Here is a 144,179-nt window from a genome sequence, read left to right on the forward strand (position 1 = left end):
CGAAAGGATATTCTACTTTCAAGTATAACTGAGAATTTGCTCCTATTATCTGACCTCTTCTAAATGGTCCTAGTGAGTTTAAGGAGAAGCTCTGCAAATAAATATTTACACCATCAAATTGTAAAGAATCAAAGAGCTACCCAAGGCCACATGCCCTCTGAATAACAAAGTTGAGAGTAAAAGAGGTGAAGAATCCATATTTCATGTCTAAGGAAAAGTCAATGCATGTTTGCATTGCCTACCCATAACAACCGGCAGCAATGGATTTCCTGGGTATTACCAGCTGCAAGGATTAGAAGGATACGAGCGGATTAGCAGCTGCCAACAAAATTTCTGACAGATTTAAAAAACATTTTTTCAAATGCTGATGCTGTGAATTCATCCACTGCCTACAAATGATGTGACCCAAGGCACTTGGTTAACCTCTCAAAGTCGGATTCAGGCAACTGACAATTAAGCTTCCTGGAGCAAAATATTATACTAATGATTGTGGGGAAGATGTATGTTCCAAAATCATACCGAGTCCCTGAAAAGGATCTACATTTTTTAAAGAATTTTGAAATAATATAATATTTTGTGGAGCCAATATAATATTCATTGCTGAGATAAAACTCAGGTAATTTATGAAATAGTGTAAAATGGATGAGAGTAAATCGAGAACTTGATATATATGTCCTCCTTTCATTTTTCTTTTAAGTTATCTCCACATTTTTGCACAATTAAAATGAACCTGAATGCCAGCAATTTTCTGAGCCAACATAATTGTATTGTTCCTCTGTTCCCTTATATGAGAAATGATCTCTTCCAAGATCTTCTGGAAGTTAAGTAAATCATTTCTAACATTTAAATATTGCAGACGGGAAATTTTAGGATCATCGGAGTCAGAATTTTTAAAATTGGATTTCCAAAGAGAATCATTTCTTGTTTATTGAACTAGGAAATTCACCAGTTAATTTCTCAATACTTGTCGCCATGATAATTAGACATTAATTGAAAGATGACTTGCATTTAAGAACGTAAGATTTCCTGAAGCACTTTAAAGCCAATGAGGCACTCTGTAGTCACTATTATAAAATAGAAAATGGATATGCATTAACTTTTCTAAAGCGTTACCTTGCTTTTAATTGCCTGCATTATAAATTAACACGATTTAAAATGTATATACCATAGAGCGGCTCAGTAATTAATTTGAAATTATGCTTCTGTAAACGTGCACAGCTAACACCACAGCTCATATCACTGTAGTTAATTCTGCTGTGTGAATCCTCCAAATTGAGTATAGATACGGAGGAAATGCATGGTGCGTAACACCATTTCCTAAATTAATAGTGCATAAAAACATAGTGGAGTTGTTATAAAATTGATATGATTCCAATTTGTAATATCAGACTGTAGTAAATAGAAGAGACTGGTCGGCAAGCAACGTAAAAACAAAAGCTTTTCACTGTACCTCGCCACACGTGACAATAAACTAGACTGAACTGAAACAGATTTTTTTGGCCTGGGTTCTTGAGTGTAGATGTCACAAGGTCTTACTTTCAGAAGCCTGGGACGGGAAAATTAGGTGTTTGATCTTGAACACATGTTTCCTTGGTTTTCTGATGGAAGATGTCTGCTGAAATAAGATGTCTGCCGGGGGTGCGGCTGCACCACACCACGGTTTACCAACCGCAAGCTGACGGTCTGGTGGAGAGGTTTCACCGGCAGCTAAAGGGTTGCCACTCACGGTGCCCGGGGAGTTCGTGCCGTCGGCGCCGGGGCAGCAGGGAACGCCCTCCTCCACCCTTCAACGCCTTCGCGAGCGAGTTGGCAGGCTCGCACCCGTCCCGACGTCCCGCCATGGGACATTTCGCCCACACGTGCCAATGGCCCTCACGGATTGCCCATACGTCTTCCTGCGCCGTGATGCCCACCGGACGCCATTACAGAGGCCGTACGAGGGCCCGTTCCGGGTGCTGGAACACGGGCAGTCGACTTTTGTCCTGGACATGGGGGGCCGGCCGGAGGCAGTGTTGATTGACCGGTTGAAGCCGGCGCACCTGGACATTGACCAGCTGGTGCTGGTTGCACAACCTCGGCCCCGAGGGCGCCCCCCTTCACGGCTCCCTCCGCCTGTCACTCCATCTGTCCTCCCGCCGGTCCCTCGACCTGTCCCTCCACCTATGCCTCCGCAAGCCCCACGATCGGCTGACGTCCGCACGCGGGCCGGCCGGGTCGTGCGCCCGCCGGTGCGTTTCGTGCCTCTGGTTCTGGGGGGGGTCCTGTGGCAGCTCCCAAGGGTCGTGCCATCATACTGTCGAAACCCCTCGGCACGGGAGTGGTTCAGTCCGGAGGCGGCCCTTAGCCAGAGGGTTTAAAGGCAGGGCTTTGGGTGCCATCTTCCTCTGATTTGGTCTTCCCTACAACCGGGAGGAACATAATAAAAGGTGCCTCTCAAAACACTGGACTTTGTGCTTCCTTTTGAGACCCACACACTACAGCAGCACTGTATTCTCAGCCACGTTTTAATATCTAAATCCCACCGGCTTTAGATTTTATGATTTTGGGCAAAGTTCTACCTTTGGTACAAGTGCCATCCATCAGGACTGACGTGACACAATCCTGAATCATGTTTGAGCAGGCTGAATGGGGCAAGAAGAAATATCTTTCTATTGTCGTGGAAGTTGAGGATTGAAAAATGAGCCGCATTTTCCTGGGAATTGTTTCTCTTCATGCATTATATTGGTGGATAGTTCCTGCCTTTTGACACCATTGCGCTCCAGCTCCACAATAAAGCCATCAGCTTTATTTCACTGTCATGACTCCCAGAGTGCATTTATGCCAAGTGCCTGACAAAATCAGTGTCGATTTATTAAAAAATAGAAAAATAAAATAATCTGGCGGGGGGGGGGGGGGGGGGGTTCTTGATTTCTACTGTGTTTTTGTATTATAATTGCAGCATCGTATCTCTGACCTAATCTGAGGCCGCCCATGTGCTGATGCGACTGGGAGCTCATTACCATATATTAAAATTAGCGCCAATGGCACTGGAGTCCCCAAATCCCAGGATTTGTTCTCCCATTGCACCAATGGTAATTAATGATGTTAAAAGAAGCATTCCTGTTGCCAATATCAGCTGAGATGACTGCAAATGCTTGCCTTTGGAGCCTAGAGCCTAAAGAAACTTGCAAAAATAAATTACATGCAATTTTTAAAAGATTTTATTTAGCCCCAGATTTTACGAGACCAACAAATAAGCAGCATGTGACTTTTGAGATCAGCAGAAATATTTTATTGCTGCTAATTGTAATAATAATCGAGAGAGATGTTTTTTGAGCCACTTCACTCCCACCTGTTTTACGTGATCACACAAAGAACTGTCCCGATGGATTCTGACTCATGGAAGAATGCATCGAATGTATGGCTGCTTATTCCTCTGTGAAATCTTTAGAATACTGTAGGAGCTATTTGGCCCGGACACCTCAGCATTTGTTTACTGTTATGTACCTGCCACCTCCACTTTCCACATAAGTGCTGCATGCAGCTTTAATGCAACAGAGGATGCGTACAATTAAAATCTGTTCCTCCCAGAAGGTTCAGCAGTTCCCAAATAAGACCTTCTCCACACATAATGATTCCACACAAAAGCTGTTGAAAAATGAGGAACCCATTCAATACAAAAGCACAACAGTTAGATGCCAGAAATCTACCATAAAGTTAAAATGAATTGAATCTAAATGTTATGGATGTTATGCTTTGGTTATATAAGCCATTGTTGAGACTATATCTGAAGTAATGTGTAAAGTACAGGTTTTCTTATTGAAGATAGGACATGAATTTATTTGGAGGAAGAAGCTCAGGTTTGCTAGGCTGAGATTTGAAATGAGCATGTTACCTTATGAAGAAAAGATGGATAGGCTTGGCCTGGATCTGCTAGGATTTAGAAGTGTCAAATGATTTGAATGAAACAAATAATATTCTGATGGTTCTTGATAGGGGAAGACTTTTCTTCTCATGGAAGACTCTAGAGTTGTCAGTCTTCAAATTAATGTTGCCATTTAAGACCGGTGAAGGGAAATAATTAAAGTCACAAGTCTTTAGTTTAGTTTAGAGATACAGTGTGGAAACAGGGCCTTCGGGGGGGAAGCGGGGCAGACAGAGAAAACCCACGCAGGCGACAGGGAGAACATACAAATTCCATTCAGACAGCACGAGTAGTCAGGATCGAACGTGTATAACTGCCGTAGGACCGCCATGCGTGCCACCCTCCTGTAACTCTTTTTCTCAAATGTTGATGGGACAGTCCTTCAATATATTTACATCAGAGATATATGGACAATAAATAATCAAGGCAGGGAAAGATTATTATGGGTAGATGGGAATGCACAAGTGAGATCAGCCATGATTGTACCAAATTGCAGAGCATAGTGGCTTTATAAAGCACGTGCTGGATAAACTCAGGCAAAAAGGGGGTAAGAAAATGGGGAGCTATCAATCTGACAGACTAATGTCAGTTGGAAAGTGGGCCCAGGAATAGCAAATGGAATTTAGCTCCGATAAATGTGAGGTGTGGCACTTTGGTATATCAAACCAGTGTAAGACTTGCACAGCAAATGGTAGAGTCCGAGAAGGTGTTGTAGAAAGGGGATGTTTTGGAATGCAGGTGCATTCTTCCCTGATATACCAAGTCAAATGGATAAGCCTTTGGCACACTAGTCTACATTGGGAAGGGTATTGAGTTCAAATGTAGAAACGTTATGATGCAGCTGTATAAGTTGTTGATGAGACCACACTTGAAGTACCATGTGAAGTTCTGGTTGCCCATCTACAGGAAGGATGTCATGAAGTTGGAAAGGATGCAGAAGATAGTCAACAAGAAATTATCTCAGTTTGAATGCTTGTATTATAGGTAGAGGTTGTATAGACTGGAAGATTTTCCTTAGGAGCATAGGAGGCTGATAAGTGACCTATATGAGGTGGACAAGATCACGAGGGATATGGAGAAAGAGAAACCACTCAGTCTTTTTCCCAGGGTAAAGGATTCTAAAACTAGAATTAAAACAGAATAGTTTTTAATCTTACGATAAATGAGTGATCAACCACTCCTGGATACTATTCTCTATGTTTAACAGGATTTCCTTTCAGTTAATATCTACATCCTAGAATATGATAGCATTGTAAAATGATGTTGTAAGGTTTGATTCAAAATTAGTTTTTATAGTTTTAGAGATACAGTGTGGAACAGGCCTTTTGGTTCATCGAGTCTGCACTGACCAGTGATCCTTGCACATTAACACTACCCTACACACTAGGGACAATGTTATATTTACACCAAGCCAATTAACATACAAACCTGTACATTTTTGGAGTGTGGGAGAAAACCATAGATCTCGGAGAAAACCCACGCAGGTCACAAGGACAACATACAAACTCCATACAGATAAGCACCTGTAGTCAGGATCGAACCTGTGTCTCTGGTGCTGTAAGGCAGCAACTTGATTGCTGCACCACCGTGCTGCCCTGACTTCAATGTTTCTCAGTGCATCACTCGATTTGGCTTTCAAAACTTGCTTGTTCTCCTCTATTGTATTTCAGGATAAGGGTACCATTGGCAAGTCCAATGTTGACTGACTTAATTGTCCTTGAGAAGTTGGCCATGAATACCCAACTTAAACCACTGTCATCCTTTGGCAAAAGATACCTGTGGTGTTGAAGAGGGAGTTTCTTGGATTTAAACCTAATGCCAGTGAAAGAATGGTGATATTGAAGAAAACTTGCAGTTGGCTTGGTAGATGCTGTTGGAGCAGTTTAGAGTAGTAACTACAATGTATTTTGTTGGTGGAGGAATGAGTCAATGAGATGAATTGCCCTCACTGGTGTCAAGCTTTTTGCACTTATTGGAGTTGCACTTATCTAGGTAAGTGGATAGTGTTCTATCCATGCTTATGACTTCAGCCTTGTACATGGTGGCAGGAACCAGGAGTGTTTTAGAATTCCTCCCATCAGTATGGAAGCAGTGAGTCAGATGAGGAACATGTTTTCTGTAATCAAAGGATTCAGCCTGGTTAAATTATCATTGCAAAAGTGGTGTTGTAATAAATCATATAATGCAAAATATCTCACAGTGCTGCTATGATAAGCGTTTAAAGCCACATGTTAGATAATGCTTAGAAAAGGAAACTTAAAAATTAACTGAATGATTTTTTGGAGCATTTCAAATAGATTCTTTCATATACAATGATTTAGAAATTCACTGACCCGAAGCGTCACCCATTCCTTCTCTCCGGAGATGCTGCCTGTCCTGCTGAGTTACTCCATGTGTGTCTACCGGTGATTTAGAAGTTGTTCATTGCAGAATTCCCTTTTGAGGAATTGTTGTGTCTTGCAGTTCTTAGAATCTAGAATGATTTTACGCACAGTTTTTAAATGGAATTAATTGCAACAAATACAACTTTTGATTTTACAAAAAAAAAAGAAATCTTATTAACTTATTAAATATCCAAAATATATTCTGTTTTAGCATGTATTATTAACAACACCGATGCAAAGATATTGCTTCAGCTGTTAAGCTGCTGATGGGAACACTGAAAGTTTTACTGTCTGAAAACATTTAACTTCCACAAAGCAATGCTGCTGTATTTCCCCCATGGTTTTGTTGTAAATTCACCACCTAGTGTGGTATTGAGTTTACACAGATCAGGAAGTTCCTATTTTGATCTCATGGTATGCATTAAGTTAACAGGGCTCAACTGCAGCTGCAGTGTGATTGTTTTAAAGGCCTTCAGCATCCCCGGGGCCTTTGCTGGAAAACGCATGCATGTTGATGTTGGACCAGGACAAAGAGAAGAAAATTTATGATGTGCCCAAACTCAAGCGAATCCTTAAAATTGCACTTTACTGGTTCAGATTAGTTTATTGTCATATACATCAAGGCGAAATGAAACTCCTTGTTCACATAACTCATAGAATAAATGGTAAACAGGCTAAAGAAAATGCAAAAATAAATGCGATGAGTGCAAAACAGCAGAATAGTGCAAAGAATTAAGTGCAATCTGGTATTGTAAAAATATACTAAAGAACAATAAAGGAATCAATTTGTATCTATCTGTCCATACATAAAGGAATAACTGATTGAGGTAAAGATAAGAGTAAGACTTTTGGCCGCAGCAACGGGAGGGGGGCATGAAAGAGAGATTGGTTTAGGAATCTAAAAACAGTTGGGAAGAATCTGTTCTTTTAGTCTGGAGATCTGGGATGTCAATGTTCGTTTTCTTCTCCCTCCGGAAAGAAGGGAGAAAATATCATGGCCTGGATGGCAAGCATGTATTGATGATACTTCAGTCCTCTTGATGCAATGCATTGTGAAGATGGACTGTATGGCAGGAACTACCAAGCCTGTAATGGACTGGGCTACGTTGAGAAGTCTGCAGTTTCAGCTCGTCAAGAGGAGAGCAGTTGCATCCCATCAGAGTACTTTCTGTCGCACATCTGTAGAAGTTTGATAGAATCCTTGTGGAGGTGGCAAACTTTCTCAGCCACCTAAGAAAGTGGACACACTGATGTGCGTTCTTGAACACTGCAGCATTCTGAAGAGTTGGTTAGGTTGGTGTGAATTTGGAAGCCTCGGAACATGGAGATATCTATCATCTCTACAGCTGCTCTGTTGATGAGGATTAGGTTGTGTTAACCCCCTCACATCCTTAGGTCAACTACCAACTACCGTCTTGCTGATGTGAAGGGATAGATTGGAGTTCCGAAACCATGAATTTCCACTTCTTTACTGTATCCATCTCACAAATATTATGGATATATAATCCAACAACAACAGTACCATCTGTGAACTTAATGATCAAGTTGTCATTGTACTTGGCCATACATTTATGGGTGTATAAGGTACAGCAAGGTACTGAGACCTTGTCCTTAGAGGATCAGTGTTGAAGGTCAAAGTGGAGGAAATATTACGCTCAATTCTACCTGACTGAGGTCTGCTGGTCAGGAAGTCCAGAGGGCGTTTACAAATGGAAACCCCTAGGCCCAGGTCCAGGTGTTTAGAGATGAAGTTATTCAGTATTATGGTGTTGAAAGCTGAGCTGCTGTTACTGAATATATCATGACATCAATGTTCTTATTATCGATGGGTTTCGGAGCTGAATGCAATGCAAGGGGGTTAGCATCCTCCGTAAATTGCAAGGGGTCTAGATTATCTAGATTTTATAAAATAAGATAAGAAGAGGTGTGATGTGAGAGATTAGCAATATTTCAAAGCACTTTGTTATGGTCCACGTTTTTCATACTGGATGGAAGTTATTAAAACAGATCAATTCACTTTTATTGTAGTCTGAAATGATGGAGGTTTTCTTGATGCAGATGGGAACAGTAGATTGTTGAAGTGAAAAGTTGCTTCATGCAGCTTACACAAGCTATAAACTGTATGACCAATTGCCTGAGGGTATTGACAGTTTTGAAATTTTATCCGCATCATATTTTCAAGGTGGCAGGGATGGGAAAATCTGGGGCAACAACCCTATATTTGCACTTCAATTAATTTAAAAAATCAAATATAATGCAGCTTTCATTTTTATCCGATGGCAGAATATTGAAACAACAATCTAAGGGGCCTGTCCACTTGGGCGTCATTTGCGCTTCATTTACGCGACAGGCTGGTAGTGAAAGTCGTGCGCCAAGTGCTCTTGAGGGCCCTGCTTCTATTGGGAGCCATTTTGCGATGTCGTTCGTACTTAGTCCGATCTCCGTGGCAAGGATTTTCCCAGTGAAACATTTTCAAAACTACGCGCGCTTTATACCCGGGTGGTCACGTGGTGCAGCGCTCAAATGACGCGCAAATGGCACGCCGACGGCTTACGGGCGGTGCATGGTTACGGATGTTGACGCACAGTGACACATAATAAATTAGCATAGGCAATGTTCGTGCCTCACCGTGCATAACCATGCGTCACCCCGCACTACACATATTCCGTCAGTACGTCAGCGTGCGCAAGGGATATGTCACGCAGGTGGCGTGCGAGGATTTTGAGCATTCCAAATTCCTGGGGCATTGAGTGTTACTGCACGTCACTGCATACGCCACCACGCTTCACCACGAGCCATGCACACGTCACGTGCGCGTCACGACGCGCCATCCAATTTTTAGAATGCCACGTAAATGACGCGCAAATGACGCCCAAGTGGGACAGGCCCTTAAGCCTTTGAGAAATCATGATTTTCAAATAGATTGGTGAACAGCAATACAGAGATTTTGTATTGTACTGACACTGATGATTTTTTCCTTCTCATTTTACAATTCACTAAGTGCACAGCTTCTTAAATCTAATGAGATGACATTACCTTGGAAGACAATGTCTGGGCATCTTTTAGTTAGAAAAATAAGACGTTCACAATGATTCAGTCTACATAAAACCATATTATGTCTTATGATTAATCACAAATGGTGTAAATGTCGCTTTGATAATTCAAGGCAGCACCAGATGCACGATGACTAATGCTATACTCTGTTTTCTTTCCCTCCTGTGGTACTCAGCTGCAGGTCAGTGTTCCCACTGCATATTAACGTCTTTAAAATTAAAGGGTAACACTTTTTCAGTATTGCACATCGCCCAGGGATTTGCACAACTCTGGTCTAAAGTATTACAATAGTACTTGTTTCAGTAATGTGCGTATGATATCCACCAAAGGGACAAAAAATAGGTCTGGTTCCATAAGTGATCAAGTTAGTATGTTGGCAGCAGAGTTTAAAATGACACCTCTTGACACAAATGTCCATATTGGATGATCTCACAACAATTAAATCTGCAAGGAACGGCGGTTCCATCTGGGAACATAAAGAACAGCAAAGGGCACCACCGATGCCAAACCAGACATGCGACATACTGCAGAACAATCAGATTCTTAAGTGGGATCAATGGTAGCACTCATGTCTCTAAGCTAAAAAAAAAGCTAGTTTCAAGAACTGCAACAATCTCTCGAGAGACTAGACTGACACCAAAGTGCAATTGTGGGGGAACACTGGTTTTTCAGAGGAGTCAGTTTGGCAAAGGTTTTAAACTGAGGTAATGTAAAGATTCCATACTATATATAGCACAAAGAATTGTAGGGAATTTTCATAATGTCCTTCTCAATATTTGATCACAACTTTCAATAATCAAATTTCTCAGCCATTCATCTCATTACTATTTGTGGGAGTTTGCAAACAACAGATTGGCTGCCACATTCCCTTACATTATAGCAGCAATTGTACTTCCTTTGGGATTTTATGAGGAGGTTATAATTTATCAGGATAGTTGTGACATAAATTGCACCAATTGACCCCTGATGATCTGCATAAACAGTTAACCATTTTCCATCTATTACCAGTGAAGGCCATTATTTATTTTACTATGCATCAGAAAGCAAGATGGGAGATTTTATTTTTAAATGGATGGTATTTTTATACTCTGTAGATTGAAAGAATCATAGTTTGCCAAATATAATAAAATTTAGTTCATTTGAGGGTTTTTTTGTAAGTTCATGTTCATAAGTTCCTGGAGCAGAATTAGGCCATTTGGCACATCATGACAACTCTGCCCTACAATCATGGCTCTTTCCCTCTCAACCCCGTTCTCCTGCCATTGTCCCATAACCTCTGACACCCCCAACCAATCAAGAATATAGCAATCTCTACCTTAAAAATGTCCATGGACTTGGTCTGCACAGCCTTCTGTGGCAACAAATTCCACAGATTCACCACCCTCTGACAAAATAAATTGCTCCTCATCTCCTTTCTAAAGGTATGTCCTTTTATTCTGAGGCTATGGTGTCTGGTCCTAGACTCTCTCACTAATGGAAACATTATCTCCACTTTCACTCTATCCAGACCTTTCATTAATCGGTAAGTTTTAATGAGGTACCCCCTCATTCTAAACTCCAGTGAGTACAGGCACTGTGTCTTCAACCGCTCATCATTTGTTAATCCAATCATTCCTGGGATCATTGTTGTAAACCTCCCCTGGACCCTCTGCAACGCCAGCGCATCCTTCCTCAGATATGCGGTCCAAACCTGCCCACTATACTCAAAATGACCAGTGCCTTATAAAACAGCATTACATCCCTGTTTTTGTTTGTAATACATGTATGTCTGATGTATCCTGCTACCTTGTTTACTGCAGAGTATTGTGCTGTCTCTGGGAGTGTATGCAGGGTGACTTGGACAGGTTGGGGGAGTGGGCAGATGCATGGCAGATGAAGTTTAATGTGGACAAATGTGGGGTTATCCACTTTGGTAGCAAAAACAGGAAGGCAGATTACTATCTAAATTGCATCGTTGGGAAAAGGGGAAGTACAATGGGATCTGGGGGTCCTTGTACATCAGTCTATAACAAGAGGAATCGAATATAGGAGCAAAGAGGCCCTTCTGCAGTTGTGCAGAACCCTAGTGAGACCACACCTGGTGTATTGTGTGCAGTTTTTCTCCCCTAATTTGAGGAAGGACAATCTTGCTATTGAGGGAGTGCAGCGTAGGTTTACAATGTTAATTCCAGGGATGGCGGGACTGTCATATGCTGAGAGAATGGAGCAGCTGGGCTTGTACACTCTGGAGTTTAGAAAGATGAGAGGGGATCTCAATGAAACATGTAAGATTGTTAAGGGCTAGAGGCAGGAACCACGTTCCTGATGTTGGGGGAGTCCCGAACCAGGGGCCACAGTTTAAGAATAAGGAGTAAGCCATTTAGAACAGAGACGAGGAAACACTTTTTCTCACAGAGAGTGGTGAGTCTGTGGAATTCTCTGCCTCAGAGGGCGTTGGAGGCAGGTTCTGTGGATGCTTTCAAGAGAGAGCTAGATTGGACTCTTAAAGATAGTGGAGTCAGGGGATATGGGGAGAAGGCAGGAACACGGTACTGATTGGGGATGATCAGCCATGATCACATTGAATGGCGGTGCTGGCCAAATGGCCTACTCCTGCACCTATTGTCTATTGTCTATTGTCTATTGTCTATTGTGCTACCTTCAAATGCAATACCTTTGCTAAAGTTGTGAATGTCTTTGCTGCTAACGGTCAAACTCCAGAGGAAACTTAATCCCACTGTCAGCACCAGTAAATAACCTCGAGCGAAGCTTTTGCATGCCGGGACACTGTGGGTGCATTGCTTTCAAGTTTGATACTTAGTACATTTTGTAGTGAGTATTAAGATGGTGTATAATTGCCACTTGAATGAATGATGCTGGACTGGTATTGTTTACTCCACACATGTGACAAGTTGGTGGGCGGAATCTTCTCATGATGATTACAATGCTTCAATGTAGAGCACCTGCATATGTTGAGTCAATTGTCACTTTCTCTTCTGTGGTTGTCTTAAACCATTTCTCAAAGCAATTGTAAGTGTATCCCAATTTGAAAGCCAATCCTCTGTTAGTAACTAAGGTGGGCATTTATCATAACTGTTCCAATCTTGCGCACAGCAGAGGTCTCCACTGCTGGGATTGTTGTTGTGTGCTCAGTGATCTATGACATAAGTTAACTGTGAAATAGCAATGAATACTTCATATTCTCTTTTCCCAAATGCCTCCAAAAACTGAGAGCCTAATACTCCGTTCCAGTGTAGTGTACATGGGGATGATTATAAGGTCCAAATTTGAAAATAAGTGCCTCAAGATAGTTCCACTCCCCCATCCTCTGCTCACTGCCCAGCAAATTGTATCCTTTCAGGTATTTTCCAGATCCTTTTTCAACACTGCAACTGAATTACCCCATTACCCCAAAAGTCCATTACATACCCCAACAATTTGCTGTCAACCAATCTTTCTTCATGTCAATTTTGGCCGCCATCATTCCATGTCCCCTGATAGTCCCAGACATGTGACAATAAAACACAATTGCCTCGCAACCTGACTCGACTCATAACACCTCTGCCAATGGAATCCTGACTCGAAAAGTCACCCATCCTTTTTCTTCAGAGATGTTGCCTGACCTTTTGGGTTACTCCAGCACTTTGCATCTCTCTTTGGTATAAACCAGCATCTGCAGTTTTTAGTTTCTACAATTTCTATTTATTCTGTTTATGATTTTTAAATAACTTCAATTGTTCCTCCGCCTACACTATGAAAAACCTCATCTTCTCCAGTCTATCCATACAACTAAAATCACTCATCGCTTGAATAAATTTAGTACACCTCTCTGCATTCTTTATAAAATAGTTGTCCATTGTACAGTACGGCATGCTGAATTAAAATATTAGAATACGCTTGCTTCATTAATGTGTAATATTTACCAAAGGGACAAAAAATAAGTGATCAGGTCAGGATCTTGGCAACAGAGTTGAAAATTACACCTCTTAACACAAAGTGAAGCAAGCCCATATTGGATGAGCTAGCAACATTTAAATCGGCAACGGAAGGGAGTTCCATCTGGGAACACAGAGTCCTTTATACAGTGCTACATAATGAACTAAAGTGTTATAACAGACTTGCTTCAATAATGTCTAATATCTGCCAATGGGACAAAAATAGTGCTGGTACCATAAGTGATCAGTAAAGGGGCTGTCCCACTGCGGCAACCTAATTGGCAAGTTTAGAAGAGTTTAGGAGAGTTTGAAAAAATGTTATGTTGAAGACCTCTTTCCACTATGTAGAAGACCTCCTTCGACTATGTTGAAGACTATCGATGACTACCTTCGACTACCTTTGACTACCTTCGACTACCCTCAATTACCTACGACTAACATGCTGACCTATTACTACCTACTTCGACTAAACCTACGAGTAAAAAAAGTATTGATTTTTTCCATGGCGACCTTTTTTTACTCGCGGGCATTTTCCAACATGTTGAAAAATACGCCACGACCTAGCTGAGGCTTAGAGTATGCGGGGACTACTCTCAAGCATGAAGGAGAGTTACAAAGACCTTGTAGGACTTCTTGTCGACCATACAGCGAGTATGAGTCGAGGGCAAACTCGCCAGAACTCGCGGATTAGGTCACCGCAGTGGGACAGCCCTAGTACCCTGGCAGCAGAGTACAAAATTACACCTCTTAACACTAAGTCGTGTGAAAGTTCTGCTGATCCAATGCATCAGATGCAAAGTGCAAAGGTTCATCAGTGCAAAGGTTCATCTCAGAACTTTCCTGCTCTTCTATTACATGCCTCAAGTTTTAAAATTCAGGCTTCAGTCTATTTTTTGTAATCCCATTCTCCACATGCTTCGCCCCTTTCTTCAAATGATATATCCTTCAAATGTATATATCCCATGAATATGGGACATCGATGAGACTGCATTCGGAGTATAGTGCACAGTTTTCCTCTCCTTATCTAAGGATATGCTTGCCATTGTGGGAATGCAGAAAAAGTTCACAGAAGAGTTGCAATAATGGTGCATTTGCTGTATGAGAAAACAAGGTCTGAATTTTCTTGAGCCTAGATGAATGAAAATCAAAGTGAAATTTACTGCATCACAGTGGTGCAGCGGTAGAGTTGCTGCTTTACAAAGCCAGAGACCCGGGTTTAATCGTGACTACGGGTGCTGTCTGTCTGGAGTTTGTACCTTCTCCCTATGACCATGTGGATTTTCTCTGGGTGCTCCGGTTTCCTCCCGCATCCAAAGATGTGCAGGTTTGTAGGGTAATTGGCTTTTGTAAATTTACCCTAGTGACTGGGATAGATACATAGAAACATAGAAAATAGGTGCAGGAGTTGGCCATTCGGCCCTTTGAGCCTGCACCGCCATTCAATATGATCACAGCTGATCATCCAACTCAGTATCCTGTACCTGCCTTCTCTCCATACTCCCTGATCCCTTTAGCCACAAGGGCCACACCTAACTCCCTCTTAAATATAGCCAATGAACTGGCCTCAACTACCTTCTGTGGCAGAGAATTCCACAGATTCAACACAATCTGCGTGAAAAATGTTTTTCTCATCTGTGTCCTAAAAGACTTCCCCCTTTATCCTTAAACTGTGACCCCTTGTTCTGGGCTTCCCCAACATCGGGAACAATCTTCCTGCATCTATCCTGTCCAACCCCTTAAGAATTTTGTAGGTTTCTATAAGATCCCCCCTCAATCTTCTAAATTCCAGCGAGTACAAGCCGAGTCTATCCAGTCTTTCCTCATATGAAAGTCCTGACATCCCAGGAATCAGTCTGGTGAACCTTCTCTGTACTCCCTCTATGGCAAGAATGTCTCTAGAACTAGAGTAGAATAGAACTAGAATAGAACTAAAGTACGATGATTGTCGTCAGTGGGGACTTTCGGTGTTCCTATGCTGTATCTCTAGACTACTGATTGTTATGGTGCTTGACAGACCAGGTTCAGGAAAGTTATTTTCCTGGTTATTAAGCCTAGAACCAGAGATCACATCCAGGATAAAAGAAAGGCTAAGATAAGGAAACATTTCTTTGAGCAGATAATGAATAATAAGACTGAGATAAGGAGAAATTTCTTTGAGCAGTTAATGAATCCTTGAAATTCTCCAGCCTGTGGAGGCTCAGTCATCATATTCATGCAAAACAGAGATTTCTGGATATTAAAGGTATCAAAATTCGAGGAGTACATGAAAATAGCACTGAGATGGAAGATCAGCCATGATTTCGATGTGTGATGGACAAGATTTGAAGGGTCAAATAACCTACTCCTGCTCCTTTTTCATATTTTCTTAGCACCTACATTTTAGTTGAAACGTTTTTACTTTGGAAGCATCCCATAGTTTTTTTACAGTTTTGTGCCAACCTTTGATTCCAATTTATCTGAAGATGATCAGTTCTCAAAGAAAAGCTGAAGTTGCTATAAATACTCAACAGGTCAGACTTCATTTGTGGGAATGGAAACAGTGTTAATGTTTCAGGGCGAAGACCCTTTGTCAGAACTGCTCTAACCTCATTAAAATTGGTTAGATCAGTTCTCATCCCATTAAAATCGGCTTTTCTCTGTTCATTAGTTTTACCTTGGAGTTGCCTGTATTTTTTTTTCTATAACTATTGTGTTAGAGTGAAGTCGAGTAATCCTTGCCACCATGGGCTAGCAACATTTTGGACTCTTAGATGCTATTTCAATCAAGCACATTTTTATCACACTTTTCTGTAGACTTTCCAGTGAATTTCGTGAATTTAACAGGACAGGAACATAAATAAGCAGGTACACAAAAATGCTGGAGAAACTCAGCAGGTGCAGCAGCATCTATGGAGCGAAGGAAATAGGCAACGTTTCGGGCCGAAACCCTTGGGTCTCTGAGTTTCTCCAGCATTTTTGTGTACCTTCGATTTTCCAGCATCTGCAGTTCCTTCTTAAACATAAATAAGCACCCTGTTAGGACTCCGTTCACCCTGCTATAGGAAGAATATTATTAAGCTGGAAAGTGTGCAGAGAACATTTTTGAAGGTTGCCAGGACTTGAGGAACTGAGCTATAGGGAAAGGTTGGACAAGGACTTTATTCCTTGGAGCGCTGGAGGCTGAGGGACGATCATACAGGTGTATAAAATAATGATGAGAATAGATAGAGTGAATGCAGACAACATTTTAGCCAGGGTAGAGGGATCATTAACCAGAGGACAAAGGTTTAAGGACAGAGGGGCCAAATTTAAAAAGAAACTGAAGGGCAACATTGTCAATCAGAGGGTGGTGGATACATGGAATGAGCTATCTGGAAAGGTCGACAAAAATGCTGGAGAAACTCAGCTGGTGGGGCAGCATCTATGGAGTGAAGAATAGGTGACGTTTTAGGTCGAGACCCTTCTTCAGACTGATGTGGGGGTGGGGGGGCGGGAAGAAGAAAGGAAGCGGCGGAGACAGTGGATTGAGGGAGAGCTGGGAAGGGGAAGGGAAGGAGGGAGAAAGCAAGGACTACCTGAAATTGAAGAAGTCAATGTTCATACCGCTGAGGTGTAAACTACCCAAGCAAAATATGAGGTGCTGCTACTCCAATTTGTGGTGGGACTCACTCTGGTCATGGAGGAGGCCCAGGACAGAAAGGTTGGATTTGGAATGGGAGGGGGAGTTGAAGTGCTGGGCCACCGGGAGATCAAACAAGAGGACATGACTTCAGAATTAAGGGACAGAAGTTTAGGGGTAATATGAGGGGGAACTTCTTTACGCAGAGAGTGGTAGCGGTGTGGAATGAGCTCCCAGTGGAAGTGGTGGAGGCAGGTTCATTAGTATCATTTAAAAATAAATTGGATAGGCATATGGATGAGAAGGGAATGGAGGGTTATGGTATGAGTGCAGGCAGGTGGGACTAAGGGGAAAAAAAAAATTGTTCGGCACGGACTTGTAGGGCCGAGATGGCCTGTTTCCGTGCTGTAATTGTTATATGGTTATATGGTTATATCAGGTTGTTTAACGTGAGCTGAACGGAGGTGTTGGGCGAAGCGATCCCAAGCCTGCGATTGGTCTCACCAATGCAGAGCAGTTGACACCTAGAGCAGCGGATGCAATAGATGAGGTTGGAGGGGATGCAGGTGAACCTCTGCCTCACCTGGGAACGACTGCTTGGGCCCTTGGATGGAGTCGAGGGGGGAGGTAAAGTGACAAGCGTAGCATTTCCTGCAGTTGCAAGGGAAAGTACCGGGGGGGGGGGGGGGGGGGGGGGGGGGGGGGGGGGGGGGGGGTTGGGGGTGGTGGTTTGGGTGGGAAGGGACGAATCGACCAGGGAATTACGGAGGGAGCGGTCTGTGGGAAGGAAATTGAGTCAGTACAATAACAGCACTTGGGCAGGTACATGGATAGGAAAGATTTAGAGGGATGTGGGCGAAATGCAGGCAAATGGGACTGGCTTAGATGGGGTATCTTGGTCGGCATGGGCGAGTTAGACTCTCTGATCTTGGATCCCAGCTCTGACAGTAAATCGACCAACATTTCTGTCCCCCAGTGTTCTAAACTGGCCCAGAGTTTATCGAGATACTCGATTATAAGAGTTTCACTTTATTTGATTGCAGTTTCCATTTGGCCTGGCTCATTCCCAGAATAAAGGTCTTCTTTGTTGGTCCTCAAAATGTCCTGATTAAGAAAGTTCTCCTGAACACACTTCAGAAATTCTTCAAACCCTTGCCCCTTATTTTGACACCACAATATATGCTTGAAAATTTGAATATTTTTATCTTTCAGATTTTTGCCTATTCCCTTTGTTTCCTTACAAATTTGCACTTCACTATGATTCCTACTAACTGGCCAATTAGGATTAGTCGCAGAAGCGTTATCCCACCGCTATTACTTTTTGATTCTCAGCAGATTGATTCATTATTTTTTTGAGAAACTATTGCCCTTCCTTTATATCCCCCCCCCCCCCCCCCCCCCCCCCCCACCCCCCAACCCCCCATCTATCCTGAACACCAATTAGCTAGATATTCAAACTTATTCCCACCTTAACGTTCTCAATCACATCTAATGTTTCCTAATGCCCCTGTCCCACTACGGAAACCTCTGAAGACTTTGCGCCCCACCCAAGGTTTCCGTGCGGTTCCCGGAGGTTGCAGGTGGTTACCGGAGGTTGCAGGTAGTGGAAGCAGGTAGGGAGACTGACAAAAACCTCCGGGAACCACACAGAAACCTTGGGTGGGACACAAAGTCTCCAGATGTTTCCGTTCAGGTTTCCTAAGTGGGACAGGGGCATTACTGTCCATCTGAATCTTAGTGTTGTGTTGATCTTCTACACAATGTTGTCCCATTATTATATAATCCATCAGCACTGTTGCTACTTAGAGAGCACCTTCTAACACCCTCTCATCCTCTATTGTGACCTGTAGATTTTGATTGATAAATCATGTGTCATGACTTCTTTGTTATCCTTCACAAAAACTGTTGTCTACTATTAGATCGTCTCGCACTGCTACACAACAATGCATCTGTAGGCATTGGAGATAAGTTAGATGGCGAAAGATTTTAGATGGAAATACTGTGAGAAATATCATTTTATGCGCCATCCAGGGAGATCATATCATAAATGAGCACAACAGGTAGAGAAAAAGAGTGCAGAATATTGTGTAACAGCCGCAGAACAAGTGCAGATAAATATAAATGTAAGGGTCACAATGAGATATATTGGAAGATTAGAGCTTAGCTTCAATAGATTGATAACAGCAAGGAAAAAGTTATTCTTGAATCTGGTGGAAGCTTTCCGAACTTCTGCCCGATGGGAAAGAGATGAAGAGAGGATGACTGAGGCTTGAGATGTCTTTAATAATGCTGGCTATTTTCCCAGGGCAGAGTGAAAAATCGATGGAATCAACGGGAGGCAATCTGGGGTGAGTGAAAAACTGGGCTGCGTTCACTATTCTCTGCAGTTTTTTGCACTTAGACAGAACAGTTGCCATATCAAGCTGTGATGTGTCTGGATAGGATACTTTCTACTGTGTGTCTGCAGAAATTGGTAAGAGTCATTGGGGACATAGTGAATTTCCTTAGTGTTCTGAGGAAGTAGACGCACTGGTCTGCTTCCCTGGCCTTATTGTTAGTGCGATTGCACTCGTTCAATATTACCTGAATATTTACCTATTTGCGTGAAGAAAGACGGTGGATGGAAGCTTGGATGGATGTTGAGTACCAGCATGGACATTTGACTGAATGGTTTGTTTTTGTGCTGTCATTACATGTAGTTCTATGTAATTACATTTCTGTATTTGCCTTCAACTGGCCACATCTTATGATGACAAATGCATCGCATTTGTTCTTTTCGCAACTGTACAGAATGTGTGACTATGTGCTGAGTGTATTTTCACTATCACAGTGTCTAGCCCCATAAATGATCGTTTGGACTTATTACAATGCTTTACTCGTCTCCATGGGCTGTACCTCAACAATAGTCACCAATGAGAGAAATGTCCAGAACAAGGGGTCACAGTTTAAGGATAAGGGGGAAGTATTTTAGGACCAATATGAGAAAATCATTTTTCACACAGAGAGTGGTGAATCTGTGGAACTCTCTGCCACAGAAGGTAGTTGAGGCCAGTTCATTGGCTATATTTAAGAGGGAGTTAGATGTGGCTAAAGGGATCAGGTGGTATGGAGAGAAGGCAGATACAGGATACTGAGTTGGATGATCAGCCATGTTCATATAGGTGCAGGCTCGAAGGGCCGAATGTCTACTCCTGCACCTATTTTCTATGTTTCTATGAAATAAAGGCAAGAGGGAAGGGAAATCATATTTAAATTACTGTAAAATCTTGTTAACAATTATTTAATATTCCTCTTTTTAACAGCGCAACAAACTACAATTCACAGCTACAATATAAATTTGCAATGATTTTAATGATTGATTGTGGAAGGGAAATGTTTTCAATGGACGGTGCTGTGGTATTCCTCCACATAATGAAAAACGAATCCTAATGTAGTTTGAATTGTCCTATCAGGGATGTTTACATGTTTTAAGAGCATAAGAGTGTTAATGCAAGTGACAACATTTGTATAAAATTGGAGGGTGGGGTAAATGTAAAATGCAATGCATGCCTGCCAGAGTGGTCTATATATCCCAGTTCCGAATGACAATGTCTGCTCTTTTATCTGCACACAGCAAATATGGGATCCCAAGCAGATGAGAGGTGAAACCAAAAGCCTCACTTGTGCCAGTGATTGTGGGCAGCTGTATCGCCTCACATTTCGAAGCACTTGAACTCTGCAACCTGCTGTATTTTGCACTGCTGGCTGGGCTGAGTAACAAAAGACAATACCAAAAAATGAAAGAAAGGAATGAAGAACGAGTTTTGGATAGGGAAGAGGATGGCCCAGACAGCAGATGTGTAGCAAGTGGCAATCCATTAAAAATGAAGGTGACTGTAATATGACAGAGACACAAATGGGAAGAGACAAAAAGGAAAAATGGGAACACGTATGGAAGATTACTTGTAAACATAAACGGACAGATGGAAATTCTGACCTCGAATGCAATGATTAAAAGCTGTTTATATATTTAAACTTGCTCTCAGACTAGAGATTAACCGTAAAACTATCATATAAACAGTAAATGCATTTTGCCTGCTATGTGTGACTTTATTTTTTAAGTAAAGATGAATATGGCTCCAAAATATTAATTATAATGCCTCCGTTCTGGATCAGTTTTAATACATTTAAGCACTTTTATTTTTTTTGTTGTCAGAACTTTATAGTAACTACCGATTGAAATTAAATGAGTATTAAAAGGCAGACGCAAACCTGCAAAAGTTATTCCACAGCTAGATAAGACGCTCTTTTGACTTGTTGATAGAATTATTTTAAATTAAGTTTCCATTTTGCACACAGTGATATTTCAGAACCTAGATAAAGAGCTAAAGTATATATTTGCATCTTGAAAATTTTGCAAAGTAGACCGGTTTACATTTATGGTAAATCTCGATTTAATCTTGGATAAAAAGGAGCTGTGCACGCAACAGAATGCTTTTCTTTTGATGGTCAGTGCCATTCTCTGCAACAACATGTTAGCAAATGTGCTACTGGTAATTCTATGATCCACCACCATATCAAATCAAGTCAAGTCAAGTTTATTCGTCACCTACACATACGAGATGTGCAGTGAAATGTAAATTGGCAATGCTCGCGGACTTTATGCAAAAAGACAAACAAACAAACAACCAAACAAACTACAAACAGAATGGAACAGAATCACATATTCTTTTACATATTGTGGGCAGAAGGAAAAAGGGAAAAAAAACAGTAATCTTAAAATAAGCAGTAGAGTGGTACAGTAAACATTAGTCCCTGGTGAGATAGGTGTTTACAGTCCGAATGGCCTCTGGGAAGAAACTACTTCTCAACCTCTCCGTTTCTATAGCATGGCAACAGAGGCGTTTGCCTGACCGTAGCAGCTGGAACAGTCCGTTGCAGGGGTGGAAGGGGTCTCCCATGATTTTATTGGCTCTGGAGTTGCACCTCCTGATGTATAGTTCCTGCAGGGGGTCGAGTGAAGTTCCCATAGTGTGTTCGGCCTGAATGCACTACTCTCTGCAGAGCCTTCTTACCCTGGGCATATAACATATGACATATAACAATTACAGCACGGAAACAGGACATCTCGGCCCTTCTAGTCCACCGACTAGTGTTTGAACAGAGGCATAAACCTGTTTAAAGAGAGATAGATGCAATATGCTGGCCTAACTCTACGGGCCAGGCAGCATCTCTGGAGAAAAGGAATAGGTGACCTAAAGAAGGGTTTGACTCGAAACGTCACCGATTCCTTTTCTCCAGAGAGCAAATTGGGTCTATCTTTGGTTCTGCAGTTGCTTGCTACATACTTGTTTAAAATAAATTGGTTAACAGCATTCTTTTCAAATGTCGATGAAAGAATGCTGAGCAAACATGTTTGCTTTCCATTTAAGTCATTAGTACTGAATTTCGAAAGGCGATCAGGACATTTACTAGCATATTTAGCGGAAATAACCAGGTCCAAATTTCTCAGCACTCAAACATTAATTGATTTTTTTTTTAAATTTCTTTACATATTAAAACACATTAGAAGTGTGTTTTTGCCTTTAATAGTTGGTGGGCACTTTATCATCAGTAAAACCAAGCCTAGGCTAAGAGACCCATTTCACCAAACATTTACCCTTGACCTGCAAACACCTGTTGGATTTCTTGTTTTCTAACCATTTTAAGGTCATAAGGAATTGGAGTAGAATTAGGCCATTCAGCCTATCAAGTCTACTCTGCCATTCAATCATGGCTGATCTATCTCTCCCTCCTAACCCCATTCTCCTGCTTTCTCCCCATAACCTCTGACACCTATACTAATCAAGAATCTATTTATCTCTGCCTTAAAAATAGCTACCAACTTTGCCTCCACAGCCTTCTGTGACAAAGAATTCCCCTGATTCACCACCCTCTGACTAAAAAAATTTGTCCTCATCTCCTTCCTTAAAGAACGTATTTTAATTCGGAGGCTGTGACCTCTAATCCTAGACTCTCCCACTAGTGGAAACATCCTCTCCACATCCACTCTATCCAAACCTTTCACTATTCTGTGTGTTTCAATGAAGTCCCCCATCATTCTTCTAAACTCCAGCGAATCAATGCCCAGTGCCAACACATGCTCATCATAGGTTAACCTACTCATTCCTGGGATCACTCTTGTAAACCTTCTTTGGACCCTCTCCAGAGCCAGCACATCCTTCCTCAGCACCAGCACTCCCAAATCCCATTTCACCTCCGATTTCTGGACTCTAACCCCATTTAGAAAACATTTGACGCCTTTAATCCTAGTACCAAAATGCAAGACTCCACACATTAACTCAGCTTCTGTCCTTGGCCTCCTCTATTGACAAAGTGAGGCCACACACAAACTGGAAGACCAGCACTTCATATTCCTGTGGTTAGCTTGCAATCTAACTGTATGAACATTGTATTTTCCAATTACAATACCCCTATAAGCCTGCACTCCCCACCTTTCCCAATGCCCCAGTGCACACACAATTCTCCCTCCATATCCCACCGCCCATATTTAGTTTTAGTTTTAGAGAGAAAGAAAACAGGCCCTTCAGCCCACCGAGTCTGCACCAACTAGCGATCCTCGTACATAACACTATCCTACACACACTAGGGACAATATTACACATACACCAAGCCAATTAACCTACATACCTGAACGTCTTTGGAGTGTAGGAGGAAACCGAAGGCCTCGGAGAAATCCCACGCGGTCATGGGGAGAACGTACAAACTCCGTACAGACAGCATCCATGGCCAGGATCGAACCCGGGTCTCTGGCGCTACAAACGCTGTAAGGCAGTTACTCTACCATGCCTCCCTGAATCACTCTGCTTCTTTCACACTCCTCCATATGTTTGTGGCCATCCACAAATCACATCTTCCCCTTTTATCCCCACTCTTTCCATTCACCGTTGTGCCGTTGAACCATATCCCTCCCTCCAGCTTTACACTTCACTCATTCTCTATCCTCACCCTCTTGTCACTTACACCAGCCATCTGCAAATTACATCCACCGCTCCTGTATCCACCAATCACTTGCCAGGCTTTGACTAATCCCACCTCTCCTTTCTGGCCTTTCTCCCCCTCCTTTATCAGTCCTAACCCGAAATGTCATCTCCCATCACAGATGCTGCCTGACCTGCTGACTTCCTGCAGCATTTATATATATATATTTTTGTTCAAGCATCTGCAACTTCTTGTGTTGCCTTAAATAACTTGGTAGCCCTTTGATTTATTGAGCTTTTTGTTCTTATAGGTAGAAGCACAATATATTTTCATTGTGCATTGAAAAGGATTTCTAATAACCCAAAGTGTACATGAATGCATTTTCAGAGGAAGTGATACTTCTAGAATATTTAACCATTTATTTTTCAGTAGTGTCAACATTGCTTTCATTGTTTGGATGATAATGTCCTACTTTGTTTTGCAGTAAATATTTTTCGTCCATTTCTTTTCCTTCATTGTGATTGATCAGCATGCTACCCCACCAAATAAGCACCACTTTCCACATTTTTACAGTACAAAGCGTTACATTTTGAGTTAACTTACAACAGCGACCATATTAAATAACTTTCAGACATTGTTGCTCCCTTGTCTGATTAGGACAGGATGCAACAAGAACTGATGATGTATGAATTCAACCTTCCTGGCTGCAGAGAACACAGAAAAGCTGAAAGTTTGCACTGACGGAAGCAATAAAAAAAGAAGTCAGCTTCCTACAGTATGATGCATGCTCCAGTAATTCTCATTCAGTGAATTGTTTCCTGACTCTCTGCTTCAACTTCTTGTACAATGAACAGGGTTTCGGGCATTGAATAATCGAGGAGTCACCTCTGGAAGCAGGAGCAGTTCACGCAAGCATCATTTCATAATTAGTGACAATAGTACTTCTTGTTTGCTTTCCTAAAGTCAACATTTCTATGAAATATTTTACATTATGTATTTTTAACCAGTCATAAAACACAGTTTTTCCAGTTGTTCCAAAACAGTCACAAAAGGCTTTCTCAGAAGGATGACAGAGAGAATACAGCCTCTTCTGGAGCGTTCTGCAAGAGGACAGTTTAAATGAGGAAAGCTTTGGCTGAAATCCTGTTAACTACATTCCCATGGTTTCCCAGCTCCCAGTGCATTAAAATGCAGTGGATGAGCAATGCGAAGTGGAACACATCCGGGGTATTGGGCCTCAGGCCATGATGTTTCAGTCACATCCGCACGCATGCTCCATTGCTTCTCCATGGGAAATTGTTGATGCATTTCGATCCTGTTAATGTTTCCAAGACTCCTTCGGATATGCGCTGATAATGGATAAGAAGCATTTGAACAAATAAATGCATGCCCAAGATTTTGTTTTTGCATTTGGCACATTCCCAGCTACGATTTCATGAAATGCTGTAATTTGAAAACACCATTGCACATTACTCAAACCTGCCCTGACTTAGTCCTCTTATGGTGGGAGTAACTTGAGTTAGCTGTCTCATTTTTATTTAACTTTCAATTACTACTACAACATACCAACCATTTGTAAATGGCCAAGTTAATTTTCCTACATCATAATATCTTTACGCTTGTATACATAACCTTACATCGTTATCACAATAGACGATAGAATTCTATTCGGCATATATTAACTACGATTTTAGTTTTACTTTAGTTTTGGTGATACAGTGCGGAAACAAGCCTTTTGGCCCACGGCCCATCGACCAGCAATCCCCGCACATTAACACTACCCTATACACACTACATTTATGCCAAGCAATTTAACCTACAAACATGTATGTCTTTGGAGTGTGGGAGAAAACCAAAGATCTCAGAGAAACTCCATGCAGGTCATGGAGAGAACATACAAACTCCATGCAGACAAGCATCTGTAACCATATAACCATATAACAATTACAGCACGGAAACAGGCCATCTCGACCCTTCTAGTCCGTGCCAAACACGTAATCTCCCCTAGTCCCATACACCTGCGTTCAGACCATAACCCTCCATACCTTTCCCGTCCATATAACAATCCAATTTATTTTTAAATGATAAAAACAAACCTGCCTCCACCACCGTCACTGGAAGCTCATTCCACACAGCCACCACTCTCTGAGGAAAGAAGTTCCCCCTCATGTTACCCCTAAACTTCTGTCCCTTAATTCTCAAGTCATGTCCCCTTGTTTGAATCTTTCCTACTCTCAGTGGGAAAAGCTTATCCACGTCAACTGTGTCTATCCCTCTCATCATTTTAAAGACCTCTATCAAGTCCCCCCTTAACCTTCTGCGCTCCAAAGAATAAAGCCCTAACTTGTTCCACCTTCAATCTGTAGTCAGGATCGAACCCGGGTCTCTTGCTCTATCGCTGAGCCACTGCGCCGCCCATTTAAGATTTAAATATTTTCATAGTTTTCTCTAAACTGGATATTTATTTTTGTTAGAATAGTTGAACATTAGATTAAAAAATTATATCTATGAAATGAAAATCAGTGTGACTTTGAGAAAAGAAACAATTATTTCCTTTGCATTTGATGAAAACAGTTAAACATTTTAAACTTTCCCTGTGTCATCTAGGTAAACCTCTTTTGAAAATGTAGATGAAACCTGGCAGGTTTTCACACAATTGTACCAGTGTAGTTATCACAGAAAGTATTTGGGACACTAATGTCAAGGGCATCGAAGTAGCATCTGAACCCACAAGTTTCGTGAGATCTTTGATCGCTGATCCATGCCCCTTAAAACTTGTTATCAAGCTCAGGGAAATGTGTCTCTGCTCATCCTTATGCAACAACAATGAACAGACTACATACAGTACGAATTGTCAACAACACTTCATCCTTGGTAACCATCACTTCAGGAGCACCTCAGGGCTGTGTGGTCAGTCCCCTGCTCGACTCACTCTATACCAATAACTGCGTAGCCAGGCACAAATCCAACACCATCTTTAAATTCAGCGACGGCACCACCTTTGTTGGACGGACTGCGGGTAATGATGCGTATAGGAGGAAGATTAATCATCTGAGCCAATTGTGCTAGAACAACAACCTTGTTCTCAATGTCAGCCCGGACCTAGTAGCTGATTGTTGACTTTAGAAGAGGGGAAGATGAGGAACCACAAACCCTAACCCAAACGTCCCCCACCATAGATGAGGCTAACACCAGGGTCTCTTCCATAGCCCATAACACTGCTCTCTCTCCCCCCATCCCCCCCCCCACTCGCAACAAGGGCAGAGTCCCCCTAGTCCTCACCTTTCACCCCACCAGCCATCACATACAAGTAATCCTCACCGCTCCCTCCGTAACTCCCTTGTCAATTCTTCCCTTCCCTCCCGTACTACCCCCTCCCCGGGCACTTTCTCTTGCAACCGCAAGATATACTACACTTGTCGCTTTACCTCCCCCATCGACTCCATTCAAGGACCCAAGCTGTCATTCCAGGTGCGACAGAGGTTCACCTGCATCTCCTCCAACCTCATCTATTGCATCTGCTGCTCTAGATGTCAGCTGATCTATATCGGTGAGACCAAGTGGAGGCTTGGCGATCGTTTCGCTGAACACCTCCGCTCGGTCCGCAATAACCAACCTGACCTCCCGGTGGCTCAGCACTTCAACTCCCCCTCCCATTCTGTACCCGACCTCTCTGTCCTGGGCCTCCTCCATGGCCAGAGCGAGCACCACCGGAAAATGGAGGAACAGCACCTCATATTCCGCTTGGGGATTCTGCATCCTGGGGGCATGAACATTGAATTCTCCCAATTTTGTTAGCCCTTGCTGTCTCCTCCCCTTCCCATCTCTCCCTCGGCCCTCGAGCTCCTCCTCCTCCTTTTTCCTTTCTTCTCCCCGCTCCCACCCCCCATTAGTCTGAAGAAGGGTTTCGGCCTGAAACGTTGCCTATTTCCTTCGCTCCTTAGATGCTGCTGCACCCGCTGAGTTTCTCCAGCATTTATGTCTACCTACATTCTTCAACAGGTTGGCAGGTGGCGTTTAAGTTCCTGGTTGTGCATTACACTGAAGATCTGTTCTGGGCACAGTACATTGATGCAATTGTGAAGAATGCCCATCAGTGCATGGACTTCCTTGTAAAATTGAGGTGATATGATTTGTCGATGAATACTCTCTTGAGCTTCTAGTTTTGTTTGGTTTAGTTTATAGTCATGTGTACCGAGTTACAATGAAAAGCTTTTGTTGGGTGCTAATCAGTCAGCAAAAAGACCACACATGATTACATGATAAAGGGAATAATGTTTAATGCAAGATAAAGTCCAGTAAAGTCTGGTTAAAGATAGTCCAAGGGTCTCCAGTGAGGTAGATAGTGGCTCAGGACTGTCTAGTTGTTGATACCGGTGTATGGTAGAAAGTACAGCAGGCAGTGAAGAAAGTGAATGGCATGTTAGCCTTTATAACAAGAGGAGTCGAGTACAGGAGCAAAGTGATACTTCTGCAGTTGTACAGAACCCTAGTGAGACCGCACCTGGAGTATTATGTGCAGTTTTGGTCCCCTAATTTGAGGAAGGACATTCTTGCTATTGAGGGAGTGCAACGTAGGTTTACAAGGTTAATTCCCGGGATGGCGTGACTGTCATATGCTGAGAGAATGAAGCAGTTGGGCTTGTACACTCTGGAGTTTAGAAGGATGAGAGGGGATCTTATTGAAACATATAAGATTGTTAAGGGTTTGGACACGCTGGAGGGAGGAAATAAGTTCCCGATGTTGGGGGAGTCCTGAACCAGGGGCCACAGTTTAAGAATAAGAGGTAAGCCATTTAGAACGGAGATGATGAACCACTTTTTCTCACAGAGAGTTGTGAGTCTGTGGAATTCTCTGCCTCAGAGGGCGGTGGAGGCAGGTCCTCTGGATGCTTTCAAGAGAGAACTGGATAGGGCTCTTAAAGATAATGGAGTCAGTGGATATGGGGAAAAGGCAGGAACAGGGTATGATTGGGGATGATCAGCCATGATCACATTGAATGGCTGTGCAGGCTCGAAGGGCTGAATCTGTAGGATGCGCTGCCTCAAAAAGGCAACCAGCATCCTCAAAGATGCACATCATCCTGGCCACCCTCTCATTTATTTCGTACCATCGGGAAGAAGGTATAAGAATCTGAAAATTGTGACCTCCACGTTCAGGGACAGCTTCTTCCCAACAACCATCAAGCCTCTGAACACTGCAAAACTCTAACTAACTGTGAACAATGGACTACCTTTCGTGGCACTAAGGAATTTGGACTTTTTTTGCACTGACATTAAGGATATTCATTTGGTATTCAGTCTGAAGAAGGGTTTCGGCCCGAAATGTTGCCTATTTCCTTCGCTCCATAGATGCTGCTGCACCCGCTGAGTTTCTCCAGCATTTATGTGTACCTTCGATTTTCCAGCATCTGCAGTTCCTTCTTAAACAAAGGATATTCATTTACTGATTTGTAAATAAGTATTATATTTTATGTATGAGTATTATGTTTACAGACCTATTGTGCTGCTGCAAGTTGGAATTTCTGTTGTTGGTACATATGACAATTAAGCCATTTTGACATGATTCTTGACTTGATAATGCCACACAGGGGAAGAGTTTGTACGTTAGAATGATGGTCCTGGAATTCCCAAACTAAACAACAAAAACTTTGGTCAGCTGCCTTTCTAAACTGTGATCTAACTGGAAACATAGATGTGCCAAAGAACTGGTGGTTCAATATGTGATCAAAAATGCCTCTGACTGGTGGGCTAACCTTATATTTGAATTATTTCCCTTTAGTTGAGTTAATGAATGGTTTTACACCCTGTTAAAAACCGTGTGCCCATCAAGAATCAATGCATTTGGGTAAACACAAGAAAAATTTGGTAACAGAAAAAAACATTTAAAGATAATGAGTGGATTCATATTCAGAGCAGATGGCTGTTATAATACAAAGAATATCTACAAGACAGTTAGCAGTTTTCTTTTTAATCTTAATGACTAATGAGCTTTTTTCACTTAAAGAAAAGATGCAAGTTCACATTTGTATCTAAGTTTCATTAACGCTATGAGTTAGAAAAAAATAAAAGCTTATGGTTTAAATTTAATTTCCCTTCTTGTAATGAGACAATTATAGGCAGTACTTGTCATCATAACAAGACACTTTATATATGCCATAAACCTGTGGAGAAATAACCCCAAAATTGCTTGGAAAGTAGATGTTCAAGTATATCAAATGGGTGCCACAATAATACTTACAGTGAAAATGGAAATCTTAAAAAAAAAGCTGACTTAAACATTTATTTTCTTAAGAGATAACAATTTTGATTTGGAACCCTTTAGGTACACTAAAACCTGACCTATGCATTTCACAGTCACTGGCTTAAACATATTTTATTTTTTAGTTTTTGAGATTTGGAGATACAGCACAGAAACAGGCCCTTCGGCCAACCGGGTCTGCACCGACCAATGATCCCCGCATTATCCTACACATACTAGGGACAATTCTTTTACACATATGCCAAGCCAATTAACCTACAAACCTGTACGTATTTGGAATGTGGGAGGACACTGAAGATCTCAGAGAAAACCCACGTGGTCACGGGGAGAACGTACAAACTCCATACAGACAGCACCTGTCGTCGGGATCAAACTCGGATCTCTGGTGCTGCAAGCACTGTAAGGCAGCAATTCTACTGTTGCACCACCATGCCACCCTGATGTTACGGCTGGTGCCTGCCATGGAAGTGAGGAGTGTGGTGTGGGTGTGAGATGATTGTAGAACATGTGGGAAGATGGGGAAGCTGGGAGGGGTGGTCTGAGATCCCCGTTTGGAGGCATTCATTCCTTTACACTGGGATGGGCCTTTGTTGCGGCCTTAGTAATCTCAGGCAGCATCAGGTCCAAAGATTGAGGGGTCTGTAAACTCCTGTCAGCAGATGAACCCGTCATTTTAACAGAAGGATGCCAGAACCATTTGTTAAGAAAAATTTCAGGGGATACTTTTTTACATGAAAATGTGATGTCCTGAGGAAGGTCACTTTAAAACATGCATAATTTACTATGTTCAGAATGATATATTTCTCATTTTACAATGAATTATTTATAAAGGTCATAAAGTCTCTTTTGATCTAATTTCTGTCATTACGTATTTAAAATGAGTAACGTACACTGATGATATCACCAGGCATTTAAAATATGAAAGGGAAACAGACATTTCTTCAGGGTGAAGACCGAGCCCATTTTCCCAATGGGTGGAATTTTAGCCAGAATTGGGAACAAACAAGTTTAGAACAGGCACAATTCATCTTTAAAGCATGAATCTGTTTATTTTTCACACATGAAAACCAGGTTCGATTTCTAAGTAAATATTAGATTTAACATCTGAACATGACAATACCCACCTTTGTCTTTATACAATGACATTTTGAAAGGTCTGACATTAGTGCTGCTTGTTGGCTTCTGGGAAAGAACGAAACCTATCCGTAACCTCAAAGAATATGTGGGCATGACAGATATATGTGGAGCCATTTCCTATGAGTAATGTTATCAGTCTAATTAAATGACAAAATGCGCTAATCCGATAAATGTAGTGGAAGGAAATGTTTGTATTGCTGTGGTTTTCCAACCAGGTGTGACTTCAAATTACAGTAATTTGTAAAAACAAGTATTTTGATCTGATTTCAAAGCTGTAATTCATTTCATCTGCTATTTGTAGTGTCTGACAACAGTTGTTGCTTGATCTGAAATATCATTCTGCATGCATGAGCTGCCTAATCCTTTTGCCCTACAGTAGTCAGCCACTTTGATACCAAAGATTTTGCAACCACGTTTCAATTGCGGTTATTCCACTTATGCATAATTAGACAGGATTATGAAAAAATGGATTTCAAAATCAGAACCTGTGCCATTTTAATTTTGATATTAAATATTTTTATACGGGTAAAGTAAAACTGTCAAAGTAAAACCAAAACCTGAAGGCATGTTCGGTGCTATTCATATAAATCATATATGGAATCTTGTTATACATTTCTGGAATATTTATCGATTAAGGTATTAGTTGGAATCATGTTGTACGACACCATAACAAAGCTCACGAACATTAATTATAACTAACCTGTTCTTAAGTATTAATGGAAATATTTTGGTTTTATGATCAGCTTTGCTTTAATCCGGGGAAACATTATTCTGTCTAGTTTCACTTTTCATGTCGAAATTGTTGAGAAATGTCTACCCACAAAATGAACTCTTTAGGAGATGGTTAGGCAAAGTATTTTATATTATAAAACAGACTACATGGCAATTTTTGGCTCCAGTTCCAAAAATTCTCACAGACTTGAAAGTTAGTGATGGAAGGTTCCCTGTGAGGCACTTAGCTCATGTAAAACATGTTTCAAAAGTCACATTGCTAACTTCAAACTCTATTGTTAGTTACTTGATTAAAGTGAGGGAACTAAAGTTAAGAGTAGACTGAAGAGACACAAAGAGCGAATTGGTGAGCGGCTCCCACTCAAAAGACCTCTTGTGAAGGAACTTTTTGCAGGCAGTGGGATTGCTGCTTCTTGGAAAGGGCAGCCATTTATCATCGTCCCAAATGAAAGCATTCTTTGGACACAAATGTCTTTCGTTCCCTTTGTCCAATTACTGAGAGGAAAAGTGAGAAGGAAATGTCAAAACAGTGAAACAGTGATGTATGGTGAACAGTCACTTTGGAGCTCAACCAGCCTTTGTGCTGGCCTGGACGATTTGTCAAATGGATGGGGCATGAGTCAAGCCCTAAGGTTGAAAGGTCATGACCTCAGGAGTGCTAAGATCAGACAGTATAAGTGAGAGGATAGTTACAAGTTTCAGCCATGGTGGAATGGAACAAAAGTGGGAGCTGGACACAACAAAAAACTTGTTTCCATAATTCAGGTAAGTACCTTTATTGGAGCTGACAGGGATGTGACAAGATGAATAGACAATAGAACATTATATGTCTCATTACAGAGAAACATTGCTGCCATGCAGACCAAAGATGGGAAATATAAATGAGGACCAAATTTCTAATAACATTTAAAATAAAATTGCAAGCAACTATTTTGTTCAAGCCAAGCCTTTCTATGTCACAATGAAAGTTATTTGAACAAAGACGATTCTCAATTCACAGAGCATCAATGAAATATGTCATTTCACATCAGAGCCCTGTATAATATTTAATTAGAAAAATAATACAGTATTTAATTATGTGTTATACCAATGACAATATCATCAGCATTATGAGTTTGTTCTGTGGAATTCTGTTTTATCGTGTCTCCAGCAATTTAACACTATTAGTTTTTATGCCCGAAATCTGGATATTTCCCATTTGGAATGTGCTGCAAATTCAGAAACATTTTAAACATTTCAATCAATTCCTAGAATTTCTTCTAACAAAGTTTTCTCTCAAAACTGAAGCATCTCTGTTCAAATCTTCACAACACCAAATGTCTTAAGGAAAGACACAAAATGTTGGAGTAACTAAGCAGGCCAGATGGCATCCGTGGAGGATGTGGATAGGTGACGTTTCAGGTCGGGACCCTCCAACATTTTGTGTCTCTCCTTGGGAAATCAGCATCTGAAATTCTTTGTTTCTACTAAATATATTAACACACGTAAGAGAAAATAATGTTAGGAACAGGCAGAGTACCCACAATTGCTTGGATTCTATTTCATTGATATCTCTGCCAGTTAGTTGATTGGAGAGAAGGGTATTTTTAATAATTGGATCTGGTGGCAGTACAAACAGAGGTGGCCATTTGAGGAAGTAAAGACCCAATGATGTCAGCAGAGGAAAAACACTAGTAGGAATGCCATGCCAAATTCGAAGGCTACATTGGTCATGTCCCTCAGCAGTGGGCTACATTCTGTTATATTGATGGGAAACATGACCACCCTACAGAGGTTGGATGGAAGGCCAATTAGTGTCATAGAGTCATAGAGTGATACAGGGTGGAAACAGGCCCTTCGGCCAAACTTGCACACACCGGCCAACATGTCCCAGCTACACTAGTCCCACCTGCCTGCGCTTGGTCCATATCCCTCCAAACTTGTCCTATCCATGTACTTGTCTTACAGTTAGGATGGTCCCTGCCTCCTGTGGAAACTTGTTCCATACACCCATCACACTTTGTGTGAAAAAGTTACCCCTCAGTTTCCTATTAAATTTAGGTCCTCTGGTCCTCGATTCCCCTACTCTGGGCAAGAGATTCTGTGCATCTACCCGGTCTATTTCTCTCGTGATTTTATACACAAATCTCTGCCTAGATCAGATTTTGTAACCATGTGTATGCAGGGCAGAAATCTGTCAGATTTAAATTTCTAAACTTAACCCCCTACTAATCCTCAACCACACCTCCACCTCAGCTCCTCTCATCCACACTCATCCACAGGCAAAGTGCTTTATATTCCTCCATCTTCACTGCTGGATTTACATGTACATCACCTTGTTGTTTTTGCTGTTGACCTCTTGTTTGAGATCTGCCTGATCATTTTACAAATTACTTTTCATACTTTTAGTCATAGAGTGATACAGAGTGGAAACAGGTCCTTTGGCCCAACTTGCCCACACTGGCCAACATGTTCCAGCTACACTTGTCCCACCTGCCAGCATTTGGTCCATATCATTCCAAACCTGTCCTACCCATTTATCTCATCTAGGTGAAGGCAAATTGTCAATAATCTAAATGGGTTTGATCAATGTAATGTTTTTTCTGTGTATTCATTGCCTGCTACTCACCACTGTGGATCTTACAGAATTGATTGATTGAAAAGTTGCAAAATGTTGGAACTAGGCAATTCAAGCAACAAATATTTGTTATTGTTGTATTAAATTAATATTGCTATTTCATTATTATTGTTATTATTAATAATTACTCATTATTTTATTTTTTATTATTATTGTTATTAAATAATAATAATAATTAATAATAATAATAATAATGGTAATAATAATACATTATTGTTTAGTTATTATTAACAAAATGATTGTTCAGTCTTAAATTTCACCTGCTGATACTCAGGGCTAAAGGGGATGGGTCCCGTTTCTATGGTGCAAGACTACTCCTCTTGGTAACCATTTCCTGGAGTTTGTTCTTACTTCCAGAATCCTCCTTGAATCTGTCCTTGTGTGTCTTTTAAAGCATATTGCCAGGGGTGGCGGATACAATAGTGGGCATTTGAGGCTTTCAGATAGGCACATGGCCATGCAGGGAATAGAGACATGTGGAGCTTGTTAGTTTACAGAGGTGGTTAGTTTAACTTGCCATCACGTTCGGCAAGGACATTGTGGGCTAAAGGGCCTTTTCCTGTGCTGTACTCTGCCATGTTTTGTTTGTCTACTACAATTTCTATAAATCCGTTTGACCACCTGGTAGTACAAAGAGATCTTAGAATTAAATGCCTTTGAATAAAGCACACAACACTAAAACATTAGGTCTGTGTTTTGCTGATGAATAATAGAATTTTCTATTTTAAATCACAAACAATTGGTAAATATGGCATTGATTTTAAATAAATATAATCCATGATGGAACGGCCATTTGCGAATCAGTAGATTTATGCTGCTGCTTAGGAATGAGTAGAGGTCTGAATGAGTGATTGCAATATATTATTAATCTTGATGCTGACTACAGGACTTTGACAGCACCTCATGCACAGCTCATTGTCAACTAAATGCTCCCAGTCTCCTCTTCATGATCTACACTGTAACTAGAATGAGAGGAGGTGTTTCAAAGTGCTGCTCCTTTATGTGACGAGTTTAGATCTTGGAATACAATGAATGGCAGCTAAGATGAATGCAATTGTGCCATTTTTCTTGGCCCCGGACTATGTTCCTCACTACCATGACATCACAACAGAAGGAGAAAACATCTCCCTTTTGTGCCAGGCTAATTTAATTTGTACCTTCCACCCAGGGGTAAATATGTTTGACTGTCCATCTAAGCTCTCTTTACCCACTTTCTGTTCTCACGGGAAACCCTGCTGATCAAAGTCAATGGGCAGGATATTGCTTAGTGCATCTCCTAACTTTATTTAAAAGTAATTTAATTTCTAGCAACTCACACCCAGCCTAATTTGAGCTAACTATATGCAAAATCCCTTGGGATGAAACTAATGACCTTTGCATGTCTGTTCTAAATCAGAAGGTTTGTTGCTATGGAGTTACTTTCTTTTTTGCTGTGCATATTTGCCAGGTTTTTAGTTGCATTTTCTCCTCTGGCAACTCATAGATGAAAAATACATGCCCCAGCATACCAGTTTTTACCTCATGTAAAACAATTTGGTTCACTTATGAAACTAGCATTTTTGTGACTATTTCATAACTGACAGGAGTGAACAATGACCTATGACCTTTAACTCCCAGCATTGGAAGCCATTGACCTATGCTCCAACAGATCTGGCATGGCTATTTATGGTTTGACCTTGTTTGTCTGGAAACTTGGTCATGAGATACAAAACAAACAACTAATGCACAAATGCACCTTTAAGTGGGAATTAACGTGAAATATGATGCAAACTCCCATATTCTTCACAGAATCTACAGCTGGTCATGTCCACATTACTCCTGCAAACCTATTAAATTAATTGTAATGCTATTTTCAATCACTTAATTCAAAAAAACAAACCACATAGATTGTGTGTTTAACTTAAACTAGAATAATTTACTAATTTTTTTGATTTGAAGCATTTTATTTCAAAGGCATCCATCTCCTTACCAAAGCTTTCAATAAATCTAAATATTTTCATTATTCTAGTGAAAAATGTAACTTGATATACATTTTAAAAAGAGAGGAATTGTAAATGTGGATGAATGTGGGGTTTGTGCACAGCTGGCCCATGTGAAGTAATTACTTGGACAGATTTGATTAGCCCCCCCCACCCCAAATTTTTTTGTCTTTACAACCACCATAGAATGAAGTGCAGGTCATTTTATTGTAAACAAGGCTGTGGATTAAATTGCGGCTGAGGTGCAAACAGCCTTTGTTCAATGTGAAAACAAAGCGGTTTTCCGTAACAGGCAGTTGACCACAAAGCCAATTTGATGTTCAGGCATCACACTTTTTCCCAGACTTTCGCTTCTGCAATGTCGGTGTTTCATCCCTCAGCAAATGGGTGGCACAGTGATTTGATCTTATTCCACAGCTAATGGCAATGGATGCCAGGAGGCAAAGGAAAGCAGACTCTAAATACGGTTCATGCAGATTTTTCCTCTGCACTGCCACAGTTTTGCCTGGCTGAGGTTGGGAACTCAATGAAAAAGACATACCCTACTGTTTTGAGAGACAAGCTGGCACTGCCTTGCGCTACCACCACCACTCTATCCAATTCATTGTGGGACATTGTTGGAAACAATACTTCAATGGACATATTATTACTTTCTATGCAAATATCTCTAAATTACAAATTTGATGCCCACAATGGTCCGTTTTTACATGTCGGAGCTGAAAATTCTCACCTACAAAAATGAATTTGCAATCTAAATTATTGGCCATAAACTTATAAATGATGCCTTCAGTTTTATGTGCAAATTTACATTGCTTGCCTGCTCTCAAAGGTACTTGCCAGCAATGATGTAACGAGTCGCATCTCGGGCATACTTTATTATGCTTTCAGCATGTATCAGGCTATGAAGAAACAACATCATTAGAATTCTATTAATAGAATTTTTAACTATGTACACTCGTTCTAATTAAAAAAAAAACATTCGGAATGAGTTCTGTCAACATTCTCTTAAGTTCAGACAAAAGGTTTTAGCTTGAAACAATGACTTACCGTTTCACTTTCCAGAAGCATTTCCTCACTTCTAACATGCAATGGAATTCCATTCAAACTTGAAGGCAGCTTCATTTAGTCTGGGGAGTCATATTATTCACATGTTTTAATTGCTGCTGTGCATGATTTTGTATAATTCCGTATTTTCAGTCGTAAGGATCAAGAATCATCCCTCCATGCGGTGATTGTTTTTTTGAACCATTCTTTTACGTGGTTGTTTACTATAATGTGTTGTTGGGAAGTATCCTGACAACAGAATGGATCACAGCAGGGTAGAAAACCCCCAAAGAAAATCTGTCAGTCTAAAGCTGTATTGATCTTACCCTGGCATTTGAAACTCTGAATTCACAAGGAAAATTATCAGAATGGCAAACAGCTCTTTTTTTCAAGATGTTAAGTATTTCTTTGCAAAGGAGCAGAAGAAATGTAAGTGCTGAAAGCATTAACAAATCACTTTTTAATATTATTTTGAAACAAGTTTTGTTAAAACTAGATCTACCTTTGTGTAAAAATAACTAATATTGTGGAGCATTTTAATTAATGTCTGCCAATGTACCAGGTAAATCATGTTGGCACCCTACTTTCCTCAGTAATAAATTGATAATTTAGTCTGACCTTCAAACTCTTTTATTTCATGCAACCATTATGTTTTCTAAAATATCAATCTAATTATGATTTGGTGTAAAGCCCTTTGAAGGAGAAACTTGGCCACCATTTGTCTGTGTTAAGTAATAACTTTTTTGAACCTGCAGTCAAAGCAATAAGCAGACACAAGAGGCCTGTTTGTATCACCACTTAATATGGATCATCACTGCTGAAAGATGCTGATTTAGGAGATGGGAGAAGGAGACCAGAACCCCTGTTCCTATTGCTCAAATTATAAACAGCGAACAAGAACAAGGAGGCAGGTCAAACCTTTTAGATGTATTGATTGACAAGGACACACCAGGGTGACTCCCATCCAGACGGCCAGCTGTAAAGCATTTGAACATTACGGTATTAAATTTATTTAAACTCGGAAACCTCTGTCGGCGGTCATTTAAAAATTATCCGAATTTAAGAAAACCTGTTTGGCTTTTGAAAATAATTTCATTCATATAGCACATAAAGGCATACGTGATAGGAAAACGGGGAAAAAAAGAGACTTAAAATATATGGCATTCCCAGAAAATGTGTATATATTGGAGATGAAAAAAAAAATTGGAAAAGACTAAAGCTAGAAAAGAAAATTCTCATTACATTGCAGCCCATAAAGTGGTCACTAATGCTTACCTGTCAGTAGATTATTATCTGTGGGGTTATAAAAAAGGCATTTCAGCCACATTCATGGATTTGTGTAAATAAAGTCCACCCTTAGTCCATTAGACTCTAAGCTCTTAAGGCCTACATGGACAGAGGCCTAGATTGTTTATATACCAACAACATCTGCTTACACTCAGTCTTGTTGTCAGAGAGACTACAACAACTGAAAGCTTTGGGTTCTTTTTTTCCCTCCACTTCATGTTGTATTATGTTTCATGAGGGATTTTTTTTTCATTCTCAAAGACCAAACCGAACCTTTAATCCACTGGAACTTGTACACTTAGCTGCTCATTTGAGAATAAATGCTTCACTTGTAGATCACTCGAACAGGCTAGAACAAAGACCATTTAACCAATTAATCAAAATTACAGGACACTCAAACTTTTTGACGTGCAACTTTAGGTTGCTTTTTAAACAACGGAAAAGAGTATAAATTTCCCATTGCAGTGCAAATACTAGAATGCTCTTTAAGCACACTTTAGCACTTTAGATCAATGAAACTTACCAATTGAAAATGTGGTAAGTGAATGAATTATTTATTATTAATGTCAGATGAGTGCATGCCCAGTAAATTCACTAAAGTAATGATTTTCAACGATAATTTTATGAATTTATGGGATATGGACATTCATTCATGCATCACAAGGCATCCATTATTACTCTGAGAAGGCAATAGTGAGCCTATAAGGTGAATTTCGAGATATTGGGTAAGAAAGTTATGGATTTTATTCAGGGAAAATTAATATCCTTCGACATGTGAATAATCTGGGGCGTTGAGAGAAACTTGCTGGTGATAGAGTTACCATCTTTATCGGGTTTTAGCCAGTCCAGTGCCATCTTCTTCGCTGCCATGTGCTGGGGCTACAGGGCTAAGGCTGCGGATGCCAACAGGATTAACAAACTCATCAGGAAGGCTGGCTCTGTCCTGGGGGTGGAGTTGGATTCATGGGATGTGGTCTTGGAGGGGGGGGGGGGGGGGGGGGGGGGGGGTTGAGGCTCCTCAAACTGTGGAGCATCCTGGAGAATACGGCTCAACCCCTCCATAACTCGCTGGTGAACCTGCGGAGCACCTTCAGCAACAGACTGGTTCCACCAAGATGCAGGACAGAACGTCACAGCAGATCCTTCTTCCCTGTGACTATCAAAATGTACAACTCCTTCCCCTTCTATCATGGGGTAGACTGAGACTGAGACTGACTCCCAACCCAACCCAACCCCCCCACCCCCCCAATCTGTACACATGCACAATCCTTTCCACTCATCACTTTAATTTTATGTTTCATGCATTTTGCGTTTTTGTGTTTTTATGACTGTTGGCAGATCAATTTCCCTCCTGGGAAAAATAAACTTCTATCGTAGCGTATCATATCATATCGAACTCTAGATTGTAAGATTTAGATTGTAAAACTCTTGCGGTTTTAGGAGGGTGATGCTGAAATAACTGAGGCAATTCTTTTTGGCACTTTGTGGAAGTTAAGTATTTGGTGACAATTAAGGTTTCTTTGTTCTGAATGGTGTTAAAAGACTTGTGTGTGTTTTTGGTGCTTTATTTATCCAAGCATTTCAATCACATTTTTCTTGTGCGCGGTTGATGGGGGACACCAAAAGCTGGAGTAACTCAGCGGGTCGGATAGCATCTCTGGAGAAAAGGAATAGGTGATGTTTTGGGTCAAGACTATTCTTCAGGCTGAGAGTCAGGGAGAGTCAGGGAAAAAGGGAAACAAGAGATGTAGACGGTGATACAGAGTGATATAGAACAAATGAATGAAAGATATGCAAAGAAGTAAGGTAATAATGCTGGAGAAACACAGCGGGTGAGGAAGCATCTATGGAGCGAAGGAATAGGTGATGTTTCGGGTCGAGAACAATGATAAAGGAAACAGGCCACTGTTAGCTGTGCTTGGTGAAAGCTATAACAGACAATGAAACTCAACAAGATGACTTTGAAGCTGGTATGACTTGGGTGGGGGAAGGATGGAGAGAGAGGGGATGCAAGGGTTACTTGAAGTTAGAGAAATAAATATTCATACCGTTGGGTTATAAGATGGAGGAAGGATGTGCTGGCACTGGAGAGGGTCCAGAGGAGGTTTACGAGAATGATCCCAGGAATGAGTGAGTTAACATATGATGAGTGTTTGTCGGCACTGGGTCTGTACCTGTTGGAGTTTAGAAGGATGAGGGAAGACCTTATTGAAACTTACCAAATAGTGAAAGGCCTGGATAGAGTGGATATGGAGTGGATGTTTCCACTAGTGGGAAAGTCTAAGACCAGAGGGCATATCCTCAGAATTAATGGACTTTCCTTTAGGAAGGAGATGAGGAGGAATATCTTATAGATACTTACAAAATTCTTAAGGGGTTGGACAGGCTCGATGCAGGAAGATTGTTCCCGATGTTGGGGAAGTCCAGGACAAGGGGTCACAGTCTGAGGATAGAGGGGAAATCCTTTAGGACCGAGATGAGAAAAACATTTTTCACACAGAGAGTGGTGAATCTCTGGAACTCTCTGCCACAGAAGGTAGTTGAGGCCAGTTCATTGCCTATATTTAAGAGGGAGTTAGATGTGGCCCTTATGGCTAAAGGGATCAGGGGGTATGGAGAGAAGGCAGGTACAGGATACTGAGTTGGATGGTTAGCCATGGTCATACTGAATGGCGGTGCAGGCTCGAAGGGCCGAATGGCCTACTCCTGCACCTATTTTCTATGTTTCTATGTTTCTATCTTTAGTCAGAGGGTGGTGAATCTGTGGAATTCATTGCCACAGAAGGCTCTGAGAGGCAAGTTAATGGCTATAGATCGATAGATTTCTGATAAGTATGGGTGTCAAGGGTTATGGGGAGAAGGCAGGAGAATAGGGTTAAGAGGGAAAGATAGATCAGCCATGATTGAATGACAGAGTTGAGTTGTTGGGCCGAATGGCCTAATTCTGCTCGTATTACTTATGAGGTTATGAGTCCTTCTATCAAATTGGTTCACTGTCTGCTGCACCAAAATATCACGATCTCCAATAGCCAAGTTGCAATTATGGAGGAGGCATTGCCTGAGGGCTTAAGGTCTGGCAGAGAAAGATGAACAACTGTTACAAGGTCCATGCAAGCCTGATTCAATGAGTCTGCATGAAACAGGAAATTAATTAATTTAGAATTTTGGTCTGAAATGTTTATTTTGCAGTGTGCCTTAATGTTTATAATGTGGTGACTAGATGCTTGGTGACTGAAAGAAGACATGGTTTGGACATTTTCCCAAATGGGGAATTTGAATCAGTGGTAACTTGTATCTAAGACTTTTTAAAAAGGAACTGCAGATGCTGGAAAATCGAAGGTACACAAAAATGCTGGAGAAACTCAGCGGGTGCAGCAGCATTTATGGAGCGAAGGAACTAGGCAACGTTTCGGGCCAAAACCCTTCTTCAGACTTGTATCTTCTGGGTTAGTCATGGTGGCACAGCGGTGGAGTTGCTGACTCATAGCCACATACAGCGCCAGAGACCCGGGTTCGATCCCGACTACGAGTGCTGTCTGTATGGAATTTGTACGTTCTCCCCGTGATCTGCGCGGGTTTTCTCCAAGATCGTCGGTTTCCTCCCACACTCCAAAGATGTACAGATTTGTAGGTTAATTGGCTTGATAAAATGTAAAATTGACCAGCGCTGAGTGATGCCCGACCTAGAGCTTCTCACCTACATCCTGATCCAGATCCAGTCTGGGTAGAAAATGGCTTTCCCAATTGTCTAATTCCACAACCCTCCTTCTCCCTCCTGGGCTGATGCCTTTTATCTGCTTGCCATTTAGCTGGTGACAATGTTGTGTGGACCAACAAAAACAGCCTTTTTGAGGAACATTGTAAGACTACTCTCAATAGTTATGGCAACACTAATAGACTGCTCTCAGAATTTTGTTACAGTTTGCCTTTAATTGTGTGAATGTCGCATTTGTATTGGAGTTAGCCCTGTCATCAGATCAGTTGCTACCGTAACATGCGGTAACCAACATTTGTCATGGAGGCTCAAACTGTTCAATGACTCAATGGTGCCTTTATTGTTACATGTGCGAAGTGCAAATGCACAGTGAAATTATTTTCTTACAAACAATGCAGTGGAGTATTGTCATACCTAAACACATCGCCAATTAGCAAATTGTACATAGAAACATAGAAACATAGAAAATAGGTGCAGGAGTTGGCCATTCGGTCCTTCGAGCCTGCACCGCCATTTAATATGATCATGGCTGATCATCCAACTCAGTATCCTGTACCTGCCTTCTCTCCATACCCCCTAATCCCTTTAGCCACAAGGGCCACAACTAACTCCCTCTTAAATATAGCCAATGAACTGGCCTCAACTACCTTCTGTGGCAGAGAATTCCAGAGATTCACCACTCTCTGTGTGAAAAATGTTTTTCTCACCTGTGTCCTAAAAGATTTCCCCTTTATCCTTAAACTGTGACCCCTTGCTCTGGACTTCCCCAACATCGGGAACAATCTTCCTGCATCTAGCCTGTCCAAACCCTTAAGAATTTTGTAAGTTTCTATTAGATCCCCCCTCAATCTTCTAAATTCTAGCGAGTACAAGCCGAGTCTATTCGAGTACAGAAATAATCTGCTGACCTCGCATGCAAAAGGCACTGTGTTTTCGGGCCATTTTCAAAGTCCAGTCTATAGTTCTCACGAGTGGTGCCCAAGCTGCTGCAGGCCTCCAGCTGCGCCTTCCGTGGACGTTCACAAACAAGGAAATGTCAGATGAATTGAACAGGTGCTTTGGATCCATCTTCACTAAAGGGCCTGTCCCACTTTCATGAGGTAATTCACAAATTCTCCTGAGTTTTCCCGATTCAAACGCGCAGAATGTTCGTAATGAGTCCGTAGGAGTTCATAGATATATCGTAGCAGCTCGTTATTCCAGCCATGGGTACTCGTGGCATCAGGTAAGTCGGGACGTTTTTTCCAGCCCAATAAAAAATGTCCACGGGTAAACAAATGGTCGGGATGACAGAAATAAGTCGTGAAAGTGGGACAGGCCCTTAAGGAGGACACAAACAATCTTCCTGATGTACTAGTGGCCAGAGGATCTGGGGTGACAGAGGAACTGAAGGAAATCCACATTAGGCAGGAAATGGTGTTGGGTAGACTGATGGGATCGAAGGCTGATAAATCCTCAGGGCCTGATGGTCTGCATCCCAAGGATACTTAAGGAAGTGGCTCTAGAAATTGTGAATGCATTGGTGATAATTTCCAATGTTCTACAGATTCAGGATCAGTTCCTGTGGATTGGAGGGTAGCTAATGTTATCCCACTTTTTAAGAAAGGCGGACAAGAGAAAACAGGAAATTATAGACCAGTTAGCCTGACATCGGTGGTGGGGAAGATGCTGGAGTCAATTATAAAAGATGAAATAACGGCCTCATTTGGATAGCAGTAACAGGATTAGTCCGAGTCAGCATGGATTTACGAAAGGGAAATCATGCTTGACTAATCTTCTGGAATTTTTTGCAGATGTAACTAGGAAAATTGACAAGGGAGAGCCAATGGATGTAGAGTGTCTAGACTTTCAGAAAGCATTTGATAAGGTCCCACATAGGAGATTAGTGGGCAAAATTAGGGCACATGGTATTGGGGGTAGAATGCTGACATGGATAGACAATTGGTTGGCAGACAGGAAACAAAGAGTAGGGATTAACGGGTCCCTTTCAGGATGGCAGGCAGTGCCTAGTGGGGTACCGCAAGTGCTGGGACCGCAGCTATTTACAATATACATCAATGATTCAGATGAAGGGATTCAAAGTAACATCAGCAAATTTGCAGATAACCCAAAGTTGGGTGGCAGTGTGAAATGTGAGGAGGATGCTATGAGAATGCAGGGTGACTTGGACAGGTTGGGTGAGTGGGCAGATGCATGGCAAAACCAATTTAATGTGGATAAATGTGAGGTTATCCACTTTAGTAGCAAAAACAGGAAGGCAGATTATCATCTAAATGGTGCCAAGTTGGGAAAAGAAGAAGTCCAATGGGATCTGGGTGTCCTTGTTTATCGTTCAATGAAAGTAAGCATGCAGGTACAGCAGGCAGTGAAGAAAGCGAATGGCATGTTGGCCTTCATAACAAGAGGAATTGAGTATAGGGGCAAAGAGGTCCTTCTACAGTTGTATAGGGCCCTAGTGAGACCACACCTGGAGTATTGTGTGCAGTTATGCTCCTCTAATTTGAGGAAGGACATTCTTGCTATTGAGGGAGTGCAGCGTAGCTTCACAAGGTTAATTCGCGGGATGGCGGAACTGTCATATGCTGAGAGAATGGAGCGGCTGGGCTTGTATACTCTGGAATTCAGAAGGATGAGAGGGCATCTTATTGAAAACATGTAAGGGTTTGGACACGTTAGAGGCAGGAAACATGTTCCCGATTTTGGGGGAGTCCAGAACCAGGGGCCACAGTTTAAGAATAAAGGGTAAGCCATTTAGAACGGAGATGAGGAAACACTTTTTAACACAGAGAGTTGTGAGTCTGTGGAATTCTCTGCCTCAGAAGGTGGTGGAGGCCGGTTCTCTGGATACTTTAAAGGGAGAGCTAGATAGGGGTCTTAAAGATAGTGGAGGCAGGGGGATATGGGGAGAAGGCAGGAACGGGGTACTGATTGGGGATGACCAGCCATGATCACATTGAATGGCAGTGCTGGCTCGAAGGACCAAATGGCCTACTGCTGCACCTATTGTTTATTGTCTACTGTCTATTGTTTTGTTTGACCCATGAACCGACATCCTCACCCCTCCCAGCCATCAGCGCGATTCAGCCACGCAAGGCTTGGAACTGGTACCATGCACTACGACTGCATAAAGGCCCTGTAGCTATAGCTGGAAGGCTGGTCACTGTCCTGCATGACTCTCCAACTATGGCTGTGTACTCAGGAAATGGAATGGAATACTTTATTGTCACATGTGATTAGGCACAGTGAAATTCGTTGCTGCGTTCCCAATGTATACAAACAGCAGCCATCTACAGCACTGACAAAGTTACAAAGCACTCCGGCACCTCCTTTTGTTCACTCCCCCCCCCACAGTGGATCCCCCCATGCATGCTCCCCATTGTCCTTTGTTCTCCCACCCTCTCCAATTATCCATTGTTCTTCCTCTTCCCTGTCAGGGCATTCCCGCCACGCCGGGACCTCCATTGTTCTTCCCCCCACATGGTGGTCCTCAATGCTCTCATCGACCGTCGAACTTCGACCGTGGGTCGGCCTGTGAGATAACGCCGCCATCGCGAGGCTTCACCACCGCTCAGTACTCTCCCCTGAAGATGCCCCACTTCACGCCTCAGTCGGCCATGCCGCCGAGCCGGACTCTGACCCGCGAGGCCCCAGCCAGGCCCCGACCCAGGATTCCACGTGAAGAAACGACCACGGCACCTCAATAAGGGTCTCTGGCCGTGTTCCCAGTCTCAGCCCGTCGGGAAGCCTCTCAGTCTGTCGGGAAGCTCCCCGAGGGAATAGGTTTGCCTCCGGTCTATGGCAACATTGCTATGCAGTCCCTAGAATTCCATGTTGTGTGGACCACCTGTAATTCTCACTGAGATGTGAGATTGCTCTCAAGCAAGAGAGAAATAAATCAATGTGCAGGAAGGAACTGCAGGTGTTGGTTTAAACCAATAATAGACACTGTAAAGAAGAGTCATGAACACGTTGTGTCTTTACTACTTTTTATTAATATCACATAACCGTTGATGCCCTAGCTGTACGTGGTCTGGCACCGGAGCTAGAGAGAGATCAATGGGTGGGGAGGTTGCAATTATACTTCTGATATGGGGAGGTGGTTAGTAGTGGTGAGGTCACTATATTAAAGGCACATGCACATGATCTACAGACACAAAAAGCAGGAGTAACCGCGGGACAGGCAGCATCTTTGGAGAGAAGGAATGGGTGGCGTTTTGGATCGAGACACTCCTGTCAAAAGAAATGAATCCAGCTTCAGTTGAATATTGAGCCTTATTGACTTCTCCCACACATCAGTAGAAGAAATGTGCCTGTCATAATTAATACAACTGTGATCTTTTAAACAGCGTTATGATAAATCTGGTAATGTCTGCAGCTCCATTGTGATGCATAAAAAAAAATACTTGTCATGGCCATTCTAATGGCAGCTCTAATGGACAGGTTGAGTGAGTGGGCAGATGCATGGCAGAGGCAGTTTAATGTGAATAAATATGAGGTTATCCACTTTGGTGGCAAAAACAGGAAGGCAGATTATTATCCGAATGGTGTCACGTTGGGAAAAGGGAAAGTAGAACGGGATCTGGGGGTCCTTGTTCATCAGTCACTGAAAGTAAGCATGCAGGTACAGCAGGCAGTGAAGAAAGCGAATAGTAAGATTAAACGTGAACTTACCAGTTTGAAGTTTGATCTGTATTTTATGAGGAGTTACAATGAAGGATTACGTGAAGACCCCGTCCAGCACGCATGCGCGACATACTTCAAAGCAGCGGTATGAAATCACTGAAAACAACACAGTAATTGAAATAAACATAGTGTAGATAAGGAGAACTAAGTTACCAGTTGATCTCTATAATTGAGGGTGGAAGCGGAGGGCACGTAATCCCTCATCGTAACTCCTCATAAAATACTGATCAAACTTCAAACTGGTAAGTTCTCGTTTAATCTTACTATTTTACTTCGGAGTCACATGAGTGACTACGTGAAGATTTTAAAGCTCTGTGATTTCAAACTGTGTAACAGTCTATACTTCACTCGCTGCCGATGTCATCCAAGGATGGAAGTATATTATTGTGATCAAACATGAATCTGTTTGTAAAACAACAATGGTATTATTTGAAAATAATAACAAAGAAATTAATGCTCCCCCGGGCTTAAATTATATATTTTTTGCAGCGTCTAAAATTCTCTCTGCAAGTGAAACAGGTTTTATAATGGCTTGTTGTAGAATGTTTGAAAAGTTCTTTCCATGGACCACCCCGCTGTTACCAGGGTAGGTCCAATGGCAGATCCATATTGTTTAGCCCCCAACGTGGATGCTGCTCTGGTGGAGCGAGATGTGTAAATATCAGTATCCACTCCAGCAGCTCCCAATACCTGCTTGAGCCATCTAGAGATGGTTTGACTCGGTACCCTGACCCAGTGGCTTTTTTGTGGCTGACCCATTGTGCTTTTTGTCTCCCTCGGGACTGGACCCTTATGCTGAGACTAAGCCATCAGCATGGCCGTATACAGGGTAGCTGTTTCAGAGTAAAGGATCTGGCTGGTGGCCATCCCTAGGTATGTCAGGACACGCTGACATCCCAGATCTAGGTATATCTAGGTCTAGGGTTTTTTGAATAGAAGGTACCTCTCATTAATTTGGCCACCAGTGGACAAGACCCTATGGTGTGTTTCCCTTGGTGCCTGTCTTAGATAGGCTGACAGTGCACTTCTAGCGCATTTGATAGTGCTATAGTTCAGACCTTCATCTTGGTGAAGGTTGGCCAGGAACTCTGGTACATAGATATGGTGGTTGATTAGTAGGTTGTTTCTGTTCTTGAGCAGTATGTTCCCATTTTCGTATACTGGAGAGATAGTGTTTCTTGTTGGAAGTCGGTGAGATGTTGTTTTCGTGTCCATGGTCCTATTTGACAGTCCCAGGTTCATCAAAAAGTATTTTTGGAATCTGCAACCCAGTAAGCTTATTCTGTCATGGCATGGGTGACTTTCGCCTGATACAGGGTGGATCAGTAGATCTGGTCTGCTGGGAATGGTCATGGGTTTCAATGACCCTGTCAAGGACCACTGGGAACCATGGCTGTGTATGCGAGTTGGGTACTACCAAAAGTCCGAAGCAAAGTTCATCTGCATTTTGCGTAGTACCTGACTGATGAGGCAGAAAGGGAGGAAAAACATAGAGATTAGTTCCCCCCCCCAGTTCAGCGGAAATGTATCCATCGCCGCTGCCTCAAGGTCTGGTTCCCAAGTGACAAACATCGGTACGTGGTGATTCAGTCGGGATGCAAATAAATCGATATCTGGTGTTCCATATTGCTTTGTAATTTCAGCAAATACTTTGGGGTTTAACATGTCTGCCACAGTATTTAGCTTGCCTGGTAGGTAAGTTGCTGATAGCCAAATATGTTTGTCGACTCACCATTACCAGATTGTGTTGATCAATTTGTCACAAGATATCGATTTTATCCCGCCCGTGTGGTTAGTATAGGCCACCACTGTGAGATCGTCAAATTGTAAACGAACATGCAAAATGGTGCACTTTTGAACAATATGCTTTTAACCCATAGAATGTACCCAACATTTCCAACTAGGTTTTATGTGCAGTGTCTGTAGTAGTGATGACTCTAGATTAATCCATTTACCACCTGTTCTGGATATGGGTTATTGATAAATGATGGGACTGGAACTATGCCAAATGCTCTCTTTCCATCATTATAGGTCTGAAATAGGCAATTTCATGGTTCAGTCAAAGTGACCTGTATGTAGTTTAAAACGCTAGCACGTTTGCTCTACTGCAGAGGTCCAAGTTAAGGAGCTGATAATGTTGCTACTAATTCCCAATTACTCTTGCCACTTTGTCGAATGGTTGGTTGATTGTTAACCATTAATTTGTTACAGGTTTGTGCCAATTCTGCTGACTTTTCTTTTGGCAACGTTATAGACATGTGGACTGAGTTAATTGAATACCAGACAGTCCATAGTTGTGGATGGTGTCAACGTAGATTTATCTGGATGTATGAGAAAGCCCAAGGTTAAATACGTTTTTAGTAGCTAATGCTGCTGAATTAGCTAATTCCATGGTTTTGTCTATTGTCAAATATCATCGAGATATGCCATGACAATATGTTTCCTTAAGTGTCAGGGCTGGTTTAAATATCTTGCAAAACAATTTTGGCTCATGTTAGGCCATTAGTCTATAATTTGTACTGCCATAGTTACCTCATCCAGGTAAATTTTTAGGTATCTTCGATGATCTTTATAAATGGGTACTTCTCCCCCCTCCACATACACCTGGATCTCCTGCCATCAGGCAAGAGATATCGCAGCATCAAAGCCCGGACTACAAGACTGCTAAACAGCTTCCTGCCACAGGCTGTGAGGCTGCTAAACAGTCACTCTGATTCTGCGGCTTGGCATGGACACTTTAATAACTGGCACTGGCCACTCAAATCAGCTGCCCGGACATTTTTATGGTTGGTTTTACTGTATTTTAACGTTATTGTTTTACCTGTTTTTAACTATTTATACTGTTCCATCAGGGTCTGGATTGTTTTTAGTGTTATTATGTGTGAAATGTTTTAAATTTCATGTGCGATGCTCCGGTATTCCCTGAGAAACGTCTTTTCATTTTGCACTGTACAACTGTTGCTTGCAAGATGACAATAAAGGTTGATTGATTGATAGTATGCATCTTTTTACTCGATGCCTACCATAAAGTATCCTTAAGAATCCATTGTTTGGCAGTTTCAAATGTTTTCCATTAAAGTGTGTATACCTGACGAAAGTATTCAATGTGGTTAAGTCAATGATGGTGCGAAATTCACCATCTTTTTTGGTTTTAGTAAATTTAATATGAATTCCAAAAGTTCATATTTAGACTTTTTTATGACCCCTTTGTATGTAACTTTGTCTCCAGTTCAGCTTGTCCCTCATTTTTTCTTTTTCGTGAGGGGGTAAAACCCTTCTGGGGTGCATGCTGAACTGGTGGCAAGTTTTTCTTAAATTCAATTTTTATCCTTGAATACTTTTTGGTATATAACTACCAAGTGTGATAATTCTTTATGCTTCGACAAACAGGTGTAGCCCCCCCGTCCCCCCCCCTGTTAGCACAATCCCCTCACCTTCTATGTGATGGTGGGAACCAGACCCACCTATCTCCACTGTTGTTTGGTGGTGTGTTCATTTCTTTGGTTTCTGGTTCCTTGTCTTTCAGGGTGGTGCTGTTGGGGGGTGGCGCATTTTCCATGGGGCCCGCTCTGGGCCCTGTCCCAAAAGACTTGCGGGAATGGCATGCGGGCCCCGAGCTTTCACCAGTACCATGAAGTAGATGCCTACTGGTGGATGCATAGAGGTACTGCCGTCTGGATTTTGTGTGGTTTGCTCATTCCAGGTCCTGCCCTCCTGAGGCTGAATGTCTTGGATTCTTCGTCCAGATTTTAGGATTTGTTTGGTAATTTTGCCAAATAGCAGGATCTGTGGTTCTGAGGCCGGTGTTCTCACAGTCCTGCGAATTTTTGAGGTTGAGGGCAGGTTTTATGACCTCCTTCCAGAGGTTGCCAATCACATACTGTGTTGCACAGTAGCGTCAGGGTGCTTTGGCATGTCAACCCTGTCTCTGGAATGAGCATGTGAAGTGATAGCCGACGTCAGGGGTATCAACATTGCAATTTTAAGTTTTTGGGTTTAAATACCCTGTTCAATGTACCCCCTGTAATGGCAGGCACATTGAGCAAATGCAATTTTGGGGAGGCGTGATAAATCCAACGCCTCAATGACTACCTGTCTTGGAGAGGTTTGAAGGACAGGTAGTAAGCTGGCCGCCAGTTTAGGCTGAAACGGCCGTCTCGCTCGTGGTGTTGCCACGTAGCGGTTTCTCACACCCAGCAGCTCTTCCTGGTCCTGTACATCAAGCATACTCCCAATGTTGTTCAGCCAGTGACCCCTCTTCTTGACCAGCCCAGCCCTGGTCGCCAACGCTCCCCTCTGTTGAGGGAGATGCGATGGCCAGTGCTGTTAGTGCACTGGAGCGGGAGTGTTTGTGCTCCCTTGGCGAGCTTGCCCCATCCCCTGGAGCAAGTCTCGCTGGAGTTTTTGCTCCATGAGCCTTTTCATAAGGCTTGAAACGGTCACCTTTAGCCGCTCTCGGACGGTATTCTGCCATGCCGGGCTCTTCTGAGTGAACCGGCCAGTCCGACTTCCATGTGCCTTACATCCAGCCCGCTGCGGTTGGTCGCCAACGTTACCTTGAGCTATGCTAGCGGCGCTGGACTCGGCTCGGAATGCTGTCCGTGACTGTGGACCTTAGCGTTGTGCGGTCCAGGTGCGGCCAGTGGCCCCCCACTGCTGGAACCCTCCTGGTCCGTAGCAGCCTGACGGGAACGACCTTCCTTGGTGTTTTCTGTGCTCTGTTCCTATTTAAAATAAAACAGAACAGGGTTTCGAAAACACCATGTCCTCAGAGTACGATTTGCTTACCTGAAGGTCTGTTTTCAAATTGTTGCGGGAGAGCTCGTACTCCCGTCCGTCGCTGTGCACTGCGTGAGACGCTATGTCGTGCATGCATGCTGGATGGGGTCTTGACGCAGTCACTCACATGACTCCGAAGTAAAATAGCATGTTGGCCTTCATAACGAGGAGTTGAGTATAGGAGCAAAGAGGTCCTTCTGCAGTTGAACAGATCCCTAGTGGAGTATTGTGTGTAGTTTTGGTCTCCAAATTTGAGGAAGGACATTCTTGCTATTGAGGGAGTGCAGCGTAGATTCACAAGGTTAAATCCAGGGATGGCGGGACTGTCATATGTTGATAGAATGGAGCAGCCGGGCTTGTGTACTCTGGAATTTAGAAGGATGAGAGGGCCCTTATTGAAACATATAAGATTATGAAGGGTTTGGACACGCTAGAGGTAGGAAACTTGTTCTTGATGTTGTGGGAGTCTAGAACCAGGGGCCACATTTTAAGATTAAGGGGTTCGCCATTTAGAACGGAGATGAGGAAAAACATTTTAACACAGAGAGTTGTGAATTGTGGAATTCTCTGCCTCAGAAGGCAGTGGAGGCCGGTTCTCCGGATACTTTCAAGAGAGAGCTTGATAGGGCTCTTAAAGATGGCAGAGTCAGGGGATATGGGGAGAAGGCAGGAACGGGGTACTGATTAGGGATGATCAGCCATGAGCACATTGAATGGCGGTGCTGGCTCAAAGGGCCGAATGGCCTGCTCCTGCACCTATTGTCTATTGTCTATTGTCACACACACAGTTCACATTTTACCACAGCCAGAAATAAATTAAGCAGTTACTGACTGGTCCCTTAAAAATAGTTCTAACGGTGTTGGAGTTGAAAGAATGGGAGTGTTCTTTCTGTTGCAGACTTGGAGGCTAAATGAGGTTAAAAGCAGAGTTTACCTGGAGCTCCACAGTTTTCCTTCTAGCATGAAAAGAGGATCTCAAGGTGATTACAACTCTGGTTTGCACAACCTACAAGTGCTGGTTTAAACCAAAGGTAGACACAAAATGCTGGACTAACTCAGCGGGATAGGCAGCATCTCTGGAGAGAAGGAATGGGTGACATTTAGGGTCGAGACCCTTCTTCAGATTGCGATCTGAAGAAGGGTCTCAAGTCGAAACGTCACCCATTCCTTCTCTCCAGATATGCTGCCTATCCTGCTGAGTTTCGCGAGAATTTTGTGTCTATTTCTGCAGGATGTTTGCAACATGTTTATTAATTGCTTCACCAAAAAGGTATTCTCCATTGCCCACAAATGTTGTGCATGTTTTAGCCACCAATGTGGATCTCTAATGGAAATCCCTTTGTTGCGATATGATTGTTATCTTGGAAATGTGCCTGTCATAATTTATACAACTAAGATCCTATATACAGTCCATCGAGTCCGTGCCAGCTCTGGTCAAGACCAGTCCATGCACTCTTCATAACACCACAACCTGCCTCCACTTCTACCCTTACCCCGACCACTCCCTACCAAAAGATGTGTCTTCCTTATCACTCCTAACACTCCTAGCACTTCTTTATCACTCCTAAAAACTCTCTGGAACTCACTGCCACAGAGGGTAGTCGAGGCCAGTTCATTGGCTATATTTAAGAGGGAGTTAGATGTGGCCCTTGTGGCTAAGGGGATCAGAGGGTATGGAGAGAAGGCAGGTACGGGATACTGAGTTGGATGATCAGCCATTATCATATTGAATGGCGGTGCAGGCTCGAAGGGCCGAATGGCCTACTCCTGCACCTAATTTCTATGTTTCTATGTTTCTATGTTTCTATTCCTTTGTCCATCACTTTCATCGCACAGTTTTTTCATCAACATAGCAGTTTTATCACTATTTTATCAACTTTTGAAAGACACTTGGACAGGCGAGGGGAGGAGAGGTATGTCAGTTTGTGGAGGCTGTTTTAATACTTTGAGGGCGCGCGCGGGCTGACCAGGCCTTAGACTTTGAATAATGGTGTCAAAAATGGCGGTGCCTGCATGTGTAATATAGGCAAAATAAATTTTACTGTGCTGTTGTGTATGTGACAAAAAATGCACCATTGAACCATATAGCACTGAAATGATAAATCTGGTAATATTACTTGAGGATCTTGACAACATTTTTCATTCAGTTCCTTCAAAAGCTTATCAAAGACAAATTACATTTCTCGAGTTCATTGTTCCTTTTCAGGACGTATAACAATAAAACACCCTTAACTCTCTTTACTTGATTTGCAGCATTTACTTACTAGATCAATGTGAAAAAAAGATGAAACTTTTCTTGGCTCCATGAGACACATCTTGAGACAAACATTGGATACTGCTGGAACATTACTAGCTGGTTAAAAGATGCCATCTAAGTAAGTAAGTAAGTACGTTTATTGGCCAAGTATTCACATACAAGGAATTGCCTTTGTGCTCCGCCACAAGTAACAACATGACATACAGTGACAGTTAGGAATGACTCAGAAAACACTAAACATTAATAATAATAAAACATTAATGATGAAACACCATTGATCACGCATGTGAACCAACTAAATACCAGATCAAAGGGAGGCTACAGATTTTTGGCTGTTGAGTAGAGCAACTACTCGTGGATAAAAACTGTTTTTATGTCTGGCTGTGGCAGCTTTGACAGTCCGGAGTCGCCTTCCAGAGGGAAGTGATTCAAAGAGTTTGTGGCCAGGGTGAAAGGGGTCAGAGATGATCTTGCCCGCTCGCTTCCTGGCCCTTGCAGTGTACAGTTCATCAAAGGAGGGAAGGTTGCAGCCAATAATCTTCTCTGCTGATCGGACGATTCGCTGCAGCCTCCAGGTGTCGTGCTTGGTGGCTGAGCCAAACCAGACCATGATGGAAAAGGTGAGAACAGACTCTACGATGGCCGTGTAGAATTGGACCATCATTGCCTGTGGCAGATTGTGCTTCCTCTGCTGCCATAGGAAGTACATCCGCTGTTGTGCCTTTTTAACTGTGGTGTCGATAGTAGCCCCCCACTTAAGGTCCTTGGAGATGATGGTTCCCATGATCTGGTTAGTTAGTCCATGTAATCCCCTGACCCCAGATAGACACAAAAAGTTGGAGTAACTCAACGGGCCAAGCAGCATCTCTGGAGAGAAGGAATGGGTGATGTTGCAGGTCGAGACCCTTCTTCAGACCCGAAACATCACCTTACCTCCAGAGATGCTGTCTAACACACTGAGTTACTCCAGCTTTTTGTGTCTATCTTTGCTTTAAACCAGCATCTGCAGTTCCTTCTTGCACACTAACCCCCTGACCCCCCTGACTAATTGCATAATGAATGCATGTAAAATAAAATAAAATAGATTACATGATGTCGGAATGCAGGTTCATGTTTATAAATTCAGAATTAAGGGAATGACTTCAGAATTAAGGGACAGAAGTTTAGGGGTAATATGAGGGGGAACTTTACGCAGAGAGTGGTTGCGGTGTGGAATGAGCCCCCAGTGGAAGTGGTGGAGGCAGGTTAATTGGTATCATTTAAAAATAAATTGGATAGGCATATGGATGAGAAGGGAATGGAGGGTTATGGTATGAGTGCAGGCAGGTGGGACTAAGGGGAAAAAAAAATGTTCGGCACGGAATTGTAGGGCCGAGATGGCCTGTTTCCGTGCTGTAATTGTTATATGGTTATATGGTTAATTCATAAGTTAGGCCATTTGGCCTATCAAGTCTATTCGGCTATTCAATCATGGCTGATCTATCTTTTCCTCTCAACCCGAATCTTCTGCCTTCTCCCCATAATTCCTGACACTCTTACTAATCAAGAATCTATCAATCTCTGCCTTAAAAATATCCATTGATTTAGCCTGCACAGTTGTCTGTGGCAATGAATTCACCATCTTCACCAGGTTCAGCATTTAGAAGAATGTGTTGCTGGGCTATATTAATTAATTACAAATTGTATGAGTAAAGTCATACCTTGTGTAAATAAGTAATTTCCACAATCTGAAGAATCAAGATCAAAACAAACAATTCTCATTCCAGCCCCAGCAATCACTTCCCCTCCCCACTCCCCCCACCCCCATTGACAACTTTGTTCCAACATCTTTCAAGTCTCCCACAACCAGACAAAAAATAAATAAATAAATAAATAAACAAACAAATAGACAAACAAACAAATAAAAAATAAATAAATAAATGAATAAATGATTAAATGTATAAATGTATAAATAAATACATAAATAAACAAACAAACAAACAGATAGATAGATAGATAGATAGATAGATAGATAGATAGATAGATAGATAGATAGATAGATAGATAGATAAATGAATGGATAAATAAATAAATAGATAAACAGATAAATAAATAAATAAATAAATGGATAAATAGATAAATAAATAAATAAATAAATGAATAAATAAATAAATAAATAAATAAATAAATAGATAAATACATTGGATAGTTATATGGACAGGAAAGGAATGGAAGGTTATGGTCTGAGTGCAGGTAGATGGGACTAGGGGAGAATACGTGTTCGGCACGGACTAGAAGGGTCGAGATGGCCTGTTTCCATGCTGTAATTGTTATATGGTTATATGGTTATATGGTAGTCATTGACCTTGCCTTTGCCTCCTCCCCCAGCAACTGATTCTAAATCCAAACCCTCCAAATTCCTGCACCATTGGCTTTGCCTGGTACTCAATGGCACAATCCCTTCTTGACACTGCCTATATCTCTAATCCTCCCAGCCTTGACTCTCTCAAATGCAATGAATGTCCCATGACCCATGATACATGGCCACACTCTGTCCCTCGACTAGCTTTGAAATATTGGAAAGTGTTTTGTGTCTTGGGAGTTGGTGAGCATTCAAATAATGCTACAAAAATAAATCTCCATCATCCATACACTAATGATTTAAGGTACACAAAATTGCTGGAGAAACTCAGCGGGTGCAGCAGCATCTATGGAGCGAAGGAAATAGGCGACGTTTCGGGCCGAAACCCTTCTTCAGACTGAAGTCTGAAGTCTGAAGAAGGGTTTCGGCCCTGAAACGTCGCCTATTTCCTTCGCTCCATAGATGCTGCTGCACCCGCTGAGTTTCTCCAGCAATTTTGTGTACCTTCGATTTTCCAGCATCTGCAGTTCCTTCTTGAACACTAATGATTTAACATGCCCTTTGAGATGTGGAGCCATTTCTAGGCCGCAGTTTATATAAAGTTACTTTGTGACATAGTTGCTTTGATGTAGTTGTTAATGGGGGGCTTTATGAGCACACTGTTGACAGGTACTGTAACATAAAAAGCAGGTGATAATAGGCCATTGAAAGCATTTGTATTCCCTTTGGCTTAGTTGTCTCTGGAAACTTCAAACACCTTTCACATTTCCTTTCACTGAAGAGGTCTCTGGTGTAAAGGCTGACATTTTACCTTTAGTTACCTGACCATGCAGAGAGATTCTGATTGAATCCAGATGTTATTCACCACTTCACAATTTTGCAAATTATTTTCCAAAGACTACTTCTTTAACTCAGACACGAGAACATATGCAAGTGCTCTTACCTTCTCATTTCCCTTCTCTCCAATGGGAATTATGCCCATAATCACCCCTCCCCCGACTAGTTTGGATGGAATAAAAAATTCACTATATTCACGATCATGGACTAGATGATACATATTGCACCATTATACTGTACCACTCTTGCTCTAACATGTTGAATGTGTAAATAAAATAATCTGCATGTTTTTATAGCATATTTATTATTGCCTAAATCCATTATCTGTGAAATAGCTAGCACAGTATTAACTTAAAATTACTGTAACCTGCAGTTAAAAGAATAGTTGAATTTCATATTTGTTAGTGATGTAAAACAGATGTTAAAAGATCAGCAACGCCACCACAGTTTACCTTATCTTCCACTTCAGCATAACTTGGCCCCACAGTGTTGTTTAACCAACACAAGTACTTTGATCTCGGTGCAGTTGTAGTGTCCTTGCATGATTTCCAAAATATTGCTTGTGATTAAGTTTTATTTATGTTTGGCAATATAGTTGCTAATTTATCTTACCCACACAATCAAGTTTCTTGTTCAAGAAGGAACTGCAGATGCTGGAGAATCGAAGGTAGACAAAATTGCTGCCGCACCCGCTGAGTTTCTCCAATCAAGTTTTTTCGTGGATACCTTTTTAATGGGATTTCATAGAAACATAGAAACATAGAAACATAGAAATTAGGTGCAGGAGTAGGCCATTCGGCCCTTCGAGCCTTCACCGCCATTCAATATGATCATGGCTGATCATCCAACTCAGTATCCCGTACCTGCCTTCTCTCCATACCCCCTGATCCCCTTAGCCACAAGGGCCACATCTAACTCCCTCTTAAATATAGCCAATGAACTGGCCTCAACTACCCTCTGTGGCAACACTCAACACTCAACTTCACAGAACATCCTTTTACAACAGTCGCACATAAATGTGTATCTAAATTTAATTCTGAACAGGTCTGATTTCAAGAGCTACCGATATTTCGCTTTAGCAACTGTCACTCCGTATAACTCAATCTGAAGAGTATTTAAACAGATATTGATATCCTTTTACAGTTATTGTCACTCAGCTAAAGCCATTGACAATACCTAACTCATTTTAAAGAGTATTTTAACAGGTATTGACATTCTGTTTAGGTATTGACACTTCACCTTATCTACTCCAATATATTTGTAAAGCTCCTGGCACTTTGCAATTGATGATTGTTTGCACTTTATGTTAATTGACACCTATTTTATTCAGTAACTGTTCCGAAGTCTATGATAGAACCAAACAATAAATACAATAATTTGGAATTGATGGGTTAGACTTACATTGCTGCACAATTTTTAATGCCAGCCCATGAATATGTAGGCAAGCAGGCTGAAGGATAATCAAGTGAAACTGCAAAATATATCTTCATTTATTTCTCATACATTGAAAGCTACTCAATGTTTGATTCACGGGAAAGTAAATGGTGCATTTTTTTTGCATGGATAATGTTTTCAGGAAAATAGTTGAATTGCAGACAACAGAGAAAAGATGTGATTGTTGTAACACCAAACCGTAAAATATAGCACCTTTATTATTGTGACAAACTGCCTTTTCCCCTCCATCTCCCTCATACTGCCATTTCTATCGAACTGACATAATTTCTTTGTCAATGGTGTAATCCATTCACATCTACCTGTACTTTGTTGGTTACATAAGGAGAATTCACCCACTTGTCAACTCAACAGTGCATGCATTCCATTTGAGTGTAAAATGGCCTTTAACAATAAAAGATTGTGAACCTATTTTATCTTGGATTTCCACATGTTTTATAACCCATCCGGTTTTATGATAGAAATTGTAATGGCAAAGCAAATCACTTGTTAGTTTGAGAACCAACATGTATAGAGGGGATTATAGTGTGATAGTATTGTGCATTCAACATAAAATAAGAAATAATTTAATATCAGGAGTGCAGGAGTGGGCCATTTGCCCAGAATGAAGAAGGGTCTCGACCCAAAACTTCACCTATTCCAGGGAGACAAAAGTGCTGGGGAAACTTAGCAGGTGCGGCAGCATCTATGGAGTGAAGGAAATAGGCAACGTTTCGGGCCAAAACCCATCTTCAGACTGATCCAGGGTGGGGGGGGGGAGGAAAGGAAGAGGAGGAGCCAGAGAGCTAGGGGTAGCTGGGAAGGGGAGGAAAGGGATTACTCCAGGGATGCTGCCTGACCCGCTGAGTTACTCCAGCTTTTGGTCTGTCTTCGGTTTAAACCAGAATCTGCAGTTCCTTCCTATTGTTAGCTACCATGGGTTGAAAAATTGATCCAACTAAGTTGTTATTACTATTGATGTATTATTGTCACATTAACCAAGTTATAATGAAAAATTGTTTATGATCTAGTCAAATCATACTTTACATGAGTATGGTAGACACAAAATGCTGGAGTAACTCAGCGCGTAAGGCAGCATCTCTAAATGGGCGACGTTTTGGGTCGAGACCCTTCTTCAGACAAGCATCCACAGCTCTTTCTTACACTATACATGAGTAGGATCCAGGCCACAGTACACAGGTGACATAAAGATTAAAACAAATACCCGAGTGTAGAATACAGTGTCACAGCATTATAGCATTATAATTATAGAGGAAGTGGAAAAAAACATCATTAGCATTTGAGATGTCCTGAATCACGCAATCTGATCTCCATCGAGGACTCCCGAGATATTACACCAATGCTAGGGAACTGGCAAGATTATGGTTGCCTTGAAGATTAAATTTGATTACTAAATGAAGAGAAATGTTTTAGAAGGAATGGAGAAAAGAAGGCAGAATGCAGCAATGAGCAACTTTTCCAAAGATCCACAAAAGATATGATGCCTCAAAATTGTATTTCATAACTGAAAAATGTTGTGGCTTCTGTTCCTTGTTATGAGGCTCTAATTTGAAACATGATATATGTATTTCACACTTTGGGATTGCCGAACAACAAATGAGAGAAGTTGCCAAATGTGTTAGTCCAACCTTTAATTTCCAACTCTCACTTCTATTATTTCAGTTTCTGGCATTATCTGGATTTGCCACTCAACTAAATCAGTAAACCATTGATCAGTACTGATTAAAATACTAAATTAGGTTTTACTTTTCTTTTTGTCCTTGAAATCATTTACGTTACTCTTGGCAAAACTAAACCTTACGTCTTTTTTTTCGTGCATTTATCATCCAATACACAAGTGCAGACTGATAGGATCCAGAGTATGGATTAGCCAATTAATACCATGCATTCTTCCTGCAGAGCAGTGCATACAATGTCAAGGAACATCAGACCACAAGGGATTACAAGTCAACATCGGACAATTAACAACACATGAAAAGAAAACAATGGCAATAATTGGCTTTCAAATAAAGCCTCACATTTGTCGCTGGACACGTGGGAGCTTTTTCCACTTTGTGAAAAGATTGCAAATCATTTTAACATTTTCTGGTATCGTCACCAGTTAACAGATTCCACACACGAGATTCACAAGAGGTTGGATTAAAATAGAAGGTTGCTGAAACAGAACTTCATGTTTTCTAGCAGCCATTTACATCTTTGGTCCCAGTTCCTCCAATGACATGCAAAAGAAGAGATAGAATACGGCTGAGGAAAACTTGCACTCTGACAGGATGACAAGCCAAATAAATAGTTGCAATAAATCATTGGAATAGTTTACATGGAACTTGCAACTGCAATTCTTTGTAGCAATTTGATGCCACAGACAGTCTTGTTGGACCAGTACAGAAGATAATTACGAGTCCACCACACTTATCAAAATTGTGCTGAAGTGTCATCAGAGATTATTGTTTAGGTTGGACAGTGGGATGTGAACACCTCTGTCTTCTACCCCTCAGTTTTACCAAGTGTTACTTCGGCTGCAAAATGGGATTTCCATTGTAACGTTAATTTATTGCCAAGTGCAGGCTTGGCGATTGCTTCGCCCAAACACCTCCGCACAGTTCGCATTAACCAACCTGATCTCCCGGTGGCTCAGCACTTCAACTCCCCCTCCCATTGCGAATCCGACGTTTCTGTCCTGGGCCTCCTCCATGGCCAGAGTGAGTCCCACCACAAATTGGAGGAACAGCACCTCATATTTTGCTTTGGTAGTTTACACCCCAGCGGTATGAACATTGACTTATTCAATTTCAGGTAGTCCTTGCTTTCTCCCTCCTTCCACTCCCCTTCCTAGTTCCCCCACAGCCCACTGTCTCCGCCTCTTCCTTTCTTCTTCCCACTCCCCCTCCCCACCCCCACGTCAGTCTGAAGAAGGGTCTCGACCTGAAATGTTACCTTTTCCTTCACTCCATAGATGCTGCCTCACCCGCTGAGTTTCTCCAGCATTTTTGTCCAACCTCTATCTGCACTTTTTTTTTGCTTATAATTAAACAATGTCCTTTCACATGGTGAATGGTTTGTGACAATATTTTACATCGAGGATCATTTTTTCAAGGATAGGTGGTGAACTCTCTTAACTTTACAATATGCATGCAGGTGAATTGTTAGCCCAATTGGTTCTTCAATGTGTCCGGAAGTAGAGAAGATTTTATGCTTGAGCTTCCTATAGAATGGAATATTGAATACATCAGCTTTACCATCAGTTATTTTCCTCACTCACTTGCACACCTCCCATCCAGAGCTTTTGCAGCCATCAATCTTACAAACAGTATTCTCTTTCCTTTTTTCTTCAGCAATCCCACATTGTATCTACAAATATTACTTGATTCATAAATGTTTAGTATAACACCGTTGATTCTTTTGTGTAAGCTTTTGATTTACAAATCTGTTTTTCACAATCAAGACCAGAATTCTCTACCACTAGGAAGATAGGAATAGATTGGGTAGATAGATGCACAGTATCTTGTTCAGTAGGTGAATCGAGAACCAGAGGACATAGGTTTAAGGTGAAGGGGAAATGATTTAATAGGAATCTGAAGGGTAACTTTTTCACACAAAGGGTGGTGGGTGTATGGAACAAGCTGTCAGAGGAGATAGTTGAGGCAAGGACGATCTAAACATAGAAATATAGAATAAAGGTGCAGGAGTAGGCCATTCGGCCCTTCGAGCCTGCACCGCCATTCAATATGATCATGGCTGATCATCCAACTCAGTATCCTATACCTGCCTTCTCTCCATAACCCCCTGATACCTTTAGCCACAAGGGCAACATCTAACTCCCTCTTAAATATAGCCAATGAACTGCCCTCAACTACCTTCCGTGGCAGAAAATTCCAGAGATTCACCACTCTCTGTGTGAATTCCAGAGATTCACCACTCTCTGAGTGAAACATTTAAGAAATTGTTAGACAGGTACATGGATAGGACAAGTTTGGAGGGATATGGATCAAATGCGGACAGGTGGGACTGGTATATCTGGGACATGTTGGCTGGTGCGGGCAAGTTGGGCCGAAGAGCCTGTTTCTACGCTGTATCACTCTATGACTATGACTCTATGACACTAGTAATAAGCAGTACCAGAATTCTAAAAGTGCATTTGCCTAACATTTTCATTTATGAAAACATTTTCCAGCAATGCAACCCTTTCATATATTGTTGTTCTATACACCACATTGATAATTGCAAGATATTATTATAGATCTAAGCATAAAATATAGAACAGCACAGAGACAGGCCATACGGCCCACAATGTCGATGCCGAGCATAAAGCTAAGACCAACTCCACCTGCTTATGATCCATCTGCCTCCATTCCCTGCATATCCTTGACTCTCTTGACTCTCACCTATCTAAGGTTAGCAAAAATATAATGGGATGCCAGTTTCACTCTAAAACTAACCAGTTTGATTGACTGGACAAATTGAAAATCAATTTGACTTACATTCCAGAAGGCATCATTGAACGTGAAACTAAAATATATAAAACAATTTTAAAAGTATCATTTAAAATTAAGCAGATTTTTATGACTGATTCATCAGCCTGTGAGTTTGTGAACAATAGCCCAAGGGTGTCGTCCTCTGGTTCATGTCTATTTCCATTCGGTTAGTCAGCCATTGTGTACGATGAACTGTATTACCTAACAAGGACTGACAATTGATCCCTGCAATGATTCAACCTATTTATTGCATTTGTTTCTTGAAACCTTAAATGAGATCCATCAATGACAACAATGCTTTTTCTGCAGATTATCTATTTACCCCTCTATAGTTCGCATTTTTCGCTTTAAAAGGGGAAATTATGATTTTTATAAAGGTTTCCAAAATCGACCCTCTCCTTATCATTGATCATTGGTCGGCAATGTGCCAGCATTGTAAGATTGCTGAGCTGCCTGTAAAAGTTCAGCAGGGTGCTGGACCACATAATGTAACTGAGTCTTTATTTAAGAGGGAGTTAGATGTGGCCATTGTGGCTAAGGGGATCAGAGGGTATGGAGAGAAAGCAGGTACGGGATACTAAGTTGGATGATCAGCCATGATCATATTGAATGGCGGTGCAGGCTCGAAGGGCCGAATGGCCTACTCCTGCACCTAATTTCTATGTTTCTATGTTTCTATGAGTCCAGAGCCCCAATATTCGGCAGTATCATAGAATCCATGATTTGCTTCCTCTCAGTTAGTCGACCAGGTGTATAGAAATCGTCTGAAACAAATTTAGTTTCAGCAAATGAAAAATCGCTTCCGATGAGGCATTTTAGACTATGGCACGCTAGCAGAGATCTAGGTTCTTTCCTGACTACGGGTACGTGTCTGTATGGAGTATGTGGGTGTTCTCTAGTTTCCTCCCACGTTCCAAATATGTACAGGTTTGTATGTTAATTGTCTTGGTTAATTGTCCCTAGTCTGTGTAGGATAAGTTATAAGGTCATAAGGTCAAACGATAGGAGCAGAATTAGGTCATTCATCCCATCAAGTCTGCTCCGCCATTCAATCATGGCTGATCTATCTCTCCTAACCCCATTCTCCTGCCTTCTCCCCATAACCTCTGACACATGTGCTAATCAAGAATCTATCTATCTCTGCCTTAAAAATATCCATTGACTTGGGCTCCACAGCCTTCTGTGGCAAATAATTCCACAGATTCACCACCCTCTGACCAAAGAAACTCCTTCTCATCTTTCTAAAGGAATTTCCATTAATTCTGACACTATGGAATCTAGTCCTTGACCTAGAAACATAATGTGTGGGGATCGCTGGTCAGCGTGGACTCAGTGGGCAGAAGGGCCTGTTTCCGTGCTGTATCTCTAAACTAAACTAAGTTAAATTGAACTAAACTTAACGTTAACTTTACTAAACCACAGTTCACAAAATAATCGCCAACTTTTTTAAACTCTGTGGCTGTAAACTAAACTTTCTATGGTATAGGTCACTGTGAAATACACCAAGTACTTATGTGACATGGTAATTTAACAGCAAATAAATATTTTCATCTTACTAGCTATTTACAGCAAATTTATCTACAGGAGTTTGCTTGGATGTTTGGAACCCTTTTTTGCTGGTGTCTCTTGGCTAATTATTCACATTTTTCACACAGAGAGTGGTGAATCTCTGGAATTCTCTGCCACAGAAGGTAGTTGAGGCCAGTTCATTGGATATATTTAAGAGGGAGTTAGATGTGGCCCTTGTGGCTAAAGGGATCAGGGGGTATGGAGAGAAGGCAGGTACAGGATACTGAGTTGGATGATCAGCCATGATCATCGAAAGCGAATGGTATGTTAGCTTTCATTGCAAAAGGATTTGAGTATAGGAGCAGAGAGGTTCTACTGCAGTTGTACAGGGTCTTGGTGAGACCACACCTGGAGTATTGCGTACAGTTTTGGTCTCCAAATCTGAGGAAGGACATTATTGCCATAGAGGGAGTGCAGAGACGGTTCACCAGACTGATTCCTGGGATGTCAGGACTGTCTTATGAAGAAAGACTGGATAGACTTGGTTTATACTCTCTAGAATTTAGAAGATTGAGAGGGGATCTTATAGAAACTTACAAAATTCTTAAGGGGTTGGACAGGCTAGATGCAGGAAGATTGTTCCCGATGTTAGGGAAGTCCAGGACAAGGGGTCACAGCTTAAGGATAAAGGGGAAATCCTTTAAAACCGAGATGAGAAGAACTTTTTTCACGCAGAGAGTGGTGAATCTCTGGAACTCTCTGCCACAGAGGGTAATTGAGGCCAGTTGATTGGCTATATTTAAGAGGGAGTTAGATGTGGCCCTTGTGGCTAAGGGGATCAGGGGGTATGGAGAGAAGGCAGGTACGGGATACTGAGTTGGATGATCAGCCATGATCATATTGAATGGCGGTGCAGGCTCGAAGGGCCGAATGGCCTACTCCTGCACCTAATTTCTATGTTTCTATGTTTCTATCATATTGAGTGGCGATGCAGGCTCGAAGGGCCGAATGGCCTACTCCTGCACCTATTTTCTATGTTTCTATGTAATTAGATTCATTTAAAATCATTTGGAAATACGTATCTGATTCTTCACAGTACTTAAAGTGATCTACATTTCATCTGTAAAAATGTTGAAGTAGTAATATGTGGTAGTTTTGGAGAAACCTCTCCTGACTTGGGTTTTATTCTGTCTTCTCAACCATGTGATGTCTGTCAAATCACATGTCGGTGAGGAGTTGGTCATTTTGATTAAAAGCTTAAAGCCTGCTTAATGTTTCATGACTACTGGCAGTATCATAGATTGCTGTCTTTTTGTGACCCAAAAGCTTTGTCACAATTAGTAAAGTCAGGTAAGTAAAGAGCAGAATAATTTAAAGAATAAGTCAGTCCAGTTTCAGCATGGCTTCTTAAAATGAAGCGATTTATACATGAAGGAGCACAACATTTAAATTATGAAATATATTGTGAAGCACAGTACATTAATTTTAAATTGCAAATCCTCAGTCTTATGCAAAGTGATATTAGGCATCAAAGAAATTATTTATCTATTCATAATAAAAACTCTCAATCTCTTTTTATCCCACTTCATACAAGCTATCGAAAGCTTTCCATATTTTTATTAATGCATGGAAGAACTGCATGGATGACATTTTCATTCACATTCAATTGTTTGTGAATGGATATTTAAATTAAATATGAAGCTTAGATATTATTACTCCAATGCGGCTTATGATAATTCTATTTCCATAGGGTTAATAGATAAAACTATTTGAAGTCAACAAATGATTAAAAATATTCGTGACTTTATCGCCAGCATTATTTCAACCATTTAAATCCTTAATGGAATAATGGATTAATTTAGTCTTTTTCAATCAGTTGCCAACGTAGTTAATGACTTCCCATCACAGACTCCAGTCTTCAGTGATTTTGAGTCACTTCAGAAGAAATTGTTAGACACAGTGGATGTAACAAATATCATAGGGCTGAACACTAATACTATAGTGTGGAAAATCTATGTTCCAGGACTACTAATGACATAGGACAGGGTTGAGAATGATCTTGGAGGATATTTGGTCATCCATCCTCACTGATTGTGGTATATGGGTCAGGAGGTTAAAGATCCAGTTGTAGAGGGGAGGTATGGAATTTTAAGACCAGAAGTTTGGATTCCTTCCAGCCTGGTGCTGGGGAAATTTAGAACAAAAGAAAGAAATATATATTTCTTGCTGGAAGAGAACAAATAGAATGAGCATAAAAACAAAATGCTGGAATAACTCAGCTGGACAGGCAGCATCTCTGGAGAGAAGGAATTAATGGCATTTTGTGTCGAGACCCTTCTTCAGACATGCATTTTCAAGACACAATCACAACAAAAAGCTTACGGAAAAATGCAGCTGCTGAGGTAGCATTTGCAGAAGGAGAATTAATGTTCTACTTAGTTAGAAAAGTTAGAAAGCAACATTTTCTATCAGTATCCACAAATTCCCCAATTGACCAAGAGCATTTAGCAAAATACAGTGTGCTGGTGTGACGTCATGCAGCATTTGTGGAGTGAATGGAAAGGTGACGTTTCGTGTTGGGAGCATTAATCTGTAGAATAGTCCCGACCCAAACATTGGCCTATCCATTCACTCAACAGATGCTACCTGACACTCTGAGTTACTCCAGAACTTTTTGTTTTGCTGAAGATTCCAGCATCTGCAGTTCCTTGTGTGAACAAGAGCATTTACCATACTCCCGGCATCGAAGACGCTATTTTTTTACCCTAAAATAAGACCCGAAAAATTACCTGCGCCTTGGAGGCCGAAGGTTACGTTGTTCATAGGCCTAGCCGCTGGTCGGACACGGTGTGCCGAAGGGTCTGTTTCCGCACTGTATCCCTAAGCTGAATGTCTGCACCAATGGAATTAGTTCATGATAATCACCAGCTAAGCATGACAAATATATCCTTTTATTATGTGACTGATCACTATCTGTAGGAGCCATTTATGCTTAAGTTAGTTACTGTTAGTATTTCCGTATCTTTTTCCTAGCTTGTGGGTGGGATTATATACGTAGATGGGCGTGTCTACATCTGAGGAGGCTGGCCCAGACTCATAGATTGGGAGTTTTTTAGTTTGCCTCGAGGGATGGTGAGGATAACACTTTTTACCACGTTCACATTCATGTTCACGAGACACCACATGGAACAAACAGTTAGTAAGAACGAAAAGTTATGAATTATTTATTTGTTTTGTACTACTTCAATAAAAGACCAATTAACCACGAAACACCAACTGGAAGATTAGGTTTTGCTATCTGTTAGTGCATAAACTATATCTCCACCACATCCCCGAGTAGTAATAGCAATTAAAAGTTGGACATTGAAAAGTTAAGAAATTGCTATTACACTATCGGATTGATTTATTAATTGCCAATTACGTTTCAGCATCTCCAAGGATCTACTTTCTGGAGAAATGAATGAATCCTTTCTATCTTCTTTTTTGAAGTCAACAATTGCAACAATCTGCTTCTTGCTTTTTTTTGGTCTGTTTTGGGGTACATTGGTAAGTAGGAACCATCTTATAGCAAAGATAGTTTATAGGGCACATTTGAGCAAATGTTCACATATGGCCTAAATGCTATTATACCTGAAATTCCTTTAGAAAATCTCAGACATGTTATTGGTGTGTTTAAGATGCCTCATAAGCATTGTCTAGGACCAGTAGCTATGCATAATAGAGGCAAGATTACCTATGTATTCCTTGAGAGTTTCTAATCATGGATTTTATTTCTTACAACAGAACAAGCCAATAAACGAATAAGTAGGTAGTTTTGTTTTCTAATTCATCCATTAAGGAATTATTCTTTTAAGAAGGAGATGAGGAGAAATTTTTTAGTGAGGGTGGTGAATCTGTGGAATTCTTTAGAAGGCTGTAGTGGCCAAGTCAGTGGATATTTCTAAGGCAGAAATAGATAGATTTTTGATTAGTATGGGTGTCAGAGGTTATGGGGAGGAGGCAGGAGAAAGTGTTAGGAGGGATAGATAGATCAACCATGATTGAATGGTGTTGTATACGATGGGCCGAATGGCCTAATTCTACTCCTATCACTTATGACCTTATTAGAACATTACTGACAAGACCAGCATTTGTTGCCCTTCTCATGTTGCTCTTGAGAAAATGGTGATGAGCAAATCAGTGCAACACCCTGACGTGGAACTCCCATGTGCTGCTTGGATGGAATTTCAGGATTTAGACCCGGTGACAATGATGAACTGGTGACATATTTCAAAGTTAGGATGGTTTGTAACTTGGAGGTGGACCTGAAGGTGATAGTGTTCCTATGTAGTTTCGGCCGTTTCAGCTGCAATTTTGAGAGCTGCTGTCGGAGCAGCCTGAGCAACCGCAGCACCTTTTGCAGATGATGCTCATCTAGCGATGTCTACAATATACCATCGCCCTCTTAAACTGTGCCTTTTACTTGTGACCTGGTGCAGGGTCTTACATCGCCCGGCACAGCTTTAAATGGCCGCGGGACTTGCTAGTGCCCGCCAGGGGCTCCAACATCAAGACCTGGAGCACGGCCTTACATCACCGGCGCGGTTTTAATGGCCGCGGGAATTACTTACCATCGCCCGTCGGGGGCTTTGACTCTGACATCGGGAGGAGAATGGGGAGTGCAGGGGTGAGATAAGACTTTGCCTTCCATCACAGTGAGGATGAGATTTGCTGTGATGGATTTTTTTTTTTTTTTTTTGAATTATTGAAAAAAAAATTAAAAAAATTGAATTGAATTGAATTGAATTGTGTAAATTGTGTTGTGTCTTGGTTCTTCTACTTGTGTGTATGACTGCAGAAACCAAATTTCGTTGTATCATTGTATCATTACTTGGTGGAAAAACTTAGGGATTCAGAACAGGAAGATACCTGGCCTCTGATCTGCACTTATACTCATGGTACTTACGTTAATGGTTCAGTTGAGTTTCAGGTCAACATTGACATTTGATTTTTCCTCAGAGCTAATACTGTTCTGGCTGAGCAGTTTGCTGCTGCAAATTGTCCCAAGTGTGTAGGTTGGTGGTAAAATGAGGGGGAAGGGGGCGTTGATGAGAGTGCAGGGAGAATTAAAAATGGAGGGTCGATATAATGTAGAGATTAAATGGGCTAAAGATCTTATTTTTGTGCTATGTTATGTAATCTAAATGGAACAATGAAGTTTTTACATATCTGTAAACACAGTGCTCACTCGATAACACAAACCTAAAAAAGTTAAATAAATTAAAAAAAAAACAATATCAGTGCCAGAATGCCAAGACAATGTCATCAGCTTGATCCACATCCACCATTCCCTCCATATCCATGTCGCTATCTAAAACCCTCTTAAATGGCAGGGGGGATGGAAAGATGAAATGCCCACTGCTATTTTTAAGGAGGCAGATATTAGGCTAGTGGAATGTCCTAGCTTGGAGAAACAAGATGCTGATTAGGATATTTAAATAGTCATTTGATGATGTCGTTAGGAATCTGAGAATGCTATTACCTGCAGAATGGACTTCCAGAAACATGGAAATCATGAAAAATTGAAGCAGTCACAACTGATTCCCCAACATAATTTACCATCTTAAAGAGGCTAGTGCAGTAGGTCCTCCCCCTGTGCTGCAAAAGGCAATCTTTAGTCCCTTTTTCAAACTTGACCTGCAGCCTTCCCCTCGTAGACTAAACTATTATTGTTCCACAAGGGAGAAGCAAATAGGATACTAAAATGTGTAGGAAGGAACTGCAGATGCAGGTTTACACCTAAGATAGACACAAAAAGATTCAAGATTCAAGAGAGTTTATTGCCATGTGTCCCAGATAGGACAATGAAATTCTTGCTTTGCTTCAACACAACAGAATACAGTAAGCATAAATAAATACAGAACGATCAGTGTGCCCATATACCAATGCATATATATATACACACATAAATAAACAGATAAAGTGCAATGGGCTATTAATGATCAGAGTTTGGTTTGACTTGGGTTTAATAGCCTGATGGCTGTGGGGAAGTAACTATTCCTGAACCTGGATGTTGCAGATTTAAGGCTCCTGTACCTTCTACCTGAAGTTAGCGGGGAGATGAGTGAGTGACCAGGATGGTGTGGATCCTTGATGATGTTGGCAGCGAATGCGATAGATCCCCTTGATGGTAGTGCGGTCAGAGCCGATGAAGGATTGGGCAGTGTTGACAATGTTTTACAGTCTTTTCTGCTGCTGGACACTCAAGTTGCCGTGTCAAGCCACGATACAACCGGTCACCATGCTCTCTACTGTGAACCTGTAGAAGTTCGAGAGAGTCCTCCTTGACATACCGCCTCTCCGTAATCTTCTCAGGAAGTAGAGGCGCTGATGAGCTTTTTTTATAATTGCATCAGTGTTCTCGGACCAGGAGAGATCTTCAGAGATGTGCACGCCGAGGAATTTGACCCTCTCCACCATCGACCCGTTGATATAAACGGGTCTATGGGTCCCCATCCTACCCCTTCCAAAGTCCACAATCAATTCCTTGGCTTTGCTGGTGTTGAGAGCCAGGTTATTGTGCTGGCACCATTTGGTCAAACGGTCGATCTCTCTTCTATACTCTGACTCATCCCCATCAGTGATACGTCCAACAACAGTGGTGTCGTCAGCGAACTTGATGACGGAGTTCGCACTATGACTGGCTACACAGTCATGAGTATAGAGTATAGAGTGAGTATATTAGGGGACTGAGCACGCAGCCTTGAGGTGCTCCCGCGCTGATTGTTATCGATGTTGACACATTTCCACCACTATGAACAGACTGTGGTCTATGAATGAGGAAATTGAGTGTTCAATTGCAGAGAGATGCGCAGAGACCCAGTTCTGAGAGTTTGGTAACCAGCTTGGAAGGGATGATTGTTTTAAATGCCGAGCTGTAATCAATGACTAACAGTCTGACATATGAGTTTTTGTTGTCCAAGTGGTCCAGAGTGGAGTGGACCAGCGAGATCATATCCACCATTGATCTGTTGTGGCGGTTGGCGAACTGCAGTAGGTCCAGGTTTTTGTCGCGGTAGGAGTTGATTTGCGCCATGATCAACCTCTCAAAGCACTTCATCACCACCGACGTAAGTGCCACTGGTCAATAGTCGTTGAGGCATGTCACCTTGCTCTTCTTGGGCACCGGTATAATTGATGCACTTTTAAAGCAGGTGGGAACCTCAGACCGCAGAAGTGAGAGGTTGAAAATGTCCATAAAAACTCCAGCCAGTTGGTCAGCACAGGTTTTTAGAACACAACCGGGTATGCCATCAGGTCCAGACGCATTCTAAGGGTTCACCCCACTGAAGGATTTTCTGACGTTGACCTCTGTGACCGTGACTGAAATACCATCACAGCGAATGGGGGATCGGGAAGGCACATCAGTGTTCTCCCTATCAAAGCGTGTGTAAAACGCATTGAGCTCGTCAGGGAGTGATGTTTCGCTGACATGTGAGCTGCCTCCTGGTTTCGCCTTGTAGGAGGTGATTGCATTCAGGCCCTGCCACAGCTGCCGAACATCAGTCTCATCCTCCAGCTTGGAGCAGAAGTCCCTTTTGGCCTTTTTGATGGCCTTACCAAGGTCGTATCTGATCTTCTTGTAGTCCTCAGTATCTTCAGACATGAATGCCCGGTGTCTGGACTTCAGAAGAGTGCGGATCTCATAGTTCATCCAAGGCTTCTGATTGGGAAACTCTTGGAAGGTTTTTGTTGGGATGCAGTCCTCCACACATTTGTTATAAAGTCTGAAAAGACTGTGGCATATTCATTCAGGTCTGTTGCCAAGTCCCTGAACATTGCCCAGTCTACAGACTCCAAACAGTCCTGGAATAACGCAACGGGACAGACAGCATCTCCAGAGAGTCAGGTGAGACTCTTCTTCAGGGAAGTGACAGGTACATAGTTAAGGAAGTGTATAGATAAGGAAATGTAAGGTGTGAAAACAGGACAAAGGGAGAGGAGATCAAGAAAAATCTAGAATAGATCATTGTTATTTTAGGCAGGGGTTGTTTGGGTGGGAACTCCCTGGTCATCCCACCATTAGCCACATCTTTCCATCTCCACCCCTTTCCTATTTCCACAGAGACTGTTCCTTCTCTGGTCAATTCGTCCCTTCCCACCCAAGACCGTCCCCTCCCCAGGTACTGTCCCCTGCAACCGAAGGAGATGCAACACCTATCCCTGTATCCTGTATCCTGTACAGGGTCCCTGTATCCAAACACCTATCCCTGTATCCTCCCCCATGACAGGGAGCCTGACAGTCTTTTCAGGCGAGGCAGAGGTTCACTTGCACGTCCTCCAACCTCATCTGCTGTATCTGCTGTTCCAGATGTGGACTCCTATATATCGACAAGACCAAACGTAGACTGGGCGATCATTTCGCTGAACACCTCCGCTCCGTCCGCCTTAACCTACTTGATCCCCAGTTGCTAAACGCTTTAACTCCCCCTCCCATTCCCACACTGACCTTTCTGTCCTGGTGCCTTGCTCTACTCCCTATATACCAGTATATTGCTGCCACATACAAACCCAATACAATCTTTAGGTTTGCAGATCATAAGAACATAAGTAATAGGAGCAGAATTAGGCCATTCCACCCATTAAGTCCACTCCGCTATTCAATCATGGCTGATCTATCTCTCCCTCCTAACCCCATTCTCCTGCCTTCTCCCCATAATCCCTGACACCTGTACTAATCAAGAATCTATCTTATGTTTAAGAAGGATAATATGGATAGGTCTCCAGGTCCTGACAGGATATTCCCTAGGACATTGAAGTAAGTTAGTGTAGAAATAGCCGGGGCTATGACAGAAATATTTCAAATGTCATTAGAAACGGGAATAGTCCCCGAGGATTGGCGTACTGCGCATGTTGTTCCATTGTTTAAAAAGGGGTCTAAGAGTAAACCTAGCAATTATAGATCTGTTAGTTTGACTTCAGTGGTGGGCAAATGAATGGAAAAGATACTTAGAGATAATATATATAAGCATCTGGATAAACAGGGTCTGATTAGGAACAGTCAACATGGATTTGTGCCTGGAAGGTCATGTTTGACTAATTTTCTTGAATTTCTTGAAGAGGTTACTAGGGAAATTGACGAGGGTAAAGTAGTGGATGTTGTCTATATGGACTTTAGTAAGGCCTTTGACAAGCTTCCTCATGGAAGGTTGGTTAAGAAGGTTCAACTGTTGGGTATAAATGCAGGAATAGCAAGATGGATTCAACAGTGGCTGAATGGGAGAAGCCAGAGGGTAATGGTGGATGGCTGTTTGTCGGGTTGGAGGCAGGTGACTAGTGGGGTGCCTCAGGGATCTGTGTTGGGTCCTTTGTTGTTTGTCATGTACATCAATGACCTGGATGAAGGTGTGGTAAAATTGGATCAGTAAGTATGCAGATGATACCAAGATGGGGGATGTTGTGGATAATGAAGAGGATTTCCAAAGCCTACAGAGTGATTTTGGCCATTTGGAAGAATGGGCTGAAAGATGGCAGATGGAGTTTAATGCTGATAAATGTGAGGTGCTACACCTTGGCAGGACAAATCAAAATAGGACGTACATGGTAAATGGTAGGGAATTGAAGAATGCAGTTGAACAGAGGGATCTGGGAATAACCTTGCATAGTTCCTTGAATGTGGAATCTCATATAGATAGGGTGGTAAAGAAAGCTTTTGGTATGTTAGCCTTTATAAATCAGAGCATTGAGTATAGAAGCTGGGATGTAATGTTAAAATTGTACAAGGCATTCGTGAGACCAAATCTGGAGTATGGTGTACAATTTTGGTCGCCCAATTATAGGAAGGATGTCAACAAAATAGAGAGAGTACAGAGGAGATTTACTAGAATGTTGCCTGGGTTTCAACAACTAAGTTACAGAGAAAGGTTGAATAAGTTAGGTCTTTATTCTCTGGAGCGCAGAAGGTTAAGGGGGGGACATGATAGAGGTCTTTAAAATGATGAGAGGGATAGATGGAGTTGATGTGGACAAGCTTTTCCCATTGAGAATAGGGAAGATTCAAACAAGAGGACATGACTTCAGAATTAAGGGACAGAAGTTTAGGGGTAACATGAGGGGGAACTTCTTTACTCAGAGAGTGGTAGCGGTGCGGAATGAGCTTCCAGTGGAAGTGGTGGAGGCAGGTTCGTTGATATCATTTAAAAATAAATTGGATAGGCATATGGATGAGAAGGGAATGGAGGGTTATGGTATGAGTGCAGGCAAGTGGGACTAAGGGAAAATAATTGTTCGGCACGGACTTGTAGGGCCGAGTTGGCCTGTTTCCGTGCTGTAATTGTTATATGGTTATATGGTTATAAGGAACTGCAGATGCTGGGAAATCAAAGGTAGACAAAAATGCTGGAGAAACAGCAGGTGAGGCAGCATCTATGAAGCGGAGGAAATAGGTGACATTTTGGGTCAAGACCCTTCTTCAGACTTCTTACTTTCACCCAGCTAACAATGATCAATTCTACATTTTTCTTGATCTCCATTCCTTTTGTCATATTTTCACACCTTACACTTCCTTACCTATCTCCCTCTTCCCTGAAATCAGTCTGAAGAAGGGACTCGACCCAAAACATCACCCAATTTTTCTCACCAGAGATGCTGCCTGTCCCGTTGAGTTACTCCAACTTTTTGTGTTCTATCTTAACGATCCTAAAATGTAACAGCTGAGGCACTACATAAGAGCAAGGCCATGCTGGAGTTTTATAAACTACTAGATAAGCCATAACCAGAGTAATCAGTCACCACACGCAAGAAAAAATGTGACTCGAGAAAGAGAGAGAAGATTAGACCATTATGTACCGGAACTGAGTAGAGGACGGGGCATCCAGGACTGGGCATTGTGTAATGAGGAAGGATTAGTTAGCAATCTTGTTGTGCAAAGCCCCTTGTGACAGTGGCCATAATATGGTAGAATTCTGCATTAGGATGGAGAGTGACATGGTTAATTCAGAGACTAAGTTCCTGAACTCAAAGAAAGGAGACTTTGAAGGTATGAGACTGGAATTGGCTAGGATAGACTGGCAAATTATACTTAAACTGTTGAGGGTGGAGATGCAATGGCAAAGATTTAAAGACCGCATGAATAAACTTCAAACATTGTTCATCCCTTTCTGGCAAAAAAATTAAATGGGGGAAGGTGCTCAACTGTGGCTAACAAGGAAAAAATAACGAAGGATAGTGTTAAATCCAAGAAAGAGGCATATAAATTGGCCAGAGGAAGCAGCAGACCGGAAGGGTGGGAGAAATTTATAACTCAACAGAGAAGGACAAAAGGGGAAAAAGGAGCATGCAAGAAAGCTTAGGGGCATATAAAAAACTGAATGTTAACAGCTTCTTTAGATGTGTAAAAAGAAAAAAATTAGTCCCTTCCAATCAGAGATGTGAATTTATAATGGGAAACAAGGAAATGGCATAATAGTTAAACAAGTACTTTGGTTCTGTCTTCATTTAGGACGATACAAACAATCTCCCAGAAATATGAGGGCACCGAGGATCTAGTGGAAGGGAGGAACTGAACGGAATCCACATTAGTGTGGAAATGGTGTTAGGTAAACTGTTGGGACTGAAGGGAGATAAATCCCCAGGGCCTGATGGTCTGCATCCAAGAGTACTTAAGGAGGTGGCCCGAGAAATCGTGCATGCATTGGTGATCATTTTCCAATGTTATAAGGGGTAGGCCATTTAGGACTGAGATGAGGAAAAACCTTTTTACCCAGAGAGTTGCGAATCTGTGGAATTCCCTGCCACAGAAGGCGGTGGAGGCCAATTCACTGGATATTTTCAAGAGAGATTTAGATTTAGCTCTTGGGGCCAAAGGAATCATGGGATATGGGGAAAAAGCAGGAACAGGGTACTGATTTTAGATGATCAGCCATGGCCTACTCCTGCACCTATTTTTCTATGTTACTATGTTCCTCTGTTTTTATTATGAGGATGATGACAGGACTGGAAAATTGTAGTTTTAAGGTGAAGCAGCCTAAACTGGGATTGTTTTCATTCCAACAAAGGTGAGTCCGGGAGATATTGTTAAAACATATACGTTTTATATAGGATTTGATGATGTTTTATGATGTTTACACATGTGTTCCAGAGCAGATGCAGTATTGGTTGGTCCATTGTGAAATAAAGGAAGTTGGGAGAAAATATTTTCACTCATAAATGGTGTGGATCTGATTATATAGTGGAGGCAGAAACCCTGATATATCTGGTTGAGCAGTTGAAGATGAGCATTGGCAGGGTAATGGACGAAGAAATGCAAATAGGTTTATCTAAAATGCATTCTTGGTTGGCAGAGGCATGATAGGCTGTTGTACCACAAGTTTCTATGACTCTTGGTCACATCACTTGATTGCATAGAAATTTGAATGACAACAGTGTCTGTGCTGATAATAACAGTGCGGTGGAATACCAACCTCATTATTAAATGTTTGCTGAAAGGGGAGACAAAGCAGTGTTCAGTCTGATTCTTAATTACATATTGGTGATCGTTGGTTATATGGGGCGCCGTCCTGTATGGTATGGCTGCCCAGCCTGCAGTTGTCCGTTTTTTCACCTCTTTTTTTTATTTTTAGTTAGTTAAAGTGTTATGTTTGAGCTCTAGTCTTCTTTATGTGGGGGGGTGGGGGAGGGGGGGGCAGGGGGAAACTGCTTTCCAGGGTTCCTACCTGGTCGGAGAGGCGGGCTTTTCGCCAGGCAGCACCTTCGACCCGTCCTCGCGGCCTACCAGCGGGCCTGGAGCAGCGTTTCCTGTCGTTGACCAACCAGAACCTCGGCTTCGGTGGCGGCCCAGCGCTGGAGTGCTATCACGGAGCGGAGCGGGCGATGCATTGCCCGGGTCGCCGTGCTGGAACTCCGGTGAGCTGAGACCGCCGAGAAAAACATCGCAAAGCTGCGGGTCTGGGGAGTGGCCAGCCACGGGCGGTGGCGCTGAACTTTACACCAGGAGCCTGGGATCTCTCGCCGAGATTGCCGGTGGTGGAGCTCCATCCAGCGCAGCCTGTCGGCTTCGGAAGCCGCTGTCCCTGGTAAAGGAAGCGGCCATTCCAGGTGTCCCATGCCGCTGTGAGGATTCTCCCGACGCCGGAGCACCATCATCCGGCGAGAATGGCCTGGAACATCGGGCCTCCGTAAAGGCGACTGCGGAAGCCAAAATAGGCCCGACTATGGGTGGACATGGGGATGGGGACTGGACATTGTGCCTTCCCTCATAATGGGAACCACTGTGGGGGGATGTTTTTTATGTTTAAATTTCTTTATTATTGTTAAGTCTCTATTCTTTTTTTATGTGTTGCATTGGCAATAAGCATTTCACTACACCAATTGGTGTACGTGACTAATAAAGAACCTGTGAACCTTTGAACAGATGCAATTCTGGTGGGATGTGGCCTTTGAGGATGTATGCACTGATCTTGATCATACTTGTGAGATGACAAAGTTGCTGTAATGGGAATGGATTCAAATCCTCAAAGCTGAATAGTTCCATGGATACCCAATACCAATGCATTTAAGCCTCTGCCTTTCCACAGTTTCTATTAGGGCTTGCTGTGCAGCATCCACAAATATTTCCCTGTTGTATCGTCTCACTGCTTTGCTTCACATTTCATCAGATATTTAACTGGTGCTGGCTATTTGTGATAGACCCTCAAACACTTTTCTACTCTGTTGCAAATAAGAATTTTTCAGCAGTTATCAGAAACGACTTAGGGTTTCATACAATTTCTCACTCATTTATTTCAACTTATTTAAAAGCCAACTAAACTGTCCTGCTAGACATGGTCCAGGGAAGGACGCATTTGCAAATGGATTCTAGTTCAATATTCAATTCTGAAGTAGGTGTTCTTTTGTGAGGTAGAACAATAATCTTTCAGGATCTTCAGAAAGTAATGCAGTGTTTTAATGCTATCACCAATCCATTGTGTTTATTGAAAAGCTCTCATGATGATAGTTATGCTAGGAGTTTGATTGTGTACTTCATTTGTAAATTTCACACATAGGCAGCATTTCATTTAGCAGTTAAAAGGAAGGTGACTGTCATGCAGGCTGATATATAGTCTGCACAGTACAGAAGGTACTTTGGTGAAACTAGAGTGTAATGTCTGACTGGTGAAAGGTTAACATTTTTTCAGGATATAATTTATTTTCGATAAAATTTTATAGAAACTTACCATCAATAATAAATCTTTTACAAAACTGCACAAGGAAGACAAAAGGATTTATTTTAACTTTAGCATTATTCTCCAAGATACAAGGACATAAATTTGCTGCTTGGCTTGGTATACAGCCATAAAGAAGGTAGGGATAAAAACGTAACTCTCTAGCCAAATTAGGCGCACAGGCAGTGGGGAATATTTAGGCAGAATTTAGAGTGAAATTGCAATCCCCATTTCACTCGCTATCAGTGTTGAGAAATATATCTATTGTCCTTGGGGTCCATTTTAACGAAAGATGTACATTGATTACTATAATTGGACTTGTTTTTCTTCAGACATGGGAACCCGTGACTAACCTAGGACAGACATGTCGACCAAATCCCAGTTGCAAATCCCAGCAGTACCGAACAAATCCTGACCATGGATTGGCAAACTTTTTTTAACAAATACTGAATTTTGTTTATACATTATTGTAATAATTTACATTTTTGCCTCGACCAGAAATTGTTAGGTTGCCTAGTCTTTTCATTTTCTCCCTCACAATTAACGCTCATGCATAACCGCAAAGGAAAGACGCAAATTCGAACAACCATCACATTAGCAATTTGGTCAGGGTGACCTTCCCAGAAAAAAAAAGAAAATAAGGTTAAACAAAGGTCTCATAATTAAGAATTGTGTTGTCCTGTGATGAAATAATAAACTTTTGGTGGCAGATACCATTTTCAGAAATAATTCAATTTCCAAACAACTTAAATATTTTTTAATCAGAAAAGTAACTATTTGCCATGTTCAGATGGATCATGCAATGATAGAATGTGTTAAAACTACTTGCATAATGCCATGTTACAACACCGCCAATTGCTCTCCGGTGTATTGTATCAGTAATCTCAAACATAAGGAGTTATCAGCATGAGGGAGAGTTGCCAATTAGAGATACTGATTGGGTAGAATTGACCAAGGATGCCTTCAGATAAGCATAGGAATCTGCGGAGGTTCAATGAAGATAGAAGGTACCGCAGAAAGAGGGTTTATTTTTATGCACAACTAACTGTTTAGTTGGTTCTAAAATAATTGAAGTCAAAATGAGTTACATTTTTTAAACGTAAATTGTGAATTAAAGATATTCATGGTGAAAAATTCTACAATCCACAATCAACAGCATTCCGACAGCATTCCTGCTACTCTGATTGCAAAAACATTTCAGGTCTGAAGCCCTTTATCAGAATTGTTCTGGTGAATGGTCCTGAAACTGAAAAATATCAACCCGGCTCTTAAACCTTTTTCTTGTCATCCTTGCTGCCTAACCTGCTGAGTGCTTTCAGCAACTTTTATTTTTATTTCTGATTTCCAGCATTAGCAGCTATTTTGATTATCAATTAATAATGCAAACCATTTCAACATGATGTGATCAAGTGTGATTTTTGTTCAAAATTCACTTGCTGTGAACATAGATTTTGTGGCAACCGTCAGATTCAGATGGAAATTGAGATTGAGATTCAGATTAGTTTATTGTCAAATACACCAGGGTGCAATTCAATTTCTTGTTCACGTGAAGCTCATAGAGCAAACACAATACATGATAATGACGGATTCAATAATAAATACAATAACATTTGCAAAAGAGCAGAATGGTGCAAAGATTGTAGTGTAATCTGACAGAGTGCATAGCAGGACTCTAAAGAGCAATGACATTATCAAATGAGATAGAGTTGAGGTTAAGAGTATGTGAAAGCACCTCTGGGAACAGGGTGTAAAAGAGATGATTCATTCAAGAATCTGATAACCATGGGGAAGAAGCTGTTGTTAAGTCTGAATGTCCAGGCTTTGAAGCTCCTTATCTTCACCCAGAAGGTGTAAGGGAAAATGAAATGGCCAGGGTGGAAGGCATCCGTGATAATTTCCAGCTTTCCCGATGCAACAAGCCATGAAGGGGATCTTATAGAAACTTACAAAATTCTTAAGGGGTTGGACAGGCTAGATGCAGGAAGATTGCTCCCGATGTTGGGGAACTCCAGGACAAGGGGTCACAGTTTAAGGATAAGGGGGAAATCCTTTAAAACCGAGATGAGACAAACTTTTTTCACACAGAGAGTGGTGAATCTCTGGAACTCTCTGCCGCAGAGGGTAGTCGAGGCCAGTTCATTGGCTATATTTAAGAGGGAGTTAGATGTGGCCCTTGTGGCTAAGGGGATCAGAGGGTATGGAGAGAAGGCAGGTACGGGATACTGAGTTGGATGATCAGCCATGATCACATTGAATGACGGTGCAGGCTCGAAGGGCCGAATGGCCTACTCCTGCACCTAATTTCTATGTTTCTATGTTTCTATGAAGGCGACAGAGAGTGACGAGCCTGCGGTAGACAGGGGTGTGGTCACCACTCTCTGCAGATTCAGGTGGTCAAGAACAGAGCAGAGCAGTTGCCACATCTGGCTGCGATGCATCCTGTCAGAATATTTTCTATAGCGCATCTGCAGAAGTTTGAGAGCATCCTCGTGGAGATGCCAAACCTTCTCAGACACCGAATAAAGTAAATATGCTGAAATATGCTAAAGTAAATATGCTTTCTTGATCATCTCATCAGCATCTGTGTGAAGAGAACAGCATTAGTTGCTGGTTATATGGACTCTGAGGAACTTGGAGCTGTCAACCATTTTGATGGTAACTCTGTTGTGAGGATAGAGTGGTTAACATCCCTTGCTTTCTTAGGTCAAAAACCACCGGGATATGGGGAGAAGGCAGGCACGGGTTATTGATAGGGGATGATCAGCCATGATCACAATGAATGGCGGTGCTGGCTCAAAGGGCTGAATGGCCTCTTCCTGCACCTATTTTCTATGTTTCTATGTTTCTATGTAACTCATTGGTCTCGTTGATGTCAAGGGTTAGGCTGTTGCACTGTTACCATGAAAGCCAAAGTCATAATTCTTTCCTGTACTCTGCCTCATTGTTGTAGTTGATCCAGCCAGCAGTAGTGTTATCATCTGCAAACCTAAAGATCGTAGTGGGCTTGTACTTGATCGCAGTATCAATAGACAATAGACAATAGACAATAGACAATAGACAATAGGTGCAGGAGTAGGTCATTCGGCCCTTCGAGCCAGCACCGCCATTCAATGTGATCATGGCTGATCATCCACAATCATTACCCCGTTCCTGCCTTCTCTCCATATCCCTTAACCCCGCTATCCCGAAGAGCTCTATCTAACTCTCTCTTGAAAGTATCCAGAGAACCAGCCTCCACCGCCCTCTGAGGCAGAGAATTCCACACACTCACAACTCTCTGTGTGAAAAAGAAAATGTAGTAATATGGATCAGTAAGTAGTGCAAGGGACTGAGCACACAACCCTGTTGGAGCACCAGTGTTGAGGGTCTGGGTGAAGGTAATGTTATAACTAATTCTACCCTACAGAGATCTACCGGTCAGGAAGACCAGAAGCCAGATGCAGATGGCGGCCCCATGCCAAGGCTAGAAGTTTAGGGATGAGCTTATTCATTATTATGGTTTGAAGGCTGAGCTGTAGTTAACAAATAACAGCCTGACATAGGTGTTCTTATTGTCAAGATAATCCAGACGTTAATGTAGTGCAAGGGACATTGAGTCCTCCTATTTTTCGTGTATGCAAATTGTAGGTGTTCCAAATTGTCCAGGTGACTGGAGCAGATGTGGGCCAATACCATTCTCTCAAAACACTTCATTATGGATAATTTAGAACTACTGGCAGTAGCCATTGAGCCAAATCACTTACTTTACTTAGGGAATGGAATGTTGGAGGTTTCGTTGAAGCAGGTGGGACAGTAGACTGTTGAAGTGAAATGTTGAAGGTTTAGTGGAGACTGTGGATGATCAATTGCCGCACAATTTCTGAACCTGTCCAGTGACTCAAGGTGCTGGACCAGAGGCTGCGCGGGCACATTGAGGATGGTGGCTTGGAGTTCAGTCACAGCACAAGCAAATGCATCTGCGTTCTGCTGCTTAGCTGCTGAGGTTCATATAACCTTGGTTCTGGAGTGTAGTCCAAATGGATTGTATGATTTCTCATTCATGTGAAGATTACCTCTCTCCTTGTGGGATGTTTGTTGGTGTTCAGCTGCCGTATTGCAGTGGGAAATAATGGGAAATCCCTTGGGATTGACACAATTTAGTTTGCCACTATTCTTCATTGATATTGGCTCTATGCTGGACTCATTGCTTAGCGTTGTGGTTTACAAGCCATCATGAAGAAAATGTATGATGGGGATGAATTTCCATGAGCACCTGAATTTCAGAATGTCTTGATGTTTCTTGGAAATGTATATTCTGCCATGTATGCATGTTTTAGATGAATCAATGGCTTCTGAATCAATCAGTTCACACAAACTCCACAGTGAATTTCCTCCACACTCTCAGCTGGTTGATGAAGTCAATGAGTTCAGTAATTTTGTAAATGTCCATATGATGTTGTTAATGTTGTTCAAAGCATTATTCTTGGAGCTGTCGCTTGGTGAAGTCCATGCCCCCTATGCCTCTGGATGGACAGAATCCACACTGCAATTCAGAGATATACACAAAAAGGTGGAGTAACTCAGTGGGTCAGGCAGCATCTCTGGAGACAAGGAATAGGTGAGGTTTCAGTCCGAGACCCCTTCTTCAGACTGAGAGTCATGGGAAAGGGAATCGAGAAATATAGACGGTGATATAGAGGAAAATAGAACAAGTGAATGAAAGATGTGCAAAAAGTAATGATGATCAAGGAAAGTTTCATAGATCAAGGGAATGGTGAGAGAGTTCATTTCTCTGTCATTCAGAGAACTGTTCTTTGGCACCTGTGAGGAGGTTGAGGAGGACGCTGGTGTTGATTTTTCTGTGGCAAAAGCAGGAAGATCCCTCCATAGCAAAATGATTTGAGTATAGGAGCAGGGAGGTTCTACTGCAGTTGTACAGGGTCTTGGTGAGACCACACCTGGAGTATTGCGTACAGTTTTGGTCTCCAAATCTGAGGAAGGACATTATTGCCATAGAGGGAGTGCAGAGAAGGTTCACCAGACTGATTCCTGGGATGTCAGGACTGTCTTATGAAGAAAGAATGGACAGACTTGGTTTATACTCTCTAGAATTTATGAGATTGAGAGGGGATCTTATAGAAACTTACAGAATTCTTAAGGGGTTGGACAGGCTAGATGCAGGAAGATTGCTCCCGATGTTGGGGAAGTCCAGGACAAGGGGTCACAGCTTAAGGATAAGGGGGAAATCCTTTAAAACCGAGATGAGAAGAACTTTTTTCACACAGAGAGTGGTGAATCTCTGGAACTCTCTGCCGCAGAGGGTAGTCGAGGCCAGTTCATTGGCTATATTTAAGAGGGAGTTAGATGTGGCCTTTGTGGCTAAGGGGATCAGAGGGCATGGAGAGAAGGCAGGTACGGGATACTGAGTTGGATGATCAGCCATGATCATATTGAATGGCGGTGCAGGCTCGAAGGGCCGAATGGCCTACTCCTGCACCTAATTTCTATGTTTCTATGTTTCTATGTTTCATAGTTGGCAGAGTCATGCCTTGGAAATAGCCTATGAATAAGGACAACTTGCTTTGTATGCTTTATATGTATAAAAAATACAGCTTTTAGAGCACACCAATAATAATGGAGGCAAATATACATGAATTTCAATGTTCTAATCAGTTCCACATAATTAAGCACAGGCTAGGTTGCTCAACCTCTGGGTGGCAATGGCACAGTGGTAGGTTGTTGCCTTATAGCGCCAGAAACCCAGGTTTGATCCTGATCTTGGGTGGTGTCTGGACGATGTGTGTATGTTATCTGGATGATGTAGTCGAGTCAGGGGATATGGGAAGAAGGCAGGAACGGGTTACTGATTGGGGATGATCAGCCATGATCACATTGAACATCCTTGAGAAGTTTCTACAACTTGATTGGAGTCCACCTGTGGTAAATTAAATTGATTGGACATGATTTGGAAAGGCACACACCTGTCTATATAAGGTCCCACAGTTGACAGTGCATGTCAGAGCAAAAACCAAGCCATGAAGACAAAGGCATTGTCCGTAGACCTCTAAGACAGGATTGTGTCGGGACACAGATCTGGGGAAGGGTATAAAACAATTTCTGCAGCATTGCGGGGCCCAAAGAGCACAGTGGCCTCCGTCATTCTTAAATGGAAAAACTTTGAAACCACCAGGACTCTTCATAGAGCTGGTCGCCCGGCCAAACTGAGCAATCGGGGGAGAGGGGCCTTGGTCAGGCAGGTGACCAAGAACCTGATGGTCCCTCTAACAGAGCTCCAGAGTTCCTCTGTGGAGAAGGGAGAACCTTCTAGAAGGACAACTGCCTGCAGCACTCCACCAATCAGGCCTTTATGGTAGAGTGGCCAGACGGAAGCCAATCCTCAGTAAAAGGCACATGACAGCCCGCTTGGAGTTTGCCAAAAGACACCTAAACAAGATTCTCTGGTCTGATGAAACCAAGATTAAACTCTTTGGCCTGAATGCCAAGCGTCACGTCTGGAGGAAACCAGACACCACTCATCACCTGGCCAATACCATACCTACGGTGAAGCATGGTGGTGGCAGCATCATGCTGTGGGGATGTTTTTCAGTGGCAGGAACTGGGAGACTCGTCAGGATCGAGGGAAAGATGAAAGGAGCAAAGTACAAAGGGATCATTGATGAAAACCTGCTCCAGAGCATTCAGGACCTCAGACTGGGGCGGAGGTTCACCTTCCACCAGGACAACAACCCTAAGCACACAGCCAAGACAACACAGGAGTGGCTTCATGACAAGTCTGTGAATGTCCTTGAGTGGCCCAGCCAGAGCCCAGACTTGAACCCAATCGAGTATCTCTAGAGGGAGCTGAAAATAGCTGTGCATCGACGCTCCCCGTCCAACCTGACAGAGTTTGAGAGGATCTGCATTATAGAATGGGATAAAATACCCAAATACAGGTGTGCCAAGCTTGTAGCTTTATACCAAAGAAGACTTGAAGCTGTTATCGCTGCCAAAGGTGCCTCAATGAAGTACTGAGTAAAGTGTCTGAATACTTATGTAAATGTGATTTTTCAGTTATTTATTTTTAATTACTTTGCAAAATTTCGCCTTTTTATTGTGTGTAGATTGAAGATTAAAAAAATGAATATAATCTATTTTAGAATAAGGCTGTAATGTAACAAAATGTGGAAAAAGTGAAGGAGTCTGAATGCACTGTAGTGAATGAAACTGCAGCCCACATTGAGAATCTGTGTAAAAATGGTAGACTGCAATAGAAAATTGGGTTTGGGGTGGTTGAATGCATTAGTGTTTAGCTTGGTTTCGGATACTGAAAATATCGTTACGCAGATGAGCTTGTTAATGGGCACAAAAAGTAGTTGGGTCTGTCTTCATGGAAGACAAGATGTCCTCCCAGAAATAATGAAGACCTTCAGGTTGAGAAATCGGAGATATGAGGAGGTAACGGGGATTGTCAGTGAATAAAAGCAGTGGAAAACGTCACAGGACTGAAGGTTGATTTATCTCCTGGACTGGATAACCTGCAACTTAAAATTTTGAACGAAATGGCTGAGGGGATAGTGAATGCATTGGTTGTAATCTTTCAAAACTCCTTCGGTCCTGACAGATCAGAAGATAACAAATGCAATCTCATTATTTATCAGGGAGAAAACAGTGAGTTATAGATGCAGGGAACATATTATTAAAGAAGTGGTAACACCACTCTCAGAAAATGTCAATGGGACTGGGCAAAGTCAAGCATGATTTTATGAAAGGGAAGAACTATTTGATAAATGTTTGACAGATCTTTGGGTTTTTAGGATCCAACAGTTGATCACAGTCGGCCATTTTTCACAACAGTTCTCATTCCGTGCCCTGCGTTCTACACAGGCTGTGATGCGCCGGCAGCGATGGTCTGACTCTCCCACAGCCCCGGGCCTCACTCACCCAGACCAGCAATGGACCCCAACTGCATTTTATCCAAAGCCAGATCCATCCCCTTAATAAACGCTTCCTTTCCTACCTGGACTCCACAAAGGATGGCAAACTTGCTCGCCTCCAGACTGGTCCTGCCACTGACACGCTTCAACTTGACCGCCCGCAGGGCTCCAGCGCTGCCTCGACGCCGCCTGCCCGAACACCACGATGCCTAGATCTACGATGCTATTGCTGCTACGAGGAGAAGCACCAACACTCACCGCCTTCCTGGCCGACCACCGAAGATGCCGCCATTGTCAACCTTCACGGCCTCCTCGGGGCCACTGGTGCTGACCGTCATGACCTCCCCGGGTCCACAACTGCTGTTGCCGCCGACCTGCACTGCCTCACCGGGACTGTAGACCTTTACCGCCTCACCGATGAGGCCGACCCTCGCTGCCACCCCAGCCATCCACTGACCGGGTCTACTGACGCTTCGTCCGTTAACCCGGACTCCACTCCCAATGGGGCTTCAGCAGCGACACAGCCCACAGTGGGCCACAGCCATCGCCTTACCTGAGTCCCAGGCTCAGCAGCGGGCCTAGAGTCTCCACAATGCAGACTCTCACACCACGTGGTTTGACTCTGCTGGGTCCTACTGCTACACCCCCCCCCCCTTACAGGGAACAGGGATCCTCAGTGGGGGGTCCACTGGGTCTTCCCCTTCGCCATTTAGCCAGGTGACCCCAGCTATTCCTCACCCATACAATAGTCCTCATGCCCCCCTCCTCTCTGAACACCCACCATCCCCTCCACCAGACATTGCCTTGGCCTCCATCTACTCACCTGCCTTCCTCCGACCCCAACCCCCACCCTTGTCGTGTGTTCACCATCCCCCCCTGACCTCCCCCTTTCTGATACGGAACGGTCTATCCTCAGCAGAGGCCACACCTTTGTTCCCCTCCACCCCCACCTCAATGAGTTCCGGTCCGTAATGACTTAGAGCTCTTCTTCCATCGCTTCCGCCTCCAGGCATTTTTCTATGGGAAGGAGTCCTCACTACCCAGTGATGGTCTCTTCTCCCATCTCCAATGGACCCCTCCACTTAGACCACCCCCCTGCTCGGACCTCTACATTCTTTGGACCTTTTCATTTCCAACTGCCGGCGGGACATCAACCGCCTCAAATTTTCCACTCCCCTTACCTACTCTAACCTCTATCCCCTGAACGTATATCCCTCCGCTCACTCTGCAGCAACCCCAACTTGATGATCAAACCCGCCGACAAGGGAGGTGCTCCGTGCCCGGGTGGGATTAGAAAGGGAATACGCCCTGTCTGTGGGCACCCTGAGGGAGTTCCGGGACCGCTGGGCTCCGCAGGGTGTTGAATGTATCCTCAATAAGGATTGTATCATAATTGTATAAAAGTTTATTATGGATATATGTTTGTATTGTATTTATGGTGGTGGGTTCTGGCTTGTTTTATTGTAGTGTAAATATTATTTTTTAATAATTAGAAAAAAACAACAAAAAAAAACAAAAAACAAGGGAGGTGCCGTGGTAGTCTGGCGCACTGACCTCTACCAGACTGAGGCCAGGCCACAACTCTCAGACACCTCCCCCTACTTATCCTTGGACCATGACCCCACAAAAGAGCACCAGGCCTTAATCTCAAACACTTCTTCACTTCCGGCTCTGCCCCCTCTAAAGCCTGCTTATCGTTCCTCAACCCCGCATGGCCCAATTCTATCTTCTCCCAAAAATCCACAAACAGAACTGTCCTGACAGACCCATTGTTTCTGCTTGTTCATGTCCCACCAAATAAATTTCCACATACCTCGACTACATCCTATCCCCCCCCCTGGGCCAATCCCTCCCTACCTAAGTCCAAGACACCTCACATGCTCTTCGTCTCCTCAATGATTCGGTTTCCCAGATTCCCACTCCCTCATCTTTACAGTGGATGTCACTCTACACCTCCATCTCCCACCAGGAAGGTCTTAAAGCCCTGCGTTTCTTCCTCGACCGCACAACCAGCCAATTTCCATCCACTAATACTATCCTCCGCCTAACAGAGATGGTCCTTACTCTCAACAGCTTCTCTTTCGACACCTCCCACTTACTCCAGATCCAAGGCGTAGCTATGGGCACTCACATAAGCCCTAGCTATGCCCGCCTCTTTGTAGGGTACGCCGAATAATTCCTGTTCCAGGCGTACACTGGCCCTATCCCCGAACTCAACCTCCGCTACATTGACGACTGCATTGGTGCTGCCTCCTGCACCCATGCAGAACTCACTGACTTCATCAACTTCACCACTAATTTCCGTCCTGCACTCAAATTCACTTGGACCATCTCCGACATCACCTACTGTTTCTAGATCTCATCCTCTATCACAGGAAACAGACTATTGACCGACATCCACTCCAAACCTACTGCCTTCCATAGCTATCTTGACTACACTTCTTCCCAACCTGCTTCCTGTATAGACTCTATCCCCTATTCTCAATTCCTCCGTCTACACTGCATCTGCATCCAGGATGGTGGCCGATTGGGAAAGGGGGAGATGCAGCGAGACCTGGGTGTCATGGTACACCAGTCATTGAAGGTAGGCATGCAGGTGCAGCAGGCAGTAAAGAAAGCGAATGGTATGTTGGCTTTCATAGCAAAAGGATTTGAGTATAGGAGCAGGGAGGTTCTACTGCAGTTGTACAGGGTCTTGGTGAGACCACACCTGGAGTATTGCGTACAGTTTTGGTCTCCAAATCTGAGGAAGGACATTATTGCCATAGAGGGAGTGCAGAGACGGTTCACCAGACTGATTCCTGGGATGTCAGGACTGTCTTATGAAGAAAGACTAGACAGACTTGGTTTATACTCTCTAGAATTTAGGAGATTGAGAGGGGATTTTGTAGAAACATACAAAATTCTTAAGGGGTTGGACAGGCTAGATGCAGGAAGATTGTTCCCGATGTTGGGGAAGTCCAGGACGAGGGGTCACAGCTTAAGGATAAAGGGGAAATCCTTTAAAACCGAGATGAGAAGAACTTTTTTCACACAGAGAGTGGTGAATCTCTGGAACTCTCTGCCACAGAGGGTAGTCGAGGCCAGTTCATTGGCTATATTTAAGAGGGAGTTAGATGTGGCCCTTGTGGCTAAGGGGATCAGAGGGTATGGAAAGAAGGCAGGTACGGAATACTGAGTTGGATGATCAGCCATGATCATATTGAATGGCGGTGCAGTCTCGAAGGGCCGAATGGCCTACTCCTGCACCTAATTTCTATGTTTCTATGAGGTGTTCCATACCAGGGCATCGGAGATGTCCACATCCTTTAAGGAAAGGGGGTTCCCCTCTTACATTATAGAGGTGGCTCTTACTATGGTCTCCTCAATATCCAGTAGCTCCTCTCTTACTGCCCCTCCCCCCATTCGTAACAAGGACAGAGTCCCCCTTATCCTCACCTTCTACACCTTCAGCCGTCGTATACAACATATAATCCTCCAACATTTTCGCCACCTCCAACAGGATCACACTACTGGCAACAACTCCCCATCTCCACCCATTTCTGCTTTCCGCAGAGATCATTCCTTCCGTAACTCCCTGGTCAACTCATCCATTTCCCACCCAAACCACCCCCTACCCGGGTACTTTCCCCTGCAACCTCAGGACCTGTCCCTTTACCTCCCCCCTCGATTCCATCCAAGGACCTAAACAGTCTTTCCAGGCGAGGGGGAGGTTCACTTGCACTTCCTCCAACGCTCTTGCCTTAAATTTTCACAATATATATTTGTGAGACCAAGTACAATTTGCCCAGATTTGCTGATGATACCAAAACGGATGTAGGGTGGACTGTGAGGAAGAGATAGAGAAGCGTTAGTAGGATATTGGCAAAGTGACTGGGCGAGGAGGTGGAAAAATGTGAATTGTTCCCTTTGGCAGAAAAAAATAAAAAAGTGATTTTTTTACAAATTGAAAGTTGTTACCATTTAAATGCCCTTATGTATGAATTACTGAAAGTCAACATGAAAGCAGAACAATCAGTTATGAATGCAAATATTGTCCTGACCTTTATTGCAATATGAAGGAGAGGTCATGGCGGGCTCTGTTGAGACTGCATTGGTAATATTGTGTAAGAGACAAAGGACACACCAGTGAGTGAGGGAGTCCAGCACATTTTTGATGCATGAGGTAAGATCATACATTTTGGGAAGGAACTCTCAGGGATTTAGAAGAATGGGTTGTGATTTCATTGAAGTACACAACATTGGTATGGGAATGAAAAGGTGGATGCAGAGTTGATGATTCCTCTGCCTGGGGTGTCTAAACGAGGGGTCAACTTAAAGGCTACCCGCGCAGTACAGAGAAGAAAAGAGAGTGAATCTTTGGAATTCTCCAAGTTTGAAGTCCCAGTTGCTGTAAAGAGATTGATAGATTTTTGTAATATTTAAGGAATTAAGGGGTTTGGGACGAGGTTAGGCGCTGAGGTCAAATATCATCCAAGATTACTGAATGATAAGGCAGAAATAATGCTGCTTCTATGTATTACATCCTTATTTTATCCATAAAAGATGGGCAGTCAGATATACATGGGAGCCAGACTTCTTTAGGGTGGTATGCACTCATCTGGAATTTCCATGTACAAATTTTTAGACATTTTCTTTTGATTATGATAATAAATCTGACTAGTGCATGGGCCTAATTCTGGCATTGTGGAAATAGTCCAACCGAGTAAATGATTGGATATCCATTTTTAGGGTGGTGCTCTCTCTGTATTTTGAGTCTGTTCAGTGTATACGGTGACAAGATTTCTCTGTTCAAGACTTTAAACAAAATTGAGCAAAGACATGTTAACATGGAGATATCTTACAGCTTAACCACAACTATCACACACACAATCTTCCCCTATTCGATCATAGTGGGATTCATCTATATGTTACAAAAACTCTCATCTTGTTTGTTAGTGAGTCTGCCTGTCTGCCTGTGAGTCTGTCTGTGACTCTTTGTGTGCGACTCATGCCCAGATGCCCTGAATTACGTCAAAATTGTGCACAATATCACTACAATTTCTGCACCACCTTAGTCACAATTGTCTTGTGGTGTGTTTTTATCAAGTTTCATTTAGATTGATGTTATATTTTACAAGTTATTCACATTTTTAACTTTACAAAATCCCACTTTGAGAAAGATTTCTTCCAATCTGCACTGGCAGTTATCAGCTATGATATCACAATGGGATTGTAGCATATCCACTACATGGTTGCTATCCTAAGAAACTGAGTCCTTGGCATCAAATGTCCTTCAGGGGAAGAATCTGCCAGCCTAACCCAACACATATGTGATTGCAAAGACACATGGTTGACTTTTAATTGTTCTCTAAATTGAAATTTTAATGATTAGATTTGGATACAAAAGATGGCCTTGTTGATGGTACCGACATCACATTAAAGAATAAAAAATGTTGGTCCAATTGCATTTTTATTTACGTTTAAAATGAGGGAGGGTGAAAAAAATGAGCTGACCTGCAGAGTTGGGGGCTATGAATGAGTGGTGGAATATTGCGTTGGGAGAATGTGTTGTATTGGGGAACCAGGCCTCCCATGTGGCAGGGACCCAACGGGTCCCACTTGGTCTAGTATATTATAATGCTTCTGTAACTGACGAATCCAGAATCCTTTTCCAAACTGAATCTTTTCAAATAAAGCTGATGACATAGGCTGTTAACTACGACATCAGTGCCTGTTTTTAATTGTTTTACAATATATTAATGTAATTGTTATAGCAACGATAGGGGATTTGTGGTGGAGGGGTAGTTAGCCTCATATACTGATATAGGGTCGTTTCTGACATACCCTAATTTTCCTAAGCTTTTAAAGATGCAAGTCTTGCAATAAGCAGAAACAGATTTTAAACAATTCCTGTCATTTAGTTCAAAATCTAAATCATATTCGTGAGAAAAGTGAAAAAAATATTAGCACGAGTTTGGGGAAACAATGTTCAGGCAGTCAGTGGGCATAATGATGCAGTTAGATTTTAAAAGATTAAAAAAATCTTTAGATTCCCTTTAATTACTATGATCTTGGGAGAGTTTAAAACACATGATCTTTGTTAGTAAGAACTGCTTTGTTTTGTCCAATATCATGGCACTGATCTTGAAAATGTAAAATCATTTCCCCGGCAAGCAGTTCGTAAATGCACTACCTCATCTGGCATCAAGCCATCAGACCATGAAGGTTAGAAGTTAGATCTATCAACTGTGTTGAGCAAGTCAACATATTTTAGAGGAGCAGCAGAACATAACTAAAGCATCAAATGCAAAAAGACTGGGGACTGTGATTACTAGAAAGCTTTTTGTTTGCATTATTGTTTGTGAAGCAATGGAATAGCACGCGTTGCCAGGGTTAAAAATTGAAGAACAAACCATGCTCATAGTGAAGAATATGCTGAAAGAATGGTTGAAAGAGAGAGGGATAAATTGATAAGGAACAGGCCTGCAATTTGGTATAATAGCCGCAATGGAAGATTGGGCTCCAAATAGCCTGTTTTTGTGATTTCTGGGCGATTTTGTGTTATTAGAACATTGCAATTACCCTATTTCTAGATTAGGGAAAAAGGAGAAAATGGAACAGCCAGCCAGGATCCTCATTTGGGAACATTGATTGGTAACGCCTGCTGGAAAATCCATGCATGGACATCAGGTGAAAGTGGAACTGTGCTCAGCTGTCATCCCTCTCCACTTGCCAAATAGTTTGCTGACACTCACTGTCCAGGCCCACACATGAAGAATGGCCACCAGGGTAAGTGCTGGAAGATTGCCATCATACGTGGAATCATATCCTAGCATGAGTTATAGCTTATGGAAGAGAAAAGAAAATTGTGCAGTCTGGAAAAATGTAAAACATTTAGTTTTAAGCATTAAGATTTTACCTTCAATAAACAATAAAATTCATTTAACAGTAAGGCATTTAAATCGTTTCATTTTGTGATGCTCCTCATCTTATAGAAGCAAATTGACATTGTGATAAATTAAATTAATTTGCAGATAGAGGTCTATCGTGCAAATATTATTCATCTGACTAAAAAGCAGTCGTCTGAATGAACTTAATTCAGTTAACCTTGACATGCATGGAAATGTAATGCAAGAGAATTGCTATTGACGGCCCCGGAAGATTTGTAATATTTGCAGAATAAACTACAAAAGTCTAACCTTGTCAAATTTAGTTGCTGAAAGGAAATCATTTCAACACAACAGATGAAACGAACAAAAAGCAATTTACCTACGGATAGCAAAACAAGATAACTTTTTACATTTTGCATCCATATAATTCTGGCATAAATTATCTTGAAGTATGGATGTGATATTAATCGGAAAAGTAACATTTTAAGAAAAAGAAAATCAAAAGTTCTGTCTGCAGTCAAAAGTTAGTCAATTAAGATCCATCTGTTTCCTGTTCTTAAACAGAGGGGAAAGGTCATTTTTCCTTTGTTTTAAATGAGCTGGTCATTACTTCAGACGCAATAGAAATTCAACCACCTTAATGAAACTGGTATTTCAATGACATTGTGTGCTCTGTGGCATCCCAGTGGTACATGTTCATGTATTGTAACTGGGGAGGATTTTACAAATAAATGCACAGTAGAGCATGACTTTGTGCATGACCTTCATACCCTCGTGCTCTTGTGGTGGCCACCTGGGTAATGTGATGGCTAAATTTGCCACCCCCTACTCTTTCACAAATTACAGAACTGCTTGGAGGCCACACAGTTCAGCAAGCACTGCTTTCCACAGATGGTGAACCCATTAGTCCAGGCCCTCTTAATGTCCTAACAAAACTAGATTTCAAATAGGATTAAAGAAGAGCATTAATCTCATTAGATTAAAAAAAAAAGTCAAGTTTCGAAGTGTACAAGGGCCAAATATTAAGAATGCAAATTGAATTATTTGATTGGCACGGTTTTATTCAAGTGATTTGGTCAAAGTTATGTTGAGACAAAATATATATATATTTTTTTTAAGTACTGGGCTCGCTCCAAGGACTCAGCATTAAAATATAACAATAGTTTGACATTCACAAGCACTAACTGGAACACTACCCTCTAAAGACCATAAGTAGAAAGTATTTGTTTTGTTCCTATAATAGGTTTATCATTTTAATACATTCCCTCTGCTACAAAATAAAATCAGATAATATTTAATTTGCATTTCTATTCACCTTTCAAGGAAATTGCATTAACTTATTAGTGGTCACTAAATGTGGTGCAGCTAATTTTATCACTTTTGGAAATCTGATGGCTTGTTTCCTTGATTTGCTTGTGGAAATTTTTAAACAATGTGTTAAAAAAAAAATCGACGTTGACAGTAATATTTTCGTGTACTTAAAATATAGATTTTGAAATTATCAGATAAATCAGAAATGACATTGAATTGTTTTACAATGGAAGTTTATTTTAAAAGCCATATACAAACAATCCATTCAGCTTTTTCAGGGATGGTTTTAATTTGTGTTTGATAGGATAATACAACACAAATTGTCCTTTCTATCCCACCATGCCTATGTAGGTAGACACAAAATGCTGGAGTAACTCAGCGGGACAGGCAGCATCTCTGGAGAGTGACGTTTCAGGTCGAGACCCTTCTTCAGACTGAAGTCGGGGAAGCTAGAGAAATCAATGTTCATACCGCTAGGGTGTTAGCTACCCAAACGAAATATGAGGTGCTGTTCCTCCAATTTGCGCTGGGCCTCACTCTGACTATGTAGGAGGCCCAGGACTGAAAGGTCAGATTGGGAATGGGAGGGGTAGTTAAAGTGCTGAGCAACTGGGAGATCAGGTAGGTTAAGGTGGACTGAGCGGAGGTGTTCAGCGAAATGATCGTCGAGCCTGCGCTTGGTCTCGCCGATGTACAGAAGTTGACACCTGGAACAGCGGATACAGTAGATGAGGTTGGAGGAGGTGCAAGTGAACCTCTGCCTCACCTGAAAAAGATTGTTGGGGTCCTTGGAGGGAGTCGAGGGGGGGAGATAAAGGGACAGGTGTTGCATCTCCTGCCGTTGCTGGGGAATGTACCTGGGGAGGGGCTGGTTTGGGTGGGAAGGGACGAGTTGTATCCTTGTGTATGTTTTTGCCTATGTACACTAATCCTATTTGCCAAGATTAGGTCCCTACTCTCCTAAACTTTGCATGGTTAAGTCTCTATCTAATTGTTTCTTAAACAGTGTGATTGTACCTGACTCCACCATCTCCCCTGGCTGTGAGTTCCAGATATTAATCACTCTCTGTGTGGGGGAAAAACACTTTTGCCTTAATTTATCTTTCACACACTTCTCTCACACAAACATACGCCCACATATTTTTGATTTTTGAAAATGAATTCTGTCCATCTACCCTATCTTTTCTTCTTTGTACTTCATATAAAGCTCAACAAGTCACCCATCAGCTTCCTTTCCTACCCATAACTTTGTTCCTCCGATCCAGGCAACATCCTAGTGACTCTCCTCAACATCCTCTCCAGCACAATACATCCCTCCTATAACACGGTGAACAGGACTGTGCACAATATTCCAAATGTAGCCTTTCCGGTGTCTTGTGAGTTTGCAAAATAACATCCCAATTTTTATATACTATGCTTCAACCTTTGAACTTCTGATTTCCTTAGGTCTTCTTAGTAGAATATTATCTGAATGGTGGTCGATTAGGAAAAGTGGAGATGCAACGAGATCTGGGTGGCATGGTACACCAGTCATTGAAAGTAGGCATGCAGGTGCAGCAGGCAGTGAAGAAAGTGAATGGTATGTTAGCATTCTTAGCAAAAGGATTTGAGTATAGGAGCAGGGAGGTTCTACTGCAGTTGTACAGGGCCTTGGTGAGACCACACCTGGAGTATTGCGTACAGTTTTTGTCTCCTAATCTGAGGAAAGACATTCTTGCCATAAAGGGAGTGCAGAGAAGGTTCGCCAGACTGATTCCTGGGATGGCAGGACTTTCATATGAAGAAAGACTGGATAGATTTGGCTTGTACTCGATAGAATTTAGAAAATTGAGGGGGGATCTTATAGAAACTTACAAAATTCTTAAGGGGTTGGACAGGCTAGATGCAGGAAGATTGTTCCTGATGTTCGGGAAGTCCAGAACAAGGGGTCACAGTTTAAGGATCAGGGGGAAGTCTTATAGGACCAAGATGAGAAAAACATTTTTCACACAGAGAGTGGTGAATCTGTGGAATTCTCTGCCACAGAAGGTAGTTGAGGCCAGTTCATTGGCTATATTTAAGAGGGAGTTAGATGTGGCCCTTGCGGCTAAAGGGATCAAGGGGTATGGAGTGAAGGCAGGTACAGGATACTGAGCTGGATGATCAGCCATGATCATATTGAATGGCAGTGCAGGCTTGAAGGGCCGAATGGCCTACTCCTGCACCTATTTTCTATGTTTCTATGTTTCTTCAGCACCCTATTATCAGTTTAGGAAACAATGGACTTTCATTTCAAGTTCTCTCTGTTCATCGACATTCCTGGGCACTCTTCATTTGCTGTATATTTCGTGGTGGGAGATTGCAACCTTCATGTGGTCCACCCTGTTTCAACGAATGCAATCAACCTGGCGTGCACAAACAGAAAATCAAACAGAACAAGACAAGTTGTCTTACAACTTTAGGCTGTGCACGCCACACGCAAGAAGACTGTATATGTCCTACCGCCATTTTACCTAATAAAATGCATCAACATGCACTTATTGGAATTGAATTCCATATGCCAACACTTGTCCAACTTTCTATCTGATCTTTATTCTCCTTGCTATCCACAAAAACCACTAAGTTTCATGCTTTCTGCAAACTTATTAATCGTATCTCCTACATTCATATCCAAGTTGTTAATACATTTCTGAAGCAATAAGGGTCTCAGCACCAATCGCTGCAGAACTGAAGGATTCAGAAACAAAATCCTTCCACTATTATCCTCTGTCTCCATTCACCAATCCAATATTGGATCCAATTTTCCAGCTCACCTGAGATACTATGTGACTTAACCTTCTGGATCTTCCTACCATGTGTATTCCTAAAAGCCACATAGACAATGTCTACAAGCCTGCATACATGAAACTTCTTAATTTTCTCTTCACAAATGTGCGAGGCAGGTTTTCCCCTGCGTAAAGCCATGCTAACTATCCTAGATCAACCCCTATAACAATTACAGCACGGAAACAGGCCATCTCGACCCTTCTAGTCCGTGCCGAACACGTATTCTCCCCTAGTCACATATACCTGAGCTCAGACCATAACCCCCCATTCCTTTCTCGTCCATATAACTATCCAATTTATTTTTAAATGATAAAAACGAACCTGCCTCCACCACCTTCACTGGAAGCTCATTCCACACAGCCACCACTCTCTGAGTAAAGAAGTTCCCCCTCATGTTACCCCTAATCTTCTGTCCCTTAATTCTCAAGTCATGTCCCCTTGTTTGCATCTTCCCTCCTCTCAGTGGGAAAAGCTTATCCACGTCAACTCTGTCTGTCCCTCTCATCATTTTAAAGACCTCTATCAAGTCCCCCCTTAACCTTCTGCGCTCCAAAGAATAAAGCCCTGACTTGTTCAACCTTTCTCTGTAACTAACCTTTCTCTGTAACTTCTCTGTAACCCTACCTTTCCAAATTTCCATAGAACATAGAACAGTCTTGCACAGGCACAGAACTTCAGCCCACAATGTCCGTGTCAAACATGATGGCAATTTAATCTAAACTCCCTTGCCTGCACATGATACATATCCATCCATTCCCTGTATATCTATGTGACTATCAAAAGACCTGTTACCTGTAAATGTCACTATTGTATCTGCCTCCACCAACACCCTGACAGCACGTTCCAGAGACACACTAATCTCTGTGTGACAAAATCATGCCTCACATACCTCCTTTAAACTTTGCCTCTCTCAATTTAAAGTCATGCCCTTTTGCCATTTTCATTCTTTGAAAAAAGATTCTGACTGTCTACCCTATCTACGCCTCTCATAAATGTATGTACTTGTATCAGGTCTCCCTTAGCCACTGACTTCAGAGAAAACAACCCAAGTTTGTCCAAACTCTCCTTACAGTTAATGCCTTCTAATCCAGGCAGCATTCTGATAAACCTCCTACTCTACCTGCTGAGCAGATGGACTATTGTCAAATTCACAAAAACATCTCCCTTAGGATTTTCTATAATAATTTCTCTATCACTGACGTAAAGCTCACTAGCCTGCAGTTATTTGGCTTTATGTTTAAAAGTATATCCTAAACAGTTTTAGTCAAATTATGAGGAAAAAAATATAACAAAAAAACAGTGAAATTACTTACATTTTAGAAACTATTTAGCTGTAAGGCAACTGGTTATGCAGCATATCAAAGATAGTCTACCTGCCGACCTAGACCCACTGCAGTTCGCCTACAGAGCCAACCGATCCACAGAGGACGCAGTCTCAACAACACTGAACCTCGTACTGTCACACCTTGATCGGAAAAATACTTATGCCAGGATCCTCTTCATAGACTTCAGCTCTGCTTTTAACACAATCATTCCGCAGCAGCTGGTGGAGAAGTTGGAGATATTGGGGGTTGATGCTGGCACATGTAACTGGGTCCTGGACTTTCTATCGCAACGGCAGCAGACAGTCAGGGTGGGCAGTAGGACATCAAAAACCATAGCCATGAGCACTGGCTCACCCCAAGGCTGTGCCCTAAGCCCCCTGCTGTTTAGTCTGCTGACACACGACTGTACTGCTAGACTCAACAACAACTTCATCAACAAGTTCACTGATGACACAACAGTGGTGGGTCTCATCAGTGACAATGATGAGTCGGCATACAGGATGGAGGTGGAGCTGCTCACAGGATGGTGCAAATCCCACAACCTCATTCTCAATGTGGGAAAAACTAAGGAGATGGTGGTTGACTTCAGGAGGGCGGGAAAACAACACCATACACCTCTGCACATTGATGGAGCTGATGTGGAAAGGGTCAGCAGCGTGAAGTTCCTAGGACTCCACATGTCAGATAACCTGACGTCCACGACCAACACCACAGCACTGGTCAAGAGAGCCCAGCAGCAACTACACCCTCTCCGAAGACTACGTAAAGCAGGTCTCCCCACTACACACCTACAAACTTTTTATAGGGGGACAATCGAGAGCACATTAACCTACGGCATCACTTCCTGGTTCGGGAGCTGCAAGGCGTACGAACGGCACCAACTAGACAGGATTGTGAAGACCGCCAGCAGGATTATTGGTGCTCCACTCCCTTTCCTGCTGGACATATACAGGAAGAGATGTATCAGCAGAGCCATCTCCATCATCAAAGACCCCTACCACCCATCGCATCACATATTCTCCATCCTGCCATCTGGGAAGAGGTACAGGAGCATTAGCTGCAAAACCAGCAGGATGCTCCTCAGCTTCTTCCCGCAGGCTATAAGACTGATAAACGGACTTTGCCCCCTGCCAAAGTATCGCGCACCAACCACCAACCTGGACACACTGCAGCAGAGCCACTGTCGTGCCGCTGCCGATCGGAACGCCTGTTGAATGTTTAGTAGAGAGTAGAGTGTTTAATTTGTTCATGATATATGTATTTTTATTTCTATTTATTTTTTACTGCACACTGAATGGACGCTGGTTGAGTAACGTTTTTTTGTTTCTGGGTATGTGAGTACTCAGGAAAATGACAATAAAGATATACTATACTATACTATACTATACTTACCAAGTACAGGGCCTTTCGAAAAAAAGATAAAAATATTTAGACAAACATGCAATGAGGCAAACTAAGTTGGGTCTGTTAAATATTGTAAATTTGGAAGTTTGCTCTCAGGCCAAATTTGGAAACTTTTTCCAATCATTAATTGAAATATAACATTAGAGGTAAAATTTCAATAAGCAACAGTATAGGAACAGAGATGGATGTAGTTCAGGACATTTTGTTTCCACGAAGTACTTTTTAAGTGTGAAGTTGAATTCCTTTAACAGCGTAGTGACAGTGCCCAGCATGGTTGATCGGGGGATTATATTTCTTGCCCTGGCTCTTGTACCTTTTCCTCACATGCTGCTACCTGCCCAGCAGATGGGGGGATTGATCAAAACTGCCCTCCAGAAAGGTGTGACAACAATATGTATTACACAAATATCCATGTAATAACAATGATCACCTACTGCTACAAATTAAGAGGGACTATATTTGGAACTCTGGGCGTTTCTTAGTGACTTGGCTTACATACAGTGAGCTTGCTGTTCCGTATGTTTTACTTAATGCAACTTAATTCCACATAACACAAAGAACGAACAACATGAAAGGGGAAATTGGTTTCACATTTACATCAGCATTTGGAATTTGTGCTCAAATAAAAATAATTTTCTGATTCAAATCTTCACACAAACTCATTACTTTAACTGCACTGCAGCTTTATGTTATTACTGAAGTGCCAGCAGTTTAATTAAAAACAGATCATTAAGTCGTCAAATGTTTATAGAGAGAAAAGAAAACTGACTGTTAGAAAATTGCCATAAATAGGTAACTCGTTGTTCTAGCCTACGACCCAAGACTAAGAGCTTTATTGTCCGTTTCAAGTGAATCAGCTTGCAAGGAGGTTGATGTTTTTTCATCAAGTGCTGGGTCTCTAACATCCAGTTCCCTTGATCACCTCATCAATCAAAGCTGATGATCATGCCCAATGTAAGAAAGACAACTACAGGATGGGCAATTGTCTTGGAAATGTAAAATAAACAGTTTTTCTACATATGCTAATTTTTGTTTATTGACCGCTTAGTGAGCAATGGTGTAATTAGGGTCATTTACGAAGCTAAGTAGCTCAGTGCTTGTCAATACCTGACCTTTAGAATTTTCAGTGTAACATGCTGTTAAACAAGCTGTTGGACTTGCTGTCTTTCTCCAATGCACACAGAGCTGTTTTCAGGAGAATAAATGAAAACCGCCATCCACTCTGCGTTCAGCCATCCCATCTTTTATTGCGTGGAGTTTAGCTAGTATTTGTCAAACTGCCTAGAAACCTAAAGAAAATAAAAGCAGGTTTACAGTTTACAGACGGGGAGTGGGGGTGGGGTAGGGAGGTAGTGTCTGATCACACAGAGGAACAAGGTGGCAGGGAGGGTGGGCTAACTCACTGAACTGTCCAGATGCTATCAGGCAAAGTCACGCTTCCTAATGGGGAAAACAAAATTGCAATTGTTGGACACATTAATATGAAAATATTAATTACATCTATAGACAGCTTGAGAAGAAATGCTCCTGTACAATCTAATTGTCGTAAAGTTTATCTACACAGTTATTAATCCCATACATGTCACTGTTTAGGATTTGAACTTCTAATTTTCTAATTTTCAATGTTGATTTTGCTGAAGGCCGTTGCTTCAGGCAATGACAAAAAAGACTCCTTAATATAGACTATTTGCTCTTGCCAGCTGGAGACCTCTGCACACTGACAGACAGTTTTGACTGGCAACTAGAATCCAAGAAATACAACGAATACAAGAAAGTATCTGTGGGGTTTTTCAGAAAAATATACAAAGTGCTGGAGTAATTCAGTGGGTCAGACAGTGGGTCAGATTATCCATGCTCTCCAGGAACGGTGCCTGACCCACTGAAGGATAGGTGATGTTTCCGGTCAGGGGCCTTCTTCAGACTTCGACGATGCTTCCTGACTCGCTGAGTTACTCTAGCACTTTGTATCTTTTTATTGTATACCGGCACCTGCAGTTCCGTGTATCTCCTGTGCATTGTTCAGATCTAATTGTAGTATTGGTTTAGTTTAGTTTAGTTTAGAGATGGTTTGGAAACAGGCCCTTCGTCCCACTGAGTCCGTGCCAACCAATGATCTCATGTACACTAGTGTATAGGAAGGGACTGCAGATCCTGGGTTAAACCGAAGAAAAACACAAAAAGCTGGCCACTAGTTCTATCCTACACACAAGGGACAATTTACAGAAGCCAATTAACGTGGCAACCAGCACGTCTTTGGAGTGTGGGAGGAAACTGGGGTAGCTGGAGAAAACCCACGTGGTCAGAACATTCAAACTCCATACAGACTGCACCCGTAGTCAGTATTAAACCCAGGGCTTTGGCACTGTATGGCAGCAACTCTACCCTTGCGCCACTGTGCCACCCCTATTCAGGGCCGGATTTAGATGAAGAGAGGCCCAAGGCTGTTCCAATTGTGAGGCCCCTCTCAATCCCCCACCCCCACGATGAGAGGAAGATGGACAAGTCCACCAGATTGACACTGATGTGCAGCCGAGCGTGGCCAATGAGATAAGGGCTGGAAAGCTGCGATTTTTATTTATTGCCAGCGCTAGTGTCGAGTTATCGGCTTAAACACTATTACTGAAGTGTTGTTTAGAGACTACAGTGTGTTGTGACAGCATATGTAAGAAAGGCCTATGACAGTGTCAAAAATATTATACACCAGGCCCGGACGAAGCATTTTCAAAAAGGGGGGTGGCATGGCAGGATTACAGATATTTTATGTGAAATAAGTTAACGCAGCGCATATCACAAGTGCAAAGCTCAAAGTCCCTTGCAGCCAAGGTCCAGGGCCCTGCTTAAGGACCCTGGAAGCTCTGGGGTTTTAGATGATCTCTGTTGCATTCTGAGCCTTATTTTGGAGCATTTTTGAACCAAATTTATGACCAATATTTCAGAATGGTTGAGTCAAGAGTAATGAGTGGTTGGAATGGGATCATTGTTGTATACATTATTTTTAAATGAAGAATTGAAGCTGTCATTGTTTTAATAATCAAGTTGTACTGTAAAATGTTATGTAAAATGATATAAAGAAGCATGCAAACACTGCATATAAAATATTGTGTTTTTGCAGTAAATAAAACATTTTTTTAGAAAATGTTTTGTGTGTGATTTGATTGCCTGTTACTGTTCGACTGTGTTAGTGTGTGCACATTAAAAATATGATGCAAAATGAAAGTCACAAACTATGGAATACATATTTTACAGTATTGTTATCAAGGAAAAGAAAGCAGTTCCAATTGTTTGATATTATTCATATGGAGGAGAAAATATAATTGCTCTAAAATTGCTCTTAATTTTGCAATGTCACTAAAGATAATCCCCCATTCCCTCTCCCCCCCTCCTCCTACGCCATCCCTCTCCCTCCACCTCTCTCTCCCTCCCCATCTCTCTCTCACCCATCACCCCCTCCCCCTCTCTCTCTCCTCCTCTCTCTTTCCCCCTCTCCTCCCTTTCTCCCTCCTTAGTCTCAGATTCAGATTCAGATTCAGATTCCGATTCACTCTCAGATTCAGATTCAGATTCAATTGTAATTGTCAGTGTACAGTACAGAGACCACGAAATGCATTTAGCATCTCCTTGGAAAAGCGACATAGCAAACGATTTGAATTAAATAATAATAAGTGTCCAGGGGGGGGGGGGGGGGGTTGCCAACAGAGCAGTTGCCATACCATACTGATGCAGTTGGTAAGGATGCTCTCGATGGGTGCAGCGGTTTAGAAGTTCACCAGGATCTGAGGAGACAGATGGACCTTCTTCAGTCTCCTCAGGAAGAAGAGACGCTGATGAGCTTTCTTGATCAGAGTAGAGGTATTGTGGGTCCAAGAGAGGTCATCGGAGATGTTGACTCCCAGGAACCTGAAGCTAGACCCCCTCAACCCCCTTTCCCCCTCTCACATCCCCCCTCTCTCTCCCTCCCTCCCCCTCTCTCTCTCCCTCCCACGCAGCGAGGCTCCGACTCGGCTCCGCAGACACTGCAGCTCCCACCCCCCTTTCCTGGAGAAACGGGCACTTCCGCAACACAATATTCCACTACTTACCTGGAGTAGACACCTAGGATCTTTGGTAGACACGAGGCATCGAGGTGATTGTGTGGAGTGCAAATGGAGATCTGAACCCACCCGGGTCCACTGCGCACGTGTGTAGAGACAGCGTCATTTTGTGTCGCCACTGCCTCACCGGCTTCCCCCAACTGCGCAGGCACAGATAGTCGCAATTTTTTCCCCCAAAACTTCCAACGGGCCGAAACCAGAATTTCGGGTGATTTCTGTCAAAGTGGAAACGCTGATAGCGTTCCAATTATTTTTTCCTCTGTTTTTTTTTACTCTGGGGAAAAATTCGGAGGCCCCTTAGATCTCGAGGCTCTAAGCTAAAGCTTGTGAAGCTTATACGTAAATCCGGCCCTGCCCCTATTGAGGCCTTAGTATTTCCTGATGTCCTTGACTGCTATATACTGCTCTCTGCTGTCCCCTGTTAACTTCAGTTGACCCCCAGCAGTCATTACCCTCAAAACACTTACTGATCCAGCAGGACCTTGGCCCCTTCAGGTCCCTTGTCTAGAACAACTAGGCCCCAGCTACGTTACGTCTCCTGACGTTGACAGCTAGAAAGTACAAGGAAATGCTGGGCATCTCAGGGAAAGAAAATACATCAATCACACTGTCCAGCTGTCTCAATTAACCCTTAGTTAAGCTGGGACCTCCTGGAGTATCTGAAAGACATCTGAGGGAATGGGAGATGCTATCTGCCACAAAGATTACCATTCTCTGTGTAGATCAAAGACAATTCCACATTTTACCCTAGCGATTAGTTGTAATTAAATAAAGTAAGTCTGTTTAAACTCCATTAGCAGCCAGGCGTTTGTTACAGTAGAGTGAGCTCAAATCAAGCATTCTTAATTAAAAGATAATCCATAAGATCCACTAAAATATGCTTCCAAAATATTTGATTTTGCCCCTGAAAGGTTTACTCTTCAAATACTGGCGTGAATCCGCTGATTCAGACAACTCAGGTAAAAAGTCCAGAGTATCTCCTTTGTGTTCCATTTGCCACTGAGTGTTGAATGTAGCTGATAACATCAATTTTGCACGCTATTATCTAAAATGGTTGAAAACCACACTTCAGCAAAGTCTGACATAAATCTTAGAGAGGGTCCAATGAATATGTATGAGCTGAAACAGATAGGACAGCGTGAGCACATTAATATTCCTGTCACTGGGGTTTCAAACTTTCCTGGATGGTTAGAGTAGTGGAAAGCAATAGTTTTTGTAATATGGTATACAAAGCAATTACACAATTATGTAATTAGAATTTCAAATGCTGCTTAACTGTCTAATCTTTTATTTAATGCTGTGAGGTCAATGCAGTGCTTTGTTTGCACATGTAGGAATGGCTGTTAACCTTGAGAGGATGAGGAGGGGAGATTGCAAAGGCTAAGGCCATTATAGAAAAGCTTTTGCTTTTGGTCCTGGAGTCATTCATCATTTCTGCGCATTCTTTTGTCCCTGACAGATCTGGTCTGAGCCCTGACATCGGACACCCAATAACCTCGAGCAGACATGGCTGAAGGCCCAAAGAATTCCTTCATCGCAAACACGCATGAAGATAGCAGCAGATAAAGGCATCTCAAACACTGAGGATGACAAGGCAGCAATTTAACTCTATTATAAGAGAGGATATCTCACTTTAAAACATTTTAGGCTTTGCTAATAAAAACCTGATGAGAAGCTGAAGACAGTGTCTTAAATGCAGCCAAAACAACATATTTGCGGTGCATTGGTTTAACCCTGTAGTTACCCTAAAGCCATTTTCTGTTCAGTAATTTGGGCAGAATTTAAGTGGCTCCAAAATAGGCACTAATGAAAACAAAGGACTGGGTCTGAAGATGGGTTTCGGCCCGAAACGTTGCCTATTTCCTTCGCTCCATAGATGCTGCTGCACCCGCTGAGTTTCGCCAGCATTTTTGTCTACCTTAGATTTTCCAGCATCAGCAGTTCCTTCGTAAACACTAATAAAAACACCCATTCTTTGCTTACTTAGACTTCACTGTGCTTTTGCTACTTTTATTACCATTCTCCCATTGGTAACGCACACTCTCACTGAAACAGTTGTGCATGAGAAGGCACTAAATTCATTTAAATGGAAACACATGAAATGCACTGCTGTAATTTTTGACAGAGATTCATGGAAATTTACTACAACAGAGCTCTCGTGTTATTTGTTTGACGTTTGTGGAGGGGGACAGGATGGAAATAGGTGTGTTATATGTGAGATTGGTAACATATTAGAACATCAGGCCATGCTTCAGTTTGTACTGAGAGCAGAAGTTTGCACTGAACTGTGGACCAGTTCATGGACTGTTTGCTGTGATGTAATGCCCCTGTCCCACTTAGGAAATATGAACGGAAACCTCTGGAGACTTTGCGCCCCACCCAAGGTTTCCGTGCGGTTCCCGGAGGTTCCCGGAGGTTTTTGTCAGTCTCCCTACCTGCTTCCACTACCTGCAACCTCTGGCAACCACTTGCAACCTCCGGGAACCCCACGGAAACCTTGGGTGGGGCGCAAAGTCTCCAGAGGTTTTCGTTCAGGTTTCCTAAGTGGGACAGGGGCATAATTAAACCTGTAAAGTACATGTGGGGTTGTGTGGGAAAGATGGATCAGCCATGTTTGAATGGTGGAGTAGACTTGATGGGGCAAATGGCCTAATTCTGCTCCTATGACTTTGAACTTATGGACATAAGTTATGAATGGCACGGTGGCACAGCAGTAGAGCTGCTGCCTTACAGCACCAGAGACCCGGTTCGATCCTGACTACGGGTGTTGTCTGTACAAAGTTTGTACATTCTCCCGGTGACTGTGTGGGTCTCCTCCCACACTCTAAAGACATACAGGTTTGTAGGCTAATTGGCTTGGCAAAAACATTGTAAATTGTCCCTAATGTGTGTAGGAAAGTGTCAGTGTGAGGAATGCTGGTCGGCGCAGATTTGGTGGGCTGAAGGGCCTGATTCTGTGCAGTAAGTCTAAAATAAACTAAACTAAACCAAACATATGGTAAGTGCAGCCAAAGTACATTCCATGGCATGCTTTTAGTTGACACTATGACGACATCATATAGGTTTCTCTATGAACTGGCTACGATCCAGTTTATTTGTTAAATAGCAAGTAAGTCCAAAAAACAGTAAAGAGAATAGCGATTGATTGAACATATTTTTCAGCTCACAAACAAGATGTCTTAATGACTTTTGGGTGAGCAATGACTTTTTTTCCACATTTGGAATAAGAACAATGAAGCATATTGAAACCAGACACATGTAAAAGAAAAAAAGTTTTGAGTCAAATAAAAACAGGCCAATTAAATTAAAATCCAAATATCAGCTCACAGTAACTGAAATTTTAAAAGAAGACTAGCTTAATAAAAAAATATTTTGACCACCATGTTGACAGAGTTGAATGAACATTAATGCAAGCCTATTTTTCCTGTGACTGTGTAAAATACACAAATGTTGAACTGCCTAACTTCAGTGATAAATGTGTGAAATTTAGTTAAGTGTGAATGGAATGTGGTTATGAGCACTTCCAGATTGAATCGCACTATTCCAGAAATCTGGAACCACTATTCCAGATCACGGTTGAGCACAAGATGCCACAACCAAGTCAGATGTGTCTGGGACAGTGTAAATACTTGCTCCCTTTTCTCTTCCAAGCAACACTCCTATGAAATGGGGCACCATGGTGGTGCAGCGGAGGAGTTGTAACCTTACAGCACCAGAGACGTGGGTTCGATCCGGATTTTGTATGTTCTCCCCGTGATCTCTTGGGGTTTCCCTGGGTGCTCCGGTTTCCTCCCACACTTCAAACACAAAGAGGTTTGTAGCTTAATGTGCTTCGGTAACAATTTGTCCCCAATGCGTAGGATATTACTAGTATACAGGGATCTCTGATCGGCACAGAATCCGGGGGTGCCAGGGAGATGGCAGCCCTGCCGGCAGTGTGTTTGTCTTTTCACTCTTTTTGTTATGTTTTAGTTTGTTACAAGTTTTTGTTTTAATATTCTTTGGTTTGTTTTAAGTGGGGGAAGGGGGGGGGGGGGAGGGGGGAGGGGATTGGGGGATTTTTTTTTTTCAAGTTCCTACTTTGCTGGAGATTTGATTATTTTTCAGATCATATTCTCCGGGCTCTGCGGCCTACCAATGCTGGAGCTGGAAGCCTCCTCAGACTGTCGTGAGCCCCACCGTGGGGCGCGGACTTAACATCAGGGCTGATCCCTTGCCTGGGATAGCTCCCGCCGTGGAACTAACACCAAGGGCTCGCAGTCTTCGGGAAAGGCCGAGTCGGGAGCTCCGTCGTGGAAGGTTCGACCAGCCCCGCGCGAGGTTCGATTGCTCGGCGCGGGGGAGCTGACATCTCCCGCCAATGCAGGAGTAGATCACCTCGGCATGGAGGGCCCGAACGCCGCCGGCTACGGGAGTCAAGATCGTCCCGTCAATGGAGGCTCGAGGCTCACGACCAAGGAAGAACTAAGGGAAGGACTTGAACTTTATTTCGCCTTCCACCACAGTGAGGAATGTGTAGGAGTCACTATGGTGGATGTTCATGTAAAAATGTGTTTTTGCGTGATCTGTTACTTTTAATTGTATAACTAACCTGGCCAATGAAATCCATCGTATGTTGCAAAACATACTGGCGAATAAAGTGTGATTCTGATTCTGATTCTTATTCTGATTCTGATTCTGATCAGTGGTTGGAGGGCCTGGCTCCGAGCTATATCTCGAAACTAAACTAAATCAGTTCATATGTTCCAAAAATACTTGAAATTACTGGTGTCCTCACATGCATCCACTTGTTCTACCCTTCTTCATACATGCTCACCATCAATTATCAAACTTTGTGCAATAGTTTCTTGCAGGCATCACTCCATTTATTAATAGCTTTTTCCTAACCATTCGCGTACTGTAGAAAGGGCAAAGCAGAGCACTCTGACGCCAGGCATTCTCAATACAATCACATTTTCATCTTGCTGCTCGGTAAATATATCTCAAGCTGAAGCTGCAATTCAATGCAGATAGATTATCTTACTTACCTCCAGGCTTCCTCTTTCATACGCTCATAATACATAGTCTATCTCCTCTCTCCATTCTCCATCCATCCATCTTACTCAATTGCCACGTCATCCTTGATTCTTTGCTCGCCCTTTACTTCTGACCCTGACCCCTGACTCCATAATTGTCTCCCTGTCTCTGGGCTCAACTACAAACTCATTGATCATTTCCCGATTCTGGTCTTCAAACCGACTCACCAGATTGGCCTTCCTAAGAGTAAATCCGTGGAAAGCAACTGGCTGGGATAGAGTCCCTGACTTCATCATCAGGGCCTGTGTGGGTCAACTTGCAGAGGTATTCGCAGATATATTTAATTTTTTATGACTTATTCGGAGGTCCCTACCTGCTTTACCACGACCAGTGTCATCCCAGTGTCAAATAATAGTAAGGTAACATGCCTTAATGACTATCATCCAGTAGTTCCGATATCCACCATGATAAAGTGCTTCATGATACTGGAGATGATGCACATTAACACCAGCCTCCCAGCTTGCAGTTTGCTTACTGTAGTATAAGGTCTATAGCAGATGCCATCTCTCTGACCTTGAACTAATCTCTGGAAGACCTTGACAGCAAGGACTTCTCGTTAACTCCTATTTAGTGACTAAACCTCCATCTCATCCAAACTCATCTCAAACGTTCTGGACCTAGGGACCTGCATCCCCCTCTGTCAATGGATCATCAACTTCCTGACCCACAAACCATAATCAATGAGGATAGGTGACAATGATTCAGATGCATTCTCAGTCCCCAAATATACTCCCTATACACTCACAATTGTATGGCCAAATTCAGCAAAATCATATGTCCAAGTCCCTGAAATGAAGATACACCATAATCCAGACTCCACCTTGCACCCACAAGCTCATGAACTAGATGATAAATCTGAATTTCTTCAGCCTGAAGAGAGGTCTCAACCCAAAATGGCACCTATTCCTTTTCTCCAGACAGGCTGCCTGACCTGCTGAGTTACTTCAGCAATATGTGTCTATCTTCGGTACAAATCAGCATCTGCGGTTCCTTCCCACCCAGTGTAGATGGAACATGTTGGTTGGCCGGGGCAAATTGGGTCAAAGGGCCTGTTTCCATGCTGCATTAATCTATGATGCTCTGTGACTCTATAATTTGGTTATTTGGAAACATATATATTGTTTGCAAGTATCCATCTCTATTGCTCATTAGGAAGCAGGTTAAAATCAGGATGACAAAGGGTTGGCATTAATATGCTCCATGTGCCACTTTAATCGCTGATTGTTTGGTTTCAACCAGAGAGACATATTCTCTCTGGTTGAAGTTAATATTGGCCCTAAAATATCTATATTTTGCACAAAATTAATCTCATCTCGCAGTTGTGAGAATAGCAAAGAAGGATTGGCACTTATGTTCCTATTTGTTCCTATAATTCTGAAGAAATTAAAATACAGAACAAAATTTCTATGTAGAAGTCAGTAGTTATTTTCACTTAAAGACAAATGGACCAAACTTCTATTACAGTATAGAATATGCTTCCAAATGTGAATGAATTTCAAGACAGAATTCTTTACCCTTTTCTGCAAAACTAAGATCATTTTGAAAGGAGAAATGTTAAACTATTTATAATTATTGCTATTAATTCATTTATTTACAGATAACAATTTGTATTTCATTTACAAAGTAATATGAATGAACATTTTATTGGAATAGCTACCAAAGGCCTATCACAAATGGATCAATTTGTTCCTAATGGATCAATGTATATTCTGCACATTTCTTTAATATATCTTATTCAGACATAACTTGAGTGAATTAAAGGATTTTTTTTCAATGGGTGTCAGCATAGATGCCAATGATGAGCATAATGGGATTGTTGCCACACAACATTGGGGTGGGGATGTCGGTTCCCACGAAAGGCTTTTCCAATAGCTGTTCTTTCAGAGCTTGGGAACATCTGTGGTTATATTCTCCATGCTACATCTTCTCTTCATACTGTTTTTGCAACACTCTCATTGCTGTAGCTTCTAGTAAGTGCAACTTACAATAATGAGCACAGTGAACAAAGAGACCAAAATATTGAATGAATGCTTTAGCGACTGAATATACAATGGCCTATTGATATAAATTATTGACTGGTCATATAATTTTATGTATGTAAATGGTGGCTTGTTTGCATAGGTTTCTATTAAAGGGAAGCAGTTTGGCGTATTTTCATTATCTAAACAGTACAGGGTATCATGACTTGATACCTGCTTGTTTCAGACACCCTTGTTTAGTTGAGAGGCCGGTCCCACTTGGGCCTGTCCCACTTGGCCTTTATTTGTAAGTCACGCAGATGGCGCGCGAAGATTTTGTACATCACAAAATCCTGCGACACCGCGCATCACTGCCTATGTCATCACGCACCATGCCCGCATAATTCGCACCATGCGCGCGTAATGCACACCATGCGTGCATCACTCACACGTCGTACGTACACGTAAGTGATGTTGCGTAAATTACGTGCAAATGACAGCCAAGTGGGACAGGCCCTTTAATGATTACAATAAAAGATGTTATTTACATAACTGGTTTTATTTGCCCATTCAGGGAACAAATGATCTACCAGCTTCAATGATGCCCCAAATAACTTTACACTCAAGAATTACTTTTGTGGATTAAATGCAGAAATATGGAAGCCATTTGCACACAACAATGGACCCTGGCAGGGAAAAGAGTAGCAAGGATACTAACTGGTTAACATGCTGAAATTATGGGCCTCCATTCTACACTGCCATGTTCATTGTGTTTCATGGGCCATGTCTTAAGGAGACAGTCTTTATGACCCCCATCACCAGTTAATGACCTGGCAGCTTGAGGGAGCAGGAATAGCACAGAGGACTGATATACAACTGCTGTTGTAAACATGGCCTTAAACCTGCAGAATGAACTGCCTGAGGCTACAGTTTAGTTTATTGTCATGTGTACCGAGGTATAGTGCTTTTGCTGTGTGCTGTCTAGTCAACAGAAAGACAATACATGATTACAATCGAGCCAGTTACAGTGGAAAGATACATGATAAGGAAATTACGTTAAGTGCAAGGTAAAGCCAGCAAGGTCCGATCAAGGATAATCCGAGGGTCACCAAAGAAGTAATTAGTAGTTCAGCACTGCTCTCTGGTTGTGATAGATGATTCAGTTGCCTGATAACAGCTGGGAAGAAACTGTCCCTGAATCACACTTCTATACCTTTTGCCTGATGGGAGAGGTGAAAAGAGGGAGTGGCCAGGTTGCGACTGGTCCTTGATTATGCTGCTGGTCTTGTCGAGGCAACATGAGGTATAAATGGAGTCAATGGAAGGGAGTTTGGTGTGCATGATGGGCTGGGCTACATCCACAATTCGCTGCAATTTCTTGCGGTCTTGGATGGAGCTGTTCCCAAACCAACCTGTGATGCATCCTGATAAAACAATTTCTATGGTGCATCTGTAGAAGTTGGTGAGAGTTGTGGTGGACATGTAAACAGGGTGGCGTTTGAGGGCATTGGACTCCTTTCAATTTAGAAAAGTGTTAGGCTGGTAATGCAAAATAAGCTTGATAATATTGGTCGAAACAGCAGCTCGATGGTTGTCTGACAGCAAGTTTGACGTTTAAAACAGTTTGTTCAAAGCTCAACCTAGCCAATGTTCTTAAACCACTTGGGTTTTCTTAGCTATCAATATCCAATTCTGTTGGCCATCTATGCCAATTATGGAGAAAGCCCTGTAAATAGTGAATGTCACAGAAATAGTAAGATATATCAAAAGTAGTACAGGGTCAAGAGAGGAAATGATAGAGCAGAATTGGGTGTTCTTGCAAAAAGCCACGAGCAAGTGAATCCACAGAGGATGTAATTCTGACGACCTTTCCTTTGGTAGTGTTGGACCACTTTAATCATGTTGAACAAAGACAAATTTGTATCTATTAATAAAGTGTAATATAAGTAATCTGGGACCAGAATCTCAAATTAACAGTGAAGCTGAAGTGCCAAGGATTGGCTGAGAGTACAACATTATCTACACTGAACAGAATAGCAACAGCAAATGGGTAATTCAGTAGATATTTCCAACAATGTTTTACACCACAACAAACATGATAAAAGCTCAGTTTTTCCTGAACATTTCATTATTTGTGGCAGATGTATTATTTCATTTTGGGGCTTCATGCCTGTATGCAATAACAATGAGTAGATTGCACAAACACTCCCACAGTTCACAAAGTACTAGAAATTGCAGAGAAGAGTTACAGTCAGTTAAGCAAAGCATCAGCATGCTTCATCTCCCTCGTTAATGAGAAAGGAGTTTTGCTCTCTCTCTGTGTGTGATAGCTGGAACAGAATAAAAATTCTTGGGAGAGCGAAAAGTCACTAAAGGGATAGACTCAGCTGGCAAAAATTCACATATGCCTCTCCTGTTTACTTTGCTCACCGGGTGATTGCTTATTTGCAGTCTTCGCAAGCAAGTGGAAAGACTTTTTATCTGCTTTGGCCAGTTATTGCTTACTGATTAACACGGCAAACAAGAACCATCCAATGAATAAAATTCGACCAAAAGCATACTTTATATGGCAGAGTCAGGTGACAATAACTTCAGCCCTAACACCTCCAATGTGTTCACCTATCACCCTCATTATCCCTCATCCTGAGCAAAGGGGAAACACAAGTCCTGGGTTCAGCCGCGGGCCGGCGGCTGTGTGTGCTGGACTGGAGGTGCGGCAGCTTCGACCACCCCGGGCCGCAGTGTTTGAACCGGCCCGTTCGCGGGGTTTGGTGAGCTGCGGGACTGTTTGTACCATCGCCCGGTGGGGAATCGCCTCAGCGCAGAGGGAGCAGAGGGAGAGACTGCAACCCTAAGATTTTTGCCTCCACCACAGTGAGGAGGTGTTTGGAGGACTCACTGTGGTGGAAGTTAATTTGTGTTTATTGTTGTTATTATTGTATCATTGTATGTATGACTGCAGGCATGAAATTTCGTTCAGACCGTAAGGTCTGAATGACAATAAAGGAAATTCAATTCAATTCAAGAGAGGTGATGGTTGAATGGTTGTGGCAATCAGGACAATGTACAATCAAGGAAAGACACACAAATCTGGAGTAACTCAGCGGGACAGGCAGCATCTCCGGAGAGAAGGAATGGGTGACGTTCCGGGTCGAGATCCTTCCTCAAGGATCAAGGATTGCTGAATGTGAACAATACTGCAATCCTCGAAAAACTGTTTTTCATTTTGAGGCTGAAAAGTACTTGGCTTCTGTAGGACAGCAATATTTGCATCTGATCACAATTGAAGAGGCATCAAAATTTGAGCCCTACAGTTATTTAATGTTTTAAATGACAAAATGTCTCATATCTTCAAACTCTAAATATGCAATAGACAATAGACAATAGACAATAGATGCAGGAGTAGGCCATTCGGCCCTTCGAGCCAGCACCGCCATTCAATGTGATCATGGCTGATCATCCCCAATCAGTACCCTGTTCCTGCCTTCTCCCATATCCCCTGACTCCGCTAACTTTAAGAGCCCTATGTAGCTCTCTCTTGAAAGTATCCAGAGAACCGTCCTCCACTGCCCTCTGAGGCAGAGAATTCCACAGACTCACAACCCACCTGTGTGAAAAAGTGTTTCCTCGTCTCCGTTCTAAATGGCTTACTCCTTATTCTTAAACTGTGGCCTGTGGTTCTGGACTCCCCGAACATCGGGAACATGTTTCCTGCCTCCAGCGTGTCCAAACCTTTAATAATCTTATATGTTTTAATAAGATACCCTCTCATCCTTCTGAACTCCAGAGTGTACAAGCCCAGCCGCTCCATTCTCTCAGCATATGACAGTCCCGCCATCCCGGGAATTAACCTTGTAAACCTACGCTGTACTCCCTCAATAAATATTGAAAGCAATTACAAACTGGGAATTAACTTTGTTGGGTTAGAGAGATATATTGATTTTGAGTATTCACACGGTGATTTCGAGAATTCACACGGTGCAAAGCCAAGGTGAAACAGACGCACACCGCGATGAACAGGAAGGTTGGCGCTGTAAAAAGACGGCTAAAGTGTACAGTAAGTCCTTTAAAAGAGGGGGAAGAAGGGGAGAGAAGGGGGGAGAAGTAGTGGGGACAACTGCTAAGAAGCCAGAGATACACGGCTGTGAAGCTCGGCGGACATTTAACATTACCGGTTGGTTATCATTGGTTCTGAAAACTACTGTTTACTTTTTTTCCCCCAATGACCCAATGAAATTCACCGGTCAGCACCGGCTACAACCTACGAGAACCTACGACAACCTTCGACCTCCTGGCAACCCACTAGGACCCCCTGGCGACCCATCTACGGCTCGAGAATTCTCGCCACTCTCCTTGGCGGCTTCATTCTAGTCGCTGCTAATTTTTCAACGTGTTGAAAAATTCACGGCGACCATAATGAGGCTGCCACTTGTACCCAGAATGCAGGAACTCCTCACGACCATGAAGGCGACTCCATGGCAACCACCCGCGAACATGTGGCGACCATGTGACGACTACATTGTCTCCTGGGACAGGCCAATGACCCCTCCCCCCCCTCCCCCGCCCCTCACCTGCATCCAACAATCATTTTCTAGGGTCTATCCTGCCCTCACCTCTTTGCCACCTTACTCTCCCCCACTACAATCAGTGTGAAGAAGGGTCCCAACGTGAACCGCTGCCTGTCTATGAGCTCCAGGAATGCTGCCTAATCTGCCGAGTTTCTCCAGTACTTTGAGTTCTACATAAGATTCAAGCACCTGCAATTCCTTGTGGCTTCTGGATGTTTTGTGGACAATCAAATCATTTTGAATGGAGGAAATGGTGCAAATTATTAATGCACAGCACAATTCCACAAATGCAATGAAATAAATGATCAGATCACGTTATTTTCATAGTGATACAGTGTGGAAATAGGCCCTTTGGCTCAACTTGCCCACACATAAACAAGCTACATCACAATTACAATCACAATCACAATAATACTTTATTAGCCAAGTATGTTTTGCAACCAACGAGGGAATTAATTTGCCAAGTCAGTCATGCAAATAAAAAGCAACAGAACACACAAAACACATTTTAACATAAACATCCACCACAGTGACTCCACCACATTCCTCACTGTGATGGAAGATTAATATTAGTCCCACCCGCCTATGTTTCGTCCATATCCCTCCAAACCTGTCCTATCCATGTACCTGTCTAACTGTTTCTTAAATGTGGGATAGTCCCAGCCTCAACTACCTCTTCTGGCAGCTTGGCCCATACACCCACCACATTTTCACTCTTTGTGTGAAAAAGCTACCCCTCAGTAGTATCCAATTGTTGATACAAAAGTTAGTGGTTTTGCAGATTGTGAAGATGGTTGTGAAAATTGCAACGGGATCCGGATCGATTGGGCAGGTGGGCGGACGAATGGTTGATGGAATTTAATACAGAAAAGTGTGAGGTTTTGCATTTGGGGACATCTAACAAGTACACAGTAAATGGTAGGCCTCAGGGTAGTGTTGTAGAGCAGGGGGGTCGAGGATGCAAGTGCACTATTCCTTGAAGGTCGAGTCGCAGGTAGATAAGGTGGTCAAAAAAGGTTTTTAGCACTTTGACCTTCATCAGTCAGAGTATTGAGATTAGAAGTTGGGAGGTCATGTTGCAGTTGTATAAGACGTTGGTGAGACCGCATTTAGAATATTGTGTTCAGTTCTGGGCACCATGTTATAGGAAAGATATTGTCAAGCTTGAAAGTGTTCAGAAAAGATTTACAAGGATGTTGCCAGGACTAGAGGGTGTGAGCTATAGGGAGAGGTTAAGTAGGCTGGGTCTCTATTCCATGGAGAGCAGGAGGATGAGGGGAGATCTTATAGATGTATAAAAAATCATGAGAGGAATACATCCGGTAGATGCACAGAGTCTTTTGCCCAGAGTTGGGAAATCAAGGACTAGAGGACATAGGTTTAAGGTGAAGAGGATAAGAATCTGAGGAGTAACTTTTTCATACAAAGGGTGGTAGGTGTATGGAACAAGCTACCAGAGGACATAGTTGAGGCTGGGACTATCCCATCAGTTAAGAAACAGTTAGACAGGCACATGGAAATGGATGGGTTTGGAGGGATATGGACCAAACACGGGCAAGTGGGACTAGTGTAGGAGGATACTGTTAGTGGTGTGGCGAGTTGGGCCAAAGGGCCTGTTTCCACACTGTTATCAATCTATAACTCTATGATTCTAGGACTGGGATTCCTATTAAATCTTTTCCCCTTCACCTTAACCCTATGTCGTCTGGTCCTCGATTCATCTACTTTGGGCAAGGGACTTTGTGCAACTGCCCGATCTATTCCTCCCATGATTTTGTACACCTCTATAAGACCTACACTCCAAGGAGTCACAGCCTACTCAACCTCTTCCAATAGCTCAGACCCTCTAGTCCTGGTAACATCCTCATAAATCTTCTCTGTACCCTTTCCAGCTTGACAACATATTTTCCATAACATGGTGCCCAGAACTGAACATTGTTGCTGCTTGTTAAATATTGATGAGGGCACATGCAAAGATATTTAATTGGAATTGATGGATTTTTCACACATCAGAGAAGGTAGATGGGACTCAGTTTAACATCTCAACTAAAAGAGAGCATTTCCAACAGGACCATAGATTCACAAATAGAGCATATTACAGGAATATTACTTGCGTATTGGTATCCAATTTTTTGAGTCTGATGAAGGGTTTCGACCCGAAACATCATCCATTCCTTCTCTCCTGAGATGCTGCCTGTCCCGCTGAGTTACTCCAGCTTTTTGTGTCTATTGTTGGTTCAAACCAGCATCTGTAGTTCCTTCGTACACAGGACAATAGATTTACAGCAAATTTACTGTGAATGGACAACATTTTGATTCAGGGCACTAGTGCTACAACAGAGCAAATAATGATGCTGGTAAATGACGTAACCACTTCTTCGTTCATTACATGTTTTCCTTAAAAAATATAGGATACCAATACGCACGGTAAAATTCCTGTAATATGCCCTATTCCTCATGCCTGTGGCTTAAGGGCCTGTCCCACCAGCATGCTTGAGGCGTACGGCCTCGCGGGGCCGGTCCCACTTCGATCGGCGGAGCCGTATGGAGTTGTGCGGGACTGGTCCCGACATCACGCGGGGCTCCAAAAATCTTGCACTGTCCGAAAATCCCGCGCGACAACGGCCTGTCGGCCAGCAGCCGCGTTGAGGCCGTACGCAGCGCCTCGATGGGCGTACGCAGCGTATTGACGTCATACGCAGCATCTTGATGTTGAACGCAGCATCTTGACGGCGTACGCCTAACGCGTGGCGTTGCATGATGACGTCACCGCCCGACACTTTGCGACGTCCAAATTCAGTTGGCCCGCTTCCTGCCCAGCTGATTGGTGAGTATGATGTCAGGACCAGCCCCGCACAACTCCAGACGGCTCCACGGTTGGAAGTGGGACCGGCCCCGCAAGGCCGTACGTCTCAAGCGACCACAGTTGGTCGCGCTAGACGCATGCAATTGCATGCTGGTAGGACTGGCCCTTTAATCCTTGCACTCATTTTCTATTAAATAGGGCCCCTGTTCCCATGCACCCCATCCACCCTGTAGGACAGTTGTTCCTGTGCCCTCCGTCCACTTGCTGTGACCCCAGTTCCTGTCCAATTGCTTGGGCCTCCGTTTCCACAGTCCCTTTCCATTTACTGATTCCTCTCGTCATTTGGTTTGGTTTTCCTGCGCCTCTTTGACACATAATGTTTCTTTTTTCTCACACTCTCTTTAAACCTGCAGGGTTCAGTGAAAAAAAAAAATATTTGCCGTGAAACATTTAAAGAAAAATGTCAAATGAAAGTTTGGAGCATTAAAAGAGTACCGTTCAATAATCTCGAAAACCTACTAGTCCAGCACCAAAGTCTCGCATGTGGCGGATTAACGGTTTTTCACTGTTCTATGGAAGACTTTCGGTTAATAGGAATTCATGCTAGAATTGCAGACTCATCCACAGTGATGGGAACTTAACAGTACAAATAATGATAGATACAAAGTACTTCAAGTAACCCTTGCTTCCTTTCTCCCTTCCTCTCTCTCCATCCCTCCCCCTTCCCAGTTCTCCGACCAGTCTTACTGCCTCTGACTACATTTTATCTCTGTTTATTTGTTGTAACCTTCTTCCAGCTAACAATGATCAATCCTACATTTTCCTTGATCTCCATTCCCTTTGCCCTGTTTTCACACCGTCACATGTCCTTATCTATCTATCTCCCTCCCCTCCTGCCCAACATTATTCTGAAGAAGGGTCTCAACCCAAAACGTCATCCATTCCTTCTCTCCAGAGAAGCTGCCTGTCCTGCCGAGTTAATCCAGCGTTTTGTGTCTATCTTTGGTTTAAACCAGCATCTGCAGTTTCTTCAAGCATAAATAATATATTTTTTACCATTAAACCAATTTGAATCTTATATACGTAGAACATAGAACAGTGCAGCGCAGGAACAGGAACACACTATAAACCAATGAACGTTCCAGGTTTCAACTATGGGCATATACAGCACAACAAAATCAAATTAAATCTGCTGTTGTGGGAAAGGATATCTAAGTTTTAGCTGTTAGTCAGTCTCACACAAAACCAAAATGGTTGAGCTGTTAGATGTTTGAGGAGCTTCATTAATCCATCAGGTGAAGCTGCTGTAAAACTCTGTAAGTTGTGTTAGAAAGATAATTTGGTTGCTTTAAAAGATTATTTATTTTAAAAGTCGGGCATCTTACTTCAAGCATCTTATATTTAAGAATAATTTTGATATGATCATGTCAACTTTATGCTATCTCAGATATTCAATTTGATTGAATTATAATCACATTTATAAAGGTGGCAGCATAAAGACTTGCACGTTCTGCTCTGTTATCTGAAAAGTTACTTTTTCATAAATAAAAATGAATACATTATTAATGTCACTTTCTACTCTTGTGAGAAATGGTGTTAAAAATAAAAACAAAACACTGACAAGTTACACTATACAGTTTAAATTTATCATATATACAGTATTATATTTCGAGTTTTACAGTATGATCTGATGCTCTGATTATTTTTTAATGTACTCTAATCTTACTGTTAATATTAAAGTACTGGGAACATTGGTAATTTGAGATCCAGGATCAATCCTGATCTTGGATTTCTAGATTTCCTCTGGGTGCTCCAGTTTCTTCTCACCTCCTAAAGACGTGTGGTTTTGCAGGCTAATCTGCCCCTGTAAAAGAAAATTGCCCTCAATGTGTACAGAGTGGGTGAGAAAGTGGGATAGCATAGAACTAGTGTGATTGATGGAGAGTGATCTTGGTGGGGTAAAAGGTCTGTTTCCATGCTTTTCTCTAAACTAAACTGAAAAGCACATGTGCGATGAAATTCCTTTATCATCACTGGGTCAAGATCCTGAAACTCTGTTGAATAGCATTTTGCGTACACCCACACATCAAGGATTGCAGCAGTTCAAGCAGGTAGCTCACCAGCACCTTCTCGAGTGCAACTAGGGTTGGACAATGAAATGCTGGCTCAATGTGCAAAGCCCATGTTCCTTGAATAAATAGTAAAAATGATTTAGTAATTTGAAGAAGGATCACAACCCAAGATTTCACCTATCCATAATCTCCAGAGATGCTGCCTGATCCGCTGAGTTATTACCATATAACCATATAACCATATAACCATATAACAATTACAGCACGGAAACAGGCCATCTCGACCCTTCTAGTCCGTGCCGAACACGTATTCTCCCCTAGTCCCATATACCTGCGCTCAGACAATAACCCTCCATTCCTTTCCCATCCATATAACTATCCAATTTATTTTAAAATGATAAAAATGAACCTGCCTCCACCACCTTCACTGGAAGCTCATTCCACACAGCCACCACTCTCTGAGTAAAAAAGTTCCCCCTCATGTTACCCCTAAACTTCAGTCCCTTAATTCTCAAGTCATGTCCCCTTGTTTGAATCTTCCCTACTCTCAGTGGGAAAAGCTTATCCACGTCAACTCTGTCTATCCCTCTCATCATTTTAAAGACCTCTATCAAGTCCCCCCTTAACCTTCTGCGCTCCAAATTGCGGCACTTTGTGCCCTTTCGTTTTCAGAAATTTGAAAGCTGCCTTGAATACCATTATGCAACACCATTTGCAACAATTCTGCAACATTTTATTGAAATTGTATTGAAATTTCCCAATCAGAAGGAATAAATCCCAAGTACACAAAAATGCTGGAGAAACTCAGCGGGTGCAGAAGCATCTATGGAGTGAAGGAAATAGGCAATGTTTCGGCCCAAAACATTGCCTATTTCCTTCGCTCCATAGATGTTGCTGCACCCGCTGAGTTTCTCCAGCATTTTTGTGTACCTTCGATTTTCCAGCATCTGCAGTTCCTTCTTAAACACGGAATAAATCCCAAATTTGCTATGGAAAAAAAACACATGCAGAGAGTTAATAATGGTGACTGCTTCTAATAAAAAATAAATGTTACATGAACTTCATGATTGAGAAGGAAAAGTCACTTTTCAATCTTCTTGGAAAACAGAGAGTGTCATCAGAGCACCCACACGACAGTCACTTAAAACAGTTCCAGGAAAGGCAACTTCATTTCACTACAATTCTGTTGAAGCCACAGTTGTAGAGGCCTATTTTCAAGTATGATACTTGCAGTAGAGAAATAGATGTGGATATAATGTGGATATGTGGATTATTAATTTCAATTTTAGTTTTGCTTGCAGTCTGAAATAGTTTTGAATTAGATAGCGACACTAAAATTCCGTTAAAGGGCCTATTGATAGATTGAGGCTCACAGGCCTGGATGTTCCAGTAAATGGCTCAGGGTTGCTGCCCACCGCTGATCTTGAAAATTGCTTGCAAAATATTCAGCAGGCTTCAAAAAATATTATTTTAAAGAACACAGAATCTTGACATAACTACTTTGAGGCACATAGCCCGCACAAGCTAGAGAGGTTTTTCAACAGCAATTAAGTCATTTTCAACATTGAGAAACATGTTTCTCTTTTTGGCAATGACTAATGCACAAAGAATTGAAGTTTGCAATAAATATAGGAGAAATAATTCCAGCCCCCTAAAACCTCTGAGGCGATAATATTCATAGCACCATGCAATTTAACAACTTTCCTTCTGAGGCAAAGAATAGTTGAATATAATTTATTTTAATCCCACCTTGGTTTGGCATCTTTTTCATTGTTTTCTTGATTTGTGGGCTTCTCTACATATATGGATGGAGTGATCTTCAAATGTATTTAAAAAAAGAAAACTTTTGAATCTATTCAGACTGAATGCGAGACAAGCATGAAGCAAGCCCTGATCAAAGAAACTCTCAATGTTGATAAGACTGCACTATCTATCCAGAAGGAGTCATAGAAAGGTTACTGCAGAGAAGGTGGTTGCTTGGTTCATCGACAGCATGTGGCTCGATGCAAAAATATTCCAGCTAATCCCACTCACTGCCTTCTTAGAAGATCAATTCCTGTTGCTCATAGTTTATCTTTCCCATGGTTGCATCATATCTTCCCTTGCCATTAGTATTAATAAATCCATAGCTATGGAGCAATTCATTATGTCTTCAGGCCCGATGAAACTCATCAGTACTCGAAAAATACAGTCAACCTGTTTTCATATTTAGTGCCCATTTCAACAGGCAGTATTCCCTTTAATGAAGAACTCAATATACATATTGAAAAGGCCAACAACTTTGGCCAAATAACAAGGACTTGCAAAAATAAACTCACTTTAGGATGTTCCATAAAATCTTCACTCTTCATTCTTAACATTGAAACATGGACTACACACAGCCATCAAGAAGCTTGTTGCAATAACTTCCACACAGAGGGTCTGTAGAGTAATCTTGGCATACCTTGGAAGATGAAGTTTCCAACATTAAAATGGCACAGTGGAGTAGCTAGTAAAGCTGTGTCTTATGGCGTCAGAAACCCTGTCTTCGGGTATGTATGTGAGGAGTCTGCACGTTCTCCATGACTGCGGGGTTTTCCACCAAGTGTTCTGGTTGTTAGTTTCATTTAGTTTAGTTTAATTTAGAGACAGAGTGTGGAAACAGGCCTGTCAGCCCACTGAGTCCGTGCCAGCCAGTGACCCCCCATGTACAGGCACTATTCTATACACTAGGGACACACTCGTTCAATTTTTAAAACAAAGCCAATTAATCTACAAATCTGTATGTCTTTGGGATGTGGGGAAAATCAATGGGGTCAATGTAGACATAGTATAAATGAGTAGTAGAAGGCCGATGCAGACTTGGTGGACCAGTGGACATGTTTCAGTGCAGGTTAACTCTAGGACTCTGTGAAGGAGAGTTTTAAAACAATCCAGCAGCAGACTTTATTGGCCCAGGCACAGGCATAGAAAGAAACATGGCCGTATCCGCAACTACAAGCTCCACGGGGAGACGGCTCCACATAAAGACGAGATGGATTACTCCATTTTAGGGATGTTCGGAAAGCCTCCAAACCTTAATTGTTTTCTCTGTAGCATCAAAAGCTGAGGAGAGACATGATAGAAGTATATCAAATTATAGAAGGCATAAATAGGGTAGCACATCTTGTGCTGGAGCAGAGTATTATTAACAAATTTATAGCTTACTTCAATGGCATGTTCGCACCACTAACACAAATCCCCAAACTAAGTCTGTCAAATATTTATCTGCCATTTTGAACATGTATTATTTGGTGCGTAATTGGATGTCTATGTTATACACTAGCTGTATATGAAGCAGTTAAATTAACCCTACAGGCTGACTCCACGAGAGATGTAAAATAAATAATGTCACTATTTGGATTATATTTAAATGTAATTTATTCTTCTATTTGTAAAATAACAATCAAAAAGACTATTTAACATTTGTTTTAACATTATATTATCAAATGAGAGTTTAAAGCTGTCAAAGTTCTATTTTAAAACAGCCTTGGAGAATAGAAAAAGGTCACAGGGGACTTGCAGAGGCCTCAGAAAGATGAACCTTGAGGCCCACTAATGCTAATACTTCAGTCGGCATGGCAACTAACTTTAACTCCCTGGCATTTTGCAAGGCATGAACCATGATATCCTGTTCCGTACAGCCATATACAAATGACAAGGTACTGGACTTTACTGGGGTTAGTTTTTGGCATTTGAATCTTTGAACATCTAAACTTTGTGTCATCATCTTGCCTCCGGTTTCTGATTTTGATTTCTTTACCAATTTCTAGATCAGATTATTTTTTCTAACCAAAGTATAAACTATGTAAAGCTTTAAGTGCACCACGTGTACTGCTGTTCTTTGGGCTTGAGTTGTAGCATCATTGAAATCTAAAGGCTATTTTTGCAATGTTGTGTAAACAAGCAGACCATGATCATCTGCCATCATCTGCAATTCATGACACTCATAGAATTACACACCATGAGATCAGGCCCTTTGGCCCAACTTGGACATGCTGGCCGATGTGCCTTCCTGAGCTAGTTCCATTTGCCTGCATTGGGCTCATATCCCTTTAAATGTTTCTCATTCATGAACCTGTCCAAATGTCTTTTAAACTAATTTTACACACCACTACTCCCTCCTCTGGCAGCTCATTCTATTTACCCGAGTTCTATTACCTGAGTTCTGTCAAAGGAAGATGTTATAAAAGGGACAGGCTAATGTTATCCCACTTTTTAAGAAAGGCGGGAGAGAGGAAACAGGGAATTATAGACCAGTTAGCCTGACATCGGTGGTGGGGAAGATGCTGGAGTCAATTATAAAAGATGAAATAGCCGCACATTTGGATAGCAGTAACAGGATCGGTCCGAGTCAGCATGGATTTACGAAGGGGAAATCATGCTTGACTAATCTTCTGGAATTTTTTGAAGATGTAACTAGGAAAATGGACAAGGGAGAGCCAGTGGATGTACTGTACCTGGACTTTCAGAAAGCATTTGATAATGTCCCACATAGAAGATTAGTGGGCAAAATGAGGGCACATGATATTGGGGGTAGAGTGCTGACATGGATAGAGAAGTGGTTGGCAGACAGGAAACAAAGAGTAGGGATTAACGGGTCCCTTTCAGAATGGCAGCCAGTGACTAGTGGGGTGCTCCAAGGCTCAGTGCTGGGACCGCAGCTATTTACAACATACATCAATGATTTGGATGAAGGGATTCAAAGTAACATTAGCAAATTTACAGATGACACAAAGCTGGGTGGCAGTGTGAACTGTGAGGAGGATGCTATGAGAATGCAGGGTGACGGACAGGTTTTGGGAGTGGGCAGATGCATGGCAGATGAAGTTTAATGCGGATAAATGTGAGGTTATTCACTTTGGTAGCAAAAATAGGAAGGCAGATTACTATCTAAATGGTGTCAAGTTGGGAAAAGGGGAAGTACAATGGGATCTGGGTTCATCAGTCTATGAAAGTAAGCATGCAGGTACAGCAGGCAGTGAAGAAAGCAAATGGCATGTAGGCCTTTATAACATGAGGAATCGAATATAGGAGCAAAGAGGTTCTTCTGCAGTTGTACAGAGCCCTAGTGAGATCACACCTGGAGTATTGTGTACAGTTTTGGTCCCCTAATTTGAGGAAGAACATTCTTGCTATTGAGGGGGTTCAGCGTAGTTTTACAAGGTTAATTCCCGGGATGGCGGGACAGTCATATGCTGAGAGAATGGAGCAGCTGGGCTTGTACACTCTGGAGTTTAGAAGGATGAGAGGGTACCTCATTGAAATATATAAGATTGTTCAGGGTTTGGACACGCTAGAAGCAGGAAACATGTTCCCATTGTTGGTGGAGTCCAGAACCAGAGGCCACAGTTTAAGAATAAGGAGTAAGCCATTTAGAACAGAGACGAAGAAACACTTTTTCTCACAGCGAGTGGTGAGTCTGTGGAATTCACTGCCTCAGAGGAATTCACTGCCTCCCCTCCATTGAGTCTGTCCAAAGCAAGCACTGTCTGCGGAGGGCGCTCAGCATCGCCAAGGACTGCTCTCACCCCAACCATGGACTGTTTACCCTTCTACCATCCGGGAGGCGCTACAGGTCTCTCCGTTGCCGAACCAGCAGGTCGAGGAACAGCTTCTTTCCTGCCCCCCCCCCCCCCCCCCCCCCCCCACTTATTATTTTTTATTCAAATCGTTTGCTATGTCGCTCTTCAAGGGAGATGCTAAATGCATTTTGTTGTCTCTGTACTGTACACTGACAATGACAATTAAAATTGAATCTGAATCTGAATCTGAATCTGAAGGCAGGTTGTCTGGATGCGTTCGAGAGAGTTAGATAGGGCTCTTAAAAATAGCGGAGTCAGGGGATATGGAGAGAAGGCAGGAACGGGGTACTGATGGGGATGATCAGCCATGATCACATTGAATGGCGGTGCTGGCTCGAAGGGCCGAATGGCCTACTCCTGCACCTATTGTCCATTGTCTATTGACAGAGAATTCAAAGATGCACACAAAGCATTTTTGAAAATATGGAACACTCCTACCTATTAATTCCTGGGAATGCCTGATCGATGATCGTTTATGCTGCTGAAGGAGTATTCAGGATGGTGTTGAGAATCCTGAGCCCAAGTACTGGTCGTACACAGATGGCCAAAGCAACCAGAAGAGAGAGTGCTTTGTTTCACATGATACCCACTCATCAATGGTTTATCTAAGACTTTTGCCTTCATCTAAGACCTAAGACTTTTGCCTCCATCACAGTGAGGAGATGCTGGGTGGACTCACTGTGGTGGATGTCAATATGTGTTTATTGTTGTTTTTTATTGTATTATATGTATGACCACTGCAATTTCGTTCAGACTTCAGTCTGAATGACAATAAAGGCTATCTATCTATCTATCTATCTATCTATCTATCTATCTATCTATCTATCTATCTATCTATCTATCTATCTATCTATCTATCTATCTATCTATCTATCTATCTATCTGTCTGTCTGTCTGTCTATCTATCTATCTATCTATCTATCTATCTATCTATTAATATCTATCTATCTATCTATCTATCTATCTATCTATCTATCTATTAATAGAAATATCTGCACCTTAAAATCCATAAAACTGCAGTGGAAACACATCATCTTCATCTTCAATCCTGATGGATTGTCCAAGATGGGTTTACTTTGTCTGCTTTGTGCATAGTTGCCCCCCAATTTTCAATACACGACACCATTGATAATACAATTCAATAATACTGCTTCATTGGCTGAACAGTCTATAAAAAGTGCAGTATCATTTCAGATATCTCATTTTCCATTTTATGGCAATCACTGGTCCTTTAAGAGCTGGAGCCTAGTCATACTTAATGTTCTTTGGCTGATGGCATAGTATATACATATCTTGTTTCAGAAAGGCATTACTTTTTGTTTTATACAATCGTGTATCTTTTGTAAAATAAATGTGTATACAATTTGAAACTTAAGACATTAAGGCACTGTAAGATTAGGAATAACATTTTTAAAAGTAGGTCATGCAACCAAAATCAAATATAAATGGTTTTCTATTCTTTCTCCAGGCAGTTTACCAGGAGATTATATTATCTGACTATAAGTGTGGACACTCCCAAAAGGATGAGGTATTGACAATCATGGATAAGGTATGAAAATAAAGGAAAATCTACTGTATCTCATAAAATATCATCAGCTAAGGAACAGGAAATCTGATCAGGCTCCAGATCTCAAAGGGATAGTGTTTGCTATTAAATATAATACATTATTTTGCCAAACTGCTGCCTATTTACGAGTGATCTGTTTGCAAACATTTGCTGTTTCCATATTGCATTAGATGATTTTGACTTATGTCAGGATAAGAAAAAAGCCATTTCTCCCTAAGAAGTGGTGTAACAAGCAGGAGTAAATGTTTCATAAGGCACTGAATGCTAAACAAAATGTCACATTCAGTTACTTGTAACCCTAAGGCATTTCTAAGCCAGAGAATGTTGATAAAATGGAGGCTATCCACATTGCAGTTATGCGAGGACAACAGAAACAATCTTAGAACAGCACGGGCGGCACGTTGGCACAGCAGTAGAGTTGCTGCCTTACATTGCTTGCAGCACCCGAGACTTGGGTTCAATCCCGACTACAGGTGCTGTCTGTAGAGTTTGTACGTTCTTCCTGTGACAGCATGGGTTTTCTCCGAGATCTTCGGTTTCCTCTGACACTCCAAACACGTACCGGTGTTTGTAGGTTAATTGGCTGGTATAAGTGTAAATTGTAAATTGTCCCTGGAGTGTGTGTGTGTGTGTGTGTCCCAATTGTTAGTTTACTTAGCATACCAGTTAAGGTGTGAACATCATATTTATTATTTTGTAATACCATCAGAAAGGAGAAGATATCCTTCTAATCTGATGTGAATGAATGAATGCGGGTTGAAGTGGTATATTCCAGAGCAGAACGTCACCATGATTCAGAAGTGAGAAGTCTTTACTCAAACAAATATTCAGAGTGGTTGCAGATTATGATACTAGGTGACATGTTTAACTGATTTTCTACAAATTATGTTCTTGACTGGTGTGATAGGAAGGAGATTGGGAAGATCGGGAACACGAGGGGCAACCTTTTCACAGATGTTGGTGAGTACATAGAATGGGCTGTCAGCTGAGGTTTAAGAGTCAATAAAAATGGATGGTCTTAATTATATTCTTAGTTGGAAAATGTGTTTCTAAAAATAAATATTAAAATATTTGCTGTTTTAATGCCATGTTTTCTGGTGTGTAAGCAAAATATACTATTAACAGTTCTGACAAAAAAAGTTTAATGTTAAATCAAAATAGGACGTACATGGTTAATGGTAGGGAATTGAAGAATACAGTTGAACAGAGGGATCTGGGAATAACCGTGCATAGTTCCTTGAAGGTGTAATCTCATATAGATAGGGTGGTAAAGAAAGCTTTTGGTATGCTAGCCTTTATAAATCAGAGCATTGAGTATAGAAGCTGGGATGTAATGTTAAAATTGTACAAGGCATTGGTGAGACCAAATCTGGGAGTATGGTGTACAATTTTGGTTGCCCAATTATAGGAAGGATGTCAGCAAAATAGAGAGAATACAGAGGAGATTTACTAGAATGTTGCCTGGGTTTCAACAAATAAGTTACAGAGATAGGTTGAATGTTAGGTCTTTATTCTCTGGAGCACAGAAGGTTAAGGGGGGACTTGATAGAGGTCTTTAAAATGATGAGAGGGATAGACAGTTGATGTGGACAAGCTTTTCCCTTTGAGAATAGGGAAGATTCAAACAAGAGGACATGACTTCAGAATTAAGGGACAGAAGTTTAGGGGTAACATGAGGGGGAACTTCTTTACTCAGAGAGTGGTAGCGGTGTGGAATGAGCTTTCAGTGGAAGTGGTGGCGGCAGGTTCGTTGGTATCATTTAAAAATAAATTGGATAGGTATATGGATGAGAAGGGAATGGAGGGTTATGGTATGAGTGCAGGCAGGTGGGACTAAGGGGAAAAAGTTGTTCGGCACGGAGTTGTAGGGCCAAGATGGCCTATTTCCGTGCTGTAATTGTTATATGGTTATATGGTTATATGGTTAATGAAAGACTTAGAACCAACCAGTCAAGATACATTCTAGGTTTGCACCAATCCTGCCATTATGATTTACACCAAGTTTGCACAAACCCTGAGGTCAAAATTCAGAATTCTCCTGAGTCTTGTACCAGTCCCACAATCAGAATTCACCCATGTTTCCAATAGCTTCAAGTGCCGGGGTTCACTTGTCTGATGATCTGTCATGGGCCCAGCACATTGATACAATCACAAAGAAAGCTGAAAAATACCTCTGCCTACTCAGATGTTTGAAAAGTTTAGCCATCTTACTGTGTGTACTGTAGAGATCATACTGACTGGTTGCATCATAGTCTTGTTTGGTCATTCAAAAACCCAAGAACAAAGGAGCCTACAGAAAGCGATGGAGATTGTCTAGTCTATCACAGTTACCAACCTCCCCACCATCAAAGGGACCTACAGGAAGCACTGCCACAAAAAGACGCCTCCTTATAATCATGATGGGAATTCATGGGATGAATGGGGTAAACTAATCTTGTACCCGGAACAAATTAAGAACGTGAGAACACAGATTTAGGGTGAAAGGGGAATGATTTAATAGGAACACGAGGGGCAACCTTTTCACTCAGATGTTGGTGAGTACATAGAATGGGCTGTCAGAGGAGGTGGTCGAGGCAAGTACGATAACAACATTTAAAATACACTTGGACAGGTACATGGATAGGAGAGGTTTAGTGGGATATGGACCACTCTCAGGCAGATGCAGCTAGCTTAGACAAGACATCTTGGTTGGCGTGGACAAGTTAGGCTAAAGGGCCTGTTTCCGTCCGCTATGACTCGATGACTGTGATCCTAACAACATCAAAGACCCACAGCAACTTGGCCACTGCTACCATCAAGAAAACCTACACCTGTACCATCACAAAGAAGGTACAGAAGCATGCATACCATTACCTCCAGGTTCAAGAACAGATTCTTCCCATCAACATCAGGCACTGCACAACCCTATCTCAATGCTAAACCACTGCGGACTTTGCACTACTATGGTTTCCATGCACTTTGTTTTGTGCACTTTCTTGGTCCATTTTACTTAGAAATACTGATAGATAATAGACAATAGACAATAGGTGCAGGAGTAGGCCTTTTGGCCCTTCGAGCCAGCACCGCCATTCAATGTGATCATGGCTGATCATCCCCAATCAATACCCCGTTCCTGCCTTCTCCCCATATCCCCTGACTCCACAAATTTTAAGAACCCTATCTAGCTCTCTCTTGAAAGCATCCAGGGAACCTGCCTCCACTGCCCTCTGAGGCAGAGAATTCCACAGACTCATCACTCTCTGTGAGAAAAAGTGTTTCCTCGTCACCGTTCTAAATGGCTTACTCCTTATTCTTAAACTGTGGCCCCTGGTTCTAAACTCCCCCAACATCGGGAACGTGTTTCCTGCCTCTAGCGTGTCCAAGCCCTTAATAATCTTATATGTTTCAATTAGATTCCCTCTCATCCTTCCAATCTCCAGAGTGTACAAGCTCAGCTGCTCCATTCTCTCTGCATATGACAGTCCCGCAATCTCGAGAATTAACCTTGTAAACCTACGCTGCACTCCCTCAATAGCAAGAATTTCCTTCCTCAAATTAGGGGACCAAAACTGCACACAATACTCCAGGTGTGGTCTCACTAGGGCTCTGTACAACTGCAGAGGATCTCTTAGCTCCTATAATCGATTCCTCTTGTTATAAAGGCCAACATGCCATTCGCTTTCTTCACTACCTGCTGTACCTGCATGCTTACTTTCATAGATTGATGTACAAGGACACCCAGATCCCGTTGTACTTCACCTTTTCCCAACTTGACGCCATTGTATTTTTTATTGTATATTTTATTGTATGTATATTTGTTGTCATTGTAGCATCTAAACTGTTTGTAAAGCTGCAGCAAGTGAGAATTTCATTGCTCCAGTCCAGGTGCATATGACAATTAAATAACTTGAATTCTGTTCAAATGCCCAAATATCAGCATTCACGCCTGACTGGCACCCATATACTGCTCAGCATTCACACCTGAGCTGCATCATCGATACAGAGAAACATAGAAAATAGGCGCAGGAGTAGGTCATTCAGCCCTTCAAGCTAGCACCGCCATTCAATATGATCATGGCTGATCATCTAAAATCAGTACCCCATTCCTGCTTTGTTCCCATATCCCTTGATTCCATTAGCCCTAAGCACTAAATCTAACTCTCTCTTGAAAACATCCAGTGAATTGGCCTGCACTGCCTTCTGTGGCAGAGAATTCCACAGATTCACAACTCTCTGGGTGAAAAAGATTTTCTGCATCTCAGTCCTAAATGGCCTACCGTGACCCCTGTTAAACCGTGACCCCAAGTTCTGGACCCCCCCCAACATTGGGAACATTTTTCCTGCATCTAGCCTATCCAATCTATTAAGAGTTCTATATGTTTCCATAAGATAGCCTCTCATCCTTCCAAATTCCAATGTGTACAAGCCCAGTCGACACATTTTTTCATCATGTCAGTCCCGCCATCCTGGAAATTAACCTGGTGAACCTACGCTGCACTCCCTCAATAGCAAGATACAAGATACATTTAATTGTCATTTGGACCCCTTGAGGTCCAAACGAAATGCCGTTTCTGCAGCCATACATTACAAACACATAGACCCAAGACACAACATAATTTACATAAACATCCATCACATCGCTGTGATGGAAGTCCTAATAAACTTATCTCTCCACTGCACTCTCCCCCCCCGATGTCAGAGTCAAAGTCAAAGCCCCCGGCTGGCGATGGCGATTGTCCCGCGGCCATTAAAGCCACGCCGGGTGATGCAAGGTCGCACACCGGGTCTTGCTGTTAGAGCCCCCGGCGAGAATGTCCTTCCTCAAATTAGGAGACCAAATCTGCACACAATACTCCAGGTGTGGCCTCACCAGGGCCCTGTACAACTGCAGTAGGCCCTCCTTGCTCTTATACTCAAATCCTCTCGCTATGAGTATTTAAATAAAGGAGCTATCTATCCAGTCCTCATGATGGTTTGCACAGATCTTGTTCTCATCATTTACACATGTTGTACAAATCTTGAACGAACACTCACATTTACTCAGCACCAATTTGGCTTTCCTGCTTCAGACCTGTATTGAACCAATCTTGTCATGTAATGCAATTACACAGGGGAAAAAAGTGTACATTTGAGCATAGCTCGAAAGTTTAAATCATCCTAGGGAACATGTGTCAAACCTGGGTTGAATATTATTAAAGATAGACACAAAAAGCTGGAATAACTCAGCGGGACAGGCAGCATCTCTGGAGAGAAGGAATGGGTGACGTTTCAGATCGAGATTCTTCTTCAAATCATTCAGAATCTTCTTAATATTATTAAGCACTCTGCAATTGAAAAGCACAATGGAAAACTTTGAGAGAGTGCGGTAATCTTTGAAAAATAGTAGCACGGTTTCCCATGAGTATGATACCCTTATACTCAGTAGCGGACTGGGTCTAAAAATATTGGTTGCCAGGTGACAAAGGCGCCCACTTCATCAGGGTCCCACTTGCCATCGGGCAAGCTGACACCCTGGCCAGTCCGCCACTGATTACGCTTGAACGTCATTGAACGCGACACACATTAGATATAGGAGAAGAGCAATCAATCTGATGTAAGCCACACCATAGGGGTCCCTGCTTTGCTGCCATGTTGCTTCATTGGCCATTTGGAAATTTGTGAAGTCTGGATGATAATAGTAAGATTAAACGAGAACTTACCATTGAAGTTTGATCTGTATTTTATGAGGAGTTACGATGAGGGATTACGTGAAGAAGCCCGCCAGGCGCATGCGTTGTCATTCTTCAAAGCAGCGGTGTGGAATCACAGATAACTGTAATGACTATACATAGTAAGATTGGAGAAGAGGTACCAGTTAAGTATATGATCAGGGTGGGAGCAGAGGGCACGTAATCCCTCATCGTAACTCCTCATAAAATACAGATCAAACTTCAAACTGGTAAGTTCTCGTTTAATCTTACTATTTTACTTCGGAGTCACGTGAGTGACTACGTGAAGATTTTAAAGCTCTGTGATTTCATGCCGTGGAACGAGTCCATGCATCACGTCTGCCTTGACTGTTGGGAGGAATTGTGTTAACATAATTTGGATATGAATTCGACATTGAAATCATAAAATATTTAACACAAGTTGATAACCCCTTTGTATGGGTTTAAATTAATTACAGAACTTAAATTGTTTCTGCAAATGTTCCAGGTTTCATTACTGGTTTATTACAAAATAATTGGAATGTTTTCCCCTCCAGACCATCCTGCTGCCTCGAGGATTTGGTCCACTGGTACATCCAACTGTATTGCTGCCGATGTAGCTGCAGCCCTGGTGGAAAGAGATTTTTAAAATTTTAGTATCTATCCCAGCCTGTGTTAGCAACTGTTTCAGCCAGAGATGGTCTGGACCGTCACTCTTGGTGTGGTTGCTAGTGGCTGATCAAAATGTGCCTTTTCATTGCCTCTTAGGATTCGTTTTCTCCATGTATAATGACAGATATTTATTATACACAGACGGTCATCTGTTGGGTATGACCTAATTGTATATTGAGGCCTGCTGATCCCTTTTCTGTTCTGCTTACTATCTTATAAATATGAAACAAAATATTTTCTGTTGAGAAAGTCATGTTGTCCAGTCTATTTTTTGCAGTGACTGTATCCTCTGTGCCGTGACCAATACCATTAGCATGACTGTTTAATGTCAGTCTATGTAGGGACAGAACTGTTGCTGGAGACCAATTCCTGAGCATCTTCAGGATTATTCTCACATCCCATATATGGAGTATCTGGTTCCCCTCATAGGTTTTGTACCAGTGGGTCAGTCTCAACAGTGTAATGGTCTGTCCCCTGCCATAGGTAAGTCGATAGAGCACTTCTGGTGCAGTTGATGGCACTGTAACTAAGCCCCTCCTCATAGTGGAGGCCTGCCAGATATTCCAGAACAGATGGGATGTTCATGTCTCTGATTCCATGTTTGATACTACTGGGAACCATGGTTGTGTAGGCCAATCGGGTACTACCAATTCCAAATGCAGAGTCTAGTTGTATTCCTTTGATACCCGACTGATCTCTCTGGATACACCATTGCCAATTTGTATAGCCAGATTGTCACAGATGTCAATTTGTTTCCACCCTGTGGTTAATGTATGCTACCACGGTGGTATTGGTTGCTCTGCACCCAAGGGTACTGGCATCAGATTGCAGTACAATGGAAAAGGTTACTGACAATGTTTGGATAGGAACAAGGCCAGATGTTATCTATCCACCATTTAGTTCCATTTTAGCCTGATTGGTAGTTTACAGATCTGTCAAGTGACCTGCATAATTTAGAGTGCTTGTATTTTGCTCTCTATATGTTTGGTAATGTAGAGGTCCAAATTTGTGTGGCTGGAAAGGCAGCCATCATTATGCCAGTTACTTTAGCTACCAATCTGATGGATGGTTTGCTGATGTCAGTGAGGTTATTATAAGCCTCTATTAAACCTGTAGCCTTTTCCTTAGGCAGAGTCACCGACATGTGAACTTAGTCAATGGTGAAACCCCAGGCAGTCCACAGTAGTGGAAGACGTTAGTTTAGATTTAACTGGATAAATGAATCCCAGTTCCCCAATAACTTTTTTGTGGCTGTTACGGTTTGTTTGGCCAAATCCAAAGTTTTTGCCCATAATGAGTATGTCATCTAAATATGCCATAACCATGTGTATACGTTTCCGTAGAAACGCTTGGGCTGGTTTCAAATTTTTTGTGAACAGCCTGGGCTGATGATAACCCATTTGGCAATGCTTTGTACTGCTAGTTGTCCCATCCAGTTGAATTTAAGTAACATCTGTGGTCACCTCGTATAGGCACTGAATAGTAAGCATCTTTTAAAATTGATGCTGACCATTGAAGTGACCTTAGGTAATTATTTGTTAAGCAGTAACAAACGTATATATTTTGTCAGATCTATGATGATGCGATGACCATCATCTTTTTGTTTTGATTGATATATTGGACACGAATTTTAATGGTTCGTGTTGAGTTTCCTCAATTACACCTTTTATGTAAAGCCGTTTCAGTTCAGCTTGCGCTTTTGATTTCCTTTATCAGAAGCACGAACATTTGGTTCAGTATATGCTGAACTGGAGTGCTGTACTTGTGTATAAACTCTGTTATATATCCCTGGATACTGCTTAAGATGTAGGTATTGGTTTTTATCATGCTCCATGCATTCAGAAGAGAGTGTATCTCCAGCCAAATCTCCGTGCCCACTGTTTGTAGGGAACCAGACCCACCTACCTCCATGTTACTAGTGGCAGGTTTACCTTTTTGTAGGTTCTTCGCTGTTATTGTAGCGTTTGGTCTGGATTTGCAGTTTGGTTGGCGTTGGAGGTCCCGCATCTTCTAGGAAGGTCGACCTGGGCCATGGCCTTAAAAAGACTCATGTTTTGAGTACCGGTCCTTCGAGCTTTCACCAGTTCTCTGGTGGGTGCTTGCGGGTGCCAGTAGGTTCTCTTGTTCCTGCACCCCCTGCACTCTTTCTTCCGCGGACCCCTCTTCCAGGTCAGCCCAGAACTGACCCGCAGTGCTCCCCTCTGATGGTGTAGAAGTACTGTGCAGCCCTGAAAGAGGTACTGCTGTGGGTTTATCATAGGGCCCACAGTGACCCGACTCCATCTCCCGGAGTCTGTCACGTTGGAGCAAGGCTCCATACACCGCTTCTTCCCGCTCCAGCGCTCTCGGGCACTGGCCGCCGGCGGTTATTCAAAGTCGGACTCCTCTGAGTTCACGACCTTGTTTGTTTTGTGTCTAGCCTTACTGCTCGGCCGCATGGATCTGGCCGGTGCGGGGGCGACATTGGGCACAGCTGATCCCACTACGGGTGATCCAAGTGCCGCTGGCTGCTGCTGGCTGCCCGCTGCTCCACGGTCCTCCTTCTCCAGCTTTGCCCATACTGCCCTTCCGTGGAGTGGATATGGCCGGTGTGGAGGACATCTGGCATAGCTGATTCCATCTAGCCCACCAGCTTTGTCGCAGCCCGTTGTTTCTGCACCTGCAATCACCATAGAAATGTAAAAAAGAAAACCGCAGCTCTTACCTGCAGGTCCAAGTTGTTGCTAGGGGTGAGCGTCGTTCCACCCGTCTGCTGCCGTTATTGACTGGTCAAATCAACGGCCCTATTTGAATGGTCTCCCGCCTGGCCGTGGTGTTCTGGCTGGTGCAGGACCAGGTCAGCACTGCTCTCCTTATAACGGGAGTTAAACGTGCCTATGGCGGCTGCTGCTGCCGGCTGCCTCTGTCTTCCCCAGCCAGCTTTACTAGCAGCACTATGGACAGTCCTTTGTCCAGCTTCCCCTCCTGTACATACCCAGTGTGGGAAACATTAGTTTTTTGCTCCCTCTCCCGCCTGTTGTGGGAGTGAGTCAGGAGCGAATGTCGGGAACAGCTGTTCCTATTACAGGAGCCGACTCCGGTCGCAGCTGTTGTCCCCTGTTGCGCTTACTCCACCTGGCTTAGCCACGGCAGGAGCGCAATCTCATATTGTCCCCTAATTTTAAAAAAAGGGGCCAGAGCACTAATACAACCCACTGTTGTGTAGGTTGTTGGCTCCGTTTTTCTCTACCCTGAAGTTGGCACTCGCTCCCGTTATGGGAGATAGTGGTGCAGACGTCCGTTGCTGGCTGCCTGCTGCTGTTCAGCGGCAGCTCGGCAGCCTTCCTGCAAACAAGAAGAAAAGGTAAGGAAATTTCTTACCTGTTCCGCAGCCCGAGACCCACGTAGCGTCGGTCCTTGGGGCTGTTGTCCGAGTTGTCGGGCTGTCGGCTCCGGAGTACTTCCTTGTCGGCGTTTTATCCCGGAGCTGAAGTTGCATGAACTCCCGCTAAGTGAGACTGTCGTGCCACCGGCCATTGCTGGCTGCCTGCTGCTGCAGACTCCTCCCCCGCCAGCTTTCAACAGCCTTCTGTAGAAAAAAGGTAAGTATGGAAACGATGTTCCCTTACCTTACTGTTGCAGGTTCGAAACCCTGCCGTTCGGGAGGAACGTCCTTCCTCCCGACAATGACGAGTTGCAATGCATGTAGCGCAATGACAACGCATGCGCCTGGCGGGCTTCTTCACGTAGTCACTCACGTGACTCCGAAGTAAAATTGTGATTATAATGCTCACAGTGTATTGCAAGTTTAGTTTAGTTTTGAAATACAGCATGGAAAAAGGCCCGATCTGCCCACCGAGTCTGCGCCGACTAGCAATCCCCGCACACTAGCAGCACTATCCTACACACACAAGGGACAATTTACAACTTTTACCAAAGCCAATTAACCTACAAACCTGTACGTCTTTGGTGTGTGGGAGGAAACCGGAGCACCCGGACAAAACCCATGCAGGTCATGGGGAGAACGTGCAAACTCCGTATAGACAGCACCCATAGTCAGTATCAAACCTGGGTCTCTGCCGCTGTAAAGCAGCAAATCTACTGCTGCGTCACCATGCCGCCCTCATCCATGTTTGAATATATTCGGTGGCCGTGTGTGAAACAAAACCATGCCATAACACCCTTCATTTTTATATTCAGAAGAACACTCTCAACCTGTGTGTTTTCAGTTCATTATATTGTGTTCACACGAGGTACAGATGTGTGAATACACATACCTCCAGATCCAGGGACAGTTTCTTCCCAGATGTTATTAGGCAACTGAACCATCTATCACCAACTAGAGAGTGGTCCTGACCTACCATGTACCTCATTGGAGACTCTTGGACTATCATTAATCGGACTTTATTGGACTATCATTATTCATTTTATCCTGTGGATGGCTCAATGTATAGTCTTTCCACTGACTTGATAACACACAACAAAAAGCTTTTCACTGTACCTCAGTAGACATGACAATCAATGAACCTAAACTAAAACTAAAGCGGGTACTCATCACCTTAGCAGGGTGTAAAAATATTGGTTGCCAGGAAACAAAGGGGCCCACTTCATCAGGGTCCCACTTGCCATCGGGTATTTCCACAAAGTTACTTTTTAATTAGCTGAATATAAATGTCCCTGTTTGTAAAATAATTTGTTGAGGTATTGTCAGAGAGAGTTTTACACCAGAAAGATTCAAGACTCCTGGGGAGTCTTATCAGAATCATCGAATCAAAGAGTCATGATGCACAGAAAGAAGCCCTTCAACCCAACTTGCCCATGCCGGCCAAGATGACTCATCTATACTATACGTGTTTGGCCTATTTCCCTCTAAACTTTTTTCATCCATGTGCCTGTCCAAATGTCTTTTAAATGTTGTTTTGGAACCTGCCTCAACTACCTCCTCTGGCAGCTCATTGTATATACTCACCTTCCCTTGTGTGAATATTGCGATGAGAAATATATTTGCATTGGAATCATGTATCCTCAAGTCAAGTCAAGTTTATTTGTCACATACACATACGAGATGTGCAGTGAAATGAAAGTGGCAATGCTCGCGGACTTTTGTGCAAAATACAAACAACAAAACAACCAAACAAATTATAAACACAATCATAACACACATATTCTTTTACATAATAAATAATGGAAGGAAAAACGTTCAGTAGAGTTAGTCCCTGGTGAGATAGGCGTTTACAGTCCGAATGGCCCCTGGGAAGAAACTCCTTCTCAACCTCTCCATTCTCACCGCATGGCAACGGAGGCGTTTGCCTGACCGTAGCAGCTGGAACAGTCCGTTGCAGAGGTGGAAGGGGTCTCCCATGATTTTATTTGCTCTGGAGTTGCACCTCCTGTTGTATAATTCCTGCAGGGGGGCGAGTGAAGTTCCCATAGTGCGTTCGGCCGAACGCACTACTCTCTGCAGAGCCTTCTTGTCCTTGGCAGAGCAATTCCCAAACCAGATGGTAATGTTCCCGGACAAGATGCTTTCCACCGCCGCTGCGTTGAAGCACAGGAGGATCCTCGGAGACACTCTGAATTTCCTCAATTGCCTGAGGTGGTAAAGGCGCTGCCTTGCCTTACTCACGAGTGCTGAGGCGTGTGATGCCCATGTCATATCCTCGGAGATGTGGACTCCCAGATATTTAAAACAGTTCACCGTATCCACAGGATCCCCATTTATCCTCAATGGAGTGTACGTCCTCGTACTTGTAATCAGGCATAACATGGGAGTCTGAGGCATATTTCAGGAGAGGTGCAGATTATGCAGTGCGGTCTCCCTTGGGGACCATTGAGGCACAATATGGTGGTGAGACCACACCATACAGATTTATCCTCAACCAGTGTGTACTGGGCATGCCATGAATATAAACATGCTCCACGGTCATGCAAAGGAACATCGTACAAGATGCACAAGAGACAGGGATCTCCTTGCTCGGACCCAACAAGTGTAAGGACCTTTAAAACAGAAATGCCCTTGGAATCATCTGGAAGGAATCTTTCAGTCAGGTTGGATGTGTTTTTTAACATCTGAGTTCTATTAGAGTAATACATACAGTTATAGAGGGTGGAAACAGGCCCTTCGGCCCAACTTGCCTTTTCTGACCAACATGCCCCATCTACACTAGTCCCACCTGCCTGTATTTGGCCCATAACTCTGTAAACTTATCCTGTCCTGTTTTGTTTTTTTACTCGGCATGTAGCATTCATAAAATACATATTGGGAATGCATGTTTATTGCTTGAATTATTGGACAAATTTTCTAAACACCAGGATTATCTGGATGAAATTCAAATCTTATCACGATGAGTTTGAATTCAGTTAATTAAATTAATTTGTAATAATGAAGCGGTTTCAAACATTGCTTCTACAAAACGCCTATTTGTCCTTTAGGAAAGAGCATGGATGCCTCTATCTAGCTTGGTATATTATCGTGACTCTGGACTAATATGGCTGTCTTTTAACTGGCTCGTGAAATGGAAAACCACTTAGTTGCATTGAATATCAACAATGACAGAACGCTATTTTCCAAACCAGAGTGGTTAGTCTAAATGTTGGACTTGGCAGTGATGCCATAAAATTAACAACAACATTTGAACAAAAACGGCACAATCTAGTTGAAGTCTGGCATAATCTGCTTGATTCTGAGTCAAGACTACAATTATAAAATAATAATATTTTCCTTCATCTTTCCAACTGTGTTACTTGGCTTATTCTAACAGGAAGAAGTTCCCATTTATTTTTGGGCATTGATTCAATCTACTGGCCATGCTAGTTTTGGCTCCTTCACCTGAAAATGGCACACCACACTTCAGCTGATTGTTCAAATCTGCAGGACAATAACAGGGGAAATTTACACACAAATTGCAACATTGACCAATTAGGGTGAATCCCATGTTTTCTGTGCAATACATTTCATGTTGCTCAAAATATTTTCACTGCAGTCACATAGCCAGTAACTACAGCACTGTGTATTGCATAGAGAATCAAGGCATCTCTGGATAAGTTAGGGATGAGGAATGCAGGAAAGCAAGATGCAACTTTAAAAATATTATGCGTTTGCCCATTTATTCAAAATGCTTCCCTTATTGCCTTATTTACAGAGAACAGAAATGACAAATCTGCCATGCATAGCATCATGAAGTCCCGTTTTCTTAGATCTGAAATGCTAACCTTTACTAATGAGGTAAAAACATGAAATCTGTTAAATATCTCTTCACAGAAACTGCATGAAGAGCCAATTACCACCACAATCTCATAGCCTGAAATGATTTACAATTGCACTTAGCAACTCAGTGCTTTCTTGAAGTATTTCATGAGTAAATAAATAATACCCGGCAAAAAATGTTACACATTTCCATTTCTGATTTAATATAAATCAATATCATAATTGTACTTCGAGAGATTTGCGCAGGAGAGTTAGCCACTCCTAGGAAGCTGAATGTCAGAAGAGAGTATCTCAGATTAGCTGCCCTTGACATCAAGGCTGTATTTGAATGAGTGCGGCACCAAGGAGTCCTATTAAACCTTAAGTCAATGGGGATCAAAAGAAAAATCTTCCCGTGTTTGGAGTCATACATTTCACTGAGGGAGATGGCTGTGGCTGTTTGAGGTTATTCATCAAAGCCCCAGGACATTGCTGCAGAATTTCCTCAGGGAAATGTTCCTCAGCCTAACCAACATCAACTGCTTTATCTTTGAGATACCCTTTATCATAATATATGGAAAGGGACAACAAACATGTATTTCTTGTATTTCTATTGCACCTTAAATGATTCAAGAAACCCAGAAGTTCTTTACAGGCAAAAATAAATAATTTTGAAAAATTTGTAACTTAGGAATGTGTGACAGCTGATTTGTGAACAGGTTAATTCCATAAATAGTTGAGGTAATTATCCAGTTGTTTCTTTTTTAATGATGTTGGCTGTTTGATAAATGGTGGTCAGGACTCGGGGGAAAAAAACAATTTTTCTCTATTTTTAAAAAAAAAAGTGTGATAGAATCACTGTTTCAGCCAGAAGATCACACATCCTATAATACAGCACATATAGAAACATAGAAACATAGAAAATAGGTGCAGGAGTAGGCCATTCGGCCCTTCGAGCCTGCACCGCCATTCGATATGATTATGGCTGAACATCTAACTCAGTATCCTGTACCTGCCTTCTCTCCATACCCCCTGATCCCTTTAGCCACAAGGGCCACATCTAACTCCCTCTTAAATATAGCCAATTAACTGGCCTCAACTACCTTCTGTGGCAGAGAATTCCACAGATTCAACACTCTCTGTGTAAAAAAATGATTTTCTCATCTCGGTCCTAAAAGACTTCCCTCTTATCCTTAAACTGTGACCCCTAGTTCTGGACTTCCCCAACATCGGGAATAATCTTCCTGCATCTAGCCTGTCCAACCCCTTAAGAATTTTGTATGTTTCTATAAGATCCACAGTCAGTCAGTTCTACCATGAAGAGTGTTAATTCATTGGCTATATTTAAGAGGGAGTTAGATGTGACCCTTGTGGCTAAAGGGATCAGGGGGTATGGAGAGAAGGCAGGGATGGAATACTGAGTGGCGGTGCATATCGAATGGCAGTGCAGGCTCAAAGGGCCGAATGGCCTACTCCTGCACCTATTTTTCTATGGTTCTATGTTTCTATGTTAGTCAGTAGTGACTGGAGGGTGCTGAATACATAACCTTTATGCTCAGAGGTGTGAGTGTGAGCCAGGGACAACACTTCCAGCAATTATAACAATGAAATGGATCATTCAGCTGAAGCGATTATCAGTGCGAATTCATCCTCCCCAGAAACAAAGAATTCATGTTCATATGTTCTAGGGGCAGAATTAAGCCATTCGGCCCATCAAATCAACACCATCAGTCAATTGTGGCTGATCTATCTTTCCCTCTCAACCCCATTCTCCAGCCTTCTCCCTATAATCCCTGACAACATTACTAATCAAGAATCTGTCAATCTCCGCTGTAAAAATATCCATTGACTCCTGAGCCGTCTGTGGCAATGAATTCCACAGATTCACCACCACAAATTCACATCACATTTACTAACCTTGATCTTGTTTTTTTTTAATAGTCATGGAGAGATACGAACTGGAAACTGGCCTATTGGCACTCCAAGTCCATGCTGACAATCAACCACCCATCACACTAACCCTGCACTAATCTAATCCAATTTTATTTTCTCCATTTTGTCATTAATCCCCAGATTCTACCACTCATTCCCAAACATGGGGGAATTTACAATGGACAAGTAACCTACCAAACCGCGTGTCTGTGGGATGTGGCCGATTTCCAAGCACCTAAAGGACACCACGTGGCCATAGGGAGAACGTGCAAACTC

General features: G+C 42.3%; 2 long non-coding RNA genes across 3 annotated transcripts; one reads left to right on the forward strand and one right to left on the reverse strand.

Annotated features, from left to right (window-relative positions):
- Positions 1-23,487: 23,487 nt before the first annotated feature.
- On the reverse strand, positions 23,488-39,076 carry LOC129695901 (uncharacterized). Its single transcript, XR_008723248.1, has 4 exons — positions 38,861-39,076; positions 37,589-37,668; positions 37,350-37,440; positions 23,488-25,163 (listed from the first exon to the last, which is right to left on the reverse strand). It is a non-coding gene; the product is annotated as an uncharacterized LOC129695901 (long non-coding RNA).
- Positions 39,077-39,174: 98 nt separating this feature from the next.
- On the forward strand, positions 39,175-107,297 carry LOC129695902 (uncharacterized). 2 transcript variants are annotated; one of them, XR_008723250.1, is made up of 3 exons: positions 39,175-39,409; positions 54,303-54,432; positions 106,278-107,297. It is a non-coding gene; the product is annotated as an uncharacterized LOC129695902 (long non-coding RNA). The 2 variants fall into 2 exon arrangements; XR_008723249.1 differs by lacking the exon at positions 106,278-107,297 and adding an exon at positions 60,841-61,615.
- The last annotated feature ends 36,882 nt before the right edge of the window (positions 107,298-144,179 follow it).

This window comes from Leucoraja erinacea, chromosome 3, assembly GCF_028641065.1.
Source record: "Leucoraja erinacea ecotype New England chromosome 3, Leri_hhj_1, whole genome shotgun sequence".
Classification (NCBI taxonomy): Eukaryota; Metazoa; Chordata; class Chondrichthyes; order Rajiformes; family Rajidae; genus Leucoraja; species Leucoraja erinaceus.